This window comes from Vicia villosa, linkage group LG1, assembly GCF_029867415.1.
Source record: "Vicia villosa cultivar HV-30 ecotype Madison, WI linkage group LG1, Vvil1.0, whole genome shotgun sequence".
NCBI classification, from domain to species: Eukaryota; Viridiplantae; Streptophyta; class Magnoliopsida; order Fabales; family Fabaceae; genus Vicia; species Vicia villosa.
The window spans coordinates 73,193,877-73,338,055 of NC_081180.1; the positions used below are offsets into that span (position 1 = coordinate 73,193,877).

The 144,179-nt window shown below is 33.7% G+C and overlaps 8 protein-coding genes and 1 long non-coding RNA gene across 11 annotated transcripts; 6 read left to right on the forward strand and 3 right to left on the reverse strand.

Moving 5' to 3' along the window:
• Positions 1-950: 950 nt before the first annotated feature.
• Positions 951-1,596, forward strand: LOC131609502 (defensin Ec-AMP-D1-like). Its single transcript, XM_058881211.1, has 2 exons — positions 951-1,087; positions 1,267-1,596. The coding sequence occupies exons 1-2, from the start codon at positions 1,024-1,026 to the stop codon at positions 1,437-1,439; spliced, it is 237 nt and encodes a 78-aa protein (XP_058737194.1). The 5' UTR covers positions 951-1,023; the 3' UTR covers positions 1,440-1,596.
• Positions 1,597-24,622: 23,026 nt separating this feature from the next.
• LOC131609509 (NADPH-dependent aldo-keto reductase, chloroplastic-like) lies at positions 24,623-26,450 on the forward strand. Its single transcript, XM_058881221.1, has 7 exons — positions 24,623-24,839; positions 24,923-24,973; positions 25,053-25,129; positions 25,295-25,382; positions 25,504-25,860; positions 25,947-26,189; positions 26,264-26,450. Exons 1-7 carry the CDS (start codon positions 24,720-24,722, stop codon positions 26,348-26,350), a joined length of 1,023 nt encoding a protein of 340 aa, XP_058737204.1. The 5' UTR covers positions 24,623-24,719; the 3' UTR covers positions 26,351-26,450.
• Positions 26,451-37,486: 11,036 nt separating this feature from the next.
• On the forward strand, positions 37,487-40,382 carry LOC131609519 (NADPH-dependent aldo-keto reductase, chloroplastic-like). Its single transcript, XM_058881232.1, has 7 exons — positions 37,487-37,761; positions 37,944-37,994; positions 38,078-38,154; positions 38,471-38,558; positions 39,067-39,339; positions 39,498-39,746; positions 40,009-40,382. The coding sequence occupies exons 1-7, from the start codon at positions 37,642-37,644 to the stop codon at positions 40,093-40,095; spliced, it is 945 nt and encodes a 314-aa protein (XP_058737215.1). The 5' UTR covers positions 37,487-37,641; the 3' UTR covers positions 40,096-40,382.
• Positions 40,383-54,150: 13,768 nt separating this feature from the next.
• On the forward strand, positions 54,151-59,349 carry LOC131641950 (histone-lysine N-methyltransferase family member SUVH9-like). 2 transcript variants are annotated; one of them, XM_058912247.1, is made up of 2 exons: positions 54,151-56,653; positions 58,360-59,349. In XM_058912247.1, exon 1 carries the CDS (start codon positions 54,258-54,260, stop codon positions 56,598-56,600), a length of 2,343 nt encoding a protein of 780 aa, XP_058768230.1. In that variant the 5' UTR covers positions 54,151-54,257; the 3' UTR covers positions 56,601-56,653; positions 58,360-59,349. The 2 variants fall into 2 exon arrangements, with proteins under 2 accessions (XP_058768230.1, XP_058768226.1); XM_058912243.1 differs by having other exon boundaries at positions 58,375-59,344.
• Positions 59,350-66,739: 7,390 nt separating this feature from the next.
• On the reverse strand, positions 66,740-69,174 carry LOC131609528 (putative pentatricopeptide repeat-containing protein At3g16890, mitochondrial). The gene has a single exon (XM_058881244.1). It carries the CDS (start codon positions 68,977-68,979, stop codon positions 66,979-66,981), a length of 2,001 nt encoding a protein of 666 aa, XP_058737227.1. The 5' UTR covers positions 68,980-69,174; the 3' UTR covers positions 66,740-66,978.
• Positions 69,175-84,062: 14,888 nt separating this feature from the next.
• Positions 84,063-84,802, forward strand: LOC131609538 (non-specific lipid transfer protein GPI-anchored 15-like). The gene is made up of 2 exons (XM_058881252.1): positions 84,063-84,491; positions 84,604-84,802. Exons 1-2 carry the CDS (start codon positions 84,140-84,142, stop codon positions 84,618-84,620), a joined length of 369 nt encoding a protein of 122 aa, XP_058737235.1. The 5' UTR covers positions 84,063-84,139; the 3' UTR covers positions 84,621-84,802.
• A 13,340-nt stretch (positions 84,803-98,142) lies between these two features.
• On the reverse strand, positions 98,143-99,350 carry LOC131609546 (non-specific lipid transfer protein GPI-anchored 15-like). Its single transcript, XM_058881264.1, has 2 exons — positions 98,952-99,350; positions 98,143-98,838 (listed from the first exon to the last, which is right to left on the reverse strand). The coding sequence occupies exons 1-2, from the start codon at positions 99,295-99,297 to the stop codon at positions 98,822-98,824; spliced, it is 363 nt and encodes a 120-aa protein (XP_058737247.1). The 5' UTR covers positions 99,298-99,350; the 3' UTR covers positions 98,143-98,821.
• Positions 99,351-131,079: 31,729 nt separating this feature from the next.
• Positions 131,080-137,631, reverse strand: LOC131641972 (probable isoprenylcysteine alpha-carbonyl methylesterase ICMEL1). Its single transcript, XM_058912257.1, has 11 exons — positions 137,077-137,631; positions 135,788-135,864; positions 135,597-135,666; positions 135,436-135,516; positions 134,926-135,000; positions 133,159-133,260; positions 132,928-133,065; positions 132,567-132,632; positions 132,307-132,450; positions 131,598-131,688; positions 131,080-131,339 (listed from the first exon to the last, which is right to left on the reverse strand). Exons 1-11 carry the CDS (start codon positions 137,469-137,471, stop codon positions 131,178-131,180), a joined length of 1,401 nt encoding a protein of 466 aa, XP_058768240.1. The 5' UTR covers positions 137,472-137,631; the 3' UTR covers positions 131,080-131,177.
• Positions 137,632-140,535: 2,904 nt separating this feature from the next.
• Positions 140,536-143,906, forward strand: LOC131609557 (uncharacterized). 2 transcript variants are annotated; one of them, XR_009286253.1, is made up of 9 exons: positions 140,536-140,966; positions 141,113-141,177; positions 141,290-141,320; positions 141,411-141,598; positions 141,840-141,880; positions 142,060-142,159; positions 142,254-142,428; positions 142,578-142,655; positions 143,498-143,906. It is a non-coding gene; the product is annotated as an uncharacterized LOC131609557 (long non-coding RNA). The 2 variants fall into 2 exon arrangements; XR_009286254.1 differs by having other exon boundaries at positions 142,079-142,159.
• The last annotated feature ends 273 nt before the right edge of the window (positions 143,907-144,179 follow it).

A 144,179-nucleotide genomic window follows, 5' to 3' on the forward strand; every position in this document is an offset into this window, starting at 1 on the left:
TATATATATATATATATATATATATATATATATATATATAATATATATATATATATATATAAGCAATTTTTTTATAATTTTTTATTTATTAATAGTGAGTTTTTTTAAAAAGATAATTTGAATGAGAATTTAATATAAATAAATTTTAAATAATATATTTTAAAATCTTTCATAATTCTTGCTATGATTTACTTTATATTAATAAATATTAAAAGTACTTTAAATTTGAATTAGATTTTTATTAATATAAAGTAAATCATAGCAAGAATTATGAAAGATTTCAAAATATATTATTTAAAGTTTATTTATATTAAATTCTCATTCAAATTATCTTTTTAAAAAAACTCACTATTAATAAAATTATAAAAAATAATTTAAAAAAATTCTCATATATATATATAAATATATATATATATATATATATATATATATATATATATATATATATATATATATATATATATATATATATATATATATATATATATATATATATATATATATATATATATATATATATATATATATATATATATATATATATATATATATATATATATATATATTTATATGGGAGCATATCAAGTGAGAGCATTTTAAAATGAGAGATGAGAGGAATAAATATCAACCATTGGATTCATCAAGAGAGAGAAAGTAATAGCCACATTAATGCATTAACCTTCTCTCTTGATGAATCCAATGGTTGATATTTATTGTTTTCATCTCTCATTTTAAAATGCTCTCACTTGATATATATATATATATATATATATATATATATATATATATATATATATATATATATATATATATATATATGTGACAATATGAGAATAAATCTGAATCATTAAATTTTAAAATAAATTATATAAACTTTGTTTTTTTTTTCCTCTCGTCCATTAAAAACTCTAGAAAAGAACCTTGATTTCTCTATTTAAGGCAAACAAACATCATTTTCATTTCACCAAGTTGCCACTCAGTTGGTTTTTTCTTCTCTTCTTCTGAGAAATTAAGTTTTTCTACATGGCTCGATCAGTGCCTTTGGTTTCCACCATCTTTGTCTTATTTCTTCTTGTTGTAGCATCTGGTGAGTACTTCTTGATGCTTAGTTAATTAATAACATTGTTATTTTCTGTTTAATCTCAACTAATTAAGTATTTTATAGCCACAATTGCACGGTTACATGGCATATAATTCATGAGTTCGTTCCTTCATTATTTATTTATTTATTTATTTTTCATTATTTATTTCCTTCATTATGAACAGAGATGGGACCAAGTATGGTGGCAGAGGCAAGGATTTGCAAATCTCCAAGTGAAAAATTCAAAGGATTGTGTTATAGTAAGAGCAATTGTGGTAATGTATGCCAAACAGAGGGTTTTGCTGGAGGAGAATGCCATGGCTTCCGTCGCAGATGCTTTTGCACCAAACCTTGTTAAAAGTTGAAAAGATTATGATTTCATCATCTTCTTTATGTACTTTTGTTTAATTTCGAATAATAAGGAGGAGTGTTCTTAATTTTAATAATGAATTTCTTTGTAGAAGATTTCCCTTTAAGAAAAATAAAGTTAATAAAAGTAATTAAGATTTGATCCACCTAATATCTTATGGTCTATGTTTTTTTTTTTTTAATTTAATTTATGGTATTGTAAATTTAAGTTATAATAAATAATTATGATAATTTAGTGAATATTATATTAATAACAAAAAAAGAAGTGCAATAAACATAGAACCCTATATGGGAAATCGTTTCTCTCCATTTACCCGGCATAAAAAGTTAACTATAAATATCTTAACCTATAGGGTTGATGAGGAGGGGTGTTTAGTATTTTTTACATATTCAGTCTAAGAAAACTCTCTTATGTTCATTTTTCATGACCATGGTCACTCTCATTTTGTTTCAAAAGTATAGTTGATGTCTACTATGGGATATCGATAAAACTATTCTAGACCACACTCACATCTAATTTTCACTCGTCTCAATCATCTTCTACAACACGGTGACATGACAAGGTGTTACAATAACTAGTTGCATCGTGTAGCACGGTGGGAGAACTGACTTTTTGAAATATTGCGGATAGCAAGAGTCGCCACCGACTTTTATTTTATCCAATTTAGGAAAGGCAAAAAGAACAGGAAAGACCTTTTGAAAGATTTTGAGTTCGGGGGTAGGTTATACAAAGGGAAGGTATGAGCACCCTTTGTATCCATGGTTATCCATGGGCGCTTAATTGCTTAGTTCACTTGTTTGTTTGTTTGAAAAATGTAGTGTGTGTTTAGAAAATATTTTGAATAAGGACTTTAACTTGTAAATAAGTGTAGCCTTTTGGAAATTGTTTTAAAAAGGGGGTGTGAAAAGTAATTTGAAACTTTGATTTGAGTAAGCAATTAAGAACTACCTACCTTAAGTTTAATGTCTTTCTTGTTCTTTAAGATTTTCGTTTGAGAGGGCTATCCATACCATAAAAAGAGTACGTAGTCTTTTCATTGAATTTGAAAAGGGTCATCGAGAATTATCGTTCGCCATAAGGCTATCCATACCATAAGGAGGGTAGGAAGTTTCAGGGAAGGATATAATAGTCATTTAGGCAACCAATAAGGATACCTTAGCATTCGAAGGGACGATCATCATTTTATCGCAGGCAACATCTTTGATGATGATAATGAACTGAGGGCAACATTTGCTAAGGCATCCTCGTATCCGAGGGACTTGACTATTTTTTAATCGAAAGGCAACAATAAGAGGCAGCAATAAGAGGGATTACCTTAAAGGCGTGTGGGTGCAACAATCACGTGATTATATTCAGATATTTATCTTGTATTAGGCAAACTTAATTTATTAACTTGTTGTCACTCCTTAAATTAATGTACAGAAAATAAGGGCAGGAAATAACGCCAAACTATTACAAAAAAAAAACCTTGCAAGCCTATACACATTTTCTAGAATTTAAATGGCAGAAAAATAAATAACCGAACAAATTAAAGGCATGCGACATACACTAGAATAAGAGATGAGAAAAGAACCGCGCAATAAAAAAAACCTCAACAATTATAAGGTAACAGATCAAAAATTAAAATGGTTAGAGAAACCCATAATTAATAGTTATAATGAAAAATAGTTAGCCAAAAAAATAAAATCAGGGTTAGAAAACCTAAACATAAATTAGCCTAAAAATCCTAATTTGATTAAATTAACCTAAGTCTAAAAATGTTATTGTTGAATTAACTTAAATTTAAAAAATTAATTATTTAAATTTAAAAATAAATAATACTCTAAATTATTAATTTTTAAAAAAATAAATTAATTTTATAAAAAAAGATTTTTAGAGTGATTTATGAAAATAACATGAATTTTATGGTTTGAGAAAAAAAAGATTAAGGTTTTAGTGAAAATTTAAATAATAAAACAATAAATCAATAATTAGAAAAATGAATTTAAAGAAAAACCAGGATTTGATCTGATATGGTGGCTGGAGGTTCATGAGATGCCAATGGGGTTTTCGAAGAGGCAAAAACTTTATGCCCTAACAATGGTAAACCCATATTCCTGCACCGTTCCTCTTTAGTCAAAGGACGTACGTGCAAAAATAGGATAATAATAAAAATAAGAATAAGAATAATAATAGTAATAATAATAATAATATAATAAAAATAATAATAGTATAATAGTAATAATGACAATAATATAATAATAATAATAGAAGCAATTAACAAAAATATTACTAAAAATAAAAATTATAAAAAAAAAGGTTAGTAGTGATAATAGTTATAATAATAAAATAAAAAATATTATAAAAGGATTTGACCTCATATAATCTACAATTTTTCTAAAAAAATAAAGATAGGTTCAGAAAGTTACATCATGGCTAAAAGGGAAAAATCTCCAAGGGTTTAAAAAAAAGATTATGATTGTAAAAAAATAAATTTAAACTAAAATGTAGCAACAAATGATTTTAAAAAACAGGCCTCAGGTATCTTCATAGGCCAAAAGCTTTTTGAAAAGAAAAGGTTTGTTTTTAGTTTTGATAAAAAGATTTAGAAAATGTTTTTTCTAAAAAATAAAAGGGGAGGGCTCATAAAATCATTGGCCATGAACCAAGAAAAAAACAACAAAAGATATTGAAGAGACTATTGAAAGAAAAGAGATTGAAGAAAAAGATATTGAAGAGACTCTTGAAAGAAAAGAGATTGAAGAAAAATGTGTAAAATGTTAGTATAGTGTATAAATTAGGAACTGAGAATGAGGTTGAAGGTGTTAAAAAAGGGGTTTAGTTGTGAGAGAGTTAATTGAAAAATTGGTAATTGTTAGTTCTTTAAAAGTGTACAAAGTGACTCAATTTATAGTGTAAAGTTAGGTTAAAATAAAAAAGGAAAAAATCAATTAACATTAATACTATTGACATAACAAAATTATTTATTTTGATTTTATCTAAAATTAGAGAGAATCAAATAAAATAAATTTTAATGCAAATTGACTTGGACCAAAAGCTAAGCAAAAAGTACTATTTTATTTTTGATTTTTTTTAGCTATAAAATGCATAAAATAATGAATTACAATTAAAAATTAATATTTTAAAAAAAATCAAAAGAAAAAACGAAAATTAGAATTATAAACTTATTTTTTTGGATTTTTTGAATATTTTATGATTTTTTGACTAAAAATGCATAAAAGCGAAAATTAACTATTTAATAAAAAAGGAGAAATGTTATAAGTGAGATTCGAGCTCGGGACATCTAGCTCTTGTACCTTTTAACCTCAAATCCTTACCAACTAGGCTATGTCACTTATTTGAAATAAAATGACATTTGCAAATATATGAGGGCAAATTTTGGGATATGACACATCGGTAGCAGTGACAATGAGGCTTTAGTAGAGATATGAGCTGCTAATGAGAGTTGCATTGTTTCTACCAAGCTTTTGAGACAAAAGTCCTGACCCTTCAAGAGTTACATCATGAAGATGTCTAAGATGAGTTTATGGAACCCCAAGCTCTATCAGACAAGATTTTGAGCGCTATAATGTTAAAATTCAAACAATCATTACTCTCCGGGGACACATCCATGCCATCAGGGGTGGCCCTGAGCACGGGCTCGCGGGGCGGGAGTCCAGGGCCCCATAATTTTAGGGGCACCAAAAAAAATACTTTTTACATCTATATATATCAAAAGAGAATATGGATTTGTAAATGCTAAGGATAGTGCTGAAAAGATTGAGAATGAAATGGAGATTGAATGTCAAATTCGTAGAAAACAACACTGATGAAAATCCATCTTAACCCACACAACTGAATCTTGAGTCTGCTGAAGAATCTTTCTGAAATCACTATTTCTTATATATTGTAGATCAAACAATTGGCTCACTTGATAGAAGATTTTAGCAGTATAGCACATGAAAATATTTTTGGATTCTTGTTTAGTATTGAAAGACTTGGATCATTATCTGATAGGGACTTGAAAGCATGTTATAAACATCTTGAAATTTGTTTAAAACATGACGATTCTCTTGATCTTGATGGTGAAATTTTGTTTGAAGAATTGAAAGTTATTATAGAAGTTTTAACAGCTGAATCAAAATCAATGTATGATATTGAGTTGTTTAAAGACTTTTAATTTTTTTTCTATTGCATGCATAACTTATATAATAATATTGAATATTTCTATCAGTGTTACATCTGCTGAAAGAAGTTTTTCTAAATTAAAATTATTAAAATCTTATTTGAGATCTACTATGCCACAAGATAGATTAACTAGTCTTGTGTTGATTTCAATTGAAAATAATTTTTGAAAAACCTTGATTATGAATAAATTATTAATGATTTTTGCAACAAAAACTGCTAAAGGATGATATTTAAATAAATTTAAAATTTTGGTCAATTTTTTATAGGAAAAAAGATTGGATCAAGAAGAAGATGAATAAGTCTCTTTATAGTGGTTTATGTTTTGATGTAGAATAAACATTGATTCAAGGATCCATACTTGTATTCTTTTTGCATAATGTCAAATAAAAATATGTTTTTTTATCTAATTATTTCTTTTATCCTTACGTATTTATTGTTAAAAAAATTATAGGGGCACCATTCTTTTGATTCGCCCAAGGCACCCAAATTCAAAGGACCGGTCCTGCATGCCATCAATACTCAAATGGAAATCATAGGCGCCTCCAACTTGATGAAGTGAAATATATAGTTCATCACTTTGATAGAGGTAGTCCTAAGGTGGTTTATAAACCTCTCACGCCTTTTAGTAACCAATTATCAAGACTTCATGAGGAAACTGGTCCATCAATTTTTAGCGAGTAAGCTCCGATAGATTTCTACTACTAGTTTGTTCAATGTCTGCCATGGGTATGTCGAGTCACTGAGGAGTACTTTTTTCAACAAGACAGCCATTAAAGAATATTTACATAATTTATAATAATTAATTATTTAATTAATAATATAAATATTGTATTTGAATTTTTAGAAAAACTACTGAATTGAAATGGTATATATTTAATTATATATCTTGATTAATATAATTAATAATACAATTAATACAATTGATATAATTTGTTTAAACAAATATTGAGTTATTTTCGAAAATATATCTCCGAAAAATCCCAAGACCAAATATTGAGATATTTTGTAAATGCATCTCCGAAAACATTTTGATTTTGGGTGCATTTAAAAATACACTTCTGAAGAACATTTTTGGATTTTCAGAGGTTTTTTTCACCCCTACCAAGTAACATCCCAAGGCGTCACCAGACATGTATACTACGATACGTGATAATCTAGCTTGTGGTTGGATTCCATAATGAGTGAAAATTTGTTCAACTTGAAAGATTCATTCAAGAGGATTTGAGTCATCAAAGAGTTGTCATTGCAGTTTAGGTTGATGAATGGGTGGAAAAGGTGATGATGTTGGGGTTGGGGTTGGTTGGTTGTTGTAATTCTAGTAGCTGGGTTTGTAATATTTGGATGGGTTGTGTTTTATTTTCATAGCGGGTGTCTTGTGTGATACGAAAATATGTGAATGTAGTGATCAATTGTTGTAATGATTTTAAAATCTGAGAAATATCTTGTTGTCTAGTCATGGTGTTCAGTGAAGAAATGATAGTGTAATGGTAAATTGAATTCCCCAATGAGGGAAAGCCTAAGAAAGTGAGAGAGAATAAAATATTGACTGATAATGTCTGCCTTTCCATTACATTCTTACTACTACCTCTGATCCTATTTATAAGAAAAACTTTACTTTTTAGATATATTGAATAATTAATGTATCTGGACAATATATTATCTAAATACATTAATCATTCAAGGTATCTAAAACATTCAAGGTATCTAAAAAGTAAACTCTTTCTTATAAATAGGATGAGATGGAGTATTATTTTATAGTCAAAATTAAACACCAATTTAGACAATTGTCAATAATTTTAATGATAAGACTACGAATCATATTTTGTCTTATTATAATTTGACTATTTCTAGATCCTTCTCTTAATTGTAACGTGTTGGTTTCTTAATTATTCTTTTGGACCTGTTGTAGCTTTCATCCGGTGGCCCATTCTTCATTTGATTCGTAACACTAAGCTAAAATAGAGAATTTTTTTATAGACCTCCTATCCTTCTTGGTCACCCGCGACGAATTTCCCAGAATGCCCTTATATTTCGGAAATGCATCTCCGAAGTCACCTTTTTATGGAAAAAAGGTGGTTTCGGATATGCACTTCCGAAAACACCTTTCTTTTTTGAAAAAAAGGTGATTTCGGAGATGTACATCCGAAATAAAGTTAATTTCCAGAAAAAAGGTGATTCGGTGATGCATCTCAGAATTCACCCCCCTTGGAAGAATCCCGATATATACTTCCGAAATCTTGTCTGATAGAGAAATCATGAAACAAACAACAACGCTTCGATTTATTATAAAGCATGGAAATTACAAACATCACATAACAAAAAATTAAAGTTACATATTGTTAAACACGGGTAGGTGAGGATGAGTCAACATTTTGATAACGCCGGCTCCCGATCTTTGATTTTTCGCATCCAACTCAATCGGACCCTTCGAAGAAAATCGGTCGAAAGTTGTCCACAAAACTGCTAAATCTTCGTTGTTCTTGACTTCAAATGGGGTGAACTGAACGTCTCCCTCGTCGTTAAGCGAAGGCGAACAGTACTCAAGCTTGACAACCTTCCGATTATCCGGGTATTGCAAGAGAGTGTTGAGCAACGTTATCAATTCCGCGAACGGCGTGTCACGCGAGAAGCAAAATTGGAACGGCATCGGGTAGCCACTGCTGAAGTAGACAAACGCAAGGTGGGGGTGGGTTTGTGTCATTGTTGTTTTGTGGATTGATGGTGATGAACGACATCGGGTAGCCACTTTCTTTCAATGGATGTTTTGGAAGTGTACATCCGAAAACAATCCAAAATCGTTCAAATTTCGGAAATATACTTTCGAAGTTAGCAGAAACAAAACTGAAATTTGAGTTTTGGGTTGTGCAGTCTGTTTTGACAATTAACCACATATTCAACCAAGCATAAGCATAACATAAACAATGACAACATTAAATATAGGTATATTATATATGTATTGAATCGGTTTGATTTTACATTCTAAATGACAATACATACAAAAAATGACACACATCCGATCATTACAAACAAAAAGGATCCGGTAAAAACTAAAATGCGTCGAATCAATCCTCACCGCTTAGTTCTAAAACCGGTAACTTCTTCGACCGCTCTCTATTTTCCTCACGCTCTTGCTTCATCATTTCTTCAAACTCCGCCATTCTTTCAACAAAAGGATCCGGCCAATTCTCTGCCTCATTTGTATGATGTGTCGTCCACTGACAAGAAGTAGCCGGTATAGGACACCCCAGTTTCAAAAAAACTTGCACAAAGTGGCACGATCTTAAATACCCGATACAAATGATGCGGCTAGACGCGTCCAAAGGTAGGCGACTATGAAGCGGAAAAAATGTCTGACATAATCCAAATCTCGTCAAATCGATACACACCCGATCTTACACACTTGCAATAAGATGGCCCATTTTGGGGAATGACATCCACTTCAAAATCGGGGCGTGACCGCTTAGTGATGGAACAAGGGAATCATGAATTTTTTGAAAGTTTTCTTGATTCTCATAAACTCGACCGTAGATGTCCCTATGCGAAGTCAACTCCGAAATAAGTGCCCGTCGAATAAGAGTGTGATTTTCTTCTCCTCTTCCAAGCAAACCGGTAACGGCTCGATACCCACAATTACCGTCGGTGCCAACATCAACTATGTTATCAATATATTTGTGCATAAAAAGCGGCATCTCGTCAATGTAGATCATTGGAGGTTTTTTGATCGGAGGTGTGTACGGCGGCTTCGAAATACGGCCTCCTTTGTTAGCACTACACTTGGACTTTGGTGTTGGTGAATCCGGAATCAATGCATCAACATGTTCAAAGTAGGAAGGATATCGTTTGGTTTATGTGACTTCTTGGGGTACTTTTCGGCTTTTTAGGTGCACCTTTGGTTTTAACCGGTTGAGATGGCGGTTTCAAATCGGTGGTCTCCGGAAATGCAATTTTTCGCAATTGTTCTTTTATGTGCATTTTCATGGTGTCATCCGCTTCAGTAAACTTATCCATTATCTCTTCCAACTCGTTGGAGATGGTAATTTTGGATTCACCCTCTTTCGGCGGCTCGAAATTATCAAAATAGAGCTTTTTCCAATGGTTAATGACTTCATCCATGCGTATCGGTGAATTCAACTTCATCTTTTTAGAAAGTATACAAGCACATGGAAGCCCGTAGGCTTTTCTAATTGTGCACCCGCATTTTGAACTATCCGGACCCACTGTCTCCGCTCGCTTCGCCTCATGAAAAATAAAATTCAATCCCGAACGGGATATGTTGTAAATCAATTGCGAGAATAAATTTTGGCCCTTAAACTGTTGTTTCATAACCCTCTTGCTCCGACCAAACGATGTTTGAATTTCATTTTGTTGATTTTGGAGCATTTGGTTCACGGTGTCTCATGTAACAGCCCGAATTTTATTATTTGGCTAATTAAATTAAATAAGGATTTATTTACTTAATTTGGACGAAGTTTGATAATTAATTGGATCGTCGGTGTTATTGAGAAACGTGTTCAAATTATTAAGTGAAGTTAGAATTTATTCGGTTAATCGAAGAATTAATAAAGTGGAGTATGTAGAGAAATAATATTAGAAATAATATTATTATTGGATTTTACTTATTTGAGAAAAAGTCGGATTTAATTGGATTAATCGGAATATAATATTAAGGATAATAATATTATTTGTTGGAGCGTATTATTTATTGGACTATTTTATTTTATCAATTGGGCCTATTTATTGGAGTGATAAGCAATTAGGGGGTGTTATTAATTTTAAAGCCCAATATAATAAATAAATATAGTAAGAGAGGAAATAGGGTAGAGGCATCATTTCATTTTTCTGGTTTTCAAGAATAGAAGTGGAGGAGAGGAACAAGAAGAGGAAAGCTAGGGTTTTGGAGGAGAAATCAAGAGGTAAGGGGGAGAATCCCTAATCATTGTGGGCTAGTATAATGGGGTAATTGGTAGCTTAACATGTTTATATTTGTTCATAGCTAAACCTTAGAAAATATGTGTTTAAATTATGTTTAGTGCAACCGGAACCTGTAGAGGTATTGAAAATTTTAAAATCAAAGATCTATGCTGGAAAATGAATACTGGGTTCATAAAATAAATAGAAGAGAAACTGAAATTGAAAATAGAACATTGGTGTGTGGCGGCGGCAGTTTTGTAGATAGCACCGTAAGAAAATGGGAAAATGTGTCCAGCTTGTGCCTTAATTTCGGTTATAAATGTTGTTGTCCCTTGATCAATTAAATGAAAAACAAAATGTGAGACACTACATCATGCCTTATCAATGTAGAATGGTCACTGTACTAGCACTTGACAGATTTTTATTAGGAACCAATACCCTTACTTCATGATTAATGTCGCTGGTAATTTCATTAGCCAATTAGAAATGTGGGCCCTGCTATTCCTTACCTAATGAATATGCTATTGATACTAGATAGTGAATTTAAGTGGAAATGAACATGTTAATAATGATCATTGTTGAATCCAAGTAGAAAACGTTAACACCATTTGGAATGCTCAGTCACTGTAGCGCCTTGGCATTTGTAGAATCAATCATGTGAACTACACACACTTGATAAAACGTGAGCCAATCCATTTTAGTAATAGAAACATTATTGTACTTTGTCTATTTAATTAAAAGAAAATGTGAATACCTCATGCACATTGATGGAAAGTAATGAATATATATATATATATTAAATAGAAATTGATATATAATGAAAGTAGTAGAATGATAAATTGTGTAACAGTGACAATTAGAAAACAAATAAATGCAAAACAATTCCGTTTGACCGAATAACGGAATTAAGCGGTATAATTAGTTGTCCGGAATTTAATGAAAATTTACGTGGTAGCTAAGTTTAATTAGTAGATTAACATGGTTATGTTATTTTGTTGAAATGTGATATTTACGAACCGACCAAAATAGTGTGAATTTAAATATCTTTTATATTAAATATTGATTTTGGAATTAAATAAATAAATAAATTAGTAACTTGGAACTAATGAAGTGTAATTATTAATTAGTTGATTTTCTTAATAATTAAATTAATTTCAATGAGTTCAACTGATAAAAATACTAATGTCTTGTTGGTTTAATATGAAAGTGAGTGAACCATACAAAATTGACAAAATTGTGAGTTAGCATATGAGAGTGTTAACTACTAGTGTTAATTGAAATGGTGGATTGAAATTGTGTGTTGATTATTGTATGTGAATAATGCTTATGTGATGAGAATGTTGTGTACAATATTGTGGATAATTCATTGAGTGAATTATTGTGATATGCTAAATATTAAGATGGTAGAGATGATCTTAATTGCATATGTTTGATTAACATTGTACATACATTCATATCATGGATGCCTTGAAACAAAGGTGGTTTGCTTTGAAACAAAAGCGAGGCTTAGATTCTAAAGTGAATCGGAAGCGGTAAACTATATGTTTACGTTTGGTGGGCTTTGGTCTTGTTCGGATCGGAAGCGTGGCTTGGATTCTAGATATTGAATCGGAAAGCGGTGAAACCTTGGGTTCACAAATTGGTACCACATGCATAGCGTCACATATCTTGCATTGAGTCACATTAAAATTAGGCGATAATTGAGTATGTGAAGTTGATGTAGTTGTGTTATGTGTATGAGTTTGATAATTGAAATGAGTGAAGTTTGAATACATATTTGATTAGATATGTGAATATGTGAGAATTATGATTGTGTGCTTAATTGAGAATATAATAGTAGAATTGGAATATTATACTATTTAAGCTTGTTGTATACTCGATAACATGTGAAATATGTGTTGATTACTATTATCTATTCCGTTTTACATAGTATGACTAATTATTGAAGTGTTGATTTAACCATTATATTCTGTTATACTTTCTTCATAATGGTTCGTATTCTCACCCTTCTGTTTTAATGTTGCCCTCGTTTGGCGACATGCAGGTTGACGATTAGTAGCTTGCGTGTGACCTAGTCGGAGTTTCTTCTGAGGTTACTTGGTAATTAAGTAGTGAGTCAATGCTCTGGTCATGTAACACTGGGTAGCTTAGACGTTGAACTCATGTTCTAATTGTTTATGTATTTTGTTATAACTTGTGAACTTATTTGTTGGTTACTTGTCATTTTGAGAGGCTTATAAGCCAAACCTTGATTATGTCTTATGTTGAAATGAGACCATTAATCGATGTATGATCATGGTATGGGACATGAATCATTATGAATCACATGAGTATCATATTTTCCGCTGTGAATGCATATCCAGGTTAAATTGTGATTTAATATTGAGTGTTATTAAAATGACCAGGAGTATTGTGCTGTATAGAAACATGCTGTCAGTTTTTTTTTTTTTAAACTTTTATTTATTTAATTTTTTTAAAACATCGATGTGACGCCCTTTGAATTATATGCATGCTATTCTCTGATTATATGTTAAATTTTTGGGGTATAAAAAGGGGTGTTACATTAGTGGTATCAGAGCCTGGTCGACCAGTTGGTCAAGGTTATTAATGTCTTTTATCCTGTTGTATTTGATTCGTGTATCTGACACGATCAATACTGTTTGTCTGGTTGTTTGGTTGTTTAGGACGATGGTTGCAGGAAGGAATGGTGACATTAATGTCGGAGCAGTAACGTGGTGGATTGGTGCCATTGGACAAGCGCCGCACGAGAGTGCAAGTAATGGAAGAGAGGATGAGTTACGTGCTTTTGGAGACTTTCGAAGGTGCAACCTGCCAAACTTTGTAGGAAAGTATGGACCGGACAAAGCACGTGCTTGGATGAGAGAAATGGAGAAGATCTTTCAAGTCATGAGTTGTACTGATGTACAGAAGGTACAGTTTGGTACTCACATGCTGACGGAAGGAGCTGAGGATTGGTGGAGTAATACTGTGCAGAGATTTGATGAGGAAGGTATTGAAGTTACTTGGAATCTTTTCCGTGATGCATTTTTGGAAAACTATTTTCCAGAAGATGTGCGTGGAAAGAAAGAAGTGAGAGTTCTAGAATTGAAGCAAGGAAGAGAACAATTCAGTGGGAAACCGTATGATGACGTGAGGAAACAATCTGGTTTTAGCAAGAAGCCAAGTGGGGGAGGAACTTCTACTCCGATTAAGTGCTACAGGTGTGGCGAGACGGGTCACAAAACTGTTGATTGTGGAGTTGGTTCGAGTAGGATTTGTTACAGTTGTGGGGAACAAGGACACAATTGTGCCATGTGCGATAAGCCAAAGAAGGATCAAGCGAAAGGAAAAGTGTTTGCGTCGTCTGGTGCTGAGACTAATACTAAGGATAAGTTAATCTGAGGTACGTGCTTTATTATTGATAATGGTGCAATGCATTATTTCGTTTTTTGGATTGTGCTATAAGATTGGATCATGTTTTATATGTTATGCATGGAAGTGTAGTTATTGATACAACTGCTGTGGCTTTACTTCTATTTCTTTTACGTGTTTGAATTATCCGTTGAGCATCTTGGTAGATATTTTGGGATTGATTTAGTTTGTTTTCCGCTAGACCAATTTGATGAGAATTTTGGTATGAACTGTTTGAAGTTGAAGCAAGTAATTATAACTTTAAGAGAGATTTTGGGTATTGGTGTTTTAAGTGATTTCGAGTGCGAATTCTGAAGGAACACTATTATGGTTTAGTAATGATGGTTTATGTTTCATTATGATTGTCGATTGTCTATTGACAAATTGAGGATTTGATCACCCTTGATCTATTGTTGATAGGAGGCGATATCGTATTGAACGAGATAGACTTGTCTTACTAACTTGGTAGCGTGTAAAGCGACTAAGGAGAAGTTGAAGTATATTTAAGGAATTGTTTGAGAAGAGGTTCATTGTCTGAGTGTATAGTAGTAGAGTTACGCCTATTTTGTCGAGTAAGAAGAAAGAAGGTTCTATGAGGTAACTTTTCTTGAGGATATTTTGATTCTAAGAGTGACGATGAACATACTGAACATTAAGGATTGTGTTATTGATGTTAAAAGAGAATAAGTTTTATGCGAAGCTTTTTGAACGTGAGTTTTGGTTGGAAGAAGTGAATTTTCTTGGATATGGGATTTCGAGTTGAGGTGTGTTGATGCAGATATCGATAAGTGGTAGCTTATGCTTCAAGGTAACTTAAAGTTCATAAGGGGAAATTATTCGATGTATGTATTGGAGTTGATGCCTTTGTGTTTGTTTTGGAATGTAAGAGGCATTGTTTGTGTGGATCAAGGTTCGATGTGTTGAGTGATCACAAGAGTTGAATATGAGGTAAACAAGACGAGTAGAATTTCGAAGAATTTTAATCTTTGGTTTGAACTACCATCCCGGAAAAGTGAAGGTTGTGACCGATGCATTAAGTAGGAAATAATTTTATAAGTTATGTTGAGGATTCAAAATTAGAAATCGTTGGAACGATTTAGAGGGTTGAGTCTTGTTGTGAAGCGACGTCTTCGTGTGCTAAGTTGGTATGTCGAAGCCTACTTGGAATATTTTGACAAGATTTGAGAAGGTTAGAAAATTGGATTTTTTTTCCAATTGGTGGACAAGATGATATTGATTAAATCAAGGAAAAGTGATGACTTTTGGATTGTCGAGAATGGTGTTATGAGATGTTGTGATCAAGTTTGTATTCCTGATGGTTAGAATTCGGACAAAGAGAATTTTGGATGAGGACATCGTAATGATTTCAGTATTAATCATGGTGTTAATGATGTATCGAGATTTGAGGAAGTGTGTAGTGGTAAAGTATGAAGAGGGATATAACGGAATTGTATATTTGAGTTGGATTTATCAGGAACCGTTTCATTTGGTGCAACAGTTATCTATTTCCGAGTGGAAGTGAGATAGTATCTCTATGGATTTTGTTTCGAGATTGCCAAGGCATCGAGAAATTGTGAAGTGAGTTGGGTCAGTGTGGATAGTGGGCGAAATGTGCTCGTTTTATCCGAAAAAAATGGATTATTCGATGAAGAGACTTGCTAAGTTGTGCATCGAAAGGATTGTGTATTTGCATGGTATCTTTTTTAGATATTGGAATGACATTTTTTGAAGCTTTGTGTAGTCGTAAGTGTAGAACGTTTTGTATCAGTATGAATCGAGAGAGAGAGAGTGGATGTGGTTTTGGTGTTGAGATGGTTGTGTCAACTGAATTTTCGAGGACGAAAATATTTTAAGTGGGGGAGAGTTGTAACAGCCCGAATTTTATTATTTGGCTAATTAAATTAAATAAGGATTTATTTACTTAATTTGGACGAAGTTTGATAATTAATTGGATCGTCGGTGTTATTGAGAAACGTGTTCAAATTATTAAGTGAAGTTAGAATTTATTCGGTTAATCGAAGAATTAATAAAGTGGAGTATGTAGAGAAATAATATTAGAAATAATATTATTATTGGATTTTACTTATTTGAGAAAAAGTCGGATTTAATTGGATTAATCGGAATATAATATTAAGGATAATAATATTATTTGTTGGAGCGTATTATTTATTGGACTATTTTATTTTATCAATTGGGCCTATTTATTGGAGTGATAAGCAATAAGGGGGTGTTATTAATTTTAAAGCCCAATATAATAAATAAATATAGTAAGAGAGGAAATAGGGTAGAGGCATCATTTCATTTTTCTGGTTTTCAAGAATAGAAGTGGAGGAGAGGAACAAGAAGAGGAAAGCTAGGGTTTTGGAGGAGAAATCAAGAGGTAAGGGGGAGAATCCCTAATCATTGTGGGCTAGTATAATGGGGTAATTGGTAGCTTAACATGTTTATATTTGTTCATAGCTAAACCTTAGAAAATATGTGTTTAAATTCTGTTTAGTGCAACCGGAACCTGTAGAGGTATTGAAAATTTTAAAATCAAAGATCTATGCTAGAAAATGAATACTGGGTTCATAAAATAAATAGAAGAGAAACTGAAATTGAAAATAGAACATTGGTGTGTGGCGGCGGCAGTTTTGTAGATAGCACCGTAAGAAAATGGGAAAATGTGTCCAGCTTGTGCCTTAATTTCGGTTATAAATGTTGTTGTCCCTTGATCAATTAAATGAAAAACAAAATGTGAGACACTACATCATGCCTTATCAATGTAGAATGGTCACTGTACTAGCACTTGACAGATTTTTATTAGGAACCAATACCCTTACTTCATGATTAATGTCGCTGGTAATTTCATTAGCCAATTAGAAATGTGGGCCCTGCTATTCCTTACCTAATGAATATGCTATTGATACTAGATAGTGAATTTAAGTGGAAATGAACATGTTAATAATGATCATTGTTGAATCCAAGTAGAAAACGTTAACACCATTTGGAATGCTCAGTCACTGTAGCGCCTTGGCATTTGTAGAATCAATCATGTGAACTACACACACTTGATAAAACGTGAGCCAATCCATTTTAGTAATAGAAACATTATTGTACTTTGTCTATTTAATTAAAAGAAAATGTGAATACCTCATGCATATTGATGGAAAGTAATGAATATATATATATATATTAAATAGAAATTGATATATAATGAAAGTAGTAGAATGATAAATTGTGTAACAGTGACAATTAGAAAACAAATAAATGCAAAACAATTCCGTTTGACCGAATAACGGAATTAAGCGGTATAATTACTTGTCCGGAATTTAATGAAAATTTACGTGGTAGCTAAGTTTAATTAGTAGATTAACATGGTTATGTTATTTTGTAGAAATGTGATATTTACGAACCGACCAAAATAGTGTGAATTTAAATATCTTTTATATTAAATATTGATTTTGGAATTAAATAAATAAATAAATTAGTAACTTGGAACTAATGAAGTGTAATTATTAATTAGTTGATTTTCTTAATAATTAAATTAATTTCAATGAGTTCAATTGATAAAAATACTAATGTCTTGTTGGTTTAATATGAAAGTGAGTGAACCATACAAAATTGACAAAATTGTGAGTTAGCATATGAGAGTGTTAACTACTAGTGTTAATTGAAATGGTGGATTGAAATTGTGTGTTGATTATTGTATGTGAATAATGCTTATGTGATGAGAATGTTGTGTACAATATTGTGGATAATTCATTGAGTGAATTATTGTGATATGCTAAATATTAAGATGGTAGAGATGATCTTAATTGCATATGTTTGATTAACATTGTACATACATTCATATCATGGATGCCTTGAAACAAAGGTGGTTTGCTTTGAAACAAAAGCGAGGCTTAGATTCTAAAGTGAATCGGAAGCGGTAAACTATATGTTTACGTTTGGTGGGCTTTGGTCTTGTCCGGATCGGAAGCGTGGCTTGGATTCTAGATATTGAATCGGAAAGCGGTGAAACCTTGGGTTCACAAATTGGTACCACATGCATAGCGTCACATATCTTGCATTGAGTCACATTAAAATTAGGCGATAATTGAGTATGTGAAGTTGATGTAGTTGTGTTATGTGTATGAGTTTGATAATTGAAACGAGTGAAGTTTGAATACATATTTGATTAGATATGTGAATATGTGAGAATTATGATTGTGTGCTTAATTGAGAATATAATAGTAGAATTGGAATATTATACTATTTAAGCTTGTTGTATACTCGATAACATGTGAAATATGTGTTGATTACTATTATCTATTCCGTTTTACATAGTATGACTAATTACTTGAAGTGTTGATTTAACCATTATATTCTGTTATACTTTCTTCATAATGGTTCGTATTCTCACCCTTCTGTTTTAATGTTGCCCTCGTTTGGCGACATGCAGGTTGACGATTAGTAGCTTGCGTGTGACCTAGTCGGAGTTTCTTCTGAGGTTACTTGGTAATTAAGTAGTGAGTCAATGCTCTGGTCATGTAACACTGGGTAGCTTAGACGTTGAACTCATGTTCTAATTGTTTATGTATTTTGTTATAACTTGTGAACTTATTTGTTGGTTACTTGTCATTTTGAGAGGCTTATAAGCCAAACCTTGATTATGTCTTATGTTGAAATGAGACCATTAATCGATGTATGATCATGGTATGGGACATGAATCATTATGAATCACATGAGTATCATATTTTCCGCTGTGAATGCATATCCAGGTTAAATTGTGATTTAATATTGAGTGTTATTAAAATGACCAGGAGTATTGTGCTGTATAGAAACATGCTGTCAGTTTTTTTTTTTTTAAAACTTTTATTTATTTAATTTTTTTAAAACATCGATGTGACGCCCTTTGAATTATATGCATGCTATTCTCTGATTATATGTTAAATTTTTGGGGTATAAAAAGGGGTGTTACATCTCATCCCCAACACAAATCCCCCTTGCTATCATCCAACCTTTTCTTCAACGCCGCATGTGCGAATTCAACTCGGTTAGTTGTAGTACAACCAAGATGTCTTACTCGATCCGTCCAAGCACAAACAACTTTTTCTTTTACTTTGTCAAGGATAGTACTTTCGACGTAATGACAAAAGGTCTTAAAAGTAACGCATAAAGACCTAAATAATACCACTTTCTCGGTATACAAATCTTCGGAACGTGCATCTAAAATCTTCCTCCATACGGCCATAATCTTATCTACCACAACATCGGGTTTGATGATTTTACCGTTGTCATCCTTTATTTTTTTCGTGCCAACTGCGGATTTGAGCTTACTTCTCAAATAACACGTTATGTGATACCGGCAAAGTAATGCGGTCGATGTCGGGAAGATGGTATCGACCGCATTCATCAAAGCATTATCTCGGTCGGTAACAATGACACTTGACATAGTATTTTGATCAACCAACAAAGACTTACATATTCCCAAATCCCGTGTAAAGTTATCTTCTTTCTCACATTCCAAAAAAGCAAATCCAACCGAAAATGTCTTGTCCGTCAAGGTCACACCGACAATTTCTAGAAGCGGAAGCCTGTACTTGTTGGTCTTGTACGTCGAATCCATCACAAGAACGGTTGGAAATGTGTTGAACAACTTGATACTTTCGGGATGAGTCCAAAATATGTCACGCACCGTAACTTTGTCCTCAAACGTTCGGAAGCTTGAAACGTATTGGTTATCGCCCAAAAGTTTCAAAAGTTGTTGCATTTCCGACCTCGTGTCCATTTTCAAGACTTTAAGATTGCGCCGTTCATTGTATACTTGCTTGATATTTGAAACACTATCCGGTTTTTTTCGCTTCAAATCGACAAGTATGTTTCTCGGCGCTACTTTGATTGTAGATAAGTCCCAAATAACATTCTTCTCTTTGCAGGAGAACCAACACGCAATTGGATGCTCGTGTAGCTTGGTTTCCAAGACATGATTATGAACTCCACAAATGACGCTAAAACACCACAAATCATCAACCCTACGAGTCACGCGCAACTTAAACGGACACCCACACTTTCTCGATCTCGTATCTTCGTGTTTTAACACCCGGTTTGTTGGTACATACTTCCCACCCCTCTCGCAATTCAATACGACAAAAGCTTTCCGTCTACTACTTCCATTGTTGGACCTTAATATGACAATGCCAAATCCAAGTTTAGTAGCTTCACTCCGAACCCAATCAAGCAAATGTTCACGACAAGTAAAGCTCATATCATTTATAAATTGTTGTCGAACATCCACCGCAATGATCATGGTTTTAACATCGTTAACCGGTTCTTTATCAACGTTGACCTCTTCCGGAACTTCTAAGTCATCGGCGACAATGTTGTTTGGATGCACCATACCTAACATATGCAAAAATATACTAAAGCTGTTAAAACTGTTTTTTATTTCTGCCAGACTTTATTTTGGAAGTACATTTCCGAAATTTGTTAGGTGATTTATTTCGTAAATGTACTTCCGAACTGACGCAGTTTTCAGTCTCCTAAATCAGCAACAATGTAGTGGAATAGGAGATAAAATGAATGATGTTTACCTCAAATTGTAGCTTTCTATGCTCTCTTTAGTATGATCAACCGTTTGGAACTTGATTTTGAGACGAAAAATTGATTGAGAATGATGGAGGTTTTGGAGAGGGTTTGTGATGAAAATGATGAAATAGTGAAGGAGGGAAAACTGTATATGAACAGATTTTTTCGGAGATGCATCTCCGAAAAAATACCTGATAGTTAAAATCCAACGTTTATTTTGAATTTTCAGTGCTTTCGAAGATGCATCTCCGAAAACACCACAAAATGAGTGTTTTCGGAGATGCATCTTCAAATTCTGAGAAAATCTGAAAAAAATACTTCGAAGATGCATCTCCGAAACAGATGTATTTTTGAGTTTTCAACAGGGAATCTCCCCATAGGAGGATCTATAAAAAAATTTCCCTAAAATATCCAAACTGGCCCATTAAGTATTTCAACTCGATTATGCTCTTTTGTGTGTGCCCTTAATGGAAGCAAGCTTCCTTAGATCCAAATTGACTCATGACCGCTTCTTTAACAAAGAAGTTGTTATTTTGGATTATATTCAGTGATGGAGTCAGGACCCCATGTTAGGGGTGCAAATTTTTTTGATAAATTATTATTTCTTTTCATATATATATATATATATATATATATATATATATATATATATATATATATATATATATATATATATATATATATATATATATATATATATATATATATATATATATATATATATATATATATATATATATATGTGTGTGTGTGTAAATTAATAATTTAGAACTTATGTGAGTGTGTTAAGTATTCAATTAATATCAAAAAATAACCATAATAATATTTAATAAATTTAATATTATAATTTAGACCTACTAAAAATAAAATAGATCTCATAAAATTTTACATCATATAAATCATACAGGTATGTTGATATTATTTATGTTTATCAAACAAATTATTAATTAACTTATATATATTTTTCATTTACAATATTGTATAATATATGTTCATTCAAGTTCAATGTGATGGCTAATGCAATGTTTACGATAAATTATAAGAGTATTAAATTTTGTGATTACTATAGACTTTTTATTATTTATAATGATAATTTTCACTAAAAATGTAGAAGAATAATATCATCAATAATAATTTAGAAATAGAAAAAAATGAAAAGATATGATTTCATAGGAAAAAAAAAACATATTATGAAGAGATTTATATTAATATTGCATCCCATTGTTATAAATCTTTGAGTGGCCTAATAATGGTTGAGACGTTTTAGAGGGGGTGTTCAAATCTCTTCGTTTTGCATTTTCCACAAGAGAAAAGCTAACATGTGCCCAAAGGGCACAAGTTAATAAGACATTTATAGAAATTTTTTCTTGGAATACGTGCATTCAATGTATCGAAATTTTAAATGTGATTTTATTGCATTTAATTACATTTAATTTTTTCTAATTATAGTATCCTTAACATGTGCCCTTAGGGCACATGTTAGCATGACCCTTTCCACAAAAACAGTAATATTACTACTATTTAATTTATAGTTTAGGGTTAAATACGTTTTTAGTTTCTATAAATATGTGGTCCTCTAAAATTTTTTTTCGAATAATGGTCCTCACAAACTTTTCTATCCATAATTTTTATTTTTGCCGTCAAGTTTTCTTGACAGAAGCTGACGTGACACAAATTGCGAGGATTTTAAACCTCCTCAAAACTAACTCAGAAAAAAAAATCGGTCTGCTCCTCAAAAAACAACTAAAAAGGTAATGATGGCACCAGAATATAAAAAAAAAGTTACCGAGACAAACCATCTAATGAGAGGCAACGGGGTGATGGCCGGTGGTAAATCAATACACAAAACAAATACCGAAACATTGTCTAAATTGCCCAGACCTGATTTTGGTGTTAATGGTTTGAAGCATAATTTAGATGTGCAACCTATTGAACCTTCAAAAGCAACCCTTAACTCTGCAAAACAAATCCAGCGGTCACATGCTTCTAAACATCAGGTACATTACCATTAGAATGATATACTAGGAACTATAAAAAAATCTTTATGATACTGAAACTTATTTATTGCGTATTAACCCATGACAGCAGTTACCAATGGAATCTACACCTAATACAAAACCTCGACATAAGGTAACATTGCCATATGGTCCTATGAAACAAGTAGTAGCAGAAGGTGGAGCTCTTGGAAGGCCAAAAAGAAAACTCCTCCAAGTCTTCTTAAACCACCCTCGTGTCTGAGAAGTATAAGGCTGGCTGAAAATAATATCCCAAATGCGGCAAATGATACAGGAAGGTTAGATCCAAGTAAAATAGCTCTAGAGCCTAAGATGAGCTATCATCAGCTGACTAATAGTCATCTACCACATGCTTCTAGAGAGCCTTTGAAGGCTATTGAAAGTAGCACCAAAGGAATGCAAACAGGCAGAAGCAATTCCGTCTCATCATCGGTCTCTATTCTAGGTGTAGATTATTTTTTTTTTCTCGGTTAGTTTGGAGGAGGTTTAAAACCCCGCAATTTTTACCACGTCAGCTTAATTTTAGAGAGATCAAAATTGCAGGGTTGCATATTAATAGGGACCCCAGACATATTTAACCCTATAGTTTAATATAGATACGTATTTCATCCAACCGATCTTGCAGACCATGTCTGAAAATAGGAGAATTTATATTGCCACTTCCCAAATTATACCTATTTGCTCTTAAATTTATGAAAATACTAAATTATCCAACTAATTTTCATTATCACATTTTTAAAAATTTATGGGAAGAATCAGATTTTTCCAATTCTGTGATGATACCGAAAATTTTGAAGGCCTATCGGAAATTTGGCGAAACAAGTAAGATTTATAGTATATTTTGTAAAATTTCTGGTATATCGTACCACAAATTTCAAATTTTCGGTACTTGTTACCGGAAATTTCAAATTTTTTGGTATTTTTGTATCGAAAATTACAAAATTTCCGGTATTTCAATTAAAAAAAACTATTTTCCTTATATTTTTAAATTTTGCAGTGAGGACCGGAAGCAGTGACGGTTCTATTGCGGCACAGACCATCGATAGAACCGGTGCGATTGCTTGAGCTGCTGATGAGGCGCAGGCCTCAGAGCTATGTGCTGGACGCCTTCCTCCGACTGATTCTAACCGGAAACTGAGGGTTGAGCAACGAGTAGTGACGGGGTTTCGCCCACCTCGTCATCAGACTGGTAGAGCATCCACTGCTATGGAGGAGTAGGTAGTTGAGGAGTCGGTGGTTCAGGAGCAGCAGGTAGTTGAGGAACCGGTGCAATCAGGACCCTCCAAAAGTGTCAGCAAAATCTCAACTGTTGAAAAAAACCAAATATTAAAAATACCAGAAAACTAAAATTTCTGCTACTGCTCGAAAATTTGAAATTTCTGGTATACCAAAAATTTCAAATACACTGCCGGAATTTTTCTCGTACCCAATAATCTGCCATGTCATATTAAATTTTTAAAATTAAAATTGTGACTTGGATACACGTCCCTGATTAGTTGACCGTGTAAAAATATTTTACACTATCCGTTCATATATATATATATATATATATGGGACAAAACTTAAGTACAATTCTTTAGGTGTGGTTGTTACTATTGAAAAGTATATAATTTTATCTTAAATGTATGCAAAAATTGTATTTAACTATTGTCCATATATATGAAAGGAGGATAAATAATATTGTCATTTAATAAATGAAATATGAAAAGAAAGATTTTTAAATAGTATTAATAAAAGGTAATGTCAAAAAGAAATAACATCAAGCTTCCTCTCTCTCTGTCAGAAAATAAGGAAATTGAGAGGAAAAAGGTGGCTCAGCGATCTCATTCTCATAAATGGAATCGTCTGGTCAAAGAGAAGAGGCAAGTCACAATATTGTTTTCTACTCCATTCTTTAATGCATTCATCATTTTAAAGTCACCACGCACTTCAATAATTCAGCACTTCAAAGACAATACTCCATTTCTTTAATTTTGATTCACTCACGAGTCTTTGACTTACTTTCTTTGGAGTGATTAAAATATTTAGAAATGCCATGCACGTAAATATAGCAGATCTAGATTTAATGTTAATAAATATAAAAAGGTTGGTAACAAAGTTTCCGATAACTCCAGCTTATTTAAACCTATAGACTCTTTTTGTTTTATAACTCTCATTTTCCATTCTCACCTGTAGCTCTTATAATTGAAGCATTTTTTCTTGTTATTATGTGACAATGTCAAACGAGATTCAATTCTTCCAACTCAACACTGGTGCCAAGATCCCTTCCGTCGGGTTGGGAACTTGGCAGGCCGATCCTGGCCTCGTCGGTCAAGCCGTTGCTACCGCCATCAAGGTTTTTTAACTGCATTTTATGTTCTAACATACATATATTAGAAATTTAGTTGTATTAAATATACTGATATTTGATACTTGCAGGCTGGCTACCGTCACATTGATGGCTCTCCAATCTACGGCAATGAGAAAGAGGTCATTCATTATGTGTTTTCTCAATGTTGATGCAATTTCATATGTGAAGGAAATGATTCATTTAGTTCTTGTGTTGCAGATTGGTTCTATATTGAAGAAACTGTTTGATGATGGCGTAGTGAAACGTGAAGATTTGTTTATTACCTCCAAACTCTGGTTTGTTTGTTTATATATCAATATCATAGACTTCACTAAGTAGTATTGGTTTCATTTTTTAGCTAAATGAATTAATTACTGATGGTAGTAGAATAATATATATGAAGTTGTTAGTCTCTTCTTTGATACCTCAAAACTAAGGATTTAATATATATGAATTTGCAGGAATACTGAGCATGATCCAGAAGATGTACCTCTTGCATTGGACAGAACTTTGAAAGATTTACAACTTGATTATGTTGATCTGTATCTTGTATGTAATAATAAAATGTGAAATATGAATTTTAAAGGAAATTTTTTTTTATTGATGATTTAATAATTTATCACGAACATGCTCTATTGATTGCATACCTAATGATTCTTCATTTTTTTAGATCCATTGGCCTGTTGCAATGAAGAAAGAACCAACGATGGAGAAAGAATCAGTAGGTTTTAATTCTGAAAATATTTTGCAACCTAACATTTCCAGCAATGGGGATGCAGAGAAGAAAGAATCCAATCCTAAAAATCTTGTACAACCTAATCTTGCCAGCACATGGAAGGCAATGGAATTACTCTATGACTCTGGAAAGGCGCGAGCAATAGGTGTAAGCAATTTCTCCATCAAGAAGTTGGGGGATTTGTTGGAGGTTGCTCGCATTCCGCCCGCTGTCAATCAAGTCGAATGTCATCCTTCTTGGAGGCAGGATAAGCTGAAGGAATTTTGCAATTCCAAAGGTGTCCACTTCTCTGTAAGTTCCCAAATCTTGAATGATCATTATTTTGTTTCTGCATATTATATTTGTTTTTTTTCAAAAAGTCTTTATTTAATGTTTAGGGATATTCACCTTTGGGTTCTCCTGCTTGGCTTAAAAGTAGTCTCCTTAACCATCCAACTCTAAATGAGATTGCGGAGAAACTAGGCAAGAGTCCTGCACAGGTAGCTCTACATTGGGGGTTGCAAATGGGTCATAGTGTTCTTCCCAAGAGTGCAAATGAAACCAGAATAAAAGAAAACTTCGATGTTTTTGATTGGTCTATACCTGAAGACTTGTTTGCTAAATTTTCTGAGATTGAACAAGTAAGTATTTGATAAATCTTCTGTTTGTTAAATTTAATATGCATGATTTAATGAGTGGGTTCTTATTGTTGCAGGAGAGATTGGTTCGAATGGACATATTTGTTGACGAAAATTATGGTGGTTACAAAACCGTTGAAGAACTTTGGGATGGAGAAATTTAAACTTTCAGCACCGTAGGGTATTAGATGGAATAAGAGAACACCATTGCTTTTGTGTTAAATTTATCTGCATAATAAGTCTATCGAGTGTGAATATATATATATATATATATATATATATATATATATATATATATATATATATATATATATATATATATATATATATATATATATAAAATTAAAATTAATAAATAAGCTATGTTACAATGATTTCTCATTGTTGTTTCTATTTGATCCTAATAATTTATGTTTTTTTAACATTCAAACGATGATGGCTTGTTGTTTGATATATGGAGACATCTGCTATTAATCAATCGGTATAATCCCGCAACGCCGCTCTAGACATAGATGGTGTTGACGAGTGTTACGTGATTATAGAGATGATTAACTTTGTTCATATGCTTAGATTAGGAGAATGCATATTGTTATAGATTTTTATCGATCACGAGGTTATTTGTAGTCTTTGTCTGATTTAGTATCGAGGACACCTTTACCTCTATTAGATTATAATCGCTAGAGATAGCTTTAGGTTTGACATTCACAAGAGTATTGATTCTTAATGCACGTGTTGTTTAGTTGCGCGAGACATCGTCGATGAGACACTATAGTTGTTCTCTCAACTTTGCGTTGGAGATAACCTCGGTTGTGAGCGATACGTGATGGTATTCATGAATGCTTAGGTTGCGATTAACTGATGGGTAGAATGCATATTCTATGGACGAATGAAACTCAATCCCGAATAGCTCTCTTCTCTCCTATACTTTACTTTTCCGTTTTTATATTTTGTATTTTATACTTGTAAACCACTTTTGCACACCATAAGTTTAGAAACATAGAGACTATTGAACGGAATTTGATCCCTCGCACTAATCCCTGTGGATGCGATAAATCGCGGAATACTTCCAAAAAATTTACTTGTTGCTTTACCGCTTCAACAAAATGGCACTGTTATCGGGGATTGATGTTTTTATATTGAAAGCATTGTAATAGTTTCTATATTTACAAGCTTTGTACATATTTTTCCATATTGTATAGATATTTGTAAATGAACTTGTCTATTTTATACATATGCTTGCTTTGTATATATGAGTGCATAGATACTTTTCTATGTTTTTCATACTTACATATTTGTACATGTTTTCTATACTTGTGTATATTGTATATACTTTTGTTTTCCTTCATGTTTGCTAAAGTGTTGGTTAGGAGTAACCAATTAATGAACAACTAGCCATGCAGAGAGGCAATATAGAGGAGTGTCAATACATAAAGGCGTTGAGCTAACGACGTAAAACAAGCGTTTGTTGGGAGGCAACCCAATGGTTTTTAAGTCTTTTAGCTTTGTGTTTAGGTAGTTTAATTTGATTTTGTTAGGTTGTTAGAAAAATTTTGTATTTTTTTAAGCTTTGTTTTTTATTAGCTTAAGGAGACATGTTGTGATTGTTTAAGTTTAAATGTTCAACAAGAATATATTATGGTAATGATAAAAGATTGAAAATAAAGTTGCATTGTCAAGGTATGTGTTTATCGCTTTCTATAACATAACATAAATATAAACCTTAGGCTTTATACAAATGACATGTCATTTATTCTCTTGTAATTTTTGTTCATTTGTGAATCACTTTAGTTCATAGCCAAATGTGAGGAAGCTTCCACTGTTTACTAAATGCACAGGCGACCAACATTCTTTGTTTAGCTCATTTGAATTATGTTTAATCTTGCATTCGTGTTGATTTGTATGAAAGCCCTAAAATGATCAAGGCATTTTGTTTGATTTTGAGCACAACCACTTGACCAAAAAGTAACTTACCTTGTGAGTGAGTGAGTGAGAATTTTCTTACCCCCTTTGAGCCTTTATTCAGGATCCATTTTGATGTTGCGTTTTGGAACTTGTACATAACTAATTAGTTCATTGTTTATTTTAGATTGGATTCTGAAATTTTTTTCTTGAACCCTCAACCATGATTTGTTATTTGATTTTTTACCTTTGCCTTAATAAGCTTGGGATTATTCACATTTCAAAGTTTGATTGTATTCTAATTGGGGAGAAAAGGTTGGTTGTTACGTGATTGAGAAAGAAAAATAAATTTGAAAAAGAAAGAAAGAAAGAAAAAAAGAAGAGAAAAAGCCTTGAAAAAGGAAAAGAAAAAAATAGAAAAAAACTTATGAGAATAAGTTGTGCCAAAGGTTGAAACAAATGATGAAAGAGGAAAGAAAAGGTGAAAGAAATTATGAATGCTTGAGAATTTGAGAAGTGATCATTCTGATTTGTTTAGGCTAACTTTTTTTTTCAATTACCTTGAAAAACCACTCTTTGCTAACCAAGCCAAATTACAATCCTTGAAAGTCCTTGTGATTCTTACTTTTGTACTTTTGATATGATTTTCTATACGAATGCATAATTTGAACTGTTGTTTGCAATATTTTTGGGTGTGAGTTCAACCCCTCGTGTTTGTTTTCATTCCTTGATGAAGTTGTGCGTTAGGTGTGATTCATTCTTGAACATATGTATTGCTTTAGAATTTTTAACATGTATTTTGTGCTTAGACTTTATTTAATAATCATGGTATCGTTGTAGTTTAGTGGTAAGCATTATTTTGCGTGTACTTTTGATATTAGAGTCATACATTTATTTCCATTTGTAAATAGTTGTTGATCATGATTCTTGGCGGTTGCTTTTGTTTCTTTAGGTTGATTGATTCTTGTTTGAGGACAAACAAGTCTAAGTTTGGGAGAGTTTGATGAGTGCTAAATTGTTGTGAATTTGAGTGTAAATAATTAGCACTCATTGGCTTAATTCGTTTGCTTTTCGTTAATAAATCTCAACTTTAGTGTATATTTGTATAGTTTACATTATAATATATATATATATATATATATATATATATATATATATATATATATATATATATATATATATATATATATATAGGGAGCATATCAAGTGAGAGCATTTTATAATGAGAGATGAGAGGAACCAATATCAACCATTGGATTCATCAAGAGAGAGAATGTTAAGAATTTAATGTGGCTATTAATTTCTCTCTCTTGATGAATTCAATGGTTGATATTTGTTCCTCTCATCTCTCATTATAAAATGCTCTCACTTGATATGCTCCCTATATATATATATATATATATATAAATATATATATATATTGCATTATCATGTAAATATCATTGAGTTTGATTTTTTTTTATCTCATTTTGGTAGGTATTCAAGCAATGATATTTAGTCATTGTAATATAAAGTATTGGATAAGCTTTCCAACACTTTTGACCAGGTGTAAATCGGAGTTACGGTTCTCGAGTTGTGGTGAAAATAAGAACCACTTTTTCTCTTTGATGTTAATTTCGCCAGGTGAGCTTCGGACGAATTCCATGCTTTCTGGTCGCCAGGAAAATTTTTGGTCGCCAATAGAATTTGGTTGTTTTTGCGCTGCATTTTGGGAATAAAGTGACATTTCGGGGGGCGAATATTTTAGATGTCGGGCGAATTTGTCTATACATAAATTTGTATTTATAGTTTCAGAACAGAATTTTAGGGTGTGGTTTTGGGGTCTTTTATTCCCAACTCCATCAGAAGCAACTTTTGGAGTGAAGAAGCTTGGAAATCAACAAGGGAAGTTGAAGATTGAAGATTGAAAATTGGGTTAGCTTCAATTTTTTAGACATCAAGGTTGGGGTTTTGCTCATCTTCTCCTTTATATTTGTATGATACTTTTCTTGTTGGGACTTGAGTGATTTCACCATTGTTGTATGTATTTCTTTTGATTTTTTTATTGTAAACTTTGTTTTGAATCAATATAGATATTAATCCTTTTTCATAATATGTTTGATTTGTGTTGAGAAATATGTCTCAAACTATTGATTTAAGATTTATCATCTATCGTTAGCCAAACTCTAGACATAGATTTGGGTGTTGATATTCACTCCATATCAGTTTTGCATGTTTGCTTATTGTTTGATATGTGGAGAAATCCGCTATTAATCAACTGATATAATTCTGCAACGCTGCATTAGACGACGATGTTGACGAGTGATACGTGATTATAGAGATGATTAACTTTGTTCACATGCTTAGATTAGGAGAATGCATATTGTTATAGGTTTCTATTGATCACGGGGTTATTTTTAGTCTTTGTCTGATTTAGTATCGAGGACACCTTTGCCTCTATTAGATTCTAAGCGCTATAGATAGCTTTAGGTTTGACATTCACAAGAGTATCAGTTCTTAATGCTCCATGTTGTTTAGTTGCGCTAGACATCGCCGATGAGACAATACAGTTGTTCTCTCAACTTTGCGTTAGAGATAACCTTTGTGTTGAGCGATACGTGATGGTATTGATGAATGCTTAGATTGCGATTAACTGATTGGTAAAATGCATATTCTGTGGGCGAATGAAACTCCATCCCGAATTGGTCTCTTCTCTCTTATACTTTAATTTTCTGTTTTTATATTTTTTAATTTATACTTGTAAACAACTTTTGCTCATCATAAGTTTAGAAACGTAGAGACTGTTGAATGTCATTTGATCCCTTGCACTGATCCCTGTGGATACAATAAAACTCGAAATACTTCCAAAAATTTTGATTGCTGCTTTACCGCTTCAACATGTTAGGAATGTGTGGTGAAACGTTTCATAGATTGAGACTATATTGAATGCACTTATTCTCTATTACTTTTTAAAAAAACTAATCCCAAGTGATTCAGTTCTATTCTATATCGGACTACGATATGGAGGCTGGTCGATGATACTTAAGACTTCCCCTGACTCTTTCAGTGGTCGACAAAATTTTCAGGGCAACTGTTCTGGACCAACCAAAGGTCCAAATAATCAAAATTCATCTCAAATTCACTCTACTCGATCCAAAGTATAAAAAATAATTTACATGCAAAGAGCAAGGTACACAATCTCTGATCTTCAATTTCACTATACTTATCTTGAATCTTGAATTGACTTGGGCGTTGGAGTGCTAACCATGCTGGTCTACCCTGCGCCACCAAAAAGGAGATCAAAGTCACTGTTTAAGATCAACAGTTATCCAACTCTCTTCATGTTTGGTTCCTCTGTGGAGTTAGAGCATCCATTTCTGGGTTCCCAAACAAAACACTGCATCATAGGTTACAATCAACTGTCTCCTCCATTCAACTTCTCATTTCTGATTCTTGAACGAAATTATATATATATTGTGGACCTCCGATTTTTTTTAATACCGGGCCATACCTCTGATCTGTAGAGATACGTGAACTGACTCTTTTTTGTCGCTTAATGCTTTCGCATTTTGAAAATTCACAGAGTCGCCACCGACCTTTTATTTTATCCAATTAAGGAAAGGTTTATAAAAGAAACAGAAAAAAGACCTTTAAGAAATTCTGGGTAAGGGGGTAGGTTATACAAAGGGAAGGTGTTAGCACCCTTTGTATCCATGGTTATCCATGGGCTCTTAAGTTTGCTTAGCTCACTTGTTTTTCGATGACTTTTCAATTGCTCTGAAATTGCTCATATGTGGTTTCAAATACTTTTGTAATTTGAATTTTGTAATGATCCGTGTGTGGATGTATACAAAATGCTTGTTTATCTTTCGAAAGATGTTTTGAAAAGAACGTTAACTTTGTAATAACCCGTGTTTGGATGTATACAAAGTATTGTCTTTTTTGAAAGTTTTGAAAAATCAACAGTGTATGAGAATTTTGTTTGTTTTGATTTGAGCAAGCAAACTAGGAGGTCTACCCTGAGTTGTAAGGTCTTTATCCTATTTCCTTTAAAAATCTATCCTTTCACCGGATATAAAAGCAAGGTTCGATTTTGTACTCGAAACAGTAGAATTTTGACTTGGATTTTGAAAGATTGTAAAAGGGATTTACCTTAAGAGGTGCAAGTGTGATTGTGATTGGATTCAGATATTTATCTTTGAAGTTAGTGATCTAACGGTTCAATTTTATCTTTGACATACACGCAGTTTATATTTGCTGGAAATTAAAGTGCGGAAATGTAAAGTGCGGAAAGTAAATCTACGCTATTACATCGATTGTGCAGGAAATGTAAACTAGCCTATTTACATGAATTTGACATCCTATACATTTATCTAGGAATTTAAATTGCAAGAAAAGTAAAAGGCATGTTTTTTGGTTTTTTTATGATTGGTTTTAATTATAATTAATGCATGATTAATTAAATTAAAATGAAGAAAAAAGATGAAAATAGATTTAAACCTAGAAATAAGTTCAAAAATATGTACAAAAATATTTGTCAATTAATTTTAAAACAAAACTAATTTTTTTTTGGGTTTTTTGAAATTGATTTGAAATTGATTTAAGTTAATTAAAACATAATTATGCAAATAATTATACAAATAATTAAAACTTAAAAAGAAAATTATTCAAAATATGTACAAAATTAGTTTATAATATATAAACAATATTTAACACAAAGAACAATTTTTTTTATGATTTTTTGATTGGTTAGAATAATTAAAAAGCAAATATATAAATATATACTAATTAATTATGTAAAATATTGAAATTTTGAAGAAAATAAAATATTTTTATTTCAGAAAATAATATATTATTTTAGAAGTCTAAAAATATTTTTTGTGTATTTTTTGGATTTTTAAAACTATTTTAAATTAATTTAACAAAGAAATTAAAATAAAATAGAAAATGAAATAGAAAATAAAAGGATACTGATCCTGTGTGGTAATCAGTGAGGGCGCATGGTGGGGAAGAGTGATCTGGCGCGTTGAATCATTCATTAAATGAGATCAGATGGCCCAGAAATTGAGGCACGTGGTGATCAGTACACCTGCAAAGCACAGAATCAGAGATAAATTTAAAAACACGCGCGCGCTTCTGGACCAATGAGGGGGAGACACCTCATCGTCTTCAACCTTCAGACAAGGCCTTTTACAGCGTTTTTGTAAAAAAGCGCTATTGTAAGTGAACCCTAAATCTGCAAAATAACGAATAGGGTCAAACAAGCATAGAAATCAGGCGCGATGGTACCATTGGATTCGTCTTGTTCCACTGAATGTAACCCTGCCCTTAATTTGTTTTAATTTTGGCCCTAATGAAGAACCCTAATTTTGAGCTAAGTAAACCCTAAAATGGTATATGCTACAAACATCCATTAAAATCCAATTGAAGCTCCAGAAACGACCAGAGCTTCAAACCAAACACAATTATGCATCTACATCTTGTTAAATGTGCGTGAGTTATGAGATATAAGTTGGTTTTAGTTTGAACAAACCGTGGCTTTATATAGCTCGATTCAGTGAAGTTTATGAGTTGGAAATGATTGGAATTGATTCAGTGTAGCTCAGAGATGATGTTTGAATGTTTATTTTATATTGAAATGGACTGAAACTTAAAATTCGAATTTCAAGTTTCTTTGAAAATTACAAGTGGTTACAAGTATGCTATATGCTTAGGGATGCTTCTGAACTCGTCTCCCTTTTGTTTGCTGAACTATGATAGCTTATTTATAAGCTATGTGTGCTTAGAATTGAAGCTAACTTGCAGCTAGTTGCCTTTGTTGAAACTTTGGTTTTTTAATATTAAAAACCTTGAATTTTTGACCAAGTCTTGACTCCATTCAATGCTCTTTCCTTGTGCACCAATCCTCTGCAGAAAATTGAAGGTTCCTTGGGTGAGTCATGCTTAGATTGTAAGCTACCATTTATCCATGCATTTTCCTTTTAATTTTAATCTTAAAGTAAGATAAAATCATGCAAAAAATGGATAAAAAAGGTATGGGCTTAGTCTTGGTCGTGGGAGGCCCATAACATCATGGAAATGATGTTTGAATGCTGAAAACTTGGCCCCATTTGGAAAAAATGCAATTTTGAACAATGTTGATTTCAAGTATTTTTCCAAAATTTAGCCAACTTCAACAAGGTGTAAATCCCTCAATTTTTGTCATATGAAGGAGTTCTTGCACTTTTTGGAAACCTCAAAGAGTCCTCTAACCAATGTCTTTGGTCTCATGTCAAAATGATTTTTGATGCTCCTTGTGTGTCCTTTTGAAAAAAGTGTCTTTTTGTTGACTTTGAAAATGACCTGTAATGTCTTTGATCATATTTTTCAAATGGTGAATCCAATGACCATGGGATCAATGGTATTTGAAAGATAATTGAATTTCCTTCAAAAAAAGCTTTGGTTTGAATTTCTTGGATGAAGGATGAGAGAGTTATGATCAGTCAAAGTTGAGTTGACTTTTCAGGCAAAAACCCTAATTTTGAATCTTAGGGTTTTGTTGATTTTTGATCTTTCCTTGATGAATTATGATCATCCAATGATCAAATGATGAATCCTTTGACAAAATATGGACTTTGACAAAAAATTTCATTTTTGACTGTCTGTTGACTTTTTTGGTCAAACGGGTCGTCTGTTGACTGTTTGAGCTGCTGACGGTGCGTCTGAATGAATTGAAGTTTGAAAATTTGTATGATGGTACTTTGAGATATATGGATGTGTATGAAATCCATTTGAGCTCTCAAAAACTTGTTGCTCCTGTAAAAACAAGAAAAACCCTAGTCAGGGACTGTTTATGAAGGAGACAGTTAAGCGTACCTGATTTTTGCGCAGTGTTGAGTCTCTGCTAATCGCGTGATATTCAGAAGACTTCTAGAACAAAAATCTTGGAATTTTGAATTGTGAAAGATTGATTTGATTGATGGTACAAAACACTGAGAATTGTACTGCCAGCAGTTTGGCTGTCAACTGACTGTTCAGGTATTGATGTAGCAGTTAGAGTGAAAAATCAACAGTCAATGTTAATTTTCTTTTTTGTTGTTTTTGCTTTTTGTTTTATGTGAAAAATGAAAGTTTATTTACATGACTTGTTAGAAAAACACAGACATAATAAATAACTAATATTTACGGTATGCGGGCAAAATTACCGATAATAACCCTGAAAATCATTTAATGCACAGAAATAGGAATATTTGACTGGCAGAAAACACACAAAATATTATCTTAGTAATTAAGCAATATTATGATAAATAGTACAACATTTAATACTGACAGTACAAATATCACATACTATATTGAACAGTACGACGAATAAACGGTACATTTAAGAAATAAGAAATACGACAAATTTTAAGAATGACGATTGATAACCCATGCTATGAACAATAACATGTAGATGATTGGGAGTGCAACCATTGCAGGTCCACACTCTTCAGGACTATGTAGGCAGAAGAAAGTCATGATCACCGTAGCAATGGTGATGACTGCAAGAGACAGTGTCTCTATCCATTTTGCCATTCTTGTTAGGGAAGAAGAGAAGATGGATTATGAAGTGGAATTTTGAGAAAGGTATTAGAATTTGATGTGAGATTTTATGAAAGAAAATGAGAGGTATTTATAGAATGGAAAGAAAGAAAGAGACGTTGGGGAATGATGTGATTCCGTACAAAAGGAAAATTTGAGTGGAAGTAAGATTTGAAAGAAAGTGTATGATAGTGTTGGAAAAAGAGATTTGATTTTTTGAAAAAGAGATTTGAAAAGATTTTTGCAAATAATGGAATATAGTACAAAAATTAGTGGGAAACAAAAGATAATAATAATCTACTTGTTACCAGTACAGTCTGAGTTTCCTGATTCTGCGCCTGCAAAAAGATTTAACTCTGTACCAATTGTGTCAGTACTATTTATCTGTAAATAAATAAATAGCATGTGTGAAGTAATAAACAGTATTTGGTGTTTGCGTAAGAATAAATTCAACTGCAAGCCAAATTACTGTATAAGAAAGATTCTAAAAACTAAGTATTTCATATGTCAGGATATTTGTTGAAATAAAAATCCATGATTATATGAGACCCTTAATTTTCAGATTGGAGTTTTCTTGAAAAATATGTGGGCAAATTTTGGGGTATAACATATATATATATATATATATATATATATATATATATATATATATATATATATATATATATATATATATATATATATATATATATATATATATATATATATATATATATATATTCTTGAACGAAATTATATATATATATATATATATATATATATCATTAAAAACTCATGTGTTAGTTTTTAAGTGAATATATCATAACTTTTAGATTAATAATAATACACTTGAGTTTTTTAAGGAGACTTATCTTAGCCATTCGATTAATAGTAGTAAAGGGGTAGGATTTGGTGTCAAAGTTAATGTTTGACACCAATGTCAAATGATCTCTTCCCATATATATAGGAACTGGATCAAATGACACCAAGATGTCAAATCTAGTAATATGACACCTCCGATAACTCTTTGCCGCATATCCGTATAACAAAATCCTCTGTTGGATTGAAAGCTAACATCGTATAGATCATGTCTATAAAATTTAACATCAATCGCAAATCATTTGATATGTTAAAGAGAATTATCAAAATTAACGGTTTATTAACGGTTTTGTTGAAGTTTTGTAAGACGTTAGTTTTTATCCATCTTGTAAACATATCAAATGATTTCTGATTGATGTTAAATTTTATGGACATGATCTATATGATGCTATCTTTCAATCCAACGGTGGATTTTGTTATACAGATATGCGGTAAAGAATTATCAGAGGTGCCATGTTACTAAGTATGACACAACACACACACAGTCGATGCGAAAAATCTGCGAGGCATAAGATACTTTCCTAATCCTCCATCTCCATCTTCGGGGGGAAACAAAATTCCCGACCTTAGAACCCCAAATAGATTATATCCACGGAGATCCTTTTAATCGATGCAAATTAGTTCAGAATCAAGGGTGAGGAAGAAATCTGGCATTGGTTAAAAAAAAGGGAAGAATGAACACTTTATAAGTGAGAGAACTCACACACCTCACAAAGTGTGTCCCAAGTTTAATATGCTTTTCTCGTTCAATCCCCGAGTAGCCTCCAACAATGATATCATGAGCCTTTAGTTTGAGAAAGAGACTGACTTACTCGTAGTTGATGAAAGTGAATGTGGAAGTCATTGAACCCTTGAGTACCCCCAACAATCCCTATAGATGAAAATAAAATTCCCGACTTTTGAACCCAAATAAATAATATCCGTGGAAATCTTTTTAATGGATGCAAATTAATATCCCTACACAAATTACCATATAATTTTTGGTACAAAAATTGCCATATTCTTAACCGTCCATTAAAATCACCAAACGCACCAAATCCCAAAGATCTCCCGCCTGCATAAATCTACAGACCCTCTTACTAATACTATTCCATTCTCATTTCCCATCCTCACTCGTGACTCATACATCGACGCATTTTTTTCTCGTTATTCCGTGACAATGTCAAACGCCATTCCATTCTTCCATCTCAACACCGGAGCCAAGATCCCTTCCGTCGGTCTGGGAACTTGGCAGTCCGATCCCGGCCTCGTCGGCGAAGCCGTTGCTGCCGCCATCAAGGTTTCTCACCACATCTTCCTTTTCATTATCATTCTTCAACTAACTCATTGTCATCGTTCTTTACCTATTCTATGAGATCGTAGAAAGTTGATTTCATTAACATGCACATTTCGAAAATCACGTAGTAGTGTTAAATATATACACTGATTTTGATTTTGATGAATCGATTTTGATATGTATAGGCTGGTTATCGTCACATTGATTGTGCTCAAGTCTATGGCAACGAGAAGGAGGTAATTCATTGTTTGTTTTGTCGCTCAATGTTGATGCAATTTCATGTGTGAACGAAATGATTCATTGATTTCTTCTTTTGCAGATTGGCTCTGTATTGAAGAAACTCTTTGATGATGGCGTTGTGAAACGCGAAGATTTGTGGATTACCTCGAAACTCTGGTTTGTTTTTTTTATATAATATTCTAGACTTGCTCTTGCGATTTCGGTCGGTACAGATGTTGTATCGGTGATTGTGGTGGTCGCATTGTGAATTAATCACAATTTGTTCTTTATCACATAAATGCTGAATATTGGAATCTTCTGATACCGTTTTGTCGCGTGCTTTTTCGCTGTAACAGACTGCTTTTTAAAACCATTGATTTAGCTAAATGAATTGATTAATGATGCCGGTAGAAAAATAGTTTTATGAATTTTGTTAGTCTCTTCTTTGCTGTTCTCAGAACCTAAGGATTTAATGTGAAGATTTGTTTTGCAGGAATACTGATCATGCTCCAGAAGATGTGCCGCTAGCACTGGATAGGACTTTGGCAGACTTACAGCTTGGTTATGTTGATTTGTATCTTGTATGTTACTAATATATCAATCAACCTTCACATATTCTCCAACTTCTTGCTTGGTTATTGTTATTTTTAGTTTCTTTTAAAATTTGTACTGAAAATGTGAAATGTGAAATATGAATTTCAAAGGAACAGTTTTTTAATGTTGAAATTGTGAACTTAATTAGTTAAGCAGTGCATTCTTTTACTGTAGAAAAGTTTAAGGCTTGGTTATATATGTCTTTTTCAATTCTAGCCTTTTCTGAGAAATATGGAGGTACTGGTTAAGCCATGTTTCTTGCACACTGCACACTTATTGACCATACGTATAGTTTAGTTTAGGGAATTTAAATTCTACTTCCTGCATATGCTGCATTACCTAGAGGCTTTTATCTTATACTTTCATCTTTTTATTTTTAATATTTTCCTTTAGATGAATGTAGGATTCATTTCATCTAATTTCAAAATCTGGTGATTTAATAGTTTATTTGGGACATGCTTGGTTGAATGTTAACGGATGACTCTTCTTTTTCAGATCCACTGGCCTGCTCCGTTGAAGAAAGGATCAGATTTCAAGCCTGAAAATCTTGTGCAACCTAATATTGCCAGCACATGGAAGGCAATGGAATCACTCTATGACTCTGGCAAGGCGCGGGCTATAGGCGTAAGCAATTTCTCCACAAAGAAGTTGGGGGATTTGCTGGAGGTTGCTCGTGTTCCTCCTGCTGTCAATCAAGTTGAGTGCCATCCTTCTTGGAGGCAGGACAAGCTGCAGGATTTTTGCAATTCCAAAGGTGTCCACCTCTCTGTAAGTTCCCAAATCTTGAATGATCATTATTTTGCTTCTGCATACTACATGGGTTTTTTTCAAGAAGCTTTTCTAGTCATTGAAAGTTCAAACTTGAAATGAACATTTATATTGAATGGCTTTCTCCTATTTAAGTTTTGCACTTTTTGAATGCTTAGGGTTATTCACCTTTGGGTTCCCCTGGAACCACCTGGCTTAAAAGTGATGTCCTTAAACACCCAGCTCTAAATGTTATTGCGGAGAAACTAGGCAAGACTCCTGCACAGGTAGCTCTTCGTTGGGGATTGCAAATGGGTCATAGTGTGCTTCCCAAGAGTACACATGAAGCTAGGATAAAAGAAAACTTTGATGTTTTTGATTGGTCTATACCTTCAGACTTGTTACCTAAATTTTCTGAGATTGAACAAGTAAGTATTTGATGGCTTCCCTCCGTCTTTATAGCTGTAAGAACAGAATTTATTAACTGTGTTGATGTTGTGCTCTACCTGCATAGATAAAATGATCATTAGTCATTTCTTTTTGTTTTTTTAAAACTTGTGTTTTGGAATTCATTTTTTATATAAGCTCGCTGCTTGTTATTTAATATGCATGATTTTATGAGGCTGAAGGTCTTGTTTACTTTCATGGAAACATTGTCCAGTTTTATGACAGTGGTTTTTATTGTTGCAGGCAAGATTGCTCCGGGGAGCCTCATTTGTTCATGAAACTTATGGTGGCTACAGAACCGTTGAAGAATTATGGGATGGTGAAATCTAAACAATCTGCTCTGTATGGGATTTAGTCACTGGGTGGAATAAAGAGAATGCCATTGTCTTTGTGGTGTAGGTGTGTTAGATTGTTGACATAAGTGCTTGGTTTTAGACTGTCTCTGTATCTCTTATTATTAACCAATCCTGAGTTTTGGAGGGACTGGGAGGCTTTGGATTGGTTAAGCTGTGCACCTCGTTTAGACACAATTATTTCAGTTTTTTTACAATGAGTACCAAGTTTCTATAGTATATCCTGCTTTTGCTTATGATAAATTAAAATAGTAGCATTGGTTATGATTAATAAACTTTTGATGATGAGTAAAAAAGTTGTCACTAGAAGACGAGAAAATGTGGTAGTTCACACTCTTGCAAGAGCATACATAATATACTTTGAATATGAAAGAAAGGAAGGTTTTTAATCCACTTTACAGATATCGAATTTTATAAAAATACGAACTATGCATTTTTAGAGAATAAATTGAGAAAATTCTGAAAAAGATGACATGAACTTTAATAGTGGCCGGCCTTTATGCTTTATCTCATTCCACCTCTATACCTTGCAGCACCTATGGTGAAATTCCGTTTTTACCCCTAAAATTCAAAGATACATATTTCAATACACTATATTTTATTTTTTTAGAGGTGTTTCTTCTCGGAATTCACTAAATTGATTTTTTTTGTTTGCAAAAAATCATGTTTTTGAAAATGCATTTTTGAAATTTTAATATTTAGTATTTTTTGAAGATATTTTAAAATATTCAAATATACTAAAATATTTGTTAAAAAATTAAAATCAAAGTGAATCAATTGTATTAATCGTATAATAACAATAATTAATAGTTTAAATATATTAAATATTTGGTTGGTAAAATTCATTATAAATTATTTTAGTATAATGAATATTTTCTTTTATTATAAATTTTTTAGTATAATAAAATTATTTATTATAATCAATATTTTAGTATAATGAAATTATTTATTATAATCAATTATTTATTTAGTATAGTAAATAGTTTAATGTTTTCTTTGACGAAAAGATAATATTTTTAAAAGAACTAATAAATTATTGATATTTCTAAATTAATAATTTTAAAACAAATTATTGATATTTCTAAATCAACAATTTTATTTAAAAAAGGTTATATTTTCAAGAAAAAATCAAACTTTTTATATGATATTTATGACAATAAAACTTGATTTAAACTCTGTTTGGTAAAACTAGTTGATAGCTGGTAGTTGATGACTTGTACTTGGTAGCTGGTAGCTGATAAGTTAATTTGAGTATTTGGTAAATTAGCTGTTATACTAGCTGATAAATACAAAATGGCATAAAAGGACATTCTTAATTAAGAAATTGATAGTCTCATTATATTATTGTATTATATAATTAAATTAATTTTTATAATAAATATATATATATATAGGGGATGTATCAAGTAGGAGGAATTTTTAAATAAGAGATAGGAGTATTCAATGCTAATCATTGGATTAATCAAGAGAGAGAAATAATAATTATATTAATATTTTAATAAATAATTTATTTCTCTCTCTTGATTAATCCAATGGTTAGCATTAAATCCTCTTATCTCTTATTTAAAAACCCTCCTACTTGATACATTCCCTATATATATATATATATATATATATATATATATATATATATATATATATATATATATATATATATATATATATATATATATATATATATATATATATATATATATATATATATATATATATATATATTAACACATGCAAAAAAAATTAATATATATTAAAATTAGAAATAACATCAAAATATATCGAACAGTTATATATAAATTTTTAAATGAACCTATATAATAACATTTATATATAAATTTAATGAGATATATAAAATAACATCATTACAATTTTGAATTCAATTATATTAATCTAAAATAATAATAAGAATAATTTTATTGTCTATTTTACGGTAAAACTCCAATATTATTATGAATCTTCGTCGTCTTAATAATATGTTTCACAAATTTAAAAATTATCAACACTATCTCTAAATTCACTATATCTAAATTCATTACAAAGTATGTAATTTTAGTGTCGTTAAAAAAATATTAAATATTGTTTTTTTTTAATTGACACAAATATAATTATACAATGCAAAAACTATTTTAACTATATATATATAAGGGTAAAATTGTATTTTTATTAAAATAATAAGGGTATAAATGAAATAAAAAGCACAAGCTAAAAGCTCAAAAGCTACTTTAAATAGCTTTTGTAAAAAAAGCTAAAAGCTAGTAAAAAAAGCTACAAGTTAAAAGCTAAATGACAGTTATTATCAAACAGAGCTTTTTTATTAATATGAGTTGAAAAACTAAAAGTTAAAAGCCAAAAGCTCTTTTTCTTGTGTTACCAAAGCCTTAACCATTATGATATATGAGGATATTATTACTAAATTAAATATGATATTTTTATTTCAATTTTAAAAAATTTATATTTATTTTTCTTTCTCAAATATTTGACATGATTTTACTATAAATAATTTTTGTTGGTTAAAAAAATATATAACTATAGAATTACTATCAAATTAAAAAATATATTGAATTTTAAATATTTTTTGGTAATAATTAATTATTCAATTAATAATATAAACGTAGTATTTGAATAAAAAATTATTGAATCAAAATGATATATATTTAATTATATATCTTGATTAGTACAATAAATAATATAATTAATACACCTTAATTTTAATTTTTTTAATAAATATTAGTTTATTTCAAAAATGTATCTCCGAAAAATCTCAAAATTAAATATTAGAATATTTCAAAAATACATTTTCGAAAATAACTTCATGTGCTTTTGGAGAAGCGTTATAGTTAGAATTAAATACAATTTGTTATCCTCTTATTTTTATGAAATTGAAATTCTATCCCCACTTTCAAAATCAATTTTTTTATCTTCCAATTTCAATTTTTTTTTTAGTTTTGGTCGCTTAGTCCATTTTGATTTTAAGAACAGTGAAGTGTAAGCAAATTTGTTTCCAAAATTTAACATGAATATTTAAATTGTCCATTGATGCAGTGCAATGTTAGTAAAATTGACTTCAGAATACCAAAAGTTATGAAAAATTAAAATTGAAAAATCAAAATTTTATTTTTAAAACAGGATACAAAATTTTATTTTTACTTAAAATTAAAACAATTTTAACTATAAAAACAACAATCGTCTCTTAAGATTATGTTGATTGAATTGTATTATAAATTAGTATACATACAAATTGAATTATAAATGTAACTTTATTTCTATAATTGATTTTTTGAAAAGCTTGAAATAAATAAAAGAACAATTGTATGGCATGCATCATTATTATGTTGTCAATACATTAGTTCACATGTTTTCTTTAGAAATAGATTTTAATTTTAAGAAAAGGAAAGATTTGATGAGTCTATACGTGTGACAAATTTAGGATTTAACTATTAAGAAATCGGTCAATATAAGAGTTTCTATGAAGTAAACATTGAGAAAGGCAGATGTTGATATTTTATGCACTGTGATATATTATGCAATGTAATTGTTATCACTGTTTGTCTCGTGTAAATTCTTAATTGGATTCTTTTAGTAGTTAGTTTTTAAATAGGATTATAATGATATGTATTGTTCATGTATTTTTATTTTGATACATTTTTTTTATTGTGCTTGAGTTTATTTCGTTATTCTTTTTATTGTAATTGATCTTTATTTATTTTATTTTTTGAACTATTTGGACTTAAGACATGTTGAAGTTCTATTGTGCGTTGTTAAAATAAAGTCTTTTATCAACCTTTTTGGTAATAAATAAAAAATTATAAATTATATAGTAAATCAAATTGTAAATTATTAATTGGGTTCTTTTAGTAGTTAGTTTTTAAATAGGATTAGAGTGATATGTATTGTTCATTTATTTTTATTTTGATACATTTTTTTTATTGTGCTTGAATTGTTAATTGATCTTTATTTATTTTATTTTTTTGAATTGTTTGGACTTAAGACATATTGAAGTTCTATTGTTCGTTGTTAAAAAAAAAAGTCTTTTATCAATCTTTTAGGTAATAATTAAATTTTTTGTTAATTATATAGTAAATCAAATTATAAAATAAATAAAAAATGACAGGCCGGCCCGCGAACCCGCCAACTCATTAGTAAATGGGGTGGGCTTTACTTTTGAACTCGGACGCCTAAGTTGGTCCGCCCCGGCCCGGCCCTCTTTTGGACGGGCTTAAATAACATAAAATATTTATATTTAAATAAATTCAAAAATTATCTAAAGTATTTATAATAAATATGGAAAAAAAATAATGATTTATAGAATTTTATTTTTATTTTCTTTTGGTTGTCATAATAATTTATTAAAAAAATTTAGTAGAATAGTACTCAATAAATATTGTAAGTGACAATTTTCATATTTAAATATTGTAAAAAGATTTATTAAATTTTTATTATAAAAAAAATTGTATACTCATTTAGAAAACACTTAATTTTCTAAAAACGTATTTAAAATAACATATTTTTTTATTTTTATGTTTGTTGAATAAAAATTTTAAACATATTTTTTTTAATGTTTATATATTATCATCAATATAATATATTAATTATAATTTTAGTATTCATTAAAATAAAAATTAAAATAAAATATATTGGAGACTTTTATTAATAGACAATTAAATAAAATATTTACCAAATATAAAGCCAAATATTTTATCATGAGAAGAAAATGAACCTTTTATTTCATTTTTATTTTTAAATAAGTAAGTTATTTTTTAAACATAGAAATTTGTAAAATATATGGAAAAAAGAGAAAAAATAAAATTAGAGTTTAGCAAAAATTAATTTAAGATTATCTACTTTATCGTAAAAATTAATTACCTAAATTATATTTAAAATTTATTTTGATATTTTTTAATCTATATATATATATATATATATATATATATATATATATATATATATATATATATATATATATATATATATATATATATATATATATATATATATATATATATATATATATATTAAAACTTGAAATATAGGCTAGATTTATAGATTTGATAGGTTTGACATTTTTTTTAATAATAATTTTTATTTGAAGATTTTTAATAGTGGTAATTGAATATTATACTATTATTATTCTTGTTATTTTTACAATAGTAGTAATTGGATATTAAATTATTATTATTTTTTAATGTAAGGGAAAATTAGTAAAAATATAATTAGGGTTTCTACTTAGAATTGCTACCAAGATCACGAGTGGTTAGGGTTGACATAAAGACAACCTTGAATTTATAAACATATTTATATATTAAAATAAATATATATTGTGTCCCCACACAATCATGAGTTTTTAAATTTAATACATAATAAGTGGTAATTGAAATCTTGATTTTCTTTATAAAATTTCTTTGTAAAATTAATATCTATTTATAAGTTTTTTTATAATTTTTATTTATACTTTTAATGATTAAAATTGTCTCTACAAAATGTAAGTAGCAAAGGTAAATACTTTTTTTTTTTAAGATAAATTTAAAATTTTGTAATTTTCTAGAATTTAAAAGCACATGTAATTTTTAATGTTTTATTTAGAGTGATATTGTTTTCATGATTATTAACTTAATTGAGAAAAAAAGATGTTTGACTGGAGACCCACATATTAAAAATGTGCACAAGCACGTGTTATTTATATAACTATCATTAGAAAATATTAATTTGATACATAAAAATGTGTACCCATCCTTTCGATTAAGGTGATACATTAATTTTAATTCACTTCTCAAATACACAAAAAGACATTAATCATGAGACACACATATTAAAAAAGAACACAAAATTATGTGGTAAACGACAATTTACTATATAAAGTTATGTGCTTTCATTTTTTCACATATAATTGTGAGATATTTTGAATTTTCAGCCCGATCAAGCGGAACAAAGTTAGGCATGAGACCTATAGACTCCATTAATTATATGTTGGACAACATGGCGAGTCACCTTCACCTTACGTTTTAGACCCTTTCACAATGGTTTATAAAATAATGACAACTTTAACATTCTTAATAATGTGTTTTTATGAGTTTACTTCTCAATTACATAATATTTTTGGCATGGGAACTAAAAATACAATGTGATGTATTATAATAAGTATTTTGCTCCCTGTCATATAGGCGGATTTTGAAAAATACCTCTGTAAAGTTTTTTGAATTGCCCCCTATCATATGAAGATCCCCTTGTTTTGGCCCATCAAAAAATTTACCTATCAATAACCTATTAAATGTCATATAATTTTTTAAACATTTATACCTACATAAAATTATGTGTTTTCATGTTTTTCGCCTAAAATAGTGAGATATTTATAATTTTCAATTTGATCAAACGTGAAGTTAGGCACAGTGCCCACAAATTTTATTCATCGAGTATTTGGCAAAATGGTGAGTCACCCCCACCTCACATTATAAACCTTTTCACTATGATTTATGAAATAACGACAATTTTTCTATACATAAAAATGCGTGTCTATGAGTTTACTTCTCTATGATACAATTCTTTTGGTATGGAAACCACAAATATAATATGATGCATTGTAATTTTAAATTTTGTTCTATAACTACATCTCAACACAATTGTGTAGTATTCTTCGATCACTACAAACACATTGTAACTATGAGAGAAATTTCCAAAATATATTTGGAAAGTTGCAATGGTTAAAAAATACCTTTTAGAGAAAAGGTGCAATGCTTTACAATTTAAGCAATGTAACCATTCATGAACAAAATCTTTCAAAGGGTTGTTTGTCTTCACCAAGTGACATGGATTTCTCTATAAATAAAGATAATTTGTAGACTTAAAAACATACAAAAATCACCATATTTCAATCGCCAAAAATTATATCTAAGTCATTATTTTAATTTTCTAGTGCGCGAGAATAAATGAGAGAACTTTATTTTGTAAAATATCATTGATCGATATGCTTAATGTGAATGTGTGATTCATGTTAAGGTTTCCAAAGTATCCTGCAAGGGATTCGTCGGTTAATCCATTTGTATCCAATTGCCTAACTTGGTGGAGGTGAATCGAACCTAAAACTTAGTGTAAACACACGCTTTGAAATTTATTTTGTGCAACTTTCATCATACCATCTTCATATTCTTCTTGTCCATGTTTTGTAGCAGACCCCCAACACAAGATCTAACAATTTTTAGGTTCACTTTATGATTCATTTGTGTTTAATTAACGACTGCAACTTTGATGGAGAAATGAACAATCCTTCTTGCTTATTTATGATAACGGTGAAAGGTATACATTTTTATTGTGTGATTCTATGATATGGTTATGAAATTGGCTGCTTTTTTGTGAGTATTGATTATTGTTAAGTGATTGGTTTCTATTCAATTGGTTGCATTATCAAGATTATATGCACTTATTGTTTAAAATTATGAATATGTTTGAATGAAATTTTCTAAAATATGTAAATTTCCACATCTGAACAAATGCTTGGGTACGATTCGTATAGGAAAAACAAAATTTAAATTTATTTATTTATAGTTTAAATTTTTTTGGGGAATATAAAATTTGAAAAGACATATATGCGACATGAAACCAGTAGAAGTGTCAAAACCACTATACAATCTCATAGTACTTGTTTTAATGTCTTTGTTAAAAAAAAATCGCATGAATGTAGTTTTTATTTTGTGCTACTATTTGATGCATGTAATTTAATTGTAGTTGCCTTTTTTTTTACTATATGTGTGTATGTTGACTTTTAAATTATTTTGGTGGTTTCATACTTTGATTCATACATTGAGAGAGTAATAAAAAATGGAAGAGAATAGTAAAGATAAAAGTTATGATGATATGCTTAAACTGATATTTGTCTATGTTAGACTCAACATGTGTTAGATTCAAATATACATGATTTATATGTGAATTTTGATAAGCATGATCGATATGTTTATTTTATGAGGTATTCATGTGAAACTTGACATTCAATTTTGCTTATGAATATTGCTCATCACGAAGTATTGGATTTGCATTTAGTTAAATTATTAGTTACATGAAATAAAAGTTAGTCATGACAAATTTGTATGATTATGGTTGTCGATTGCTATAAATATTAAATGCATTAAATATATTTTGAATATATTTAAGTGAAAGTAAAACCTAAAAATTAAAAAGGTTTACAAATGAAAAATGGCATAAAATTTGTGAAAATGACAAAATAAATGACAAATGTCTCATGATGATAGTTTGTCGAAACTATCAAGAATATAGAATATATTTTGCACATGATAAATGTACTAATATGACAAAAGTGTCACGTGTTGATGATAGTTGATAAATGTTATCAAGAGTACATAAAATAATCATATTCTCATATGACTAATTGAGAGATTAGATATTTAAAGTTTATTAAAATTTGAAAAATCTTGCAATTCTTTGACAAAAGGATTGACAAAGATACGATGTCTTTGGATATAATTGAATACAATAAGACATCATTAGGGATGTGGAACAAGCTCATATATAATTAATCATCAATAGTGAAAACTCAACTCACATTTGATTAACATTAAGTTTTGAGTTCAATGATGAAAGTACACTATTATAGTGATTGAAGTACTTGACAATAGATACATCCCAAAAGATAAAAGTACTTGGACCATAAGAATAAATGTGGTAGGATGAGGTTTTCCTCTTAATAGACATATAACATATGTTTGCTGGAATGCATAATTATGGGTGCATTTCTGATATAATCTACCTATATGATAATGAAGTGATGCCTCTTCATAGAGTTCAAGGGCTTGACTCTTAAATTCTCATGAAAAGGATATGAGACACAATATCTTATTTAATGTGTCATATTGATAATTCGATCAATGGTACCAAGATTTCATGTGTGAGTTATGCATGTTTGTTCTAATGAACAATTGGATCGAAGCTTGTCTACCAATCTATTCGGGGATGAGTGAAAACCTAACTTACTAAGTAATGGTTCAAATCGTAAGATAATTTTGCTAAAACCGTGAAATTTCCGGAATAATGTATTTAGATATATTTTGAAAAAGGTGGGGGATTGTGAGAGAAATTTCCAAAATATATTTGGAAAGTTGCAATGGTTAAAAAACACATTTTTGAGAAAAGGTGTAATACTTTACAATTGAAGCAATATAATCATTCATGAACAAAATCTTTGAAGTGGTTGTTTTCCTTCACCAAGTGACATGGATTTTTCTATAAATAGAGATAATTTGTAGACTTAAAAACATACAAAAATCACCATATTTCAATGGAAAAAAGTTATATCCAAGTCATTCTTTTATATTTCTAGTGCATGAGAATAAATGAGAGAACTTTATTCTGTAAAATATCGTTGATTGATATGCTTAATGTGAATGTGCGGTTCATATTAAGGTTTGCAAAGTATCCTGCAGGGGATTCGTCGATTAACCCATTTTTATCCAATTGCCTAAATTGGTGGAGGAGAATCGAACCTAAAGCTTAGTGTAAACACACACTATGGAATTTATTTTGTGCAACTTTCATCGTACCATTTTCATCTTCTTCTTGTCCATGTTTTGCAGCAGACCTCCAACACCAGATCTAACAGTAACCACATCAAAACAATCTAGTAATTGTAACATCAACATCCAATTTTTTTTTAATCAACTCAAAATTATTGCATATAAAAATGAGTCTAGTGTACACCACAAGACCTATAATAACATCAACTACAAGCACAGTTGTTGCTTCTTTGCTTTCAGAGTCTCATCGAAATAGAATTCCATTGTCTATCGAACCTTTTAAGTATCTTAGAATTCTTCTGGCAGCCGTCATGTGTGACACTCTAGGTTCACTCATGTATCTGCTCACTAATCCGACTGCAAAACCTATATCAGGTTGATTGTTGCACACATATCTCCGAGATCCTACAATTTATTTCAACAAAGTTACATCCACCTTGTCTTCCTCTCCATGCTTCTCCAACTGTAAGTTTGTTTCGACAAGTGAGGATGCAAGGTTCGAATCATCCATTCTAAATCTCTTGAGTATCTTTTTGACATACTTTCTTTGATGCAACATCATACCTTGCTTCGACAGTTGAAATTCCATGCCTAGGAAATAAGACAATTTTCCCAGATCTGAAATATCAAATTCCTTCATCATCAGCTCTTTGAACTTCGACAAGTCCTCCAAGCTATTTCTAGTTACCAGTAAGTCATCAATATATAAGCAGATGATTGTTATGTTTTGTGCCACAACCTGAACATAGACACCATACTCAGATTTTCATTTGACAAATCCTAATTCGACTAAGTATGAGTCGATCTTTTTGTTCCATACCCTAGGTGCTTGCTTGAGACCATAGAGTTCTTTGTGCAACTTATATACTTTACTCGCTTCCTTCTGAATCACAAACTCTGGAGGTTGTGTGACATAGACCTCTTCGTCTAAAGGACCATTCAGAAATGCTAATTTCACATCTAAATGAAATGCCAACCAACCTTGGTTGCATGCCAAGGCTACTACTAGTCGAATTGTCTTCAATCTTGCTACTGGAGCAAATACTTCAGAGTAGTCGAGTCCTGCTCTTTGAAGAAAACCTCTAGCTACTAATTTTTCTTTATATCTTGCTATCGACCCATCAACATTGTGTTTCAACTTGAACACCCACTTTACGTTGATAGCTTTTGTATGTGTCGGCAATTCGACTAACTCCCATGTGTTGTTTCTTTCGATTGCCTGTAACTCTTCGACCATAGCTAACTTCCATGGTTGAATCTTTAAAGCCTTTCTATAGTTGATTGGTTCAACACCTGCAAGTAAAGCAAAATAAACTAATTCTTCATCTGGCGTGACTTCATCATCACCGGCCATTTCATAGTCTTAAAGTTTTGCTGGAAGAATTCTAGTTCTTTGAGGTATTTGGCTTGTATCAGCCACACCTTCGGCGACTTCGACTGTGTCAGGAATGTTGGCAACTGCTTCGACTTTAACTGAAGGTTTGATAATTTCATCAACTTTGACTTCAACAGTTGCTTCTTCGAGGTTAGAGCTCATCAATGGCTTGTTAATTGAATTACTCAAATTCCAATCCTTGGAAGAATTCTCATCAACCAAAATATCTCGATTCAACATAATTTTCGCATTAACTAGATTGAATAGCCTGTATACACCATTTTTATGATATTCTACCAGAATTAAAGGTTCACTCTTGTCATCAAGCTTCCTTCTTCTTGCATCAGGAACATGCTTGTAACACATAGAGCTAAACACCTTCAGATGGCTCACTGATGGTCGTTTACTACTCCATACTTCTTTAAAAACCTTATTCTTCAACTTCTTGGTAGGGCACCTGTTCAGGATATAAACTGCAGTTGAAACAACTTCCCCCCATAAGGACTTTGGAAGATTCTCCTACTTCAGCAAGCATCTTGCCATATCCAATATGGTTCTATTCCTTCTTTCGGAAATTCCATTATGTTGAGGAGTATAAGGAGATGTTACCTCATGATCAGCACCATGTTCGACACAAAATTCTTCGAACATCTTGGATGTGTATTCGCCACCTCCATCTGTTCGCAGAACTTTGATCTTCTTCTCACTATAGTTTTCGACAGGTATCTTGAAATCTCTTAAAGATTTCAAATACTTTGTCATTTCTTGTGATCACATATATCCACAGCTTTCGACTAAACTCATTGACAAACGAAATAAAGTATCTGTTTCCACCAAAGGTATGCTCTTCGAATGGACCATAGACATTTGAGTGTACCACTTTGAGTATGCAGGATGATTTCATTGGCATAGTCGAAGTGAAATAATTTCTGGATTGCTTTCCGACTAAACAACCTTCACATAATTTGTCAGACATCCCAAGACTTGGAATTCCAGTAACCATATCTTGAGTAATTAGTAGATTGAGTGATAGAAAATTCAAATGTCCAAACCTCAAATGCCACAACCAACTATCCTTGTGGTCAACAACTGTTTTGAGACACTGTATTTTCGTCGAACTGATCACGGTCTTAAACATCTTGTTCTTCGACAGAGGATATTTCAAGACCAAATTATTCCGGGTATCGAACAACTTTAAAGCTCCATCTTTCATGACAACTAAGAAACCTTTTTCGACCAGTTGTCCAACACTTAGCAGGTTGCACTTCATTCCATGTACATATAGCACATCTTTGATCATAGCTTTCCCTCTATTACTCATGTGAAAAACTATGTTACCAGCACCTTCTGCTTGCAACAAACTATTATCAGCAAGTTTTACCTTGCTCTTCTTCGACTCGTCGAAATCTACCAACCACGCCTTTTAACCAGTCATGTGATTCGAGCAGCCTGAGTCGAGGAACCATATCTTGGATTTGACATGGTTATCTGCAACTGCAGCCATAACTACTATACCTTCAGAGTCATTTGAATCTTGGCGTTCAAGGTTCGCTCCTTCGTCCTTGCCTTTTGAGGATCCGTTGTCTTTCCTGTACCAACAATGTTTAGACAAGTGACCCCACTTCTCACAGTGATAGAACTGCACACCCTTCTTATATTCTTTGCCCTTTTAATAGTTTCCTCCTCCTCTTTTTGAGGATTTAGAAGTTCTATCTTAGACCTGCTGCTTGTGAGGGTTCGACCAAGGCTTCTTAACCCGAGCCTTGTCGACTTTGCCTTTAAATTTGTTGGAACTATCATCCTTTTCCCATGACTGAGCTTGGAATGCTTGTATCGAATCCTGAACTCCTTTCCTTTCGGCAATCTTAATCTCATGCGCTTCCAACGAACCTACCAAGTTTTCCAATTTTAGGGTTTCGAGTTGATTGGATTCTTGAATAGCTACAATAATGTGATCAAAGTGAGAGGTCAACGTATGCATTACATTCTCAACTATCATCTTATCAGTTAGGGTTTCACCACAACCCTTCATGAGATGGACGAGTTTCTGCACCTTCGACACATACTCTGCAATATTTTCGTCTTCTCCCATCGACAACAATTCATGTTGTCGACGCAAGGTCTGCAACTTGACAACCTTGACTTTCTCACCTCCTGCATAATACTTGACAAGAACATCCCATGTATCCTTCGCTGATTCAGCATGAGACATTCTGTCAAAATTTGCAGAATCAACCACCAATTGAATGCAATACACATTTTCTATGCTTCGCTAGCATTTGCAGCTAATGCAGGAACGCTGTCGGCAACCACTTCTAAGGTTTCATGGAAGCCAAACAACGATTGCATCTGTTTTCTCCATTGGATTCAATTTTTGCCATAAAGTATTGGAAGAGAGTTAAGAATGCCATTAGTACCATTCATCTTTGCAGCAATTGATTCACGTTCCCTAGAAACACGATCTCTGACGTGGAGTTCTTAAAAACTCGATTAAAAACAATAACTGGAAGCTCTGGATACCAATTTGCTAGTGCGTGAGGCACTTTTATTGAGGATAATTAGAGTAATAAGAAAATAATGATTATATTATTCACTTGAATTGTACAAAATATGATGCATACTATGACTATTTATATACAACCCTAATTGAACTTGAGCTTACACAACTTAGATTATATTTAATATTATTAAATTATATTATATTTAATATTATATCAATAATATATCAATCTCAATAACATCTCAACACATTTCAATCTTAAAACACTATATATAATTTTATTTAAAAGATTACAAAACTAATACAACGTGAGATCCACACTAAAAAATTTATACTAAGTATATGATAGTCCTAGCTAACCATACTTACCTTATTTATTTGTGATATTTTAAACAAAGTTCGAATAATTTATTTAGTATAGTGAATAATTTATTGAAATTTATCTAAAATTATTTAAGTAATTTAATTTTTTAATATTTTTTAATTTATAGTATTAAAAAATTATATTTTTGAAAAGGTAAGTAAAAACATTTATCAATTTTTTATTATATATATATATAAGCTTTTTTCATTATTTTTCTTTATTCAATGTGTATTTATTGTATTAGAAAGAGTAAGTGTGGTTTCATAAAAACGCTCAAATTATTCTTTCCTATTATATTTTCATGACCTCATTTCTTGTGCCACTCTTTCTCTAACTTCCATTGAAACAAAACAACAACAACTCCACTTTCATCATTTCATCAGTTTCAATGGATCATCTCTTAACCTTTGAAACACCTTCCCCTTCATCTCATGTTCCTCCTGTTAACGTTAATGTTCCTGTTCATGTTCCTTCTCTCACTCCCAATCTCACCATGTCTCACCCAATCCCCAACATTTCTCCCCAAAATCTCAACCCCCCAACCACCGATAAATCACTCCCAACCTTACTCGTACCAAAACCCGAACCTTTCGATGATTTCATGGCTGCCCAAGATTCCCAACAGACCCACTTCTCTCCGGGTTATCAAGAAGACGATCAATCTGATCTCTACACTGAATTCTACCGCGTTTCTCAGCTTTTCAATGCTACTTTCGGTACATCTTTGGGCCCTTTCTTTGCAATCAATGATTCGGCCAGTGTTAATGTTGCTCCTTCGGTTGTTGAGGAAACAGTTGTCAACAATGTTTGTAACCCAGACCTAAATCTGAACCCTAATATAGGCGTTGAATCCGCGGATTCTCATCCTCAGTCGTATGATAACAATGATGGAAATGATAACAATGATATGGCTATTGTTGTTGTTCCGGAGAAACAAGAATCGACTTCGGCAGTTGCTGTGGCTTCTAGGAAGAAGGCGAGCCAGGTGATGGAGCTTGTGAGGGTTTCAGATCTGAGTATGAAGGAACATATAAATTGTCGGGAGGTGATGAGGAGGACAAGGATGGTCTATGATTCGCTTCGCGTGTTGGCGAGCATTGAAGAGGAAAAGAGATTTGCTGCGGAAGTTGCTGTGGAGGAAGAGAAGAGAGTGGCTGAGGAGAAAAGGTTGGCTGAGGAGAGGAGATTGGCGGAAGAAGTTGCGGTTATGGAGGAGGAGATGAGAATAGGTGAGGAGAAGAGTGGGCAGGCTGCAGGGGTGGAGGTGGAAACAGAAACGCCGAGTGGAAAAAAGAGGCGTATCCGTATTCGTGGTGATATGAGGGCGGCAGCGTTAATGAGGAAGAGTCAGTTGTGGCTGTATCGAGATAAGAGGATAGTTGGACCGATACCTGGAGTTTATGTTGGTGATGTGTTTCTTTTTAGGATGGAATTGTGTGTGGTTGGTTTGCATATGCAGATACAAGCTGGGATTGATTATCTACCGAAAAGTAGGTGTTCCAATGGTGAACCGATTGCTACTAGTGTGATTGTTTCGGGTGGATACGAGGATGATATGGAGTTGGATGATGGTGATGTTATAATCTACACTGGCCATGGAGGGCAGGAGAAGAACTCGTCTAGGCAAATTTGTGATCAGAAATTGGTGGGTGGAAACCTTGCTTTGGAAAGGAGTATGCATTATGGGATTGAGGTTAGGGTTATTCGCGGGATGAAGTATGAAGGGAGTGCGTCCGGTTCTGGTAAGATTTATGTTTATGATGGAGTGTATAGGATTGTTGAGTGTTGGTTTGATGTAGGAAAGTCTGGTTTTGGAGTTTATAAGTATAAGCTTTTGAGAATTGAGGGGCAGGCTAAGATGGGCAGTGCTGTTCTCAAAGATGCTCGGGAAATTAGGAAAAGTGGGTTCGACTTTAAGCCTATGCATTGTCTTTCCATTGATATTTCGGACAAGAGGGAGAAGGTTCCTATTAGGCTTTTTAATGACATAGATGACAGTCAGGAACCTCTTTATTATCAGTATCTTCCAAATACTAGTTTCCCGCCGTTTGTGTTTCATCAGAATGGGAAAGCTACTGGATGTGAGTGTGTCGATGGTTGTACTGATGGTTGTTTTTGCTCTGTGAAGAATGGAGGAGAGCATCCTTATAATCTACAGGGTTTGCTTGTGAGAGGGAAGCCTTTGATTTTTGAATGTGGCCCTTTTTGCTCATGTCCTCCCAATTGTCGTAACCGTGTTGCACAAAAGGGGCTCAAATATAGGTTGGAAGTGTTTAGGTCTACACAGACAGGTTGGGGAGTTAGGTCTTTGGACCTTATTCAGGCTGGAGCCTTTATCTGCGAGTATACGGGGGTTGTTTTGACTAGGGAGCAAGCAGAAATTTTAACAATGAACGGTGATTCGTTGATATATCCTAATCGGTTTTCAGATAGATGGGCAGAATGGGGGGATTTATCTCAGATATACACTGAATATGCGCGTCCGTCCTATCCATCAATTCCTCCTCTAGATTTTTCTCTGGATGTGTCTACAATGAGAAATGTTGCTTGCTATATGAGCCATAGTTCAAGTCCAAATGTATTTGTTCAGTTTGTTCTCTATGATCACAACAATTTGATGTTTCCTCATGTTATGCTATATGCAATGGAGAACATCCCTCCAATGAGAGAGCTAAGCGTTGATTATGGAGTTGCGGATGAGTGGACGGGAAAACTCTCTATATGTATGTAACTAAATCGTTTTGAAAGGTTGATGAAGCCGAGTTTTACCCATGGAAAGCTGAAGTAAATCCTAATTCTATCTATAAACTTTTCTATTTTTTCCATTTTCTTGTGTCTTCTTATTTGGTAGTTTGTGCTGTCTTTGATATAAGCTTTATCATGATGATGATGATGAGTTACAGGTATACAAGTATTGTGATACTTTGGATTATGATAAAATTATTATAGTTAGGTTGATATTTGACTCGTGTCTAATTTTCCATACAGATTAGAATCATGGCAGTTCTCTTGTCGGGTTGTCTAATTTTCTGTTATGCTATAGTGCTATAGCACTGCTATACGACAGCACATTGATTACTAATTAGAGTATCATGGAACAACATTGTTTAGTTCAAATACCGCAATACTATTGCTGTTATTTGGCAATGTTGAGAAGTCTTGTATATGAGTCTTTTATGTAGTTTGTGCCAGAGTTATCAATCCCGGGGAATAGCGGCGCTATCCTGGGAGTGTGGTGCGGAGCGATGGCCAGCCACTACGACGTAGCAGTTCACGTCTCGGTTTGAGATTGGGCCGCTTTTTGGCTTGGAGCGGGTCACAAGAATGGAGTGCTTCTCGGCTCTCGGCCCAGAGCGGGTTTCAACTTGCTATCTGTTTTGAATACAAAAAGCCATATCTATTCTTAAAAAAATTAAACATTGGAGGAGTTTTTCTGGAATTTCGTCCCCTAACACAGAAAATAGAGGATTTGTCTTCTCACTTCCTCACGCATTTCACTTCAGGTCTCATCGCTTCCCACTTGACCGATTTCTCTCTTAAGTTGGTTTTCGAAAGTTCTTCTTACTTCTCTGTTCTTCTTTTCTTCTTTCTTTTCTCTTCTTTCTTTACTCTTCTCACTTTCTTCTATTTTTGTTCTTCTTTCTTTTTTTCTTCTGTTTTTACTCTTCATCTATGAAACATGGACACCCCGAAAACGACCCCGACACTAATACAGCGACACCGGTAATAATTTAAAAAAATGAATAAATTAAACGTGATCACAAATGTCGGTGCAAGTGTCCGACACGGACACAGACACACATTTTTTTCATAGGTGTCGGGGCTACATAGCTCTTCATAATGTTTCTATTTTTCTTCTTTCTTTACTCTTCATACTGTCCTTTTTTTTTTTTTTTTTAAGTAATAATAATTTAATAACTCTCTATTTTCTTCTTCTTTTATTTGTAGACAATGACAACATCTTCTTTTATGTTTGTTTGAATTTTAATATAAGATGTGATGTTTTCTATGTTTGTTTGAATTTTAATATAAGATGTGATGTTTATGTTTGTTTGAATTTGAATATAAGATGTGATGTTTTGAATTTGATTAAGACTTGTTGAATTTGATTAAGAGTTTTTGATTAAGCCTTGTGTTGTGCTTTGATTTTATGAATTTTTTATGATATTGTGTTATTTGCTTAGTTTTTTCGTTAAATATATGTTTATAATTATTATTCATATAATTAGTCTAGAATATCAATATAGTCAAGTAGAGGTTGGTTATCCCGCTATCCCATTTCTGGAATCAGCGGCTCCGCTCCGGTCTCTGGAATTGATAACTCTAGTTTGTGCTTGGTCTATGCAAATCAAACATTTACATGCATCTCTCTCTTTAACTGTTACTATTTCTCTGACTTGAATAGTTACAAGCCACAAATTTTCTCACATAATCAAATGTTTCCTCAGTAAATTTGTTTCTTTTCCTAATGATTCTTTTGATTCATACAGTTTAATCATATGCAGGCTTGCCATGATTTTTAGAAGGCTTCAACCTTACCTAGTTCGGGAAATGTGGAAGTGCTTGCTAAATGAACTGTTATGTCATGGTATCCAAAATCACTTAATAACTAGTATGTCATCCTCCTTTTGTCTAACTCCTGTTGGCTAGAGTACATGCAATTTTCTGCGCGGTGATGAAGATCAGGAATTCGAGTTCCTTCATGTATGCTTAATCTTGAACAATTAAGAATTTGTTGATCCTGCTCTTGGGCTAAGCATTTATAAGTCTTAGCACCATCTTTGTAAGCATGTAGCTCAGATGTTTTTAACTTTTGCCATTGTATATAATGTAAGTTCAAAGCTTGTACAGGGATGATATTAGTGGTTTGGTGATTAAGGTTTAATGCATCATTTTCTATGGTTTAGATTCAAAGTAAATGTATGATAATCCAGAGCTCACAAAGGCTATTGAATTTGTGATAGATGTCTACTTCTGATACAGGTCAGTTGTTGTAATATACTCGGCGTCTCTTCGGCGGTGAGATTGCCATTTCTTATGCCCCAGCCAGTGTTATCAAATGTTCACAATTGCAGCGATATCACATATATACATGACAGTTTTTGGACTCATCGCAATGGTAAATATCGGCTGATATTGTGTATTTTCCCACCATAATTTGCTATAATGGCGATATGAAGCGTCCGGTATAGTGGGATTTTGGCTCTCTGCCATAGACCGCCATCTGTCATGGACAATCCTGGTCACAGGGCTACTCACTGCACTGAGCTACAACCAGTAACTTCATATTGGAGACTCATTAAGGGATCTGCCTGACGTGAAACAAAGTCGCACATAGATGTCTATAGAACCCTAATATGTGGCTCTGTATGAAGAACACCCCTAAACAAAACATGAGAGGATTATGCACCAGTACTCAATTTATTTTCTTCCCTTTCTATCATATTCAATGCCTTTGATACTCCGAAATGCTCCGATAATTCGTTGACATCCATAGATTCTTGACAACAATTGTGTCTAGGGATATTTCTACAACACAAGTTTCAGCCATTGGATCAACTTAATAGCTAAGATTTTAGAAAAAAAAGAATACTGTATAGATTCAATGTTTTTTTTCTCTTCATTTTTCACTCCGCAACCACAGGCAAGTTGCATTTCACTACTTAAGGACCCTGAATTAATCTCAGGCTCCACATTGTGCCACGCCTACGGTTCATCCACCGGCTCATACCATCCTGTGAAATTCATCACCGTCTCTGTTTAACCAGAGTCGTCTTAAATTTTTAGAGGCTTTGTGTTGTTTAGTCGTAGTTTAACCATGGCAAAATAAGTAGAGGTCTTATTTCATTACAATTTAACTTAACAAAATATTTTTATGAGGCCTTATTTTGATATAATTTAACCTTAATAAATATGAGACCTTGAGAGGTAGTCCGCCTTGTACGTTTTTAAAGATGATCGTATATTTCACTCTGACCACCACAATTGCGGTCAAGGAGTTACAGTTCTTTCAATGTAGAATACTTCATTTTTTATTCACTATGATAGTTATCTCTAACAAGCACAAGTTCTGAAGATGACGATGAACTTGGTGAATACATCAAACTGTTATTAGAATTTTAAAACTTCCCTTGAAAATATTAACTTGTCAAGCAAAGGGACCAAAGAACATATCACAAAATGAATTAAAGAACATATCACAATAAATTGAAATTATGTTTTAAATAGAAAGTTTTAGCAGTGTCCACAATATTTCAGATGAGAGCATGGTTGTGTGATTGGTGATACTGTATAACGCATGGATCTGCTCTGTTGAGTTCTCAAGCTCCCACTACAGTACATAAGGGGTGAATTCCACACCCTTGAAACACTCTTAAAATCACATTAATAAAGGTGTTGCAAGTGAGACATCTCTATTGTGCTCTAAAAAATTATTTAAAAATAAAGATACATATTCGAAAACGTCATTTCATTTATAGTGCATTTGCAAACAACGGCATCCTTGATGCCGATGGTTTGTAAAATAATAATTCCTAGAGAGGTGTTACGTTGACACCTTATTAACTTACATCATATCTATATCTACACCGTAAATTTTGCTAGAGAGGGAGATGCCACATATACTAGGGGAGCAAAATGTTAGGTGCAAGTGTGAGTGGTAAAGTCCTACATTGCTTATGAATGAGTGGAGTGTTAGATTTATAAGATAGATGATCCAATTACTTAACACTTTAAGATTTTGGGTTGATATTAGGGGTAAGAATATGTCAGATCGGCCTACAAAGCGCCTATAACTTAGCCTATTTAAAGCTTGGTCATGTTCCTAAACTTTTTAAAATACTTCTCAAACACTTTTTATAAAAATTTATTTTTCAGAATATTATGTCTGAAAAAATTATTCCTAAAATTAATTTTTTATACCGTGAAACAAACGTCTTTTAAATTTACCTTATCATGTCACCATGTCACGTTGTGAACGAGAGTATCCTTTAAATCTACTTAATTGGTTAATACGTATACTTAATTGGTTTTAAAAAATCTAACGGTTTCATCATTAAATCTACCTGAATTATTCATTGTATCCTTTAACCCGTTTTCGTACCTAATTGGTTTTGTTTGTTGTGTTGGACTAGAGTAACCCTTATAAGTTATAGTAACTTTTTTGGAATGAGATATTGCTATTAGAAAAAACTAAAATTTATCTCTTCACCCAATGTGATGATAACTTTTCAGTTTTTTCCTATTTAAACGGAAAGAAATTTGACTGTGCCCACAACATATTGCAATATTCTGTTGCTTCTTATTGCAAAATCTTATATTTATAAAAAGATACGCTTATGATTCAAACTAACGGGGTCCACATACAAAGAGTTGAGGCATAAACAAAGTGCACACGTAGTTTTGATGTTACAACAGTCTGACACATAGACGAAATGTGTTTCAATCTTTTTCACATGAAGTGGCGCACTCGTACCATTTGTTATTCTATCGAGCGATTTTTTTGGACATGGAGCCCACGTGTTAACAAAGTGTTTACTGCACACAGATAAGCAATACACGTACAAAAGATGGTGTTTAGTGTGACCTCATAAATGTGATTAGAGGTGACGGACATGTATGTCCGCCCGTTTAAATTTGTAGAAAAATGAGGCAGAGTGAAGTAGACATAATTAAAGATGTGGATTCAAATTTTGACGTGTCCCAAAAAAAAGAAAATATAGTGAAATAGAGAATATTCGCGAATTTTACACATTTTAGGTTTATAATGACAAATTTTACGAAAATGTCTGTAAAAGTCCGTTAAAAAATAGGATGGAACGCAGCAACAAATATATTAAAGATTGCAGGCCAAAATCTTAACTCTTCCTATAAAAAAATGTGCACAAAACTGACATTCTCGACGGATGGAACCCATTTTATCACTTATAAAGGTGACCATGGTCAAGTCCTGCTTTTACATGCAATAGCTAGTTATAATCTATAAAATATATTTTTATTTATTTTATGGGTAATGCTAACGAGTGTCACTGAAATATTAGTTAAGAAATTAAAAAAATAATAAGTTGAGCATTGTTTAATAAAGTAAAAAAGATAAATTTTTTCCTAAAATATATGTATTTAATGAATTGAAAATATAAATAATTAATTTGTTTTAAAAATATTATATATATTTAATACATTGCATATAGAATAATTTCTTTATAAAAAATGCTTAACCAGTGCTCCTGGGACTAGGGGTGATCAAAACCAAACCAACCCAATAGAAAACCGCAAACCAAACCAAACCGAAACCGCAAAAAACCGCATTTGGTTCGGATTAGTTTGGGTCATCTTTTAACAAAACCGCATGGTTCGGTTTGGTTTGCGGTTTGTATTTTATAAACCGAACCAAACCGAACAAACCGCATTATGTTACAACCTAACTTATAGTTAACTCACATCCAACCCAAACTTAAATCTATAATACCTTAACCTTATGATTACGGACAATTTTCCCATCCTTACACATGATTTTAGTCCTGATCTTCTCAAATCTCTAATAGCATTATCGCGTCTTCTTTGCCACATACATCTTCCCTCTTTTTCTATACTCTCTACTCTCTTATATTCTTTCTTTTTCACCTTCTCATTTTTAGGAAAATGTTCCCTATTTCAGTTTCATTTTTATCGCACATCTTCTTCTCTAATCTCTCAACTCTTTTGTTTTTTCTTTTTCACCTTCACTAATCACTCGTATCTTCTATTTTTTTGTTTGATTCTAATAATTTTTATATTGTTTTATACTATTATTTTATGTTTATTATTCCACTTTTGTCTAATTTAATTTTTACATATTAAATAGAAAGTTATTGTCAAAATATGACAGGTTTTGTTGTTATTTAATAGTGTATGAATATCTAAATACAAAGTTATGTTATCATCTATAAGTATATGAATGGTTCAATAAAATATTTTTAAAAAACCGAACAAACCGCACCGAACCAAACCGCATTAGGTTGGTTTGGTTTGGTTCGGATTTTTTTTAAAAGCCAACCGAACCAAACCAAACCGCACGATTTTTTCTCTTGCGGTTCGGGTGATTTTTTTCGTCAAAACCGCCCAAACCGCACCGCGATCACCCCTACCTGGGACACTCATTAGCATGACACTTATTTTATATTAGTGAAGAAGGTTAAAATGGTATTATTCTCTTTTATTTATTTATACACTTCTATTTAGGGGTCTTCGCGGTGCGGTTTGAGCAATTTTAACGAAAAAAATCATCCGAACTGCAAGAGAAAAAATCGTGCGGTTTGGTTTGGTTCGGTTGGCTTTTAAAAAAAATCAGAACCAAACCAAACCAAACTAATGCGGTTTGGTTCAGTTTGGTTGATTCGGTTTTTTACAAATATTTTATTGAGCCATACATATACATATAGATGACAACATAACTTTGTATTTAGACATTCATACACTATCAAATAACAACAAAACTCGTCATATTTTGACAATAACTTTCTATTTAATATGTAAAAATTAAATTAGACAAAAATGGAATAATAAACATAAAATAATAGTATAAAACAATATAAAATTATTAGAATTTAAAAAAGTAGAAGAGACGAGAGATTAGTGAAGGTGAAAAAGAAAAAAAAAACAAAAGAGTTGAGAGATTAGAGAAGAATGTGTGCGATAAAAACGAAACTGAAATAGGGAACATTTGTATCAAAATGAGAAGGTGAAAAAGAAAGAATATAAGATAGTAGAGATTATAGAAAAATAGGGAAGATGTATGTGGCAAAGAAGGCGCGATAATGCTATTAGAGATTTGAGAAGATCGGGACTAAAATTATATGTGCATGGATGAGAAAATTGTTCGTAATCATAAGGTTAAAGTGTAATAGATTTAAGTTTGGGTTGGATGTGAGTTAAGTAAAAGTTAGGTTGTAACATAATGCGGTTTGATTCAGTTTGGTTCGGTTTATAAAATACAAACCGCAAACCGAACCGAACCGTGCGGTTTTATTAAAAGAAGACCCAAACTAATCCAAACCAAATGCGGTTTTTTGCGGTTTCGGTTTGATTTGGTTTGATTTGCGGTTTTCTATTGGATTTGTTTGGTTTTGAACACCCCCACTTCTATTTAATTAAGTTAAAATTCTACATCTGCATAATTATTTTATTATACTTTTTTACAGCTAATTACATTTCATTTCATTTTAAAATTTGTACCAATATTTTAAAAATTAGATCGAACCAGTAGAATATTTAATTTAAAATTTAATTGGTTCAACCGATTAAATTTACGGTCAATATGTTTATTAAATAAATTAATAATATAAAATTAATTTAATAGATATGTCATACACAATTATATTTTTACAACTTATTAAAATAAAGATTTCAAAAATCTATTTACGAACTTAATACAACAATATCACTAGTATATATAATTGGATTTAATGGACATGCACTGACAGTGTAAAAAAGTTTTACACTATCATCTAATAAAAATGTAACAAACTGTCATGTCATCTCAGTAATTTAAACTTAACAGTATAATTTATCGAGATAAATGGTCGTGATTGGTTGACAGTGTAAAATTTTTTTATACTATTAGTGCATGACCCATTTTTTTTCTCTATATAATAACATAGTAATATAGTTATACACTTAGTTTCAATCTTTATTTAAAAATATTTGAACAAATCAAAAAATTATAATAAAAAATAAATTAAACTAATTCAAATCAAAATTTAAATAATATAACATAATAACTAAAATTAAATTTAAATAATTAAAAATACAACTTACTTAATTCAAGAACAATAAACAAATTCGAGATGAACGACGACAAACAAATCATAATTGACAATTAAAAAATAATATTGACTTAAACGACTATCAATATTGAGTTGGAGAATGTGTCTATGTTTGAAAGAGATGACAAGATGATGATGGATGATGGAGTATGGTTGAAAGAAAACTATAACGAAATAATAAAACATAGAAGTTTGTATGATTGTAAAAAAATAAGAAATTCTTTTTTATAATTGAAGAATGTTTTAAGTTTTAATATTGACATATTAATTTAGTTATAAAAAAAAACTAATTTGATGATTTTTTTAATTGGATGATTTTACAAAACCGACACCGATTCTTTGATTCAAATGGTTTTGAACGATCCATTATGATTTCTTTGGTTTTACTCTGATTTTGACCTATTAATAATTTTGAAAGGTTGATCAAATCGGATTTAATTTTGGTTTCCGGTCCAACCAATTTAACCGGTTTTAAAAAAGATTGGTTTGTTTGTTTGTATGCATGTTATATGATCTTCAATATGTAACATATAACCTTATCAGGACAGTGTAATAAAAGAATGACTTTGTTTTTAATCTAACAAGACAAGTTGTGAAGGTGTTAGCTTTATTAATCCAGCCATGAGAGTGCCTTATATGCTGGGACATTTATGTGGTTGTGACAAATTCAATTGTTAGCTTATCCATTTTTTTTAATTGTAATTAATTGAGGCTAAGCATGTGTTTCGTTCTGCATAAAAAAATTGATCCTTTGCTTAATTGATTTTTATTAAAATTGAGTTGAAATTAAAATGATTTATGTTTTGATAAATTCTTATAAAATTAAGTTGAATAATAATTTTCAATGTAAAATTAATTTGAATAATACATTTCAAAATCTATAAATTCTACTTTCAATCAAAAACCTCAAAATCATTCCAAAATCAATTTTACACTTTTAGAATTACTTTTGACTTTTCAAATTAATAGACCAAATATTTACTAAGTAATAAGCAAATCAAATTCACAATATGCATCATTTCTAGGAGCCTAGGAGGGATGGCAAGAGACCCAAACTCGCGGGGTCCATCCGCACCCGAACCCGAGTTAACTGAGTTTGAGTTTGGGTTCGAGTGCCACCCGATATTTCAAGTATGGGTTTGGGTAGTGTGAAACCCGCATCCGAAATCCTAAATCACACCCGTTTAAACCTGAAATAACATAAGTGCCTCTAAATATATATAAGTTGTAGGAAAATTGATGGAAAATTCCAATGTTGTTGTATTATATATGTTTTGCTGCGGAATCGGGTGAAAAAACCTGAACCCAACAGATGCGCGCGTGGGTGTTATTTTACCACCCGAATAGCCTTTAAATTAGAATTTGGATGGTAATTAACCCGCACCCGCTTACCCGTTGTCATCCCTAATTTCTAGACAAATAAGCTATTTACGTGATAATAATGTAACTAAAGAAATGGACTGTTTTTCTGTCCTAAAATGCTGTATTTTTTAAAACATTTTTGCCATATAATAAAGAGATTAATTGTTATATGATGTTAGTGTATTCCAATTAAACTCTATAACAAAACTTTCTTACATTTCAAACATGTTGCTTCTGTTTTTGCATCAACTTTTCCATTTAAATGAGGTTCAATTACAGTTTATCTTGTGGATTTTATAACTTCTCTTTTAAGTTTATTAAGTTACTCTGCAACGGTTTCATCAACATAGATTATGGCCAAATTTCTATGCCTATAATTTCATGGACTGTTTTACAAATAAATTGCCATGGCATGTTTAACATCAAATGATCTTTCTAATCTTTGTATCGCGAAACCGTAATGGATTATATCGTGTTGAGAAATGATGCAAAATCGCAAACTCCTTTACTATAGAACCCACACGTTATTCTGATTAAAGAACTCTTATGCAAAGTTGGTTCCAGACAATATTTTGCACTAAATAGCATATACCGAACAATAGCGATTTGTTGAGAATTCACTCTGCACGCCGCTATATCTGTTCTTTATCAACACTACATAATACACAAGTGTTGCAGAAGTACAACTACAACTATAATACCTGAATGAAAGAATAGAAACCAACTTCTTCAAAATTAAATTCTAATAATAATAATAATAATAATCCAATGGGTTATTAAGTACATACATGCATAACTAACTTATGCATCTTACCATATCACAAATCCTCCATGTCAACAGAGCTATATAATCTAAGGTTACCTGTATCCTGTATCAATATCTTCTCCGCAAAACTGTCAAAAATGTAGCAGCATCCAAAAACCAATCAAAAACCAGTCTATGAATCAGGAATACAAATTCAAAGATATTCCTTTCTCTCTGCATCTTTCTACGATCTTTTCGGCCTCTTCAACACAATCTTTCCGAACCAATGCCTTAACAATTAAGCTACATACATATGTATCAGGAGAGCAACCATTTTCCTCCATCGCGTAAAACATTTTCTTTGCTTCCTCTAACCTCCCAGACACAGACAGTGCCTCTATAAAAGCACTATATGTGTAATTGTCGGGACTCAAACCAGATTTTGACATTGAATCGAAAAGCTTTTTAGCTTTTTCAACCCTATTCATCCTACAGAAAATTTGAATCAAAGAGTTATAGGAATATGTATCAGGGCTTATTCCTTCCTCTTGCATTCTTCTTAAAAGTTTCGTTGACCTTGCAACATCCCCGACGCTACATAAAGACCGAATCAAGATATTGTAAATAACCGCATTTGGATTGACGCCCCATTCAATCATCTCGTTAAAACATTCAAAAGCTTCCTCGGTTCTCTTTCTTCGACACAGTCCATCAATAATAGAACTAAAAGTGAAGATATCAGGTTTGAGTCCGTTTTCCAAAACCATCTCTAGCAGCTCTCGTGCCTTAACTATTGATCCATCTTTGCAATGGCTGTTAATAAGGATATTGAAAGTAACAAGGTTAGGAGTGAAGCCTCTAAATTTCATCTCTCTAAAAACCTCGGATGCTTTGTCCATCATGTTTGCTTTGCAGAAGCAATTAATCAACATATTATATGAAACAACATTCGAAATCAACTCATTATTAATCATTTGATCGGATATTCGATCCCCTTCCTCTCTCCGTTCATCCTTGTACAAAGCTTCAACAAGTATAAGATAAGTACCAATACCCGGTTTGACACCTCGCTTCCTAAAAATTTCAAATATCTCGCACGCTTCTCTCGATTCAACTCCTTTAACCAAACAAGCCATTATAACATTGAAAACAGAACTGTCGGGAACATAACCCTTACCTAAGGCTTTTCTAATAAACACTACCATTTCTTTTGCCATAGAGTTATTCGCAAGGCAATACAATATCGTATCACAACCTAACTTACCGAAACAACCGCGTTCCTCCCTATCTAAAAACTCAGACAACAACACAAACGCCTTACTCGGATCAACGCACCGGAAAACCCCATGAACCAACGTCCTAATAGTAGCTTCATTCAAACAAACATTACTCTCCTTCATCTTATCCAAAACCCCAAAAGCTTCATCAACCCTCTTAGCATTACAAAACCCATCAATCAACATAGTGTAAGTAAAAACATTCGGAAAAAGGCCCTTATCTTTCATTTGTCGAATCAAACGAAGCGCCTCATCAACAACACCGATCTTACAAACACCGTGAACAAGAATATTATAAGTAATCCTATCAGGAAAACAATGATCACCAACCATCTGTTGGAACTTATGATAAGCCAAATCAATCGAATTCGATTTAACCAACGCATCAATAAGAGAATTATACAACCTAGTAGTTGGAGCAATACCCAAAAACGAAATTTGACCGAAAACATCAACACAATATCTAGCTAAACCAAGCTTCCCCCAACTACCCATCAAAACACATAACAAGTCTTCACTAACCCTAAAACCTGATTTGTGAACATCGTTGAGAAACTCAGCTGAAAGAATCACAGGACCGTTTCTGTGTAAGGTGTGACCTAAAATGCGGTGAATGGAAGGTGTGTTTACCAATGAAGGGTTGATGGAGGAAACCCATGTGTAGAATTTGATGGAGTGTAATGGGTTTTGAATGTTTTGGAAGATGGTTGATAGTGAAGGGGGTGTGAGGAGTAGTTTTTTGGAATGGAGTTGGTGGTTGAGGAGAATGACCCAGTCGGAGTTGGGTTTGGAGAGGAGTTGTGAGAGGTGGGAGTGGTCGATGGGTGGTGTTGGGTTGGGTGGTTTTTTGTTGGTTTTGGGAAAGGTGATGTTTTTGAATGGTGAGGGAGATGGAGAGGGTTTGAGTGTGATGTTGGGTGGCATTGGAAATTTTGTGCGAGTGATGAAGTTAAAATTGGTGAGTGTTGGTGAAGTGTTAACGAAGGTACGGCCATGGAAGGTTTGAGATGTCTGAGGGTTGATGCGCGATACGACCAGCCCAATAATGCCGGTTTCGGCCTAGGATATGACAATTTTTCATGTTAACACGCGCATCCGCTAAATTCTGCAAAAAGAATAAGGTCGGCGGGACGGACACACTATAGGAGATAAGTCTAAAATTTTGATATGTCATGTAAAAATGTGTGAGCAAAATGGACATGCCTGATCCATTTTGCCACCCTAGATTTAGGATTCAAATCTTAATAAAGACGTCTAACTTAATAATATCAATAAAATTTTATCAGTTGAACTAGAATTCGCGGACGTCTAACCTTAATTTTTCCTTTTTCATAATTTAGCGTTGGATTACTTAAAATACTTTTTTTTATCCTCCTATTAAGTCGGAATGAAGAAATGATTTTGTTTCGTTTTAAAATATTCAAATATTAGAATGAAGCATTTAGTCCACTTGTTTCATTTTAAAATATGTTAGACATGGGTTAATATTACATATGAAGTACTACAGGTTAAGAAAGTAACATGTTGTACTATCCAACATCTACACTTGAAATTATCTGTTGAAAAGTAACTGTTGGCTCTGGAAAGGACTCTTATATCCTTCACAACGTCTCTTTCTCCGAAGACTGTAAAAGAAAATCAAGATTTTAAAAGAAAAGATGTTGAAAAATCCAAGGCTAATGTTGTGTATGCTCAAGCTGCTTATGCTACTTAAGTCAAAAGAATGAAGAAAAAGAAGAGAAATAAGATTACTACAAGATGCTAGCCAAACATTCATCAAATACATCTTAGTAGAATCATGTAAAAGCAAGGAGTTGTTGCTCATATGTTGCTTAACACTTATTTGTTATTGTACTTAAACATTTGTGTAGTCAGCTTAATAAAAGCAATCATGTAAACACACTTTTTCAGCAATTATTAGTTATTTGTTCTTTGAGTGACTCGTCTTAGTCTGTATACTCAATAAGACTTTGACAGGTTGTCATTGTTGAGAAATCTCCTTCAAGCGACCAGTTGCGTCAGAATTCTTTAGGAGTCATTGATCGTTATATCTCTTAGGAGACCAGGTGGGTCAAAACTCTTAAGAGATCACTACCAGATTGATCAATGCTTTGGTTGTTAGTCACCGGTAGTTGGCCCGTGCAGTTGTAATTATTTTGATGACTAGTGGATTAAGTCCTTTTCTAAGGCAAAATCACTTTGGCGGGTGGACAAGACGAACCTTTTCTAAGAGGAACCTGGATAACATGAATGTGTTATTTTTTATTTCTAGCATTCATTTGTTTTTGATTGTATGAACAACGTATCTAATGGGAGAAGTTTTAAAAACCCAATTCAAACCTCCATTTCTTGTGTTTTTCTCTACATTCATCTATGTCATAACTTTTCATCTTGGGCCACAACAATCGATTATTTAGTTTGCCTAATCGAAAGTTTCTTTATCATTTTTCAACATCCAAAAAATGTGAAAAAACTCACTTTTTATTTCTCTCATCACCTCTCTAAGTCTCTCATATTTTCTCACATATTTTAATCATAGTGCTTTAAGAGTGTTCTTGAGTCCAAGTGAGGATATTTATTATGGGTGAGGGCAAAATTATAAATTTATCAAGGGTGAATTTTTCTCTCGTGAAAATAATTCTTCTATAGGAAGTTAATATTTTGATTATGAGCTAGACTAATTTAAAGCTCTTGTTTGTATTGGGGGATTGTCTTAGGAAGTCACTGTTAGCTTTGTGAGTGTATTCTTAGACAAAAAGCTCTCTTTTAGTTTGTGAAGATCAGCCAGTAAGAATCTCCACAATGGTTCTTAAGTTTATTTTGGTTAAAACTTTCTCGATTTGAGATCAATTTAGTTAAAATTTCTATTGGTTTTTGAGTTCATGGTGTAAAAGCTCAGTAGGTTCGTGATTAACCCAATAAAAATCTCGATTAAGTTCGTGGTCAACTTGTGTAAAACCCCGACTTAGTTTGTAGGATAGCCAACTCAAGACACTGTCTTGGTTTAAGATCAGCCTGTGCAAAATCTCTACTTAATTTGGAGACTAACCTCCCTAAGCCTTATTTTTTGTTTAGATATAAGTTTATCCTGGACACTTCATTTCCTCGTACAAGGAGGTTCATGAGAAAATCTCTAAAAACTCTCAAGTTTATTGGACACTTTCAAAATTAATTCTTAAAAACATGAGTAGGTCATTCTTAGGCCGAATCTCTTAGTTGAACCTATATAATTCTCTAGTGTTCTTCTATCCCTCATCTCTTTAATTTTTAGTTATTTTCTTTGAGCTTCTTATTTACTCAAATGTTTTATAAAATGTGACAACTTCAACTACAAGAGTGTTGCAAAATCTCTAGTATCCTCTCCTTGTATGCTTTATGCACCTTTGATATTCATCTAATTTATTATGTTGCAAATCATATATTTTTTTCAAGAAAAATCAACTTTAGTCACTTAACTAGGCGTGATGTTGCGCCAAAATGTGGTTGCTTGCCAACAAGATTGAAACATACTCCCTCCGTCTCATAATAAATGTCTTATTTGAGCAATGCGCGGTTTTTAAGAAAATGATTGGATGTGTTGGTTTTAGTAAAAAAATTAATGTCATTTACTAAAATACCCCTATTAATAATAGTTGAATAACGTGAAAGTTAATAAATAGGAGTATAATAGTGGAAAAATAATAATGATTGATGCATTAGAATTGTAAATAGACAATTAATTTGAGACAAGAAAAAAATGCAAATGAGACACTTATTATATATGAGACGGAGGGAGTACTAGATAAGTGAAGTGATTTAACACATGTTGAGGAGCAAGAGGAAATAAATATGCCTTTCATATAGTGATAGTGTTTTACTTTTGAATTATTTCAATTTCACAACAAAGCATAAGAGAACTTATACGAAATGACTCGTGATAGTGTGCATACTACCATGTGAATGGTTATATATTTGTAACCCACCAATTATATCACAAGGATACCTTGCTCCAATGGCTAGAGTTGCGCCCTTTCATAGAGTTCAATTTACACTAGATGCAACTTTTTATAATTTATATATTTTATTTAGTTGAAATAAATAAAAAATAAAAAAATAAAATAAAAACATGATTCTTTTTATTTTGTTATAATACATGTTATATCATTGACGTTAATCTTAATTGTAACTTTGGTCTCTCTATTTTATCTAATTTACATAATTAATTCTTCTATTTTAAATTTAAACAGTTTTATTTTTCCTCTCATTTTTATGCATCAAAAAATGACAATCCTCTATTTTTAACATATTTTTATCCATAAAATTAAACAAAAAATTATTATACGACGATTTATGTCACGCAAGTGACACATCATTTATTAATAGACCAACGTCAATTTTTAGTGCAAAAATGTGTTAAAAAATCAAAATTGTTTAAATTTAAAATAAGAAAGTTAATTTCGCAAATTAGATAAAATAGAAAACCAAAACTACCCTTAAGCCTTGATATTATTTATAAGTTTTTAAGATTATTTACAATTAAAATAAATATAATTTTTTTGAATTTTTTATTCTTCCTTTTATTTTTTATTTTTTTTTTACAATTTACATACATTTTTGAAATACACAAAAACTAAATGATACTATATTTGATGTCAAAATATTATGTATATTTTTTAAAAATTCTCCTTTTACTTTAATCGTGTGTAATGTAAGTGTGGAGTTCACTAAAATAAAACAAAGTAGTTCATTGAAACGGAGAGATAAATCAACTAATACATTTTTAAGTATATTGAAACTTTTTTAAAAAATAAAATAAAATAAAATTGTTCAATTTACAAAATGAACTTAATTTCCAACTAAAACATTATTCTTCCGTAGCCGGGAATCGAACCCGGAAATTCCCAAATGAATTTTCCATATGAGCTACTACGGAATGCTATTCATTGTTTGCAACTAATAATATAAATATTATAAACTAGTATGGGTCCTCCTAGGCCTTTTGTTTCTATTGTATTATGATAAAGACTGCTGATGCGAGTGAAGATTCTATTATGAATACTATTTGGATATGCTATAGTTTTATTTAGCTTTCAAATAATTTATTCAAACTAGTACTAGTACATTAAAACTACAATTTTTGTTTCTTTGTCAAATTATTCTTAAAATACTCATATCTCTTTTTCTTCTACTTTCATGAAACTCCATTTTTTATTCTAGTCTATCGTGAAAATTTGTCTTGACATTATTCGAATCGTCATCTTATTATATGCTAAATTAGACTATCTAACTTTAAACAAACCTTAAATATTATACCGCGAAATAAAAAATGTCTTATTATAATATAAACTCAGAATATACTGACCCTGCTTCCGCACATGATATTTATGATATTTAAGAAACACTTTTTATTTATATTTTTTTATTATATTTATTTTGAATTCTGAACTATTTTAAGCATTGAATTATTAACTATGCAGATCCATTACATATCATCGTATAAAAAATCAGTATGATCGATTAAGAATTTATCACCATCAACATACACCAATTATGGTCTCAAGACAGAACATTAACGTCGTATGTGAAAATTGACTCCTAATTCATGCAAAATTTCACTCGTAGATCATTCTCGATCCAAAGTCGGGTCTTTACCAGAATCGAGAGAGAAAGACAATTAATCGGCGCATCGCTATGAGGAGATCGGTTAGATACTCCGATCCTATAATGTCGTATTTAATCGCCACAATTTAGATTTGCAACGTTGCAAAATTCGACGATGATCCTTCATCGGAGTGCCTCTTCAACAACAAGTAATACTAAATCGCAAAACGAGAATCGAGTTGCACTGGGCTATTTGAGAAATGAGAATACATGGAGAACCTCAAGTGCAGACTTACCAGCGGTTCTAATAGTCTTCGTCGTTGGCGAAACACCTACGAGATACCTCGTAGATGGTGGATTCCCCGTAACAACTCCCGATCCGACACAGACGAGCAATCAAATCTCCGAAAATCAGATCTGAATGTTTACTATGGAGGATATCCATTGGTCTTTGATAATTTGATAAATTTCTCTCACAATATAACATAGCTCGCGCCCTCAATCGGAAGGAGCGACCAATAGTATAAATAAAAGATGGATTGATCATGCATACCACTAAGAGAAAAACATAGAAATATGGATCGACATTTAGAGTTGTTCTCAGGTTGCTACTGTGTTCGTGTAGAGACATCATCTAATATGTTTTCACGAGGTCCAACGTGGCGAGCTAAAGACCCTGACTTTGCCAACTAGCATGGAGATAGTACGGTAGGAAAGAAAACTAGATGCAACCCATGTTGACTAGAAAAGGATGTTGGGTGAAGCTCTTGAGGAGTAGAATTCCTCATTCAACAATGATTTTGGGTAAGTCGATGTCATCCCCAAAATAAAGAAAATAAAGGATGAATAAATCATCCAACCATTCATAAAACACAGTTGAAGGCATCCGTCCATAGATGGTCGGACTTATATGTTCACGGACGAGCAAGATAGATACGAAGACATTGACTCCACAATGTCGCTCCTTAAATAAAGGTACGCAGACACGACCCTTGAGAAACAAGCTCATCCGTCGGGGATGTGAAAGAAGCATCACGCCCGCAACACCAAAGACAAATGACTTGACGAAGCGAATCCAATTGATAAACACTCTCATTACAACAGCCCCTAGCTACGCAGTCAGCCGAATAATGAGCAGAAGGGTAGTAGAATACACTTTTGTTGCGATTTTCTTGATGAGATAAGTGTTCCATAAAGTTCTACACAATATTAGTCATTAATTTTCTAACCATGAATGAAAAACATTACAAGTACAAAGGTTCTTGTAACCCTCTGTAGGATAGTACGAGCCGCTCTTCTAAGGTAGACTCCACACTTGGTTAACACACTTCAAGTGTAGCTGAAGCACCCACTCTTACGAACTGTCGACTCTAAGAGTGTAAGCGGTGGAGCCCAGAGACGTGCACCCTGAACCAGGATAAACCTGGGGGCAGGGGCGGGGACCTTCCCTTTGGTCGGGAACAATTTCTAGTGATGCTGAAGAAAAACACTAACTCTTCCTAGTTGGAGCTAGTAACAAAAAAACTCCTATTGGGACCATAGTTCAACGGACGCACCAGACACCAGTAGAGTATACATAACAAAGAAGTACATAAGTACAGAAACGGTGAATAAGTCCAACAAGGATTTGTGAATCAAACCAAAGCATGGATACCAACAACCCATATGGTGGGCCAAACAACCACAAAGAAGAAATAAAATATATCAAGCACAAAAACCTAAATAAAGGCATCAAGCATAAAGGCAAATATATATATAAATACTATCATTTTTGCAAAGGTGTGAAAGCTCATTATCATTATACGAAAAAAGGAAAAATAAAATCAGGCTTCCTCGCTCTGAGATGTCGCGCTTCGGTTGTCCACCAAAGCCTCAACCTGAATAACCTTCAATGGGTCCAGTTCCATGTTAGGGATATGAATGTCTTGGAAAAATTCCTTATCCTGGTCCACTTCCTAGTCAAGAAATCCATATACATTCTTCCAAATTTGTTGAAGAGACTTAAGCACGAGATTTTTTTCTCCTGTTTAAGAGCTTTTTAAGCCTCTTCGGTGTGACGATTCACCTTTGTAATAGCAACATCGGTCTCTTGACAATGCTTCCTCTTTTCCTCTAAGGAAGATTCCAACTCAGCAATATGAGCAACCAAAGTAGAGGGAGAGTTATAGATCTTTGCCTCCTCTTAGAAAGCCTCGTCGCAGTGAACTTTCTCCTGAAGAGAAGTTGTGGCCTAGTGAAACTTAGAGCAATTTTTCTCCATATCTTCACATTTCCCTTTCTAGTTATACCTATCCTTTGAAGGATTACCCATGACTAAGACGTCACCCGACCAACAATAACTAAATAGAAAAGAGAATATGCCTAATAAGTGTAGTAGGTGGCCTCAGAGAAAAGCTCAATCTTTTCTGCCTTAGGAAGAATCTTAATGTAAGTCAGGTCCTCCTCAAACATAGTAGTAGCAACTTTCTTAGGAGTATGTGGAATTCGGGAAGAAAGGATGGTAGACAATATAAGAAGAGGGGTAGCTGATCCTGAAGCAGCACCCCTAGAAAGACGAGCCCGTTTGGGGGATTCTTCCTCTAAAATGGTACTCTGGTCGTGATCATGACCTATATTTAGTGGAGCAGTAGAATGTTGTGGCTGATTTTCCATATTCAGAATGGCATCGACAAGAGTAATTTGTTCAACCTCAAGGCCGTCGATGGTAGCCTCAACAGTAGATGATGCGACAAGAGTTGTAGGAGGGGCGTAGCAGCCCGACCAATGGGGCCTGGTTCGACTCCCTGAGAAGAGACAATGGCATATAGCTTTTTCAAACCATTAATTTTATTTGCAATGTACAAGAAACCATGTCAAAAAATGGAAAGAACACCTCCCTCACCAAAGATGTATTTCCTCTCTGAGCGACCGACCTCACTCACAATAACGTAGGTATCAATGATCTTTTTCCTCTTAAATATTAAAGAAGGCACATCGTCGGGGCTGAGCCCTTCTTAATAACCAAGCCCTTCGTATAAAGACTTTAGACCTCTCCTCATCATCACTTTTTCAACAGAAAGGGAATCTAGTTTGATGTTGGTAGAATGAAGTTTAGAGCGAAAATAGGGTCAGGATACTACTACAAAAAGCACTTCTAACATCGGAAGTGAAATATATTTTACCTCGGCAAAAGAATCGAGGTAACGAAGGGCGTAATGAAAAGTAATGACTTAACACCGCGATTTTTAAAATACCGAGGTAAAGGTTTATTATGGCATGGGTTCGAACCCCTGTTTCCGCACTTTTATTATTTACAAATACTAGCGTCTTATTTATCTCGGTTTATCATAAAAACCGAGGGGTCATTAGTTTTTTTAAATAAAACTCGTTACAGTGTTTACAAAGAATATTATATTAATTGTCCATGAAGATCATATGTTGGATCTTCAATTCCTTGATATTCTGGGCAAAATCAAATACCAGGAACCTCTTTTCTCAAAACAAAACAAAGGATTTGTTAAAGGATATTCTCTACGGATCTTGCATGAATTTGTTTCTGGTGAAAAAAATGGGTAAGATAATTAATATCAATAATCAAAAATATTTTCGGTATAAATAAAAAGTTAATAGAACAAACCTTGAATCCAGCTGATTTTCTGCTCTTGCAATCCATCGAAGAGAACTTTTCCAAGTTTCCTTATGTTTCAAGCGCTTCATATGTTTCATTTAGATTTCCAATATCGTAAGAGAACTTATATAATGGACGTTAGGTTTCACGCGGATCACTAATGGTGGATTCTTGAGCGTTGATAACCTTTATATGGACGACAAAGATTTATTTAAGGCCGTTGAATGAAAATAGTGAAAGAAACACTTAGCTATCATCTCGGTTTTTAAAACAACCGAGGGATTAGAGGAAAATAATTTTTGTATAAAAAATGGTTGCTTTTTTACCCAAAATATTAAAAATACATTGTATGAAACAAATATTATATGCGACCTACTCATGCTGTAATTTTAGTATTTAGGGTAAACAATCTGTTTAATTTGACAGATCGATTTATTTTTGTTTAAAATTTGACTCAGTCTTACCTGTTTAAAAAAAAAAGTTCAAACACAAATTTGTTATAATTTTTTTATTTAAATGAATCAGATTTAAACTCTTTAATAAAAATAAATTTTGACAGGTCAATCTGTATTTAATTAAAATATATTATTTTATATGTAAAATAATAATTAAAAATAATTTTTTATTAATATTTTAAAATATAATATTTTTATATAATATAATATTTGTTACTCTTTTGTTAATTATTGTTTGTGAAAATCTAGCAATAAAATTATAGCTATTTACATGGTTATTAGTCTATATCAATAAATAAAATATTTTAAAAATATTAATTTAAATTTAAAAAATTGACGAGTATCAGGTTAAACTCAAATTTTAGTTTTTGTATAATAAAAAAAATTAATTTTTTTATGTATATTATTTATTTAAATAAAGTCTAGTTTGATTCGACTAATTCTCATCTCTATTAACATCTATTAATAATACAAATATTTATAGTATACGCTTTTTATTATTTGTTGTATTTGTTCAAAAAATTTATATATTTTTTTGCTTTCATTGATTAAGATAATAATGTAAATATATATATCTATAATAACTTTAGTTAATTATTACCAAGATAAAAATATATTAAATAAAATGATAGTTTATCAAAAATATTATAAGAAAAGAGATATAAAAATGTTAAAAAATAAATTATGCGAAAAAAAAGAGTATGCATTTTATACTATACACCGATGTGCAATACTTTTAACCTTTAATATTATATATTAAGGCTTAAATAGTTTTTTGGTTCCTGAGAGTTGGTGTGTTTTTGGTTTTCGTCCCTGTATCTTATTTTTGTGGTAAATGATCCCTGAATGTTTAAATTATTTTGGTTTTAGTCCTTAAAGTTAAAATCTGCAGGAAAATTTGCAGTTTTCTTGCGGATTTTCCTTTGAATTTTTCTGCGGATTTTAATTTTAGGGATTAAAACAAAAAAGATTTTAACCTTTAGGAATCATTTTCAAGAAAAATAAGATACAGAGACAAAAATAAAAAACACACAAACTTACAGGAATCAAAAGACTATTTAAGCCATATATTAATTATTTTGATATACATTAAAAGGTAAGACTGACATGAAAAAAAAGAATAAAGCAGTATATACAATTTTATCACCATGGTATTCTTAATGTAATTTTCTTCTCTAAAAAAGAAAGAATTACCAATTAGAGGTGTAGGATAGGAACTAGTGGACAATACCTTAGAGGATAGAAAATCCTTCCTTCTGTTTTTCTATTGGCTATATAGTGATAAGAGTTAGTTCATTGGGGAACTAACTGAATACAATTTGTAACAGAATTATCGATTGAATAACAAAATCTTCATCTTCTCTATACTTTCTGTTATTTTTCTCTCTCTGTTTTCAGTTCTTATTCATGGAAGTTTGACACATTTGATATGGTATCAGTAGATTTTCTCTGCAAATCTTGCTATTGCAAGCTTTGATTTTACTTCCGCTTCCGATTCTTGGTGTCAAGCTCGTCATCTCCCTTCCTTGGCATCGTCATGGATGATCAACAGCAGAATCCCTTTTTCATTCATCATTCCGATCATCCCGGTCTTGTTTTGGTTTCGCATCTGTTGACGGAGGAGAACTATCCGTCATGGCGTCGTGCAATGATCATTGCTCTTCGTGCAAAGAACAAGATTGGTTTCGTTGATGGCTCGATTCAGCAACCTCCTGACGATGATCCTCAGTTCCAACTCTGGCAACGTAACGACAATGTCGTTGCTTCGTGGCTTTTGAACTCAGTATCAAAAGATCTCACAGCCAGCGTTATCTACGCCTCCACTGCGGCGGCGATTTGGAATGATCTCCAAGAACGATTCTTGCAGAACAACGGTCCTCGTTTGTTCCAACTGCGCAAAGATTTCATCACGTGTACTCAGGGTACTCTCTCCGTTGGTGCTTACTACTCCAAGATCAAAGGTCTTTGGGAGGAACTCGCCGAATTTCGCCCTATTCACCAATGTGTTTGTGGTGGTGTAAATCCTCTGATTGAACACATAAACCGTGAGTACGTTCTCACATTCTTGCTTGGATTGAATGAAAGCTTCAATCCTATTCGAAGTCAAATTCTACTCATGGATCCCTTACCATCGGTTAGTCGAGTTTTCTCATTGGTAATTCAGGAAGAGAAACAACGTGTTGTAAATGCAATTACCAATGAAAACAATGAAAACTTTGCTTGTGCGGTTACTGACTCTAATGGTGCGAAGCTTAAAGCTGGTAAGAAGGATCGTCCCTTATGTTCACACTGTGGTGTTCTTGGTCACATCAAGGACAAGTGCTTCAAACTTCATGGCTATCCACCTGGATTCAAAAAGGGAAAAGGTTCAAATTCTTCACATTCTAATGTTGTTCACACGGACATCAGGGAGGAAGACACACCCTTGAACACAAAGCAGTACCAGCAACTCATTGCTTACATTCAAGGTCAGATGGCAAGACACTCCAGCTCAGATGCTCCATCAGGTGATTCAGCTGGTATGGTTTTTACTTCATCTTATCAAAATTCATATCCTATTAGCAATACTTGGATAGTGGACTCAGGGGCAACATCACACATTGTCCACTCTTTAGAAATGTTTGATTCATATAAATCTCTATCACACAAGTTTGTGACTTTACCAAACAATGCTAAAATTCCAGTGGCTGCCATAGGCACAGTTACTCTTAGTTCTCATCTGATTTTACGAAATGTGCTATATATTCCTCATTTTCGCATAAATCTATTGTCTGTTGGACAGTTGCTACAAAACCCTCATTTGTCTGTTGTTTTTTCTAAGTCTGGGTTTATGATTCAGGACAGTCAGCAGGGGAAGGTGACTGGTTCGGGTGATTACACTCATGGTCTTTACTTCCTCAATTGTGCACCTACTCATACCTCAGCTACTCTTGAGGATATACCTACTTGTACTGTTGCTAATGTTTCTTTTTCTACTTGGCATGCTAGATTAGGACATTTGTCTGATCAGGTTTTACAGTCTATTCATCATCAAGTTCCAAATGTATTTCCTTCCAATAAAGAGAATAATGAATTCTGCAAAATATGCCCCCTTGCTAAGTTTCATCGTTTACCTTTTATTTCACATAATAATCGTAGTCAATCACCTTTCGATTTGATTCATTGTGATGTGTGGGGTCCCTTTGCTAAACCTACGTATGATGGCTATTATTACTTCTTAACTATTGTTGATGATCATACACGATACACTTGGATTCATTTGATGAAACATAAATCTGAAGCACCTATGTTGATTAAACTGTTTTTTAAGTTTATAAAAACTCAGTTTAATACTAACATAAAAGGAGTCCGCAGTGATAATGCAAAGGAACTACAACTTACTGAATTTTTGCAAGCTGAAGGCGCCATACATCAACTGTCGTGTCCTCATCGACCTCAGCAAAATTCAGTTGTTGAGAGGAAACATCAGCATTTACTAAATGTTGCCAGAGCTGTGTTGTTTCATTCCAAGGTGCCAATACGATTCTGGGGTGAATGTGTCAATACCAGTGCATACCTAATCAATAGAGTCCCCTCCCCAGGATTGGACAACAAATCTCCTTTTGAACTGCTGCATAGTAAGTTGCCAAACTATGAATCTCTGAGAGTTTTTGGATGTTTGTGTTATGCATCTACCATTCCTGCATATAGGTCAAAATTCACTCCACGTGCATCACCTTGTGTGTTTCTTGGTTATCCACATGGTGTCAAAGGCTACAAGATTCTGAACTTAGACACTAGAAAAGTCCTTGTCACTAGGGATGTAATGTTCCAAGAAAATGTGTTTCCTTTTCACTCCATTGCTGATGACACGGCACTGTCCGGTTTCTTTTCTGACACTGTGATACCCAAAGCCATAGCGGATTCTTTCACTCCTCATGCACAAAATCCTTTGGTTCATGGTAATGTTCAACATCCACAGGATGACTTGCATAGTCCTATACATGATACCCTGGATATACATCATGACCACACTGCTGCCATACCTGTTGACCAAATTGTCCCTCATCAAAGAGCATCTAGAATTCACAGACCTCCCTCTTATCTTCAAGACTACCAATGCAGTGTCCAATATCCGATACAACACCACTTGTCCTATGGAAAGCTGAAGCCAGATTATAGACAGTTTATAGGCCAAGTGTCCAATATCTATGAACCTTCCTTTTATCATCAAGCTGTCTCAAGTCCTGAATGGAGACAAGCCATGGCAGAAGAGATTGCGGCCCTTGAAGCAAATCACACTTGGTCCCTTCAAACTCTTCCACCGGGCAAGAAGGCTGTGGGTTGTAAATGGATATACAAGGTAAAATACAGAGCTGATGGGTCCTTGGACAGGTATAAGGCGCGTTTGGTAGCCCGTGGATTCACACAACAAGCTGGGGTTGACTTCGTAGACACGTTTTCTCCTGTGGCAAAGCTCACCACGGTCAGGATTTTGCTTTCTATTGCTGCTCAACATAAATGGAATTTTATTCAACTGGACATTAATAACGCTTTCCTGAATGGTGATCTTTCTGAAGAAGTTTTTATGCAACTCCCTAAAGGCTATCCTATAAAGGGGGAGAACTTGGTTTGTAAACTCAATAAGTCTCTGTATGGCTTAAGACAAGCATCCAGGCAATGGTATCAAAAATTCAGTTCCACCATTACTTCTCTGGGATTTGAGCAGTCATCAGCGGATCATTCTTTATTCTTCAGTGGTACAGCCTCGTCATTAGTCATATTATTAGTATATGTAGATGACATTGTACTTGCAGGACCGGATCCACAAAGATTGAAGCAAGTTGAAGGTCTTCTTCAGCAACATTTCAAATTAAAAGTGATGGGAGATCTACATTATTTTCTAGGATTGGAAATTGCCACTTCACAAAAGGGGATTCACTTATGTCAGAGAAAGTACACCCTGCAGCTACTTCAAGACACGGGTTATCTTGCTTCTAAACCTATGAGTGTGCCTTTGGATTCGACGGTATCGTTCAATGATTCTGACGGTGAACTGCTTGAAGATGCTTCTGCCTATCGAAGACTTATAGGTAAACTCATGTATTTGACAATTTCAAGGCCTGACATTGCATATGCGGTCAACAAACTGAGTCAATTCATGCAACAACCTCGTACCACACATTTGACAGGGGTACATCATGTCTTACAGTACCTTAAGGGGACTCCGGGAAAAGGCTTACTCTTCCCAGCAAAATCTTCTTTTCGCATTACTGCATTTGTGGATGCTGACTGGGGCAGTTGTAAAGTAACACGCAAATCAACTACTGGCTTTTGTGTGTTCTTAGGTGAAGCATTGATCTCGTGGAAATCAAAGAAACAGCCTACTGTGGCTAGATCATCTGCTGAGGCAGAGTATCGGGCTTTAGCTTCTCTTACCTCTGAATTGCTATGGATCAAACAGCTCTTGCGAACCTTTGAAGTACGATTGCAGTCTGTTATGGTGTTTTGTGATAGTATGGCAGCCATTCAGCTGGCATCAAATCCGTTGAGCCATGAAAGATCCAAGCATGTCGACATTGATTGCCATTTCATTCGCCAGCATGTACAAACTCAGTTCCTCAAGCTGATTCATGTCAAGTCCTCCCAGCAGCTTGCCGATCCTCTCACAAAAGCTCTCTCGCGTCCACTATATGAGCTGTTAACTTCCAAGTGGGGAATGTTTGATATATACCTTCCCACTTGAGGGGGAGTATTAGAGGTGTAGGATAGGAACTAGTGGACAATACCTTAGAGGATAGAAAATCCTTCCTTCTGTTTTTCTATTGGCTATATAGTGATAAGAGTTAGTTCATTGGGGAACTAACTGAATACAATTTGTAACAGAATTATCGATTGAATAACAAAATCTTCATCTTCTCTATACTTTCTGTTATTTTTCTCTCTCTGTTTTCAGTTCTTATTCATGGAAGTTTGACACATTTGATATTACCAATAAAAATTTTGAATTAAATTTGATCATGTACCTGGTGAACAAAACCACACGTGTCGTGAATAGTGATCTTATAGTTCAAACATGCTTGCTTAGTGGAACAAATTATGAGGTAGCCTTAAGTGCATTAAAATTTTGTCTGCCCAACTTTTGCTATGTTCACACTACAATTTTTAGCTCACCTACTTCTTTCTTTGATTATAGAAATATTGTATACAATTTATTCTCCCTAGTGAACATGTCGATCAAAGGCTATTCAATTCAAGGGATGTTCACAGTGAAGCTTCTACCATGAAACATTATGATTATAAGTTGAATATCTTACACCACAACCACCCCACTATTACTAATGTCATGCCCCTTTTAACTTTACTACTACTATATAACTATGCTACTTGCTCCTTGTAATTCAATGTGCCATACACAAACCAAATCAATCATACTAGTAGTAAGTGATTTTCAACAACAAAAATGGTGATGGAATTCAAGGCTAGAACTTTTCTTGCAACAGTGGTGATGTTTCTGTTGGCATCAAGTGTGTTAATTATGGAAAGTGAAGGTGCTGGAGAATGTGGAAAGACACCAATTGGTTCAGCAGCTGCTAGTCTGAGTCCATGCTTAGATGCATCACGTAATGGGAGGGCAAAAGTTTCAGCAGCTTGCTGTTCTAAAGTTGGTGCTTTGCTTTCAACTTCTCCAAAATGTCTTTGTTCAGTTCTTTTGTCACCTCTTGCTAAACAAGCTAAGATCAATCTTGCTATTGCTATTACTATTCCTAAGAGATGCAACATTAGGAACAGACCTGCTGGAAAGAAATGTGGAAGTAAGTCTTTCATTCATATTTGACTTACTATGTCTTGATTTTGTGTCTACACTTTCCTTAATTGTGCAATGTGATTAATTAAACTTGTTCTTTTCTTCTTTCCTTTTTGCAGAGTACACACTTCCTTGAAACCAAAACAGAAGAATAATATATGTGATATGCACTATCTAACAGATTAGAGAGATAAATAAGTTCTGTAATATGTCATTTTCTACTTGGAGAGTGACATGTGTCAGGCTGTAGCAATTTGTATTTCTAAGAATATTGTTGTATGATTTGATGTATTGCTTGGTATTATTATAAAATAATGTTATTTTCTATAACTTTTATTTTTACTATTATATTAATTTTTTTTACTTAAAAACAATTTTGATAGTAGCACTTGATGATAACAATTAGGGGATCAAAATCAAATCAAACTAAATCGAAATTGTAAAAAATTGTATTTGATTTGGATGTGTTTGAACCATTTTCTAATAGAATCGTGTGGTTTGCGGTTTGTATTTTGTAAACCAAATCAAACCGCATTATATTACAAAATCTTACTAACTAATATATATTTCTTCAATTCTTTAGAGAAAGCAACAAATACTATATGTATATTTTATCATATTCTTTGTATGATATTTATTTTAATTTCCATATCAACAAAAATAAAATATTATTCTTTTATAAATACTATTTTGACAAAATATATTTTATCGTATTGTTTGTATGATATTTATTTAAGAATGAAATTTCACATATCATTCTTTAGACTTAAGATAAACGTGTAAGACGTAATTTTATGCATCAATTTTAAATTTATTTTGACAATTATAAACTTTTTTATGAAAATGTATGAATGATAAAACTTAAAATTATATTTTTCTCTATATGTGTATGTATGGCTCAATAAATATTTTGTAAAAAACAGAAACAACCAAACCAACCCAAACCGCATTAGTTTGATTTGGTTTGATTTTTTAAATCCAACTGAATCAAACCAAACCGTATATTTTTATCTCTTATGGTTCGGATGATTTTTAGCGTCAAAACTACTCAAACCGCACCGCGAACACCCCTAAATTAACAATAACTTTATCACAGTTCAAGTCTTATACTTCTCACCCATAATTTAACAACTACATGAAATTTGCAGCCGTGTCCAAAGGAAGCCTCTTCCTCCAACTCGACTAGGATCATCGAGGAGATCAAGCAAAAAATATTTTTTTTTCAATAAGCAAATTTTATAAGATATCGCACTAGGGGTGCAACCCTTACAAAACAAAAACTCTAAACAGAGTTGAAACAAGACAGCGGTAACTTGTACCAATCATAGAAGCTATTATGATACAAAGGGTGGCTTAAAGCCATCCATCTCCAAGAAAGAAAGATTACATTAGAAAACACCACATCATAGCTATAAGACTTGTTCTAAAAAATGATAGCATTTCTCATGAGCCAAATACTCCAAATGGTGTTAATCTTGATCTTGATATTTGCATTCTTCACCTTGTCTTGAATGTTGCCAAAATTCAAAAACTCAACTAAAGACATTTTTAAATCAGCCCCTATCCAACACAAGATACTACTCCAAATCCTTCTAGAAACAAGACAATCGAAAAACAAATGATTTAAACTCTCCTGATGAGCCAAGCAAAATAAGCAATCAAAAGAGCTTATATTAGGGACATTCCTGAGTAACAGAAGATCTTTTATCGGAAGTTTGTTAGAGAAGAACCTTCAAGCAAACACTTTTATCCTGAGAGGAATACATGAATTCCAGACAATATTCATATGTGTTACCGTTGCGATCGGCCAAGCCATATCCTTGCTCTCCGCCTCCAGCTTTGAAATGCTAGTAACCGAGAAATTCCCATCTGGATTCAGCCTCCAATAGAAGCTATCCTCCCCCCTGCTGTCTAGAACCGGCGTTGGCAAAATGGAAAGAAGGCCAGGCCACCTTGCAGCTGCAGCCAGAAAAGCCGACACAGGGGCTGCTGTATCGATAACAAAACCTGCAGAAAAACATTCATGAAACAGACAGTTTTGGTTCCACACAGACGCACCGTCTTGCCACGAAATTGCCTCCTAGATCGAGCACATTTTATTTGTTGAAGTATCATACAGATCCGGGAATAAAACACGTATTGATTGATTTCCCAACCAATTACTATGCCAAAACATAATGCTTTTACAGTTTTTGGTATTGCACTTTACACATCCGGAAAAACCTTGCTCGAAAGAACCCAAGTTCAAATCATTGTTGATGACGTCCCTCCACCAAATTGAATCATCCGAATTTAATATTTCCGCTCCCGACGCTTGAACCTTAAGCTTAGGATTTAAATATCTCAACTCGATAAATCTACTCCAAATAGTATATTTCTCCGTTAAAATTCTCCATTTCCACTTAAGGAGGAGGGCTCTATTCATCTCACGGACGTCCCTTATCCCCAAGCCACCCTTCTCTTTGGGTTTACACACTATCTCCCACTTCACCCAATGAATGCTCCTTTTATTCACGTTTCCGCTCCACAAGAAGTTGCTTTGAAGACCTCTTATCTCTTGAATTATTTTTGAAGGTGCTTTGTAGAAAGAAAGGGTGAACGTCGGGATTGCGTTGAAAACCGCATTAATAAGAGTTATCCTCCCCCCAAAAGAAATATTCATACCTTTCCATGCCGACAATATATCCTTTATGTTTTTTAAAACCTCCTTCCAAGCCTTGATCTTTCTAGGACAAATACCCACCATAACACCTAAGAATTTGAAAGGGATCGTTCCTTTCTTGCAAGATAGAAACGATGAAGCCGTATTCATAAACCACTCACCAACGTGCACAACTAGGACATTACTTTTCGAAAAATTGATTTTCAAGCCCGAAACAAGCTCAAAACCTCTCAAAATCACTTTCAAGTTCCAAAGATTATCACAAGAAGGCTCACCTAGGATAACGGTGTCATCCGCAAATTGAAGGATGTCTACATGATCCTCTTCGCCGAACATAAACGGTTTAAACTCCCCCACCTCCCCCACCTTTTTCACCAAAGCGGTTAGACCCTCCATGACAAGAACAAAAATAAAAGGAGACAACGGATCGCCTTGACGTAAACCTTTTTGAGCCGAAAAATCTTTTGTGGCACTTTTGTTAACCAAGACGGACATATGACTAGTAAAGACACACGCTTCCATCCATTTCATCCACCTCTTGCCAAAACCCATTCTCTCCAACACAAACCTAACGAAATTCCAAGAAACAGTGTCATAGGCCTTTTCAAAATCCACCTTAAGCATAAGACAACTCCTTTTATTCCTCTTAACCCAATCAAGAATCTCGTTCATCATCAAAACTCCATCCATCATATTTCTTCCCGGGACGAACGCGGTTTGATTCGGAGACACCAATTTACCAACAACCCTTTTGATTCTAGCGGTTAGAAGCTTCGCAAGAATTTTATAAATACTTCCTACCAAACAAATAGGGCGGTATTCAAAAAGATATTGTGGATTTTTGATTTTTGGAATCAAAGCCAAAAAAGAAGATGTTATGGATTTCACTAAAACACCCTTGGAGTGGAAATCGTTGCAAAGAGCCATCAAATCTCCTTTTAGCAAAAGCCAAAACCTCTTGAAAAATTCTAAAGAGAATCCGTCCGCACCGGGGCTTTTGTTTCCATCACACAACCAAATAGCCTCCTTTACTTCCTCTTCCATGAAAGGCTTCTCCAACTCCAAGGAGTCATCACTCGACAATGAATTTAGGCTAATTCCTCTAGGTTCCGGCCGACATGCCACATCCTCCTTGAAAAACCTTTTAAAATGATTAAAAACGTAATCTTTAATGTCATGAGGTTCTTCCAAAATACCTCTATTAGATTCAAGAGAGCACATCAAGTTCCTCCTCCTTCTATCCCTTAAAGAATTATGGAAAAAACGGGTGTTGTTGTCTCCTTTGGAAAGCCAAAGTTGTCTAGACTTTAAGCGAAGAAAACCTTCCTTCTTATTAAGATTATCCCAAAAGACCGCCACCCGCTTTTGTTCTCTTCGAAACCACCTCTTCCAGAACGTTACCTGCAAAATGAACAAACATGTTATCTAAATGATGCATCTCCTCTTCGGCTTTCCCAATGTTAAGGTCAATCCACCCATAGACGGCTTTGTTCCACCACGAGATTCGGCCCTTTAGAACCTTCAACTTCTCTACCATACAAAAATCACCTCTCCCCTTGAAATGGATATTGGCCCATTCTTTGGTCACAAAAGAAGAAAACTCTTCGTGTTTGATCCACAAGTTATTGAATCTAAATGGCTTTGGACTCCAATCTTTCCTGTTGTCTTTTAACCAAATCGGGGTATGATCGGATATGTCCCTCTCTCCAATCTTTTGACCATCCACTTTCCAATCTTCAATGAAGTTATCCGACAGCAAAAATCTATCTATCCGACTCATTGACTTGCCATTGCTATTAAACCAGGTAAATTAGCCACCTATAGTGGGAACGTCCACTACCTCCATCTCCTCAATGAAACTCTTAAAAAAGTCCATCTCTTTGAAATTGCTTCTATTAGATATGCCGACCCGTTCCTCACTAGATGAAACAGAATTGAAGTCCCCTCCTAAGCACCAGGATCCAACCTTACTGTTATTTTTTATCTCTATGATCCTCTTCCACGTCCTCCTTCTAGCAATTCTATCACAAGATGCGTATACGTTAACAAAGTAAATTAGTTTGCCCATTTTTTCAACGCAAAGACTAAGGAAGCCTTCGCCATGAAAACTATAGATAAGATCGAAATAATTCTTTTTCCACATGGTTAAAATACCTCCCGACGCCCCAACCGAATCCAAGAAAGACTACTCTAAATTGACATCACCCCACATTTCCCTAACCACACTACTATCCAAACAACTCATTTTTGTCTCTTGTAAAAAATAAACACCAGCTTCCCCTTTTGAATAAGAAATCCCACTCTCTTCCTCTTTGCTCTAATACCTCCCCCTCTCAAATTCAGTGATAAAATAATCATTGATCACCAAGCAAGATTATCCCCTTCACGCCTGCCTCCCGTTTTTATCACGAATCTCCATCTCCTCCAGATTGCCAATAGGATCGAAATCATTAGAAATGTTTATGATGCCCAGTTTATTAATAGAATTCCACAAACCTATCGTTGCCTTACTTAAAACTCCATTTGCTATCCTCAAGTTACAGTTTCTCACATCAGAGTGAGTCAAAGATTCACAAGACAAAGGAAAACCACCCGACAAAAGACTCTTTTTAACAAAGTTATAAGTGGAACCTGTGCGCGGAGAGGGAAGATCCTGTCTGGGTGGACCACAAACTTCTGTAGGGTAACTGAAGTTTTCCACCTTCGAACCTAGATGGAGAATTTCCCTCATCTTCTTTCTAACCTTTTTTTAGTTCTTTAATTTGTTGCTAATGTCTTCCTCCTTCTCTTGTAAATCACTTGACATCTCCTTCCCAGACTTACCAGAAGGTACTCTCCAATTGGGTTTTTGTTTCTCTAAAACCATAGATTCCGGTTTTGTCTTATCCGGCCCAGTAACAACATGAACAAGTGGGCCCTTAAAATTTGCTTCCGAAGTATCCAAGGTAGGCCCATAGTTTGAACAACCCAAATTAGGAGGATTGATGAAAATGCCTGCGGGTCCCACTTGATTTGCCTCTTCATCCTCGTCCGAAATAGAAAAGTCTTTCTCAATGCTACACGCTACTTTGCTATATGAGTTAGACGAAATGTTGTCTTCAGAGCTGGTGTACTCTGCCCTAGCTTGAACTTTATCTTCTTTTACGTAAGAGCAATAAATGCCCTCGCCACTCCCCATTTTCTCAAGCCTCAACTTTTCAATTTTGTCTGCGAATCCCTCATGTAGCCTAGTATGATGTGACCACTCCCTCTCATCGTTCCCCATGAACGCCGAATCACAAAAAAACACCTTTCTCCTCTTCATCTTCTTCTCCCTCGCTTCCGATCTCCAGAGAACTCCCTCTCTTTCCCTCTCTGAGTAGCCAAACGACACTGATTCTTCTTTGTTTTGACTCTCTGCTTCAACCGATGACATCTGAAGATCTTCTTGACGTCAATTTGGTTTTGATTGTTATGTCTTGCAGAAAGCACATCGAAGAATTATTTATAAAGATTAGGCACAAGCAGGCCAATAACCTTGCCCGAGAGTATGGATCCTAGGTTAATTCAAGTGTAGGACGCATCACTCATCCATTTTTAGGGATTGCTGAAGGTTACATGAGAAAGGTGATTTGAGCATAACCCAAAAAAAGTTTAAGAAAGATGATTTGGATAAAGAAAGTGATGAATCCAAATGAAAAGTGGGAGGTTTAGATGTAGTAGGAGAAGTAGAAGAGGGTGAATAATTCAAAACCAAGTCTTGGTGTGGTTTGACTGCAATAGAAGAGAGGTGGGTGGAGCACACAACAATAGCAACTGAAGAAGAAATGTGACTTTGTTGCATTTATAAAGTTTTGTAGCACAATTATCACAAGAAAATATGATGTTTGGATGGTAGTATAAATTGTTTGTATAGTAAGAGTCAGGGGTTTGAATCCCTTTAACTTGCATATATAATTTTGCAGAAAGTTCTAATTTTTTTTTTAAAAAATTAACATAATTGAATAAAATATATTCACATTAATTTAAATATAGTAATTGATATTAATAATTATATTAAATAATAATAAATATTACTTTTAAAAAAATGTGACGTGACACAATTTTTTGACGTGGCACCACATAGTCAATGTCATGTCATGAGAGCTAGTCAAATTTGTAGAGGACCATAAAACTCAATAAATATTAAATTGACAAGTTAGCTATCATTATACCAATCATCATTTCTAAAGAGTAAAAAAGTTTTATTCATGGGAGATACATTAAAGATTGTATAGGTCTTACTTTTGAGGTTGTCAACTTGATGCACAAGAAGTCCTATAGTGGTAATTTAGTCTTGAAAGTGGACATAAAGAAATATTTTGATTCTATTAATTGGTTGTTTTTTATTTAAGATCTTAAGTAATTTGGTTTCAATGATATTCTTACTAATTAAATTTGGATCATTCTCAATTCTCTATAAAGATCTATGTATCTTTCAATGGAAAGATGTATGGGTTCTTTGATTGCGGTAGAGGAGTGAGACAAGGTGATGCCCTGTCCCATATTCTATTTTGCATTGCTAAATAAGTTCTTTGTAGGAGTTTAACCAGCCTAGTCAATCTGAAAAGGATTAAGCTTATCCTCGGCCTTGGAGGTCTTGAAGTTCCTTCTCATTGTTTGTTTGATGATGATGTCATGATTTTTTGCAGGGGAGACAAAGGCTCTATTGATTCTCTCATTAGTTTTTTCTCTAGATATGATGCTTCTTCAGGTCAAATGGTGAATCCCCAAAAATATTTCATATTTGATGGTTCTGTGAATGAAGCTAGATTTTACCACATTGCTAGCCACTTAGGGTTTAAGATTGGTCATCTTCTCTTCTCTTATTTGGGTGTTCCTATTTTTAAGGGTAAGCCTAAATCTAGGTATCCTAGACCTATTTTTAACAAAGTTAAAGCTAAGTTTTCCAAGTGGAAGGGGTATCTTTTGAGTTTTGCAGATAAAATTCAGCTGGTTAAACCTTCTATTGCCTAAGTGCTTACCATCTACTCCTGGCCTAAATCTATGATTAAAGAATTGGAGAAAAGTATTACAAATTTCTTTTGGTCTGGGGACAGTATGAAGTCTAAGCTAGTCACGGTGGCTTGGGCTAAGGTGTACAAGCCTCTTGAGCAGGGTGGTTAGGCTCGAGGTCCATTAATGCCCTTAATGATGCCTTCAACATCAAGATTTGCTGGGATATTTTAAATTCTTCTGAGAACTGGGCTATCTTGTTGAAAGCTAGAGTGCTCAGAGATGTCATTCTTATTAAGTACCATATTGCTTCTTCTGTTCTGAGCAACACTAAAAGTGAGGTGGTTGGTGTTAATAACAACACTAGAATTGTCTTGGATAATGGTCGTAGCACTATTTTTTTGCTCGACCCTTGGTGTGGTCCTCTGTTAGCTACTCGTATTCAGGATGTGGATGGTATCAACACCAACACTTGGTTTCAGAATTCTTACACAATGGTTCTTGGATTTTTCCTAATCATGTGATTAATAAAATTCTTAACTCCGCAGGCCTTAAAGTAAATCCCACAAAGTGCAGGGTGTATTTTGGAGCAGTGGATGTGTAGACAAAAGAAGATATAAAGAAGAAAACTACATTTAATGAAGGAGTGTTTCCCTTAAGATACGTGGGAGTACCGCATATGGTAAGAAGTTGTCTATACATCATTATCAAAGTGGGATTGATAAAATAGTGGCCAGAATCACACACTAGAGTGCAAAACTGCTTAGTTACACAAGCAAGATACAACTTATAAAGATTGTCACCTTTGTCATTACCAATTATTAGATGAATTGCTCCCCCTCCCCAAGAAATTTATATAGAAAATCGATGCTATATGCATATTCTTCTTACGGACAAGTGGAAACGTTGCTTTAAGAAAGTCCCCTGTTATGTGGACTCAGTTGTGTGCTCCTAAAGACCAAGGTGGGTTGAACATTATGTCACTTGAGGATTGGAATATAGCTTGTATGATGAAGCTCATATGGAATATAAGTAGTAAAGCTGATAACTTTTGGATAAAATGGATCAATGACTAGTGACTACTACATCGGACGTGAAAATATGATGACAGTGAAATCTAAAAATAACCGCTCTTGGATACTCAGAGCTATTCTGAGGCAAAGAGATAAGGTGAACCAGATGCAAAGCTGGAGTAATATGAAACATAAAGACAAGTTTGGGACCAAGAAAATATATATAGAATTGAAGGAGAAACACCAAAGAGTTCATTGGAGAAAGATGTTCTACAACAACATGGCTAGGCCCCGAGCATTGTTTGTATTATGGATGGCATGCCATGAAAGATGAGCAATGAAAGTTAGATTGCAGAGGTATGGCATGAAATGGGATGATAAGCGATGTTTTTATGATAACCTTGAAACTATCCATCAAGTTAAACATAGGCCTCAAGAGTGGCAAGAAGAACTAATGTGGCTCACTATAAGTTGTAAAGGAAAAGGGCGAAATGCAGGATTACTAAAAGCTGCAGGCGTTGAAACAATATATGAAGTATTGAAATACATAAACTAGATTAGCTATAGAGGGAAAGTAAATAATACAAACATAATGGACAAGATTATTGATACAATTGGCTATAGAGGGTGGAGTCATCCGAAGTTGAGAAAACACATAGCTAAGTTTATGATGTTCTAATATAAGAGTTTGTCATTTTGGTGTGTTGGTTGTTTGGACTGGTTGCATGCGATCGCCCTGTACTTTTTTGTTTTGGCTTAATCAAGTATTTGATTCTAAAAAAAAAAGAAGTAAGCTTCAACTTTTTAAGTCATATTTTGATGTACTTGTAAATAATATTCAAGTTAGTGTGACATAAGTGTATGGTTTCTGTCTCAAAATTTACAAATACATAAAATACATGGATGTTAACATTATTTTACTACGATGCCAAATCTAAATAAATGATAAAACACAACACTTTTTCAAATTACGGTCAGTCTTCCTATTATTCATTTGGTACTTCACTGTATCACACCCCGACATGGTCTCACTGCAGCGGGATCACCGCCCAAACCAACTCATCAGAAGATATTGCAGACGCAACAGTCTCACTTGGACCACACTGAGGATGTGCTTCCTCGTTGTCGTGAGATAGTTGAGATGGTGCGGGTAGGCATTATCGATGGTTTCTTCCTTGAGGGGTCTGGTCACAGACATATACTGGATGATATCATAAGGGTGGCACTAGGGGCACTTTTATACCGTAGACATCGTGCCAGGACAGGTGGGGTAGTTGACGGTAGAGGTAGAGGAGCCAGCAGGCGAGGTGGTGGACGCAGAGGAGGTGCGAGAGGCAGATGAGAGGTTGAGGATGTTCTCCGGCACACACAATAGTGATTGTGCTGATTATTTTGATGTATGTATTTTTTATTACATTAATGTACTTTATTTTGATTATATATATGACATATTCTCCGTTAGATGATGTATTATTTGATGTACTATATACCATTGAGTTTACATTACACTAGTTTTTGTACTTTTTTTTGCTGTATTATTCTATCGTTAAACAAAAAAATTAGGGTTTTGGAGTGAAACATAGTTGATTTAAAATATAACAGAATGTTTAGCGAACAAGGCTTGTCAGGACAAGAGGGACTCCTTTTATCAAGAAGTTCCAGAGTTTCTTTGGCCTCAGTTGGCGGCTGATTCCATAGGCATTAGTAGCTTCTTTTTTAATTCTGAGTAGTTGTTTTTCGTTTTGGGCCTAGGCCCTCCATTATATATATAAAAAAAATATAACAGAATGTTCCGTAGGTACATTTATAGAATATTCTGCTTTTAAGACTTTTCATAGATATATCTACAGAAGATTCTCTGAACTGAATTAATTTAGATTTCTTCAATGTTCACTAGTTTAAAATACAAATTATTTGATGAACAAACTTACATATCGGATAATCTAATTGAAAGTTATAACGTCGATAATTAAAAAAAGTTATAAGTGTATAAAAGTATAGAGGCGTGAAATAAAATTATTCCTTTTTATATTGTTTACAATTTTTTAAAATTCTTTTTTATCAAAATAAAAGATAATTCTTTTAAAAAATATTTAATGACTTCTATTTATTTTTTATCTTTATAATATACCAATGTTTTAGAATTACACATAAAAACCAAATGATACACTTTGGTATCAAAACGTCATTTGTAAGTGGGGGAATTTAAAAAATTATAAGAATAGAGTTCGTTGAAACCGAGACACATCCTAGAACTTAATTTCACTATAAAAATATTGATTTCCGTAGGCGGGGATCGAACCCGGAAATTCTTGGATGAATTTTCCTTGACTGCTACTACGGATTGATGATTATTCAGTGAAAACTATATTATATATACTATTCTGCACTTTGGTTCTAGGGCCTAGGCCTTGTTTTTTCTATATATGGTTTGTAACTTTGTATCTAAAAGAACTGTATGGCTTTACAAAATGTTTTTTAAGACAAAAATTACGTTATAAAACTTAAGAATAATTGTGAAAATGTTCTTAAAGCTAAATATATTAAAGATTTGATGTGTATTATTAATTAATGTTTCTGGAAAAGCAAAGACATAGTAAGACCCGTCTAATTCTAAATACACTTATTGAAGGGTGGTAGACAGATGGAGTCTCGTCAAGAGACCTCGCATTTGATTCAAATTACTAGTCTATCCACCACTATAGATCTGATCAGACGATCTCTACAATTAACTTCGGATCTAGTGGGATGGTTTTGACCGGCTACCTATATTAATTTGTCATGCGCCATAATAGTTTTATTCATTCATTCTTTATAAATAACTAAAATAATATATATATATATATATATATATATATATATATATATATATATATATATATATATATTTAAAGTTTTGATACATTGAATACACGTGTTCCAAAAAAATATTTCTATAAATAATTCATTAACTTGTGCCCTTGGGGCACATGTTAGCTTCTCTCTCTCTCTCTCTCTCTCTCTCTCTCTCTCTCTCTCTCTCTCTCTCTCTCTCTCTCTCTCTCTCTCTCTCTCTCTCTCCTCTCTCCTCTCTCTCTCTCTCTCTCTCTCTCTCTCTCTCTCTCTCTCTCTCTCTCTCTCTATATATATATATATATATATATATATATATATATATATATATATATATATATATATATATATATATATATATATATATATATATATATATATATATATATATATATATATATATATATATATATATATATGAGGAGAGTTATATTTACCTCAAGAGTAAGTTATTATAACTTATAACTTACTCCACATCTTGATCATTTATTATTTTCAATCTAATAGTTAAAAATAATAAGTAATTAAATGTGGAGAGAGAAAACTATTCCTTATTGTTTTTAACCATTAGATTGAAAATAATAAATGGTCAAGATGTGAAGTAAGTTATAATAACTTACTTTTGGAGTAAATATAACCATCCTCTATATGAGGAGGGTTATATATATATATATATATATATATATATATATATATATATATATATATATATATATATATATATATATATATATATATATATATATATATAAAATAATGATAGAAAATAAAATTAAAAAAGCATGATAGTATAGATAAAAAATTATCATAAATTCTTTTGTGTAATGTTAAGGCCCTTTAATATCAATTTTTTCGTATAACTCTTTTATGTATTAATGGGCACTAAAATATATAAATGTGCAAAGGAAATTAATTGTCATATATAATAAAAACTTATTTCCATATCATATATAGATATCAATTGGGGTGGGTGTCCTAATACTAGGCGTTCTACTTTTGGTTATTGTGTGTTTCTAGGTGATAATTTGTTTTCTTGGTCATCAAAACGTCAACCCACTTTAACATCAACGAACGAAATACATTGAGATGGATATCCATTTCGTTCGCGAGAAAGTAGCTCGCGGCCATGTTCGGGTCCTCCACGTCTCTTCACGGTATCAAATTGCACACATCTTTACCAAAGGCCTTTCATTAATACTCTTTCAAGACTTCAGGGACAGTCTCAGCATTAGTCAACCTCCTGCTTTGACTGCGGGGGAGTAATATAATATCTCCATTAATAGAAAATGATTTGTTATTATTTTTACTGATGTCCCATAATAATAGAAAATGATCGGTCATTATTTCTGTATGTAATTATATTCATGAGATATCAATTTCTTCCGAAAATGGATTTGATAACAATTGTATATATTTGTGATATCACATCAATGAAAAGCAGGGAATGATATTTCTTTAAATATTAACCAACACTTTTATAAATAAAAAGAAAACTATTCATCGTAATAGTAACCAACAATATATATTATAAATATAATATATATTGTCTCTAAATTGTTTATAGGGTTAAATATGTTTTTAGTCCCTATAAATATGTTAAAATTTATTTAATCTCTATAAAAAAATGACATATTTTAGTCCCTACAAAATTGTTATGCATGCACTTTTAGTCTCTGTTATTTTTTAAAATTTTAAAACATATTTAATTATCCTTAAACTTTTAAATTTTTAAATAATATTTTTACACGTGTTTAGAATACTATAAAATATTTATTTATCAAATTATAGAATTTTTAAAATAAAAAGAATTAAATATGAATTTTTTAAATTTTAAAAGATAATCATAAAAATAATATAAATGTCGAATTAGAAATCAAATTTTGAAATTTTTTCAAAAAAATTTTTAAAACGTTCTAAACATGTTGTAAAGAAATAATTCAAAAATATAGATCAGTTTACGACGAGGACTAAAATTAAGTACATAATAATTTTGTATGCATCAAAATATAACATGTCATTTTTTTAATAGAAACCAAAAATAAAATATGATGATTTTATAGAGATCAAAAATATATTTAAATTTTTTATAATAATAAGTTCATGTAATACATGAATGTAATGTATTGACAAATACAAAATGCTACAGTTTGACACATGTCACTCTCCAAGGAGAAAATTGTTGGTGATTTTAGTATCATCAATGTATTTTGGTAGTAATGTGATTTACTATAGGGCGATGCAATTATGCATTAAGTTTGAAACGAGTTAGGGTGGAGCGGAGTGCACGCTCGTCGAGCCAAACGTGTAATTGAATACGAATAATCGAAACGGGGTTCCAAGGGGCGTAGCCCCTGGCGGGGTGCGGGGCAGCGCCCCGTCGGGGTCAAGGTGCAGAGCCCGTGGCTGGGGTCCCTTTCCCAACAAACATGACCGTTTTTTCTGAACAGGTGTGTCTTTTCGGTTTCTGTTATTGATCTCCTATATAAGGAGTCATTTGGTCTCGATTTTGGTACACGAAAAATAATACTTCCTCTCTACATTCGTGATCTGTTCTCTATTGTCAGAAACAGATTGCTCTTCGAGAATTATCCCCACAAAGATTTCGTGAACCCAGGCAAGAATAGGGTCGAAATACTTTGTTCGGAAATTATACTAACACGATTCTTCGAAGTTATCTAGGATTATCTTACCTATTTTCTAACAAAAATGTCATAACATAAAATTTATTTAGCTCTTTAATATGTTAAATACTACATATCACCTATTTTCTAACAAAAATGTCATAACATAAAATTTATTTAGCTCTTTAATATGTTAAATACTACATATCACATATATTATTCTGCTGTTTTGGTTTCAAGGAAGTGTGTAATCTGCAAAAAGAAAAGAAAAAAAGAACAAGTTTAATTAATCACATTGCACAATTAAGGAAAGTGCAGACACAAAATCAAAGACATAGTAAGTCAAATATGAAGGAAAGACTTACTTCCACATTTCTTTCCAGCAGGTCTGTTCCTAATGTTGCATCTCTTAGGAATAGTAATAGCAATAGCAAGATTAATCTTGGCTTGTTTAGCAAGAGGTGACAAAAGAACTGAACAAAGACATTTTGGAGAAGTTGAAAGCAAAGCACCAACTTTAGAACAGCAAGCTGCTGAAACTTTTGCCCTCCCATTACGTGATGCATCTAAGCATGGACTCAGACTAGCAGCTGCTGAACCAATTGGTGTCTTTCCACATTCTCCAGCACCCTCACTTTCCATAATTAACACACTTGATGCCAACAGAAACATCACCACCGTCGCAAGGAAAGTTCTAGCCTCGAATTCCATCAATATTTTTGATGTTGAAAATCACTTACTACTAGTATGATTGATTTGGTTTGTGTATGGCACATTGAATTACAAGGAGCAAATACCATAGTTATATAGTAGTAGTAAAGTTAAAAGGGAGATGATATTTGTACTAGTGGGGTGGTTGTGGTGTTAAGATATTCAACCTATATATAATCATGGCCTTTGATCGACATGCTCACTAGACACAATAAAATGTGTCTACCTGAGTGTGATAGTATAAAAATGGAGCAATTCTTGCATGGACACGGTCATAAATCTAGATTCTTAGGCACAACCAATAAAAAGCTAGTAATTTTTAATTTATTTTTATTTTAAATTTTGTTTTTAATTGGATTCATGGGGTGGTTGAGATTATGAAGGAGAGAGAAAATAGTTAATTTATTTTTTAATTAATTAAAATTATGTGATTGGTTGTGTGTAAAACAAATTCTTAGGTCTGTGTCCATCTAAGAATTTTCCATAAAAATGTAGTGTGAACATAGCAAAAGTTTTGATGCACTTCATAATTTGTTCCACTAAGCAAGCATCTTTGAGCTATAAGATCAGTACACGTGTGGTTTTGTTTATCAGGTAAATAATCAAATCTAATTCAACAAATTTCATTGGTAATTCTGTTCTTTTTGAGAAAAATAATTACATTAGAGTACCACATGATTGTGTGAAGAATACGTAGTATTAATAATACTTTTCATTTGTAAAAAAAAACAAAAAAAAAAAAGTTTCTTTTGTTTCTGAAATATGAGATTTGAATATTTGATAGGGGTTTTTTAGAGGTATCCTGCGTCGTATGGGGTTTGATGAGAAGTGGATTCATTGGCTTCTAATGTGTGTTACTTCGGTGCATTATTCTGTTCTTGTTAACTCGGATAGAGTCGGACCTATTATTCCAGGAAGAGGGTTGAGACAAGGCGATCCTTTGTCACCATATCTGTTCATTCTTGTATCAGAAGGACTTTCTGCTCTTATTAGAGGCGCTGTATCCCGTGGTGACCTTCACGGAGCTCGTGTTTGCAGGGGGGCACCAAGTGTGTCCCACTTGCTTTTTGCTGACGATTGTTTTCTATTTTGCATGGCAAATCTTGTGGAGGTGTCAAACCTTATGCAGATTCTTAATACTTATGTTGAGGCGACAGGCCAACTGATTAACCTCACTAAATCTGAAGTGTTTTTTAGCCGTAACTTGAGTGGACCAGCTCAAGAGGACTTAGCCAAAATGATGGGGGTGCGACATGTTCTGGGAACAGGGACTTACTTGGGACTACCTTCCATGATTGGTAGAAGCAAGAAGGTGGTGTTCTCGTTTATTAAGGATCGAATATGGAAACGTATTAATTCTTGGAGCGGTCGATCTTTATCTAAAGCAGGGAAGGAGTTTATGATTAAATCAGTTCTTCAGTCGATTCCTGCCTATATTATGAGTGTCTATTTGATTCCGGATGGGGTGGTGAAGGATATTGAAAAAATGCTTAACTCATTTTGGTGGGGGGTGGTCGAAACAATAAGGGTATTCGGTGGTTAGCTTGGGAGAGGATGACTATGATGAAGAGTGAAGGAGGGTTGGGATTTAGAGACTTTAAAGCCTTTAATATGGCTATGGTTGCAAAATAAGGTTGGAATATTTTGGCGAAACCCACTTCTCTTGTAGCGAGAATTTTCAAAGCTAGGTATTTTCCTCGGTCATCTTTTCTTGATTCAAAAGTTGGTTACAATCCGAGTTTTGTTTGGAGGAGTTTGTGGAAAGCTAAGGATGTTCTTAAGCTCGGTAGTAGGTGAAGCATAGGAGAAGGAAGTGGCATTATGGTTATGAATGATCTATGGCTCCATGAGAAAGGAAGTTGGTGGATGAGTGGTCCACAATTACAAGGTGTGCATGATTTTTATGTTAAAGATCTTCTACTTCCTAATGTCAAACAATGGGATGTGGGTAAGGTGAACTTGCTTTTTGATCATGTGGTGGCTGAAGCAATTCTTAAAGTTTCCCTTTTGGAGGAGGTTATGGAGGATAGGTTGGTGTGGCAAGAGGAAAGGAATGGCGAGTATAGTGTGAAATTGGGATATAGACTTTGGAGAGGGGAGCAAAGCAGTAACCATAGTTACGGTAGAGAGGGTAATTGGAAGAATCTCTTGAACATCTTAGCGCCTTCTAGAGCTAAGCATTTGTTATGGCATATTTGTAGGGGCTTCCTTCCGACTCGTGCTAATTTGCAACAACATCATGTACAATGTCCGTCTCTTTGCCCGTGGTGTGATATTGAAATTGAAGATGAGTGGCACGTCTTTTTTGGTTGCGTTTCAACTTCCCAAAGTTGGCGGGCAGCAGGTTTGTCATCCCTAATAGATTCTCGTATTCATTCTTTTCATGATGCTAAGTCCCTTATTTTTTATGTGTGTAGTCGAGAGGATCGTAGGGATGCCGGGAGATTTGCTGTGGTGCTTGAGTCCCTTTGGAGAAGTAGGAATAATGTGGTTTGGCAAGATGATCGAGAAGATGCTATAAGAATTGGTTTATAAGCCGATCACAATTGGTATGATTGGTTCTCAGCTAGAAAGGAACATAATGTATGCACTTCTAATAATATTTCGCTTGCTTGGACCCCGCCTTTGATTGATCAGGTGAAGTGTAATGTAGATGCAGGTTTTAATAATAATGGTGGTACTACTAATAGAGGTTGGTGCTTTCGGGATCACTTGGGCATATTTATCAGAGCTGGTTCTGCGTGGGATGTGGGCCTTTTTTCGATCTTTGAAGCCGAAGCCATCGCCTTGAAGGAAGCTATCCAGGATGCTATATCCCTCCAGTTCTCCCATGTTACCTTTGAAAGTGATTGTCAATTTGTTGTCAATTCTATCCACTCTAAACATGTTGGTACCTCCGAATTTAGCTTTATCATTAAGTTTATTCATAACATTTTATGTTTATTTCCGAACTTTGAGGTAAAGTTCATTAAGCGCCAAGCGAATTCGGTTGCCCATAAGTTAGCTAAGGCGTCCAATTCTTGGTATAGGCGTAATATCCTTAATATGGTACCTCCTTGTATTTTTCCTTGTCTGATGAATGAAAGTTGTTAAGTTTGTTCCTGTCAAAAAAAAACTGATGGAATTCAAACTTTGGACCATCAGTATTAATAACACGTTTGAATTTCAAAGCACTGATAGTGTTGAAATCGTATATTCTGTTTTCTTAACTTTAATACAGAACATTTTATTATGTTTAACATTTTTATATCATTTTTTAGAAATATTTTTAATAAATCATTATTTCATTTAATAAATTTCTATCTTTGTAATAAATAACTGAAGCTATTTAAGATAAATTTAAGATTAATATATTTTTAAAAAATTAATAATTTTATTTATATTAATACATAAATATAAATAAATATTTTATTTAAATAAATCGTATCAATAAAAAAAATTAAAAAAATATTTATTGTTTCTAGTGAGCATGTCGATCAAAGGCTATCATTTTACTTAAAGACTATTATTTATGAGATTGAAGTACAACTTTGCAAGTGTGTGTTAATACCTGAGCGTACTCATATATATGATAGACCGTTGTAATTGTCTTCAGGTTGTTCGACATGGAGCGCAAGTGGGCATTAGATAGTAATCATGTGGCTTTAAGTGAAAGGGGAGAAGTTCTCATGTGTGGCGGTAAGTGATGATGGTCCACATGTCGGTCATCGTCAAGTCCAAAATAATTTCCCTTTAGGACCTTGTCGGTTAGGAAGTAATGATTATTGGCGTAAAAGTATTTGATGTCAGTCCTACAACCTAAACTCCCGTGACATTCTCTGTTGAAAGGAGGCTCTCTGTTGAGTGGGATAATAGTTATAATGGGGAACATTCACATTAAATGAGTGTCTTGATAATGAAACGTTTTGGGTGCAAAGGTATTCACGTGTCCCACACACATAGATGAAGCATGTGGCACGCCTAGGTCCAAATAATCGCATTTACTATTTTGAGGTGTGATATGAGTTGTTGGATTACTCCTTTGATCTTCCCATGGATAATGGTCGTTGAAGTTGATTTTTGTGTTACATATAAAGAGTAAACATGTGCTTCACCCATACCTATCAAATTTGGCTTGCTTCTTCTTCTTTAGATAAAGTCTTTCTTGCTTCATTTTTATTAGAGAAGCTTTTGCTTGCTTTGTCTTCATCAATTAATGCTTCTAGATTCAGACTAATTGCTCGAACAATGTTTTCTTCACTTAATTTCTTATGTCAGAACAACATTAAACCTAATGTATTTCCATTTTTATTTCCTTTTCATTTCTAGCGATTGTTTTTAAGTTTCACTATGGAGAATTCGAGAAACCCTTTTGTTAGATTTTGGTTTGTTGACTGCATTTTGGTAAAACAATAAGTTCATCAAGATGTTGGACAAGATGTCATGACATGTTGCTACGACATTGCAGCCTGTGTTGTTTCTATTTCTAGAAGATCAGTTTCTATTGTTCTAGAAGATTTGTTTTGAATCACGCAGCGCATTGAAGATTGGATTCTCTAAAGATTTGTTTCAAAGTTGAAGAGATAACAGAATATATGATTTGCATGATTGGATGTCAAAACCTTTTTCCTTACATTTGAAGATTTGATTAGATGTGATTTAATTTGCAGATGGTTATAGTCAGATTTAATAACCAAGCTCAAGCGTTGCGTTGACTTATAAAAGGAGGGGTATAAACCTATGAAGATCTCAAAGTTGGGGAATAAGTATTAATATCTTTTAGAATTTCATTTGTTCTTTGTATGTCACTCATGTGTCTTGTTTGATGCATAGAGTTTGACTGATTGGTCCATTATGATTCACTCATGAGCTTCTAAGCAAGAGTGCAATCTATTTTATTGGAAGTGTGTTCTTCTTTTAATTGTTCTTAATTACAATCATAGTGAAGGATAGAAAAACACTTAGAAAGGGGGGGTTTGAATAAGTGTAGCTTTAAAAACTGGACAGATAAAAATAAATTGCACAGTTATTTTTATCCTGGTTCGTTGTTAACTAAACTACTCCAGTCCACCCCCGCAGAGATGATTTACCTCAACTGAGGATTTAATCCACTAATCGCACGGATTACAATGGTTCTCCACTTAGTCAGCAACTAAGTCTTCCAGAGTCTTCTGATCACACACTGATCACTCCAGGAACAACTGCTTAGATACCCTCTAAGACTTTCTAGAGTATTCTGATCCACACGATCACTCTAGTTACAACCTGCTTAGATAACCTCTAAGACTTCCTAGAGTATACTGATCCACACGATCACTCTAGTTCCTTACAACTTAATGTAATCAATTCTAAGAGTATTACAATTGCTTCTTAAAAGCTATAATCACAAACTGTGATATTTCTCTTAACGTTTAAGCTTAATCTCACTAATATATTAAAACAGCAATGTAGTGAGCTTTGATGAAGATGAAGATTCTGAGCTTTGAGTAGAACAGAGTTTCAGCAAGTTAATAGGAGTTGTTTTTGTTCAGAATCGTTAACCTTGCTTCTCATCAGAACTTCATATTTATAGGCGTTGGAGAAGATGACCGTTGAGTGCATTTAATGCTTTGCGTGTTCCGTACAGCATCGCATTTAATGTTATACGCTTTTGTCAACTACCTCGAGCCTTGTTCACGCTGTGTCTACTGACGTTGCCTATTATAGCTTTTAACGTTCCTTTTGTCAGTCAGCGTAGCTTGCCACTTGTACTTCCTTCTGATCTGATGTTTGTGAATACAACGTTTGAATATCATCAGAGTCAAACAGCTTGGTGCAAAGCATCTTCTGATCTTCTGACCTTGAAGTGCTTCTGAGCGTGATACCATCAGAACTTCAGTGCTTCTGATCTCATGTTCTTCTGATGCTTCCATAGACCCATGTTCTGATTCTGCTTCGACCATCTTCTGATGTCTTGCCAGACCATGTTCTGATGTTGCATGCTGAACCCTTTGAGACAAAGCTTCTGAGCGCTGAATTATGCATACTCTTTATATATTTCCTGAAAAGGAAATTGCATTGGATTAGAGTACCATATTATCTTAAGCAAAATTCATATTATTGTTATTATCAAAACTAAGATAATTGATCAGAACAAATCTTGTTCTAACAATCTCCCCCTTTTTGATGATGACAAAAACATATATAAATGATATGAATTTGCGATCAGAAAGAGCAGACGGCAAAAGACAAATTACACAGCTATAGCATAAGCATATGAATATGTCTCCCCCTGAGATTAACAATCTCCCCCTGAGATAAATAATCTCCCCCTGAAATAAATACTCGAAGAACTTTTAATAAAAGACTTCCCTGATTATTTCGGTAGAGACGATCACATAAGCTTCTTTCTTCAGAGAATTCATAGCTTCTGACTTCTGCTTCCATTGGACAGCTTCAGAACTAGAATTTCTTTAGATCCCTAGAACACTCACAGCTTCTGATTTCTGCTTCCATTTAGGACAGCTTCAGAACTAGAATTTCTTTAGATCTTCAGAACATTCACAGCTTCTGATTTCTGCTTCCATTTAGGACAGCTTCAGAACTTGAATTTCTTTGATCTTCAGAACATTCACAGCTTCTGATTTCTGCTTCCATTTAGGACAGCTTCAGAACTTGAGTTTTCTGGATCTTTAGAATGTTCACAGCTTCTGATTTCTGCTTCCCTCGGATAGCTTCAGAGCTTTGAATTTCTACCAACATCACTTCATGCTAGATTTGTATCAGAACATTGTTGAATGTACCAGAGCATCATCAGAGCATCTCTACATCCTGAAATGTTACAGAACAAAAACTAAACAACAAAAGTCAGCATGAACGAGTCAGAACATAAAATGTATATTCGAACACATTATATGTATCAGAGCCATATAGGCTGAAATAATGTATCAGAGCAAATAGAATTTTGTCAAAGCAAATAGACAAATATGGATCAGATTCTATTATCTGTGCTTCTGATTCATTCTTCTTTCTTGCTTCTGATTTCTGAAACTTGACAGCACTCAGCTTGCTTCAGTTTCCATGAGTTTATTCTTTTTACAGAATAACACTTCTTATGGTTTTGCTTCTTGTGTTTGCTTTGAAGATTCTCTTCACTTCTTTATACCTGCAAAACACTTAAACCATATAGAACTTGCAGTTCTTGTTAGTAAAAGCAACTGATTAAATCAAATCATTTATCATTTATCTTCTCCCCCTTTTTGTCATAACATCAAAAAGCAAAAAAGATTCAGAGACAAACAAAACGAAACACACAGAGGAAGAAGATGATTTCATTGAAGTTTAAACAGCAGGTACAGAAGTACATGAAGATAAGTAAGATCGGATGCACAAAGACAGATGCAACGAAAAGAAAGAAACAACACAGACTCAATCTAAAATGGCCCTAGCCTTGACAAGATCTTGGCCAGCATCTCTTGAACCTCATTGTTGTGTCCATCTTGCCTCACCATGAAAGCTCTATACTCATCATTGAGTGAGCTTTGCTCATCCTGTCTCCTCTGAATTTCTTCCAGAGTCCTTGCAAGACGAGAAGGTTCATCAGAAGAAGCTTCACCGCTTTCAACCACAGGAATAGCAACTTGATCTGTAGCTTCCATGGATAGATCATTTGCAGGGATTTCCTCAACAGGATCTGATTCAGCAATATGATCTTCAGCATCTGCTTCTTGCATAGAAGCATCTCCATATTCTGCAGCAGGAATTTCCGAGTCTCCATTCTCAAGTGCCTGAAGAATGGCAGCTAGATTCCTGGGAGCGGAAGGACCTTCAACTTCTGGTGGGTCAACAACTTCTGGAATGACCAAGCTTGGGTCTTTCTCAGAAGGATTTTCCCTCAGATAGTCAAAGAGAGTCTTGAAGTCTCCGAGCAGAACAGGATAATCAGGAATAAAGATAACGATATCCCTGCATGGATTTGCTTCCATTTCAGCAGCCAGTCTTGCTACTTCCAATTCATCCACAAAGGGCTTCTCCTCAGCAGCAACACAATTTCTGAGAGGATGGTAGTATATACCATTATCATCCTCCAGAAGGTAACCAGGGTAACCAGCCACTAGTCTTTTCTGTACTCCCATTGCTTCTACTTGAAAATCCTTGCGAAATTTTCTCCAGAGATTTCTTGTAGAAACATCATCCAGACCATTTAGAAATGCATCCTTCAGAAGGTCTAGACTGCTAATCACCTCATGTCTGAAAAGTTCCAGGTAGGTATAGGGTTCAGGTTCAGGCGGATTGAAGGTGAATTTGTAGTCAGGGTAGAGAAGACAGTAAGGTTTGGATTTTCTGGTAGGTAAGGGATGGGATATAGAAAGTGGAGGTGCGGTGGATGAGGAAGAAGGGATATCTGAGAGAATGATTGATGAGGATGGAATATCAGAAATGATAGATTGAGACGAGGATGGAGTATTTGTAAAGGGAATTGGTGAGAAAGATTTATCAGAAGGAGTTGGGGGAAGAATACTTAAAGGTGTGGGGTTTAGAATGGGAGAGGAGAAGGATGATGGAGAAGGATTTGGTAAGGTGAAGTTTATTTTTGGTTCAGATGGAGGTGATTGGAAAGATGGTTTAGGGACAGAAGGAGGTGGAGTAAAAACCTGTCTGGAGATTTGTACAGAAGAAGAAGATCTGGTTCTGCGAAAGGAATCTCTGATCCTTTTATCTCTTCGTTCTTCAGAGTCCACCTTGTCAGGATCATAGGTGACCCTCAACTTCTTGACTTTCTCAGCCTCATCTTCTCGGGCTTTTCTTTTTAGCCTAGCCTTTAGTTCCTTCTGATCCTTCTTCAGAAGATCAGCCTTGGACGGAAGTACTCTGCCACGGATCCAAGCAGGATCAATATCTGATTGCTTCCTAACACAATCTTCCAGGTAAGACTTGACAACCTGATGCAGTTCTTCTTGAAACAAGGAGGCAAAACCTTCAACAGCAACTCTTCTTGAGAGAATGTCAGGAAAGCTTGGGCACACAGAAGGTACATTTTTAATGAGTTCTAATCTGAACAAATCCACACCATTAAAAATGGGACCTTGAACTACTCCAAGCAAATGGGATGCATTGAGTTTTCTGATGGAGTCCAGCACTTTGCTTTTGTGAGTACAAGATTACACTCAAAGATGTTTTTGATTTATGGCAAACTCAAATGAGCATTCAAACAACAAGGAGGAATCAGAAAAGCAAAGCATTTGATCACTCATGAAAGCACAAGGTGATCCACTATGCATATAAGTCGACTCAACACAAGCTGGACATGAAAAATGCAGAAAATCAGCAGTTAGGTCGACCTACTGTCAACCTAGGTCGACCTAAAATGAAGGAAAATCCATATACCTCTGCTAGGTCGACTCACAGACCATTTAGGTCGACTCAAAATGAAGAAATCTTCATATCAGTCTGCTAGGTCGACCTACATGGCAACTAGGTCGACCTAATCTGTGAAAATGTCCCCAGAATGCATCAGAAGAGGATTCTGGTCGACCTACTCCTTCAACAGGTCGACCTAACTGGGAGCAAAATTCTGCAAGCTCTGTTAGGTCGACCTAAGCACTACAAGTGGTCGACCTAACTGATCAAGAAAGTTCAAAAATCAGTTTTTCTTGTTTCTAACTGTTATGCAATCATATATATTGTTCAAGGGTAATTATTCAAAGAACACCAACGACTGAAAGATACACAAACGCTTCTCATCTTCGTTCTTCATCATCTCCAACACAATTACACATAATCATTCTTGCGTTGCGGGTTAGTGATGAGTTCGATAACGTCCATGGAACGGAATTGAAGATTCCTAGTGGGTGAAGGTTTGTGGGGTTTGTTGGTGAATAAAATCTGCGGGTTTTGTCCTCCACGACGGGTGGTTCTTGGGGGTTTTTATCAAGAGGCGTTCATTGAGGATTCGGCTGAGTGTAACGATTGAGGAACGGGGAGTTCAAGGAATCAAGACACTGCAGAAGGGAATCAAAGTGAAGCTCTTGGATAACCTTGATCTGGCTCAAGATTAAGGGGGAAGAAGATTCAAAGGATCGACATAATTGGTTTATCGTTTATCGCTTTGTTATCTTCTTTGTATATACTACTTTCAACATTAATGAAAGATTACCCAATTTCAATTTGGAATTGGGGGCAGACGTAGTCGTAGCGAGGACGATCGACGAACTGCCTAAACAAATATCGTGTTCTTGTCGCTTTTACTTTCTCTTTTACTTTCTGTTCATAATTGGTTATAAGTGCAAAATTGATCAACGATTCAAGTGTTAAAATTGTGAATTAAAGTTCTGCACAAACATCACAATTCACCACAACTTGAACCACTATCAATTTGAACCTATCACCAAGTGTTTGTGTTTTTGCTTAATCCAATCTTACTGCATTGCAAATCAAAGTTGTCAATCTAGAAGTTAATTGGATTTCAGTTGTTAAACGTATTGGTTAGCTATCATATTACTTCACCATTAATTCCACTTACTCTTTGGTTTTGAAGCACATACGACCTTTGCAATAGCGGTCCAGAATAGACGCAAGTCGATTCAGAACCGCTTTCGCTCGAGTCTGTAGAAAAATCTGTAAAAACTTAGTGAGATCTATTCACCCCCCCCCTCTAGATCTATAGGCCAGCGTCTAACAAGTGGCATCAAGAGCTCTGGTTTATTCCGTGCTACGTGAAACACTTATTGGAAAGATGGCTTCTGGACCTAAAGGGGCTCATAATAGAGCTCCAGTTTTCAACGGAGAAAACTACGGCTATTGGAAGGATTGTATGTGTGTCCATATCAATGCAATTGATAGGAACATCTGGACAGCTATTGTCAATGGTCCATTTCAGATCACTATGACAAATGCAGCTGGTGCAGTTGTTCCAAAACCAGAAGATACTTGGAATGCTGAAGATGAAAAGAAATATGCATACGATTGGAAAGCGAGAAACATTCTAATCTCAGCTCTAGGAGTTGATGAATACTATCGCGTTTCCCATTGTAGATCAGCTAAAGCTATGTGGGACACATTGCAAGTTGCCCACGAGGGAACGGATGATGTCAAACTAGCTAGGATCAATACGTTAACTCAAGAGTTCGAACTTTTCCACATGGAAGATGGTGAAACCATCGAAAGCATGCAGAAAAGATTCGTTCACCTGAAAAATCGATTAAATTCTCTTGATAGACCTGTTTCCAATGCAGTTGCTACTAACAAAATCTTAAGGTGTTTGAACAGGGAATGGCAGCCCAAAGTTACAGCAATTAAGGAAGCAAATGATCTCAACACTTTAGACATTACCACTCTCTTTGGTAAACTAGAGGAACATGAACAGCATCTTAAATGCCTTGACATGCATGAGAAGAGGACAAAGAAAGAAAAGAACATGGAGAAAGAGGTAGAGAAGAAGTCAATAGCTCTAAAAGCTTCGAGCTCCAAGACCTCAAAACGAGAGCCAAAGGATAGTGACACAAGTGATGACGAAGACTCCGATGATGAGGAAATGGGACTGTTTGTGCGAAGATACAACAAATATCTAAAGAAAAATGGAGCAAAACATTCCGACAAAGGATTGATCAACTATAGAAAGCAATCAAACATGTTCAAACAAGATGACGACAACAAAGGAAAGATCAAAGGTCTTTGCTTCAATTGTGGGAAAGCCGGTCACTACAAACCGGATTGTCCATACCTTAAGAAAGAAAAGGAGAAGAACCAAAGCAAAGGTCATAACAAATCTAAAAGAGCTTACATAGCATGGGAAAGTGATTCATCTAGTGAAAGCTCGTCAAGCGATGAAGAAGAATCAGCAAACCTATGTTTCATGGCTCATCAAAACAAGAAAAAGAAAGCTGTAAGTCATCTTAAACCTGAACTCGTAGATAAGGTATCTCATTCTCAACTAAAACTTGCTTTTGAAGAATTACATAGAGATGCAATTAAAGCTTTCAAACTTTTGGCCTCAAATAAGAAAATATTTTCATATCTTGAATCAAAAGTTGAGAAAACCGAAAGGGATATGGAAGCTTTAAAACAATCTATGCTAGACATTCAAAAGGACAAAGTTGAAATAGATCCTACATCATGGTTTGGTTGTGAGACATGTCACATTTGGCAAAAAGAAGTGAGAGATCTAAAAGCCAAGTTAGACAAGGCTCTACAACCAAAAGTGACTTTTGCGGTTGATCCAAACAAGTTCAAAAGATCGTATACTCCTTTATATAGTAAATACACTTTTGTACCAAAAGTATCAACTAGCAAAACTCCATATTCTCATCATATTACCTGTCATTATTGTTGCAAAAAGGGACATACCATTGAAAAATGCAAATTTAGGAGAACTTTAGTTCCTAAAGGAGTATTTCAATGGTTGCCTAAGTGCAACAAATTGTGTACTCACCATCCAGGACCCAATGAAGATTGGGGACCTTCCACTCTAATTTAATCTCGCAGGAAAAGTGTCTTGACATCGCCGAACGGTGGTAGTTCCTTGATAGATGGTGCTCAAGACACATATAGGAAGACATACAAAGTTTGGTATGTCATCTATGAAGACAGTTTGAAGAATCATACTTGGCAAAGGAAATGTAGGTGTCCTAGCAAATGTATGAGATACATTACAAATACAGATATTCCGAGAAACACATAGGACGCAGTACTTGATGTGCAAATTGGCAAGTTGCATTGCAAAGAGATTTTAAACCTATTCTTAGCAGAATATTGTTTGGGACTATGTCCCGCATCCGGGAGAACATCGAGTAATTGATACCAGATAAGTTTTTCGCAAGAATCAACCTGTGAAACATTCCATCAAAACAATTCATTATCAAATCTAGGAGTATGGCACACTGACAAGAAGACTCCACACAATGATGACAAAACACCTACATATTGAGAAAGCGGTAACATGTTTATTGATCACTTCCAAAAATTTTATTGATGCTATAATATGCTATCAATTAACATGCTTATAGTGACTTCATGTGCTCTTATCTACTCTTCTCAAATACTTATGTATATGTGTTCATCATTTCATTCATAACATACAATGGTTGTGCATTCAAGCAAATGACAAATCAAAAATACATCATATAGAAACATTTCTAAGGCATTTTCATCATTGAAAGCAACTTAGGTCGACCTACCCTGTATTTGAGTCGACCTACATAAGAAGCTTCTTTAGAAAAACTAAAAAGGTCCAGTTGCGTCGACCTACTCACAATTTAGGTCGACCTAATTTGGTTATTTGTTTGGTCACTTCTGTTAGGTCGACCCAGCTTCACTTTAGGTCGACCTACTGCGTTAATTTTTCCATATTTGGGTCTGTTAGGTCGACCCGACCCAATATCATTCATTCAAAACATTCCATTCTTGCATTCCCTCTCATTCTGATCTCTTTTGGTACGGCTAACCCTAATTCCTCAAACTCAAAATTGTCAAAAATCATCCCTCTCTCACTCAAAGCATCTCCAACCATGCCTCCAAAATCAAGAAAAGGAAAGGAAATTGCTTCCAGTTCATCATCTCAACCGGTAAGTGCTCTTGTTCATCCTGATTGTAGAGAAAACTTTGAGAAGTGGCAGATGAAAAGGAAAATTGTTAAGCAATATACTTATGATCCAAATCTTGTCGAAAACATGCATATCCCTGATGTCGCTGCGTTAATTGAACATCAAAATATTCATCCCTTATTGCAATGTGATACCCCGTACTGTGAGAATACCGTTAGGGCTTTCTATGCAGGATTTACAAAAGGAGATGGTTGTAATTTCCGTTTCAAAATGGGATCTAGGTCGCATGTTGTTGACAAACGGGTCTGGATTAGTATTTTTGGTCTGACAATAGTTGGTGATGAACTCCGTATGGTAGACGGGGATGTACCGGGAAACTATGATCATGAGGCCTACATGAAGTCAATCCTCAAAGATCCTTCCGTATTTGATAGACCAAATGAAACAATAACAGCTGGTCATTTGAAGCGAGATCCTAGACTCTTGAACTGGGTAATCTCAAGAATCATTCGACCAAGGGCTGGAGGATATTCAAGAATTGAAAGAAATGAAGTGGTGCTCATGTATCTGCTGCAAAACAGAACGCGTTTACACTGGCCTCACTTCCTTGCTGCTAAGTTTCATGAAGTCAAACAGAAAACTACAGCCCTATGTTATGGTTCTATCATTCAAACAATTGTCAATCACTTTGGTATGCGACTTGATCACTTACACTACACTCGCGTACATCAATCCCAGGAATTCTCACAAACCACCTTGACCCTTATGGGATATCATTGGAATCCTGTGAGGAAGACATATTATCTCATTCAAAAAGGAACAGGGAAGGTTATCTACAACTATGATGATCCTACGGAGTTTGGAAACAATGTAGGAAATGAGGAAGAGGGAAACGATCAAGAAATAGCAAATGAGGAGGATCAAACCATGGAAGACATAGCTCATGACACAGATCCAAATTGGCAATATGTTCCGTCTCAACAGGAAGAAGTTCCTTGGGGATACACTGCTCCACCTCCTCCTGATCAATCTAACATAATATCCATGCTTGAAGCTATGCAACTTCAACAACAGCAGAACTTTGAAACTCAACAGCTTCAATTTCAAACGATGCAGCAGCTTCAACAAGATAGATATGAGGAACAACAACGGCAATACCAATCTCTGTACGGCTTGGTTCAGGAACAAAGGAACGATTTTGAGACGTTTGCATCCAACTCCATATTGAGGCAGAATCAGTTTGAGGAAACGGCATTGCATCGTCATGCTAACATCAGCCAGAGCTTCAACACTCTTAACATGTCTGTGCTGGATTTGTTGGAACAGGTTGAAGAAGATCGACCTCACACATTTCAAAGAGGAAGAGGAAGAAGGGGCAGGCGTTAGGACATATCGTTATCATATCATCATTTCATTGCATTTCATGCCATTAAGTTTTTTTTTGTTTTGTTTTGTTTTGTTGTTAAAAACATTATATGATGTAGCACTCTATGTCCTCTTTTATAATTCTCTTGAACTACTATGTATGTTGTTAGCTTGCTTTAAAACATGTTATCTATCTCTATGACTACTGGTATTCTTTATTTTTCTTGTTTCTCTCCTACTCTGCTCTCTTTGTTTCTCTTTTTGATGTTGTCAAAGGGGGAGATAGATACAATAGATGCTGAGTGTACGGGGGAGCCTTGGTGAGAGATTGCCCTGTTGAGAGATAGATGCTGGATGTACGGGGGAGCTCTGTTGAGTCCTTGTCACTTACTACCAAAGCTTTTGACTATTGGTTTGCCATCATCAAAAAGGGGGAGTATGTGAGTACAAGATTACACTCAAAGATGTTTTTGATTTATGGCAAACTCAAATGAGCATTCAAACAACAAGGAGGAATCAGAAAAGCAAAGCATTTGATCACTCATGAAAGCACAAGGTGATCCACTATGCATATAAGTCGACTCAACACAAGCTGGACATGAAAAATGCAGAAAATCAGCAGTTAGGTCGACCTACTGTCAACCTAGGTCGACCTAAAATGAAGGAAAATCCATATACCTCTGCTAGGTCGACTCACAGACCATTTAGGTCGACTCAAAATGAAGAAATCTTCATATCAGTCTGCTAGGTCGACCTACATGGCAACTAGGTCGACCTAATCTGTGAAAATGTCCCCAGAATGCATCAGAAGAGGATTCTGGTCGACCTACTCCTTCAACAGGTCGACCTAACTGGGAGCAAAATTCTGCAAGCTCTGTTAGGTCGACCTAAGCACTACAAGTGGTCGACCTAACTGATCAAGAAAGTTCAAAAATCAGTTTTTCTTGTTTCTAACTGTTATGCAATCATATATATTGTTCAAGGGTAATTATTCAAAGAACACCAACGACTGAAAGATACACAAACGCTTCTCATCTTCGTTCTTCATCATCTCCAACACAATTACACATAATCATTCTTGCGTTGCGGGTTAGTGATGAGTTCGATAACGTCCATGGAACGGAATTGAAGATTCCTAGTGGGTGAAGGTTTGTGGGGTTTGTTGGTGAATAAAATCTGCGGGTTTTGTCCTCCACGACGGGTGGTTCTTGGGGGTTTTTATCAAGAGGCGTTCATTGAGGATTCGGCTGAGTGTAACGATTGAGGAACGGGGAGTTCAAGGAATCAAGACACTGCAGAAGGGAATCAAAGTGAAGCTCTTGGATAACCTTGATCTGGCTCAAGATTAAGGGGGAAGAAGATTCAAAGGATCGACATAATTGGTTTATCGTTTATCGCTTTGTTATCTTCTTTGTATATACTACTTTCAACATTAATGAAAGATTACCCAATTTCAATTTGGAATTGGGGGCAGACGTAGTCGTAGCGAGGACGATCGACGAACTGCCTAAACAAATATCGTGTTCTTGTCGCTTTTACTTTCTCTTTTACTTTCTGTTCATAATTGGTTATAAGTGCAAAATTGATCAACGATTCAAGTGTTAAAATTGTGAATTAAAGTTCTGCACAAACATCACAATTCACCACAACTTGAACCACTATCAATTTGAACCTATCACCAAGTGTTTGTGTTTTTGCTTAATCCAATCTTACTGCATTGCAAATCAAAGTTGTCAATCTAGAAGTTAATTGGATTTCAGTTGTTAAACGTATTGGTTAGCTATCATATTACTTCACCATTAATTCCACTTACTCTTTGGTTTTGAAGCACATACGACCTTTGCAATAGCGGTCCAGAATAGACGCAAGTCGATTCAGAACCGCTTTCGCTCGAGTCTGTAGAAAAATCTGTAAAAACTTAGTGAGATCTATTCACCCCCCCTCTAGATCTATAGGCCAGCGTCTAACAGCTTTCAGTAAGAATGTCTGAAATCATTCTTCCAAACGGAATAGTCGTTCTTGAAAGATGAGGGTACTTCGCCCTTTCCTCTTCTCTTGACTCAAGGATTGAAGTTTTCAAATTCTCAAACAGAATGTGAGAAATGTTGATCTCAGTCTTTTTGCCAATGCAGAAAAGGGTGTGCTTGTGATCTAGACTGATGTAAGAAGAGGAGAGCATCCTTTTTCTGTGGTGAAGAGAACCCAGAATAATCTCAGCCCATACTCTATAAAATGGCCTCAAGGTGCCTGTGTTATTCGAGTCAATCCCAGAAGACTGAGAGATTTGTTTTTCAACTATCGACCAATCAACAGATGCATGTCGAAAACCAGACCAACCTTCTTCATCATTCAGATTGTATAGCTTCCTGATCAGTTTTTCAGAGATAACCACTTCATGCCCTAGCACGAATGAAATGATGGCCGTTGGGGTAACCGTTGCATGTACCCAGAAATCCTTCACAAGATCAGGATAAATTGGACCAACCAATCTATTAAGGTACTTGGACCATCCTTGCTCAAGGATTCTTGCATCACACTTAAAGCCATTCGCTTTAAGATTGTTTAAGTCCACAGCAGTTTCACATAAAACCTCCAAGTCCTTCGTGGGTATCAAGCAAGTTTTCAAAGGAGCATATTCATAATTTCGTAGAAGGATTTGTGAAGAAGTAAGTCTTTCTTTTGAGGAAGATGAACAAGAGGAAGAGTTCATGATGATTATGTCGTAAGATTAGAGCAAAGACTAGGGTTTGAAAAAGACAAACAGATGCAGCGAAAAAAAAATACAGCAAAATAGAGAGAAGGAGAAAAGAATGAAGTTGAAGCGGGCTATTTAAAAGATTTGAAAATAATTTAAATCATTTTGCATTAAATGTGAAATGACATTAGGAGAGATAGCATGGTAAATGAAATGATTTAATACAGTTACCTAGGTCGGCGTCTTTTCAACTGCACGCTTCGTACTGACCGTAGAGACACGTGTTTATCATCAGATAATGGATGACAGGTTTGAAATATTCAATAGGCTTTACGCCTTCTGATTCCGATCACTGCTTCTGAATTGATCAAGTTTCTCTTCTGGAGACACTCCTTCTGAAGTGTGCTGATATAAATCTGAATGATCTTCTGATTCATTACTTCTGATATACACAGCTTCTGGAGATTCACTTCTTTGTTCTGCAGCTTCTGATAAGACAAAACTGTATCTGCAGAAATTCTTAAGCTGCTTTGTTTCATCAGAAACAAGTTTATCATCAAACCAGATATTTATTGATTCGTCCACAATCAATGTTTCAATATTGTATATTCTGTAGCATTTAGAGCATTCAGAATACTTAAGAACGAAACATCATTGCTATAGAAACAAACAAAACAAATGATTCCAAGACTAATAAACTTTCTTTTCTGATCTCCTACGAACATAGATTCTTCAACAGATTTAAGTACCAGAACTTGGAAGACAATCCTTCTTCCCTTCAAGTGTTGAGACCAACTTGAGTCCAGGTGACATGACATGTTGACTTTTATCTTCTTTGTCGCCAAGAGAATCTGCAAAAGAAATAGTCTTTTTCTTTGGTACCCACATCTTCTTGGGTCCTTTCTTGTTAGATTTTCTCAAGTTCTGATTGAACTTGGGTTTAACATTGTAAGCAATAGGAGGAACAGCATGATAATTTTTAATGTGAGTTTCATGATATTTCCTAGGTTGTGTCACATGCTTTTTGGTGTGTGTTATGTGAAAACTTTGAGCATGTGAAGTGTGCCTAATATCATGGGAGTGGCCATACTTGAACTGATCATACAATGGCTTGTATGTGAATTTCATTTCATCAACAGGTTCAAGTTTGTATGGGGTTTCACCCTCAAAACCAATGCCAACTCTTTTGTTTCCAGACACAGCATATATCATAGAAGCTAGCTGACTTCTGCCAATACTTCTAGATAAGAACTTCCTGAAACTTAAATCATATTCTTTCAGAATATGGTTTAGACTAGGAGTGGATTTTTCTGAATCAGAAGAAGATCCAACATTATTGGATAATTTTAAAAGTTTTTCTTTTAATTCAGAATTCTCCAACTCAAGCTTCTTTGTTTCAAATTCAAATAGCTTTTTCAGCTTTTTGTATTTGAGACTAATCTGAGACTTGAATTCCAGAAGTTCTGTTAGACCGGAAACTAACTCATCTCTAGTAAGTTCAGAAAATACCTCCTCAGAATCTGATTCTGACGTAGATTCTGATCCGTCATCTTCTGTCGCCATCAGCGCACAGTTAGCCTGCTCATCTTCAGAGTCTGAATCATCTTCTGACTCATCCCAGGTTGCCATAAGACCTTTCTTCTTATGAAACTTCTTCTTGGGATTTTCCTTCTGAAGTTTTGGACATTCATTCTTGAAGTGTCCAGGCTCATTGCATTCATAGCACATGACCTTCTTCTTGTCAAATCTTCTGTCATCAGAAGATTCTCCACGTTCAAATTTCTTTGAACTTCTGACGCCTCTGAACTTCCTTTGCTTGTTCTTCCAGAGTTGATTTAGCCTTCTGGAGATCAAGGACAGTTCATCTTCTTCTTCAGATTCTGATTCTTCAGGATCTTCTTCTCTAGCCTGAAAAGCGTTAGTGCATTTCTTGATATTGGATTTTAATGCAATAGACTTACCTTTCTTTTGAGGCTCATTTGCGTCCAGCTCTATTTCATGACTTCTCAAGGCACTGATGAGCTCTTCCAGAGAAACTTCATTCAGATTCTTTGCAATCTTGAATGCAGTCACCATAGGACCCCATCTTCTGGGTAAGCTTCTGATGATCTTCTTTACGTGATCAGCCTTGGTGTATCCCTTGTCAAGAACTCTCAATCCAGCAGTAAGAGTTTGAAATCTTGAAAACATCTTTTCAATGTCTTCATCATCCTCCATCTTGAAGGCTTCATACTTCTGGATTAAAGCGAGAGCTTTAGTCTCCTTGACTTGAGCATTTCCTTCATGAGTCATTTTCAAGGACTCATATATGTCATAGGCCGTTTCCCTGTTAGATATCTTCTCATACTCAGCATGAGAGATAGCATTCAGCAAAACAGTTCTGCATTTATGATGATTCCTGAAAAGCTTCTTCTGATCATCACTCATTTCTTGCCTTGTCAGCTTTACGCCACTGGCATTTACTGGATGTTTGTAACCATCCATCAGAAGATCCCATAGATCACCATCTAGACCAAGAAAGTAACTTTCCAGTTTATCTTTCCAGTATTCAAAGTTTTCACCATCAAATACCGGCGGTCTAGTATAACCATTGTTACCGTTGTGTTGCTCAGCAGAGCCAGATGTAGATGCAGGTGTAGACTTTGCAGTTTCATCAGCCATCTTTTACTGAAGCGTTTTTCTCTTCCTGAATCTTTTCTAAACACGGTTAAGTGCTTGCACCTTAGAACCGGCGCTCTGATGCCAATTGAAGGATAGAAAAACACTTAGAAAGGGGGGGGTTTGAATAAGTGTAGCTTTAAAAACTGGACAGATAAAAATAAATTGCACAGTTATTTTTATCCTGGTTCGTTGTTAACTAAACTACTCCAGTCCACCCCCGCAGAGATGATTTACCTCAACTGAGGATTTAATCCACTAATCGCACGGATTACAATGGTTCTCCACTTAGTCAGCAACTAAGTCTTCCAGAGTCTTCTGATCACACACTGATCACTCCAGGAACAACTGCTTAGATACCCTCTAAGACTTTCTAGAGTATTCTGATCCACACGATCACGCTAGTTACAACCTGCTTAGATAACCTCTAAGACTTCCTAGAGTATACTGATCCACACGATCACTCTAGTTCCTTACAACTTAATGTAATCAATTCTAAGAGTATTACAATTGCTTCTTAAAAGCTATAATCACAAACTGTGATATTTCTCTTAACGTTTAAGCTTAATCTCACTAATATATTACAACAGCAATGTAGTGAGCTTTGATGAAGATGAAGATTCTGAGCTTTGAGTAGAACAGAGTTTCAGCAAGTTAATAGGAGTTGTTTTTGTTCAGAATCGTTAACCTTGCTTCTCATCAGAACTTCATATTTATAGGCGTTGGAGAAGATGACCGTTGAGTGCATTTAATGCTTTGCGTGTTCCGTACAGCATCGCATTTAATGTTATACGCTTTTGTCAACTACCTCGAGCCTTGTTCACGCTGTGTCTACTGACGTTGCCTATTATAGCTTTTAACGTTCCTTTTGTCAGTCAGCGTAGCTTGCCACTTGTACTTCCTTCTGATCTGATGTTTGTGAATACAACGTTTGAATATCATCAGAGTCAAACAGCTTGGTGCAAAGCATCTTCTGATCTTCTGACCTTGAAGTGCTTCTGAGCGTGATACCATCAGAACTTCAGTGCTTCTGATCTCATGTTCTTCTGATGCTTCCATAGACCCATGTTCTGATTCTGCTTCGACCATCTTCTGATGTCTTGCCAGACCATGTTCTGATGTTGCATGCTGAACCCTTTGAGACAAAGCTTCTGAGCGCTGAATTATGCATACTCTTTATATATTTCCTGAAAAGGAAATTGCATTGGATTAGAGTACCATATTATCTTAAGCAAAATTCATATTATTGTTATCATCAAAACTAAGATAATTGATCAGAACAAATCTTGTTCTAACACATAGGTGTGTGATTGTGGGAATTGAGAGGGGGTTCTCATATCTAGGAGTGTCCTAGGTAGAAATTCCATACGCTAGTGATTAAGTGATAAGTTGTAAACAAAGGTTGTTTAGTTTTGACTAATACTATCATAGTGAATTTCCTTCCTAGCTTGGTAGTCCCTATAGTAGGTGATTTGCACCAAACTGGGTTAACAATTTATTGTATCTTTTACCTTCTGCAATTTACTCCTGTATATTTTATTATTTAGGTTTATTTTTTTCTGTCAGCAGATGATGTACTAACATCTGTCTTGACATTGTATTTTAGTGTTGGGACACCAGTCTTGACATCTAATTGAAAGTGCCAGAATTACAATTAGCATAAAAGCAGGCACCCTATTTTGTGTTGGGCGAGCTCCAGGGAATATATTTCCTTGTACTATGGAAAAAGAAGGAAGTTTCAACAACAGACCACCACTCTTAGATGACACCAATTATGACTATTGGAAGGTACGTATGATAGCATTCCTAACATCTATGGATAGCAAAACTTGGAAAGCTATCTTAAAAGGTTGGAACCATCATGTTGTGAAGGACAAATAAGGGAATGAAACTTGGAATCTATAAGAGGAAAGGTCTAAAGAAGATGATGAATTTGCTCTTGGAAACTCCAAAGCTTTGAATGCCCTATTCAATGGTGTTGACAAAAACATGTTCAGGTTGATAAATACGTGTACTGTGGCTAAAGATGCATGGAAAATTCTCAACCATATGCTTCACTTTCATTTATTGGAAGTGAGCAGAGAGTGTAACGCCCAGATATTTAATTAATTATTTAATTAAAATTATTTCGGATTCTATTCATGGTTGTTGATAATTATTGGTATAATTGCTATGAGGCATTATTTGGTTAAACGGTTGTTTATTATTATTATTATTATTATTATTATTAAGAGAATTATAAGATTGATTTTCGGGCTTGTATGGTGATGGTGTTAGTAATAATAAAGGTGTAAGAATTAAGCCCAATAGTATCATTAAGAGGAATAATATTATTATATTATTATATGGTCATATGGAATAAAAGAGGAAAATATTAGGTTTTATTCTATCAGTAAGAAGAGAAGAAGAATAAGGGTTTGGGAGAAGAAGATTGATCGTGAAAAAGTGCAGAAGAGGAAAAGTGGAAAAGAGGAAGAACGCGGATTCAACCGGAAAAGTATAGAGCGGCCTCCAAATTCAAGGTAAGGGTGGGGTTCTCGCTCTATAACAAGGTATATGATGGATAATATATGGGATTTGGGTTGTTAAAATTGTTGTTGTCTGTGTGTGTTGAATTGTTGTTGAATTGTTGTTGTTTATATGATTTGGTGTTGTTATTGCTGTTAGAAATTTAGGGATTCGTTGTGTGAATGTTGTTGTTCGTGTGAATGTGGTAGTATTTTTGTTCATGAATTATTTAATCAATTAAAGTTGTGGAATTAAATAAGTATGGGAGATATCTAGAATTTTGTTGATCAATAAAAGTTGTTGGAGAAGTTTGAATCGGACGAGGGTTGCAGGAGAAGAAGCAGTAGAAAACTAAAATAAATATTTTGCAGGAAACGGTGTGCCGAGGGGACAACACATGAGACGAACGTCGGGAGCACTATGCCGAACGACACAAATGGAAAAAAGGACCCTGCCGACCGGCAGGGGATACTTGATAAAGGAGGGTGCCGATCGGCACCCATTGGAAGTGGGAGAAGGTGTTTCGATCGGAGCACCATTTACTGAGGGCAGGTGTTTTTTTGTGTTTTCTCGTTTTTACTTTTCTGTCTGTTTTATTAAATTATTGTTTTTAGTAAATTATAGCATCAGTGTGGATAATAGCATACAAATAATAAGGATAAATTAGTAGCAGTAGCAGTAGTGTTGAGTAACAGAAAGTTAATAGTAATTTATAATAACTAAATTAGTAGTATAATTGGATAATGGTTTTAGGAATATATGACAAATAATTATAATAGTCTAAGAGTTAGTGTTTGTAGAGGAGAATTTGAAAAAGTATTAAACTTTTATATTGGAGGGATTCCATATTTTAGTAGTGCTTATATATATGAAATGTTTGACTCTTGAGGAGTGCCCTACGGGGTACCTGATCGGTCACCATTTCTATTAAGTTTTGTCTTTCATCCGGCACAAATTTATCATGTGGTAACATATTCGGTTTTTTTATTGCTTTTTAAGTTAAGTTTATCATATTTACTAATTTATAGTATTGCATTGCATTTAGTTTAAAGTTTATGTCAAAAGATCTTCTGTATGCCTTTGTTTGGTGGTGTTAGTGTTAGAGGTTGATGCATGTGAAAATAAGGAACTTGCGGCGCGCACGAGTGGATGAAAAGAAGCCGGAAAAGCTGATTTCAGAGGCCAACACGGGCACCCGTGTGGAGCAACACGGCCCGTGTTGAAATGTGGCTGGAAATGCAATTTTGGATCCAAGACAGAGGATCTACACGGACACCCGTGTGCACAGACACGGTTCGTGTGAAAAGGTACCTGGAAAGATGATTTTTTGCCATGGAGCAGAAGAACAACACGGGCGCCCGTGTGCAGCAACACGGCCCGTGTTGATGATGCGTGCTGATTATATTTTTATGTGTTTCCTCACTCAAAGGGGATCATTAAGGTTATTTTTGGTATTTGGCTTCAACCTAAATGGAAGACACAATATAAAAACAACTTTAGGGCAAGAGAGAAGGGACTTTTGACAGATTGGAGAAAAGAATACAAGAGAAGACTGGAGAAAGCAAGGGTTTGGGAGAGAAGAAGATCTTCATGAACGGAAGCAATTGAAGATTCAATCTCCTCCAATTTCTTGTAATGTCTTTATTCATTATTTTGTTTTCTTTGAATACTATGAGTAGCTAAACCCCCCAATGCTAGGGGGTGGCTCTGATTTAACTTTGTAATGACTCTGAGTTTGCAACTCCAATAACAATCATGTTTTTAATTGTTGATTTATTCTCTTGATGTTTCTAATGCTTTTCCTTTAGGACAAATTGGAATTGATCTATGATTATCATTTAGGCGGACCACCATTGATAATGCTTTCATGAGAATATGCTATAATAGATATTACCTAGGACTAGGAATACCTTATAGTAACCGGATATTCTTGATAACTTAATTGCTTGATTTCATCGTAAATTTCTAAGGACTTAGGGTTTAGGATGAAGGATCAAAGGTTTTTTCACTAAGGACTTAGGATCAAACAACCTTAAGAACCGGTAATTGATTATTGAAAATAAGTTGTTGCAATAGAAATTTCAGAGTTGTTACATTGTCAATCATCCACTATCCCTAGCATGTTACTCATATTTGTTACAAAGTCAATTTCATTTACTGCTTATTATATTTTTCGTTAAGTTATAATTACCAAACAAAACCCCATTGAAGTTTTTGTTTAATTTAACCTTGAATTGAACTCATTATTCCTGCGCAGTCCCTGAGATCGACATTCGGGGAATTTTCCCTATTATTACAAGAGGTAAAATAGTACACTTGCTATTTTACCGATCAGTACCCAATTTTGTTAAAGGATGAGGATGCACCACCATGAACCATCACACGCATGCCCACCGCCGCCGCCAACCATCCACCTGTCTGACCCGTCTTCGCTTGGTTCAAGTCGGGGTAGGGTTGTGTGATTCATTCTTTTTTGGCACCCGAAATGATAAAAATTAGTTAATATTAATTAATTTAATTACTATGGTGTGTGTGTGTGTGTGTGTGTGTTGTCCCATAACGGTAACCCTTGTTTTTTACCAAGTTTCCACGATTTTTCCTTGTCTTCCACATTTCATTTATGACCAAGTACCATAAAGGCTAATTTGGGGGCAAATAACTCCATTATCCACCATGTTTTCTCCTATTCTTGTCAGAAAGCCTATAAATAGAGACTTTCTTATGTCATTCTGTTTTTTTTTTTATTTTGGAATGCCTTCTTCACGACATCTATATTAAAACCAAACACTAATTTATACCATATTAGACAAGTTGTTATACTATCACATGGTGTAATTCTAGATCATACAATATAGAACTAAGTTGTTTTATCTTGGAAGCATCGTGGTTGAGTGAATGTGATTGTTTTGTATAATTTTGAAAAATATCGTAAAATGTCTTAAAAAGAACAATCTAGTCTGTGATTCAACCGATAACTAGTTTAATGACAATTTTTCAAAATATAAAAACAGTATAACGGTTAAATCTAATGATTCATCATTTACATTAATAAAAACTTTTTGTTTCACCAGTCAAATTAACCAAATCCATAAATAAATAGATAAAACATGATATTACTATTGTATCAAATATTACCTTTGACATATTTCTATTATTATTAAACAAATCAAGTCCTTAATATATTCAGCATAATATTTCTTCGAATGTATTTTCAAGTTTTATAACGTAATTCTTGTCCCCATAAAACGTCTCGTAACTTCATTCTAATACATTTATTTATTTTTTAAATATGAAGCATAAACAAAAGTAAGAGACCTAGGACTTAAAGCATATAATAATATATATATTAATGGTTGCAACCTGAAAGCAACAATCCGTATGTTAAATTCTTTGGGTGAATTTCCGGGTTCGATTCCCGGCTACGGAAACTTGTTTTTTGCATTTGAAAAATAAATTTAATAAATTCTTTTGAAAAATTAAGAACTTAATAATGTATTCACTATTCGTTGATATATCTTTTAGTTTCAATGAGCTTTATTATTATTATTAATTATAATTGGACTCCACACTTACATAACACACAGTTAAGGTAACAGAATTTTTTTTTTAACAAAATATATGATATTTTGATATCATTTAGTTTTTGTGTACTTTAAAAAAGTGTGTTATAAAGATAAAAATAAAAATTGATAGAAATGTAAAAAAACAAAAGTAATTATTGTAACATTTCAAAATTTGAGACATTAACCGGTGAAATTCTTATCAAATTTTTATGAAAATTAACTTATCAAAATTTTTACTTGAAAATAGTAAATTCGGGTAATATAATTACACTAGTATATCATATACCTAAATTGATTACTTGGGTATATTTCATTTAGGTTTGTTCTAATTTTTGACTAATAAGTTGAGGAAAAGTAAAAAAAGAAAAAGAAAAAAGGGCCCAAAATAAATTCAATTAAAAGTAATAGATTAATTGAGATTGATCTTTTTATCATCGACCTCCTAATATAACGGGTAAATCATGGTCGAGAGGTCCACATATTACATTAATCTTTCATCATGAACCATCTTTAGATGGTGTTGGTCTGATTTTGAATGGACAACCATATTTTTAAGTAACATTTTATGTTGCACTATCCGCTTCAGTATATTTTCTTCCTTTATCACAACCAAAGATTAATTTTGAAATTCGGGTGCAGCAGACCCAGATGTCTTGAGAAATGTTGAGACATCTGATCTGTCAAGAAACATTAGCAAGGTATCTACACATATTTATGCAGTACTGAAAGATAAATAACACAAGTAATTGTTTACCCAGTTCGGAGCAACCTTCCTACTCTGGAGGCATACCAAGCCAGGAACAAGATCCACTATAAGTAGGATTAATTCAAAGCTTAACTTCCCCGCTTACAACTCCTCACTTAATCCCTACCTAATGCAATCTCTACCTAAGTCCTCCCTAGGCATGAGGCACCCCTCAATTTCCTACCTTTTCACATGTACTAATTAACTCTAGAAGACACACTTCCATGACAATACCTAGCCAAGCCACTTGACTAAGAACACTAACTCAGAGTTACTTAAAAGCTTCCTCCAAGAACAATACACCTTTTGCCTACGGGCTTCAAAGTGGACAATACTTCTCTTGTTTCATAGTTTCAAGAAGGACATGGTGATTTTCCCACAAGCCGAGAGATTCACCCTTAACAAACCCTAGAATTCTACATCTTGAATTCGTTACAAACTAGGTTACAAATCCTTATATTTATAGTCTAAACATAACCTATACCCAACTGAATTTTGGCTTCTAATCGCAGTTTATTTTGACTTCTTCGAATATTCTGACTTGATTCTTCTGATTGATTCTTTTGACCTGTTTAAATAACGCCTTATATGATTGCAATATATCCAAATGATATTCTGCAGTTGTTAAATCATAACAGATTTAACTAATTCACTTCAGCACAGGCATGATGTTGTGACATCCCATATGACATGTTTTTCTAGATGTTGAAATAGTTCAACATAACATGTTCTTACATTCTATTGAGACTTCTTGCTGTTCCAATTTCTGTCAACAAGTTAATACAGCCTATCTACTAAACCTGCTTTATTTGTTTTACTAAAATTAATGTTCATTCTAATGCTAGAGAACTTACAAATTTTTTGCTTCTCCCTCTCTTTCATGTTTCGGTATTTGAAATAGTAATGATGACAATCACTTTATATCACATTCCAACCTCCTTAATCCATCTTATCACCTATTTTCATATATCAAATTTCAACGTAGTTGAGAATGCATCATTTGTACCAACTTATATCTTATTTTTATCACATATCTATTGAAGAATATCCATAACTTTGAAATATAAAAATAAAGTTTAAAAAGAGATAAAAAAATATGCATATGATTATTTATAACTAAATTATCCGATGAATAAATATGAAATTAATTTAAAAAAATTATAATCAAGTTATTTGGTATAAATTATAATATGAGTAATTATGATGTAAGTTATCTAATGACCAAATTTCCATACCAAAATACATAAAAATAAGTTATTCAGGGAACGCACAATTATAGAGATTAATCCTCGAGTCGGAGAGAACCATAATAGGTAAGATTTAACATTGTTGCGTGTTCAAGATTGAATTCAAACTCATAACCTCTGGTTAAACTAGAAGAGACTTATACCATCTCAATCAAATTTTAGATTTAAACCCAAAATTTCTTATTAAACTGGAACAAATTCTCTAATTTAAAAAAATGTTAATTCTACTGCTAAAAATTAACTAATAAATCATTTAATACATGAAAAGAATAAAGTAAAAATATTTTTAAAATTGTAAGAGCGAGAGAAGAGAATAAGGGTAGAAATATGGATGGAGTAAATTTTTTAAATAATTAATAGAGTCGTGTTTTATATATAATTGAAGTTTTTGAATTTAAAGTAATGGATGTGTAATTTTGTCCATTAATAATATCTTTATAATAAACACAAATCTGAACCGTTACCATAAAATCTAAATGATTCATCTAATCATCTTACATTAGTAAAAAAAATAATTAATTTTTTATTTGTCAGATTAACCAAATGTATAATAGAACATGATAATTCTACTAATATACACATCACATGAAATCCTTAATATATATTATACATTGTAACAAGTAAACAAGATTCCGTAGTAGCTCTAATGGAAAATTCTTAAGGTGAATTTCCGGGTTCGATTCCCGGCTACGGATTATAATTTTTTGTATTTGAAAATTAAGGTTTTTACTTTTTATTAGTTGCAAATTTAACAAAATCTGTAGTTTTAAATTTTACAATTTTCCTTTCCTAAAAAATGCATTCGTTGATTTATCTCTCACTTTCAATGAACTTTATTATTATTATTATTATTATTATTATTGGATTTCACACGTACATTGCTTACATTACACATGATTAAAGTAAAATGTTTTAAAATATATATATGATATCAAATATTACATTAATTTATTTTGTAAATTATTATCATATTAATATGTGAGTATGTCGTGTTTATAATAATTGCGCTTCATAGATTACAATTTACAACCATTGAGTAGATACAGTCAATCTTTCTTTATTATATTCACATATAATTGTTTTTAAAATACTAAATATATTTCAAAAATTCTCCTCAAAAATTATAAAGTAAGTTAAAGGTCTATTCGCATTTATTAAAGACCACTTTGGATAGTAAATGATATCTTCCTACTTAAGCAAAGTCGTTGGCTTTAAACTCACTCCTAGATATAACGGTGTTAAATTTTTTAGAGAGTTTACTACTTGAGAGTATAGATGATAGGAATCTATACTTCTAATTCTAATTAATCATAATCCTTACTCTATCAATAAATCGGTCAATTTGCATTTACACAGGACCAACAAGATTCAAATAAGGTTTTATTTTGTTGTTCTAATAATATAACTTGTACTAAAATAATTTTATTGATCCATAAAAGATAATCCATGGTAAAACAAGTTAAGTACAATAATATTAGACTCAATCGTCTGATAAAAGATAAGTCCCCTATATTGGTTTGGTTGCCTATTTGGGCTTGGTCGTTCCAATATGGGCTTGGACGCTCGGTCAGCTACCCATGATCCATTTCACTTGTCAAACGTGGGCTTTAAGGTGTCAGTCAAAGAAAAACATTCTCCCCCACAATTTGAGGGAGAATAAATCTTCCACTACTCCCATGTTCCTGATCATGAAATGAGAGAAACTACCTTTTGACTTTCTAGCACATACCAATGAGTCTTCTATAAATACCTCAATCCTAAAATTGGGAAAATAATTCATTGATTCCACGAAAAATATGTATACAGAGTCACTTGCAACTCTAAGCAAGTAGACTATCACCTTCATTGTATTTTTAGCAAGTACAATTGACGTCCACCGTATGACCGATAAAATTGACTTGTGCCTCAAGTTCAATCCACATGACGCTACTATCAAGGGCAATGGTGAGTTGTAATGAATGACAATAAAGTCGTAGAAAGAATTATCAGTGTAGAGGACTTGTACTTTCGCAAAGTTATGAGCTATTTAGAAATTTAAAGTATTCCTTTTTATCTGATTAGAGTATAATATATTCACTTTTTCTTGGAACTAATAGTAATGTTTAAACTTTTACACTGATTGGTAAAGATGTGGTATTCATATTTTGAGGTTTCCTCGTAAACCGTTCATAATTAGCATTATACAATTAACCAAACAGAGTTAGCCCTAGTACGATTAAGTTGAAGGAGTAATGTCTAGGGGTGGAAAAATGGGTCTGACCCGTCGGACATGTCCGTTTTGTCTGCGTTTTTTTGCAGGGCAAGCAATGGTTTTAGGCTCACACCCTCTAATATGTCTGCCATGCCTTGCCCCATTTATTTGCGGGCGCATGCATTAACATGTAAACTTGTAATTTTTAGGCTTAAAATGTGCAATGTCTGTGGGCCTGTCCTGCCTTGCGCTCATTTTTTGTAGGACGGAACAAAGTTTTAGGACCGTACCCTCAACAAAGTCTGTCTCGCTCCACCCTATTTTTTGTAGAATTTTGTGGGACTAATCTAAACGGAATGGACTTGCCCGTTCGTCACCCCTACTAATATCTTTCCTACAAATCCCTTACCTTTAAGGCCTATATAAAATTAATCATTTGCACCGATTATAAAAATTTATTTATATTCAATAAACTGTAGGTTTATGAACAAACTTTACCTCTCGATTACAACGTTGAACCTCAATTTGACAACCTCTGTGTGAATCCATTGGAGCGCATGCTCACAAACAGCAAACTCCTGTTTATTTGTAATTTTTTTACCAACCGGTTTAACATCCATAGACACAATAGCTTTAGGGACAGCGACAAGGTGCACCATATCTAAGGCCAATCAGAACATATAAAAATTAAAAACTCAAATTCAACATTAAAATAATCCAAAAATATACTTTTGTACTTCATTCAACAATAATCTAGAATTACACTTCAGGACACAACATTTGTTTTTTCACAACAAAAATCAGATTTAGTAAGTAATGAGAAAGAAAATACATGTACATTGCCTTAAATTTCAGTTTCTTTTGCTTCTTTTGATGTGAAAAAACAGAGGAATGTTGTTTTGAAGTACAAAACTTGATTGATTATGGAAGGAGCTTTTGGTAGGATTTAAATAAGAATGGTGGTATGATCATGAATGAAAATTCATGCAAGATGGTGTTTTATTCAATTTTCCAATTGACAAATCTAATACTGCATCCAAACTATTTTTTTGAAAAATAGATGGTGCCTCACTCGAGTGTTTTGTTGTGCATTAGAAGCATCCGGAACTACATTTCTGAAATTTTAGAAGAACAATTTCAAGATTCATTAGGGTGGCTCTTCACCACTAAGGGTGGGAAGACCAACCCCCTAAAGGGTTCATCCGGACAATTCAATCAACTTTCTTACGAGTGTCGTAAATAGTTAGTTTTATTTTTGTTTTTAGTTAGTTTTATTTTATTGTATGGACCTATTAAATAGAGTCTAATAGATTAAAAGAAATCTATTCAAATAAACCTTTTTTTTACAGTTATGTACAAAGCAGACAAGAATAAAACCAATTTGACTGTCAATTGATTCTGTTAGTTGGTTAGAAAGGACTGACAGAATGAGCCAACTTTAACATGAATTCTGGTACAAGTCGTCTTCTTGGAGGAGCCGTTGCATCTCTAGAAAGAGCCTCAGGATCGCCGGCATGAATATATGCTACTAAATCATCAAACATATCATCTTTTCCACCCCTCATAGGATCCTGAAAAGGCATAATAGACATTTGATATAAATATCCCAGCACATTTGATTCCACACCTTCTATCTGTTTTACATGAGTTGATTCTTGTGCATACTTGTGGATAAGTCTTTTTGAATATGAATAGTGCTTATAGCATAAGCGTTTAATTGATATGCTTATCCAAACCTGACCTAAGTCTTTAGAATATATTGATATTTTGCATTTATATAGCATAGATTATCATTAAAAGAAGCATAGAATTAAAGTAGTTTCAGTTACCTGTAGAAACACATCTGTATGAGTCTTCCCTTCATATAAAATTGATTCAGCTTTGACTCCAAATCTTTTAAGAGTTTCAGCAAATGATTTGCTGCACAAAACAATATGCTTCAATTTAGAAAAAGCAAAATGATCATACTTCAAATGCAACCAACAACACAAATTGTATATCATGTCTGGAAGTTATGTCGTATATTTACTGCGAAATTAGAGAATTTGAAGGGTTAGTCTTAAAGCCTAATTAAGCCATGTAAAAGCAAAAGTTGAACAGAACTAAAATTAACCTATCTCATAAAGCTCGGTTCATTCCCCAATTTTTGCAAACAAAAAGTGATTTTTACTTGAATATTTCTTGTATTCAATTAAATTGGCAGCTTCTTGCTAAAATATTTCAATGATAACACAGTTTTGCATTGCTCTGTGTTCAGATGCATTCATGTAAAAGTCACAATAAATTCAAAACTAAAAATCAATTTTATAGGCAAAAGTTCTAAATTCTAGTTTCACGTTATAATCAATTCTAGAAGCAAACTGAATTCTACTTGAAAAACTTCTAACACGTCAAAATCAGTTATATTGCTCTAGAATGCAGAGTGGAACCAAACAGAAAAACTAAGAGCCATAACGAATTCATCGAACTATCTATAAAAATTGATGTTTTCTGTTGTCGGTACATATAAGTTAAAACACTTTTAAAAGAGGCTCAAACCTTTGATCTGATGGTATGGAATAATCTCCGGTGCCATGGAAAAGAACTGTAGGGGGTATTAGAGAAACAGCATTTCCAATGTTTGGATCTTGAACCATTACTTCAGGAGAAAACCTCCGTATTGATTCCTCTCCTTCCATTATGCTGTAATAATAATAAGATAAAAGCGGGCATTTGAAAGTTAAACACAACAAAAAACAGAAAATCATATACTATATTAACTAAAAACTACCTCACTTTAAGATAGATTTAGAGAGTACCTTAAAAAGATGGAACGATAGAGGCCTCTACTGTGGAAGTGGTCTATTAGATTAAACAAGTTATACCTGATTTCAGGTAAGAAGAAAAATAAACAAATAAATAATGCAAGTTCAAATGTAAAATACTAAAATCAATAAGCATTAAAAAGTATTCGAAACCATTACTGGAAGATTCTGTAATTATTGCATGTATTTTTTTTACATTGAAGATTAAATGCATCATTGCATGATGGATTTGAAAATATACAGTCTTTGGTTTCATTTACTGGTATAAGGACCCTAATGCCGGTAAATCAAAATTGTTTGTCACATATCACAATCAAAATTTGCATTTAACACAGAAAGTGCTCAGGTTACACACCCTCCAGATAAACCAAAATAAGCTTTAATCTGAGAAAGACTCCAAGTAGTCTCTCCTTCACCAGCCTCTTTGATTGCCTGCTCCAAGATTGTACATGCCGCAATATGTGCTCCAGCTGATTGTCCCATTATGTAAATTCTGTGCAGGCGAAAAAACAAGTGATTACCAGTGATCAAGAGAATCCATTAACTTCAGAGAAAGCGCACCCGTAATGAGACAAAGATTATATACCTGTTAGGGTCACCTCCATATTCAGCAATATTGTTGCATACAAATGAGATACCTTGGGAAGCATCATCTATCATATCACTGATGGTTGCCTGAGGAAAATTTCTGCTCAAAAAGATATGTCAAATGAGACTATAATGTAAAGAAGAAAAAAGCACGGAACACACTCTTTTGGATAACCTTTTGTGTCCTCCTCTATACCGAGTAGTTCCCACTTCCCATTTAAGGTCTTGATTTAGAATCAAGATACGCTTTTTGGAATGTCTCCTTTCACTTTGTTTACAGGTGTGATTTATGCTCTATTTTATTTTCAAGAGCAATTTTCTCTCCTAGGGTAATTCTGTTAGCTAAATATCATTGTGTAATTTTCTTTCATAGTTATGTTAAAATCATTGAACCCCTTGATTTTATTCATTCTGATATTTGAGAATTGCATCTAGTATGCTTTCTTCCTATGAAACTTCAGATAACCTGTAACTGTCAGCTAAATGAAATCTATATTCGTGTATCATAATAGATCAGATACATTCATTACTCAATGAACCTAAAAAAGGAATCTTTGCTTATAAATAAGACCGGAGGGAGTAGTTAATTTGGCCCTTGAAACTAGCACCTTGTTTAGTTTTGGTCCCTAAAATTATCGGTGTTTACAAATAGTCCCTGAATGTGTTGTCAACTATCAACTTGCCCATAGTTGTCTTTCCACAACTACAGTTAAACAAGTGTAGCAGAGTCGGTGATAAGATATGTTAACTACGCAAGTGTCACATTAGGTGTGAAATACATCCAAGTAAATATGTAATTTGGTCCTTGTTAAGAGTCCTACATTGGATAATATATAGCCTGAACATGTGCATCAGTGCATATACTGAACATGTGCATCAGTGCATATAAGTGGGGGCAATCTTCACCCTACAAGCCGGTTTTGTAGGATTGAGTTAGGCCCAATCACATTTCTTAACGTGGTATCTGAGCCTGGTTTAAGATCCGGTGGACCACCTACTATCAGGTTTCCGCTATCGGGCCACCCACCATCTCCACGCTCCAGTTGTCTAGTCCAGGGCGTGAGGGGATGTGCTAAGAGTCTCACATTGGACAATATATGGCCTAAACAAGTGCATATAAGTGGGGGCAATCCTCACCTTACAAGCCGGTTTTGTAGGGTTGAGTTAGGCCCAACCACATTTCTTAACAGACCTTTTGACATTATTGTTGTGCACAAATTAGCAACTTCATTACACTTTGATTAATGACCATTGCCGATTTAGCAAATTGACGGAAGGATGAAAGTATGAAGAAGTTTGACACTTAGAGATTATTGGACAATATATGGCATGAACATGTACTTATAAATGAGGGCAATCCTCACTCTACAAGCCGGTTTTGTATGGTTGAGTTAGGTCATACCACATTTTTTTAGCAATATTAACCAAACTTTTATGGATTAATTTATCTATTTATTTCAAATTCTCAATCTTGTGGGTCCTAGCGCAGTGGTGACTGCCTAATTTTGTAACTCAGGAGGACAAAGTTTAAAATTTGATTATATAACAGTTTGATATTTCTGAATAGAGTTTTTGAAACAAAAAATCAATTTTCTCCTTTTTCTGCTCAGGACTAAAACATATCCCGTGAGCAAAAGAATTAAAAAAAATCTCTTAGTATATAGATAACAATTTGTCTCCATATTGACTTTAATACTACCAAATTACATCTAATAGATAGAGCAAAATACTGCTGCAAAAATGGAGGAACAAATTAAAAAATCACCTATAATCTATGCATGCCACAATGATATCTCTCTCCGAAAGCTGTTGACCTAAAAGAGAACCCCATGCTTTGTATCTGCACAAATACAAATACTTCAAAACTTGTAAGTATTGAAATGACTTTAAATGTTGTGAAGGTGAATTTATGTGTGTGTGTGTCCACACACACAAACACAAGAATCCCTTCAAAAAAGAAACTTGAAGCATTTGATAACAAGGTATAATAAATTGAAAAACACATTATATAGGTAATTCTCTTTCATGAGTAGAATATTATCAACTTAATCAAAACCTTCTTATCACCATCATGATGTAGTGAAACATCAATAAAGCATAAATGTCACTATCACGAACTTCTATTTTGGGTAAAAGATATAATTAAGAATTGAAGCTCATATATGAACAGAAAACTTCACGAATAGTGTTATATCCTCTCAAAAAACATTTGTCAAACACCTTTTTCCATCTAATTTACAAATTCAGAAGGAAACAAAACATGAGCGTCACATACCCAATAATCCAGGCTCCACCAGTAATGAAAGCAACAACTGGTTTTGGCCCGTCACTGTTTTTAGGCAAAAACAAGTCTAGCCTACAAAGGAAATATACTATTAATCAAAATTACAACAGTTACAACTATGAAGGCAGAGAGAAAGTATGAACAAAGCATACCTATTACGTGGTTTATCTCCATAAACTATACTTCTGCGTATTTCACTGGAGAAAAAATAATGATATCCAACTACAAGATAGAAGGAAAATACTTATTCTCCAATAGATTATTGATGTGGGATAATAATGTTTTCAAATCAAGTTTGGGCATTTATGAATGATAGTTATGCCATAGATGACTGAATTCGAACCTTGAATAAAGCCTGGTAAAAGCAGTAAAGAATAACAACCAAGGGCAAGAAATCTTGTAATCCATCTATAGCCTACCCTGAAGAGAAATAGTGATCAGAAAGCATCCATAACAGGCATATATGAATATATTTGTGGTAAACAAATAAACAAACATAATGCATGAATGCATGCCCAATATGAGTCTTAAATGGTGCTCCTCTTTATTGAGACCAATTGGAAGAGCTTATTTGGACTTAAGACATAAACACTAAATATTTGGAAGAACTTAACGGCTTTAGCTTTTATGAAATGTACTTGAACAGTTTTTACTTATTTTTCATAAGCTTCTGCTTCCCGAGATACAACAACAACAACCAAGTCTTATCCCACTAAGTGGAATCGCCTACATGGATCAAATTCCACCATAACGTTCTATCCAATACCATGTCTCAATCTAATTAGTTAATCTCGAGATCTTTCTTCATAGTTTTGCACTTTTGGTTGTAGTTTTTCTAGGTCTTCCTCTATCTCTAGTTGTTTGACTCTTCTCCATCTGATCTACTCTCCTTACAATAAAATCTACAGATCTTGTCTCTACGTGCCCAAACCACCTAAGATAAGCCTATTTTTCACCATCTTTTCAACCAAGCCTATCTTCCCAAGATAACTCATAAAAACAGCTTACATGTAAAATTAAGTAAATTTTCCCCCATCGTTTTTTCAATCGTAGAAACTGCTTATCTATAAGCTCCCCGTGTGGTAAATATCAATTGATGAAACGCTTAATTAAGATGTTAACCCAAACACTCCTTCAACACTAAAGAGCACATAATGCTAAAACACTCCTTCAACATTAAAGATAACACGATGAACCCCCATGATTGAACATTAAAGAGTATATAATTAATTGGAAAGTAGAATCTCCTCACAACTCAAAATGCTAAAACACTATGCTCAAGTTTTTTCTCCTATGCAAAATGAATTAGTTTTTATCCATAGACATACAGTGCCCATTTGAATTACTTTAATTGAGCTAATCTACTGTCATAAATAATCACTCGTGAGACTCTCTAATAACTTATGAAAACAGCTACTTTTAGCTTATTTCCATAAAGGAAACGGCTGGTAGTTTATATAGAAACAGATTGGTTTAATTTTCTTTTGTTATAAATTATAATGACTTGTATGATAAGCACTTAATTACATTGTTAACTCAAAAGTGGCAAAATACATAAACAGTACGAATTTCAATTTCAAATTCAAATCACATAGATAAACATAAACTGAATCAAGAATAGATAATTCATACCCAAGATACGTCAACATCTTCAATCCAAGACGAGTCAGCAGAAACGTTTCCGAAGCAGCGTGTCTAACATCATTGCCAAATGAAGATCTATGCGAACTACCATTAGAAACACAAGCCAGTGAATCCTCACTCGCAACGCGCCTTCGTGTTTTCTGAAAGAAATTAGGAACAGCGCCAATTGAGTTGTTGTTATTGATTGAGGAGTTGAAGCTGGAAGACCTCGGTAGAAGAGGCTTAATCGACATGTTGTTGTTTTTGAATGAGGAAGAGTGTAAGAGACTCGTGGTTGGGTTTTCTTGGTCGTCGTATTTAAGCAACATTGAAATGGTGGAAGCAGAAGAAGAATGAAGGTTAGGTGTTTGATGATTGGTTATGGGAAGGATCTGAGATGTCATATTGGGTTATTGACAGCGAATGGGTTGGCGTGGAGATTTTGTATTTTTTAGCGAGGATTTCGGAGTTGGGAGAGAAGATGGCGATGAATTACTGAGAGACAAAGGGGAAAGAGAAAAGTGGGAGATTTGTGTTTTGATTGGTGGGATGTGGGGCCAGTTGAGTATTGAAGGTTGGTTATACTTATGTGTGTTGTGGAACACATAAGTTTCCAAATGTTGAGTAAACTAGATACCAAAAAACTAATATCTATGGAAAGAATATAAATTGGATTGAGATATCTATTATAATGGATAGTTAATGAATGGGTTGTCAATAGCATGAAAAAACTTAAAGAAAATGTAACTAATTTGGTTCAGTGGTGATTGGTGCTGAACTTGATAGGGAGAATCATGATTCGATCCCCGCAACTGCGATTGGGAGGGGGCTGAAACCACTTAATGGCAGAACTGACCCCCGAACCAGACTATACCGGTGGTGATAAACCAAAAAAAAATGAAGATATGTTATATGATAAGCCGTCTAAGAATATTGAAAATAATCTATAATATGTTAATCTAGCTAAGACAAATTATAATGTTGTTGTGGTATATTTATAAAAAAAAAAACACATGGAGTGATCCTAGGACCGGTCCATATTAGGTGTTTGTTTGAGGGTTTGTCGCCTAGCCATGGCTCTCCCTCATAAATGACATGGCTTGTCTCGAGAAGAAAGTATTGAGAGTGGTCGTTGGTGCCGAATTCACATCGGATTGAGAGGGGTTCTAAGGTTGTACGGGTATGAGACTGCATGGTTGAAGGAAAGTTTATAAGAATTAATTGGTACTACTTATATTAATATGATGCATCTTCTTTTTAGTATCCTAATAAATAAGAACTTCATAGTTAAGCGTGTTTGACTTGGAGTAGTATTTGGATGGGTGATCTTATGAAAAAATTCCTAGAGAGTGTGTGAGTAAGGACAGAGCATGTTGAAAAGATCTCTGTTAGTTTATGAAGTCAGACGGTAATCCTTAAAGCATTATGGGGCATTACAAATGTTATTAAAGTCAGACCTCTCCCAGTACGATGGAGTTCGAGGACGAACCAAGCAGAAGTTGGTGGGCATGTAACACTCGCCGCCAAAGAGAGCAGATAGTGGTCATTGGTGTCGAATTCACACTGGAATGAGAGGGGCCCTGAGGTTGTGCAGGTATGGGATTGCATGGTGTTGGAACAAGATTTGTTCAGACCCTGAAGTATCTGCTTCAAAGGATTTTTGTCAATATCAAGTCAACAATGCTAAAAAGGCATTCATCCAAACTAGTTCTGATCAAACCTCTGATAAAGGCAAACTCAGAACCTGTGAACTCAAGACTATGTAGTCTCACTCTAACCAGGTTCTGAAGATATTCTTTAATTTTTGATCAAGCTTTAACTAATTAAATAAGAAGCCTCTAATCGTTAAAATAATTTTAAATTACTTGTATCAACCTCTAACTTTCTCTCCACACTCCCACCTTAAGGATACTCACTCCTCATACTCCTATTCATCTGATTAATATTATCCAATATTTTGATAAAGTACTAAAAGTCACAAATAATTAAGATAAAATAATTTAATAGAAGTGGGGTGTTACAGATATTTCTAACCCTTGGCATGCAACCTAAACTATTGTGACAAAGTCCCACCAGTTAGGCACCAATTGAGGGGGCACAATGTTAAATACTCTCATAACTTCCTCCTCGAAAAGGGAAAAAGGGATAAACCCTCATGTCCTTAATGATGGGGAGGTAGAAGTATAAGTAATGGGAGGGGGAGTCAGGAGAGATGGCCATATTAACCCTATTTGTTAACGAACAAGCCTCCAAAACAAACATCGCTTCATCATCCACACAAGAGATATTGACCTACAATCAAAAAGAAATTATTTTTTCCTCAATAGTACAAGAGGACCTAATATCCTCGACCTCCTTAGTCATTACGATATGGGCAACCATTATCTCTTTATTTCTTGGGAAAACCGAAGACAAAAAGAAATCACTACCATCATCGACATTGCTACAAGATCTACTAGAGCATTTGAAACCACCACAAAGATCAGAACTCCAATGATCTATGATCGATCCTACAAGACTAAAATCTCTACGTTAATTGAGAGCTCTATGAAGTTGCCAATTTCCTATCTAAATCTCTAGATTATTATGAAAAGATAATAGAGAAAGAGTAAATACCTGAAAAGGGGTTGAGTAGAATGAAGCTAAAAAAACTTGCAAATATTTATGTAAGCGAAAATAGATACAAAAAATGAAAAAGAGATAGAGGAATCCTTTTATAGAGGAGTTGGAGCTACGAACACTCAAAGGCCTTTTAGGCTTCCTCTCAAATGTGAAAAGGCTTAACACGTCTCTAACACGTGTGATATTCAGGTATATTTAACATCTCTAGAATAAATAAATCACTACTTATATTAAATATAATCAAGGGTTGTCATCAATTGACCGATGCTTGATATTATACAGTTGATGCACAAGCCACATAGGGAACACATGGCTAATACTTGGTGACTCATCCCTAAATGAGAAACTCTCTCTAACTAAGGGACTCACTCCTAACTGAGGGATTCGCCCCTAACTGAGAGACTCACCCCTAACTGAGGGACTCACCATATATGGGAGCCGCTTGGAAGGAATGAAAGGTTCAAAATTATGTGAAAGACAAGTAAACCACTTCAGCCTTTACAAGTCCTCGTGCTTGAGGGACTGTATAATGATATATTCGTAAAAAGCACACATGCGGTGATACGGGGACACTATAACATTTTAGTTCTACGACAACGCCTAATTTTTATAAGGTAAAATAACTGTTCTCATAGAGAGTAATGGAGAACGAATTTTATATTTCGTTGCGGTAGTGTATATATATTTTTGCAAATATTATACAATGATTGAAAACCGTTCTCATATAATTATTAATTAATTTAATAAAATATTAATTATATGGAACCGTTCTCATATGTTTGATTAAAAAAAACATTAAAACAAATATTCTCTTGTCCTTGTAAAAAAGTTCCTTTGGTTATTCATCCGAGCGCTAAAATAAAACCCTTTCTGAAATTTTTGAGCGCTATTCTTCCCTCCCAAACTCATCAAACTTCCACCGTACCTTAAACCCTAACTCACTGAATCCCTAAGTTCTAAGAATTTCTACCTTTGAAACCCTACACCTTTCCCCAAATTTCAATGGTTTGATATCTATCATTCACGCTGGTTTCATTCTGGTTTCTGCCTAAATCGTCGAAATCGCTCGAATCGCTCAAACTACAGCCTAATCGTTCGAATCCCTCTAATCAAATCTCTCAAATCGCCCTAACCACAATCTCATCATTCGGTTCTCACTCGTTTCAGCAGCAATCATTGGAATCATTCTCAATATTTTGAAATGTGTAGTTTAATGCACCGCTTTCAGTTGCCCTTGACTTCAAATTCGAAGACAACAACTTACATCGAAGAACAGAGTATGTCCTAGAAGATTCCACATTTAATCGTTCAATTTCAATATTATTTTTCATAAATTTTCTTTTTCTAAATTATTTTTGAATTTAATATTCATTTATATTGGAGATATGAACTCACTACACCACTTCGTTCGACTGGATCTCAGGTACAGCTTCGCCGACAAGTGAAACTCAGAAGCATGGTAATATATGGAGAAAGCCTCATAATAAGGTTATCATTATGATTAAGCACTTATGAGTTAAACTCTTATCATATGAGTTAAACTCTTATCATATGAGTTAAACTCAGAAGCATGATATAAGTATTTATCTAATGCTGACAGGGAAAATTGGTAGATGGAAGGCTAGTTGCTTGTAAGAAACTGTCTCTTGATAAATCTCTTGACTACTCTTTTTTGGAAGAACTAGTCATGTCTAATATCTCCTTGAAATATAATTTCATAGCTGAACAATTGGGGTTCAACGATTGCATATCATCGTATGCATCTGTTAGAGGTTGAGACATACTCAGAAGAGACAATTATACTTAAGCAGCAACTGGAATGGAAACAAGTCAACAATTGTTTTATCCTTGGTTGTAATTTGTCAGAGATTTCCCAGAGGCCGTTCTTGTTGCTGCTTCCCTTGGGCAGGTGCACACTTCAGCCTTATATTGGTGTATTTTTCTGGCTGATGTTTGTAGAGTTTTGATATGACATGTATCTATCTTCAATTTTAAATTTTTATTCATCAAAATTAGAACTTATGTCTCTAGAACATAGGTTTATCAAGCTAGGATTTGCAGAACAGGGCTGGTTGTTGTTGTTAAAGTGCAAAGACTAGGAGTTCAACCTGCAATTTCCCTTCACATATTAATCTTTCATTTTATGGCAGGGATGGTTAGAAGTGCATGCCATTTGAATGTTGATCTTCAGGTGACACTCCTCTATTTTTCTTCCCCAGCTTTTTGTCCACTGCTGAATTCTTTAAAAAATTGTTTACTTACTGCTTTGAGAACATAAGACCTTCAACCTAATAGTTTTATACATAAATCTTCCAGAATTAAATATCTTAGATGGTACAAATTGAGATGGTATTTGTGTTGGATGCTTAGGTCGGAATGTTGAATGCAGGACAAGCTCTCATTTGGTTCTTCAGTTAGTGATAAGAATCATTCATACCAGCTAGCCTCAATCATACTAAACATTCATAAGGTACTAATAATAATAAGAATAATTGTACACCCAACTACCCTCCCTCATTTCCGTTTTTTGTTTATTTATCACTTAAATATTATAAATAACTCAGGTTTGGGCCAAGTCGTGGACTTTGGGTGTAACAGGACCAGGACGGTTATGCGGTTATAGCTGTAGACGGGCATGGTGAATACCAGGTGATAGTTGATTCAAGACCTGATGATGATGCTTTTGGTGTTACCGTCGTTCTCGGAAGGCCGTAACTTTCACTTATGTAACCAACTAAGGTGTTTAGTTTAGTTTAATTTTAGTGTTCAATAATCTTCACATTCAGTTTTAATTTCCATGAATAAAGTGAAATTCTTTGCGATAGTTGAAGTTTATTAAGCTAGTTTTAATAGTAGTTATGATTGTGATGTTTTGTGTGTTGGTTCAGGACCTATACTTGATGGTGCACATGCGGTTGTTCAGGTTGAAGATATTGAAAAAGTTAACAATGGGGTTCATTGATGAGGTATCTCTTTCATCTATAGAGTATGGACTACAATCCCTTAATCTTACTACTAAGTATGAAAACTAGATAGACTATAATGAACAAATATGTTTAGGGACAATGCAACTATTTTTCTTTCTCAAAGAGTAATTGAATATTTTGAAATTAATGCCTTAAAGATATTATTTAGGAACTCTTCAAACATAACCTTTCCATTTAATGATTTTTTGTTTAATGCTTGGTTCAGAGTGCATCTCTAATTGATTATTGGACTAAATTATTTAAGAGTGTAGGTATAAAAAGGGGATGAGGGCTAATATTCCCTTTTGATAAATCTTTGGTGTTTTTATCTTCTAATTAAAACAAGTAGATGGCTTAATTATTTATTTAGACTGTTGATGCATCTAAACTACACTAGAGTAATTTTTGAATGTGATAGAGGCTATTTCTTTGTAAAATAAGTCTATCCAAGTTTTGAACCCTCTCTATATGTCCTAAATTCTAGTCACTTATGATGCTGCATTCTAAAGTTATGCTATCTTGTTTTTAACAATTAATTTTTCTTTTCTTGGAGTCATACTGCTAGTAATCGGCAAAACATGGTGTCTACCATGAACAGGGTATTTACTGAAAAATAGAAGAAACATTTATATTTATTTTTAGAATGGGGTTTCAAAGGCGAACATGGCAATATTATGAATTCTCGTCGTATGTCGGCGTAAAATTATTTTATGTCGACGATGCATTACTATTAAACTCATAAGTTTATAACCTAATTGAGTTCATTTTTTCAGACCTGAATTACCATGTATATAGATATTGTTGCAATGCTGCAGTTGATGTATATTAGCCATGAATCACAGGTTTCCCATAGTTTAATATAGTCAATGCTGCAACAACACTTGGACGGTAATCATGACATTTTCTCATCAATCTTTGCTTTGCAAGATTCTGGTTTATTCTTTTGTGGTTTAATATGCCACAACACAATGTAAACATGCAAACTGCATCTCCACTGCAACTGTCTCGGATGTGTGCAGTGCAAAGATGAAGATATCAATAAACGTGAAATCTTTGCAGATCAAGAATGATGATATCAATGAAGATTTTCAGTCATTCGAAGAGGAAGAGACATAGATGAAGAGATGGGTAGATGTAGATGTTTAAGTTTATTTTTATATATTAAAAATGTTATTTTGAATATTAATGATGGTTGACATTTGAATATGTAATTTGAAGATGTTTTGTTGATTGTGAATCAATAAATTATGTTATATAATTTTTTTAACATCTAAGATCATTTTTAAATTTGTATATTATTAATAATAATATTTCAAAAAAAAATTGAGAATGATTCGGTTTAAAAATTAAAATGATTATTAATTTTATTTTAAAAAAATCATTTCATACAACGGTTATGAAGTGTTGTTGTAGCATTGAAGAAGAAATTAAGATAAGGATCTATCAGAACGGTTTTAAAAGTGCTACAACTAAAAACCGTTGTTAAATTCCATAAAGAAGCTGTTTCCTAAGATAATCCAATTG

Coding starts and splice junctions, on each gene's coding strand:
- LOC131609502 (XM_058881211.1), top strand. CDS start 1,024: ATGGCTCGATCAGTGCCTTTGGTTTCCACCATCTTTGTCTTATTTCTT. Junction 1,088..1,266: donor TCTTCTTGTTGTAGCATCTG/GTGAGTACTTCT, acceptor CATTATGAACAG/AGATGGGACCAAGTATGGTG.
- LOC131609509 (XM_058881221.1), top strand. CDS start 24,720: ATGTCAAACGAGATTCAATTCTTCCAACTCAACACTGGTGCCAAGATC. Junction 24,840..24,922: donor CCGTTGCTACCGCCATCAAG/GTTTTTTAACTG, acceptor TGATACTTGCAG/GCTGGCTACCGTCACATTGA. Junction 25,861..25,946: donor CCAAAGGTGTCCACTTCTCT/GTAAGTTCCCAA, acceptor TTTAATGTTTAG/GGATATTCACCTTTGGGTTC.
- LOC131609519 (XM_058881232.1), top strand. CDS start 37,642: ATGTCAAACGCCATTCCATTCTTCCATCTCAACACCGGAGCCAAGATC. Junction 38,155..38,470: donor TGGATTACCTCGAAACTCTG/GTTTGTTTTTTT, acceptor TTTGTTTTGCAG/GAATACTGATCATGCTCCAG. Junction 38,559..39,066: donor GTTATGTTGATTTGTATCTT/GTATGTTACTAA, acceptor CTTCTTTTTCAG/ATCCACTGGCCTGCTCCGTT.
- LOC131641950 (XM_058912247.1), top strand. CDS start 54,258: ATGGATCATCTCTTAACCTTTGAAACACCTTCCCCTTCATCTCATGTT.
- LOC131609528 (XM_058881244.1), bottom strand. CDS start 68,979: ATGCCACCCAACATCACACTCAAACCCTCTCCATCTCCCTCACCATTC.
- LOC131609538 (XM_058881252.1), top strand. CDS start 84,140: ATGGTGATGGAATTCAAGGCTAGAACTTTTCTTGCAACAGTGGTGATG.
- LOC131609546 (XM_058881264.1), bottom strand. CDS start 99,297: ATGGAATTCGAGGCTAGAACTTTCCTTGCGACGGTGGTGATGTTTCTG.
- LOC131641972 (XM_058912257.1), bottom strand. CDS start 137,471: ATGACATCTCAGATCCTTCCCATAACCAATCATCAAACACCTAACCTT. Junction 135,667..135,787: donor TTTACCAGGCTTTATTCAAG/GTTCGAATTCAG, acceptor TCTATCTTGTAG/TTGGATATCATTATTTTTTC. Junction 131,340..131,597: donor ATACAGATGTGTTTCTACAG/GTAACTGAAACT, acceptor ATGCCTTTTCAG/GATCCTATGAGGGGTGGAAA.